The sequence below is a fragment of the Dromaius novaehollandiae genome, chromosome W, assembly GCF_036370855.1.
Source record: "Dromaius novaehollandiae isolate bDroNov1 chromosome W, bDroNov1.hap1, whole genome shotgun sequence".
Taxonomy (NCBI): Eukaryota; Metazoa; Chordata; class Aves; order Casuariiformes; family Dromaiidae; genus Dromaius; species Dromaius novaehollandiae.
The window spans coordinates 15,787,430-15,909,266 of record NC_088130.1 but is presented as its reverse complement, the minus strand read 5'-3'; the positions used below and the strand labels follow the sequence as shown (position 1 = coordinate 15,909,266).

Genomic DNA, 121,837 nt, shown 5'->3' with positions numbered 1-121,837 from the left:
TCAAGGAGCTGGCAAGTGGAGATGCTGTGCTGCACCTCATATTCCAAACAAGGAAGAACTGATCGGGGATATAAAGGTCAGGGGAGCCTTGGCTGCTGTGACCATGAAACGGTGGTGTTCAGGATCCTGACCAGAGAGAGCAGGGCAAACAGCAGGAGCACAGCCCTGGACTTCAAGGGAGCAAACTTTGGCCTGTTCAGGGATATGCTTGTAAGAATCCCACAGCATATGGCCTTAGAGAGAAGAGGAGTCAAGAAGACCTGATTGATTTTCAAGGATCCCATGCTCCAAGCTAAAGAATGGTCCATCCCAACAAGCAGGAAATCAAGCAAGAGCAGCAGGAGGTCTGCAAGGATGAACAAGAACAAAACTAACATAAATAGAAAGCATACAAGAGGTGAAAGCAGAATCAGGTAACACAGGAGGAACAGAGAGACACTGTCCAAGTGTGCAGGGATGGGGACCTATGGGAAAGTCTGGAGCAAGGAAGACTCCCTCAGTGGAGGAGGGTCATGTTAGGGAACATGTAAACAAATTGGGCATACACAGGTTCATGGGACCTGAGGGGATGCACCCAAGAGTGCGGAGGGAGCTGGCCATTGTCATTGCAGGGGCACTCCTCATTATCTTTGACAGGTCATGGCAATAGGAGGAGGTCCTTGAGGACTGGAAGCAAGCAAATCCTTGAGGACTGGAAGCAAGCAAATGTCACTGGTATCTTCGAGAAGGAAGACTGAGGCTGGTGAGCCTCACTTCGATCCCTGGGGAGGTGATAGAGTAAATAATCCTGGATACCATTTCCAGACACATAAGGATAAGAAGGTGACTGGGAGTATTCAGCATGGATTTAGGAAGGGGAAATCATGCCTGACCAACCTGATAACCTTCTGTGACAAAATTACTATGTTGGTGGATGAGGGGAGACCAGTGGACATTTTTTACCCTGACTTTAGTAAGATTTTCAACACTGTCTCCCATTACATTCTCATAGACAGAAGATGGAGTACAGGCTAGAAAAGTGGATAGTGAGGTTGATCAAGAACAGGCTGAACTTCTGGGCTGAAAGGGCTGTGATCAGTAGCATGAAGTCCAGCTGGAGGCCAGCCACTGGTGGTGTACCCTGGGGTTGATCCTGAGGCCAAAACTGTTCAACTTATTCATTAATGACATGAATGATGGGACAGACTGCACCCTAAGCAAGTTTGCAGGCAATATAAGATTGGGAGGAGTGGTTGATACACCAGAGGGCTGTGCTGCCACTCAGAGGAATCTCAACAGGCTGGAGAAATGGGCAGAGAGGAACCTCATGAAGGTCAACAGAGGGAAATGCCAAGTCCTGCACCTGGGGAGGAATAATGCACCAGGACAGGCTGGGGCCAGCTGGCTGGAGAGCAGTTTTGCAGAGAAGGACCTGGAGTCCCTGGTGGATAAGTTGAACAGGAGCCATCAACATGCCCTGGGTCAAAGAAGTCCCAAGGCATCCGGGCTGCATGAGGAAAACTGTTGCCAGCAGGTTGATGGAGGCAATTCTTCCTCTCTACTCAGCACTAGTAAGGTCACATCTGGAGTGCTGTGTCAGTGCTGGTCTCCCCAGTATGAGAAGAGGCATGAAGATGATTAAGAGACTGAAGCATCTGACATAGGAGAGGCTGAGAGAACTGGGACTGTTCCTCCTGGAGAAGTCCCAGGAGGATCTTATCAATGCGTATGAATACCTGATGGGGGAAGGGGGGTAAGGAAGACAGAGCCAGGCTCTCCAGTCATGCTTTGTGACAGGACAAGAGGCAACAAGTGGAAATTGAAATAAGGGAAATTCTATTTAAATATAAGAAAGAAAAACTTTAGTGTGAGGTTGGTCAAACACTAGCACAGGTTTCCCAGAGAGGCTCCAGAGTCACCATCCTTAAAGATATTCAAAACTCCACTGGACACAGCCCTGAGCAGCCTGTTCTACGTGACTCTGCTCTGAGCAGAGGGCTAGGACTAGATCTCCAGAGGCCCCTTCCAACCTCACCATCCTGTGACTCTGTGAATGTCTGCTATCTGCAATCAAGTACTGAAGACAGATGAGTTTTTCTTCTCCCATGGTATGACTCTTGCCTCTTTTTTTTTTTTTTTTTTTTTTGGAAACCTACAGGCCTTTACATAATGTCTGGATAGAGATGTACTGCACTTAATCTTGAAAATCCCAAGCCTCCAACATGCACAGACAGTCCAATTTTCATTGTGTATGAAGAATAGACAGCTTGTGACAATCTTCCAAAATACTTGCACTAGGCTTAACCTAAAATCCTCAGTGTTATTTCATCTATTTTCACAGCCTGTTCCCATCTGAAGAAAAGTAATTTTTTAATTAAAACAAAACCCACGTAGCAATTCTAGAATGATGCAATGATTTCTTTTTGCTTCAGAAATTTTAAAGTGCTGAAACGACACATGTGATACAGAAAAATAATTTCATTAAAATACATATTTGAGGTGGTTATCAAAAATAATAATATAGCCATGAATGAGATAGATACTTAAAAACATCTGATGACAAACTGAGACTCTAAGAAGAAAATGTAAGGTTTACTCTCAGAGCAGCAATCAGACCTGTGCTTAGATCTCCCATTCAACTCTGCCTCCTTTTTATCAAAGCATTATTAACAAAGAGGTACAAAAATGACCACCTGCAGATGTTCCTTGCACACAAGAATATCTAGGTGGCATAAAGTCAATGATGCCTATTTAGTGCCTGTGCTTCTGTTTCACAATCCTACATAAGGAATGTCTTTGGTTGCATCATCTGCCTGCGTTAGTGTTCCCAGCCAAAACCAACCACCTCAACATGACAGTTACTTGTTCACACAATATTGAAGGCAATGGTGAAGAAAGAATTGGAAAGGAGAATAGCAGTGGGAAAGGACAGAAGGAAGGAGGGACGGAGGAAGGCTAAAAAGAAGCCTAAAAAAGGGCTATGGGCTATTTCTTTTTACCGTGGCCTTCCCACGTACGAATGTGCCTAATACTATTTTTTTCCTCCGCAAAGTACTCTGAGATGTATTAAAGAGACAACTGGAGCTGAGAGCACTCCACCCAGTGCAAGATATACCTCAGTCCCATCAGGAGGAGAACCACTGCTTATAGGTAGATGTTCATGTAAAAACTTGATAACATGGCTTAAGTTCTGTGTTTATCTTTGTGCACCTGAAGAAGTTAAACAGTCAATGTAACTACCGATAACATAAGAATCCAACTCTGTGTATAAGAGGTGGGCAGAACATAGCAATTCTACTTCATGAAGATTTGGAGGATGTCAAAGACATCCTTTCAGCTAGGAAGGAAACTCAAAAATTCTCCACATAGAAAAATGCACATGTAGAATATAGCGTTGTAGATCTTGAATCATTTCATTCTGATGAAATCTAAACACATTAGGTGGGATTCATCTTGCTTAAATTTAGGCATTTAAAAGTTTGTCATCAAAAGCAGTGTAGCCAGCCAGGCTCCCTTAACAGTAAGTAGAGATAAACAGGCACTGCTGGGGGAAACTCATCTAACCCATCTCACAAGCCCACTCAAGGACTGGATGAGTTGCTTTCTGAAGATGACAGTTTATTTCTGATGGCTTCTATAAATAGAATTTAGTGTGACTAGCTCAGATTTGGTCATCCAACTCTAGATGCCCATGTTAGAACAGATTAATTGTACTTTTCTTTCCAAAAGTCAGCTTCTTTCAGCTTAGAATGATTATTTAGGAAACCCATCTATATGTAACATATGAATTCTGAGCAAGGATAAGAACAATTGCATCACTGACTATGGCTGGGTATGTGGTGCTGAGATGCAGCCAGAGCTGTGCTAAGCATCTCCCAGGAAGAACAGAGGCTTGTTATCCTCAGATACTCCAATTTGTTCTGAAGCACTGGGACATACCTTAGGGGAAATGTGTTTGCCCACAAAATGAGAGCACACTTTTCATTTTGAAAGGGCAGAAGGAAAGTGACTGCTGGAAAGAAAAACTTCATGATTTGCAGGAAAAATCATGTTCAAGTGAGAGGAGTCTGGACTGTTACCCAGGACAATCAGAGATGTTAGGGAGATAGAAGCAAGAACATAATGATAGACTTTACATTATCCTTTCCTAAATCTTACTATTTCTTGAGTTACAGTAAAATGAGCAAATGGTTATTAGAAGCTTTTGCAAGCCTATGTTATCTGTTTATTCCTGCCATTGTATCTCCCCAAAGAGCTGAACAGTTAATCCGGAATAGCCCCGGAGTGGGAGGTATGGACACAGTGTGCCCCAGGTGAGGATGGGTCAGAAATCACCTGCTCTGTTTCTGTCACTAAGATATCTGAATGACAAGACCTCTGTCCCTGAGATGGGAAACTAATAGACAAAATCATCCAGCTAGTGTGCTGGAGAAACCAAGAAAAAGAAGCCAAGCAGTGACAAAATCACACCAAGGCAAGTTTAAGAAAAAACATCCAACACAGCGAGACCTAGAACCAACAGCGTCATAGGTGAACAGCTAGGGAAATTTAAGTGCACTGTAACAATGCTTACATGAAAAGGTGGAATTTCTCCTCTTAGCCCTCCCCTCAAAAAAAAAAAAAAAAGAAAAAGAAAAAATTCACTCCACCAATGTCAAAACACTTTCCACTGTTTCTCTGAAAGATCTACCCTAAAACTTCTGCAAGATAAGCAAAAAATGCTATGTTTCCAAAGCATTTAGATTCATTGGTAAACGATTCTGCCAAAAATTTCTTGTGCAGTTCTAATAGCAAAATATTACTTCTGTGATACTTGCAGGTCAGTCGTGCTGTAGGGGTAAAACTGAGAGCAGAATTTGATTTATTACTTTCAATGGTAATATTCCACAAGAATAGACAGTCCCAATATAATAAGGCTATTTTTCCCCTAAGCAATGATTAGAATGTTTTTGTCCATTTTTGCATTCTAGTGTTTCACAGCTGTTCAGTGACCTTCAAAAGATCATTTTGTGCAGGTACTTACATCATTACATGACCAAAACTCTGTTCTCGTTCTGTATTTCCCATAAGTCATCAAGGACAACCTTACTGAATTGGCTAATCTCTGTATTTCCACCGAATTAATAAAATCCGAAAAGAAGTTCCTTTTCCACATTCACACCCAACATATCCTTTTCACAGTGAGGGATAACTACTGTGGTCTACCTTAAGCTCCAGATTTTGCACAGTAGTGTTAGACATGAGTAGTTGCATGACGTTAATGGAGCTGACCCCTCTTATATCCTCTGTAAAAGAGATCAGGATCCAGCCAACCTAGAAGCCATACCATCTGCCACAGTTTAGACTGCATGGTGGCTTTCGGTCTTATTTAATCATTTTTGTCTGATTTCCTAAGAAAATGAAGATTATAGAATCATGCTCTGTTGACCTGATTGTCAATCTGTCTGATCATCAATCTGTCAAGTTCCTGCCCATAAACAGTAACTTTTGAACCTAATGGCTTATTTCAGCTAAATTGCAGGAGGACTCTCAGTTCTTTTTAAGCTCTGGGAAAACAAGTGACTTCGTAGTGGAAAGAATTTATCATTTGAAATGAGAAAAAGATTTTAGCATGAACTCAAATGTTACTAGACACCCAAGAATCCACCTTACAAATTCCATAGCTCCACAAAAAACATCAGTTACTGCCTATATCTTCTTCAAAAGATACTTTACACACACACTCTATCAAGCCTAGGAAACAAATCCACAGGAAACCAGACTTACAGGATGTTTGCTATTATTCATACATACACTTTTCTGGCTGAAATTTTCCAGAAATATTTTCTTTCTGTAGATGAAGTTTGGATGAAATAGTTCAACTCCTTTGGAATACAACGAGTGCTGGAAAAGCAAAATGCATTCGATTTGCTAAAATATATTTTTAAATATGTTTTAATTTAAACTTTCCTGGCTGGGAACAGAAGGAGGATAAACTGAAAGCTCTTGTCCTGAGCAGCAGATAGCTTTCCTCTGACTGCCAATCCTTTATTCATTAAAAAGTAATTTATGCTTATAAAAATAATGCTTTATCTTTTCCAGTGTAAATCACCAACCTTAAATCCAACAAGGAAGTGATGGCTAAAGTAAGAGAATACTAAAGCCAGTTTTTAGACATGAAAAATATACTGCATTATTTAACAGTGAATTCATTTGTAACAACTGAAAACATTTCTGGCCTTACTAGAGGAGCCTGTGAGTTCGCATGAATACTAGTTCCTGGCTATCTGCTTCATCATCTCATAAAATGAAGATATGACCTCACAGCACTTGTGTAATTTTTATGCCTGCTTTACCCTGTTGTTGTTAGCCAACCTCATTGGCATTTGAGCAAAACATTGTATTTAGAAAGCCAGCTCTTCACACAGTTCAGGTTCTTCAGTTATTTCACTGACTGATTTTATGACTTGCAGACAGTGAAACTCAATGAAGGAAAGATACTTTACACAGTGTTAAGAAAGCCAAATACAGGTGGTTTGCACTATATGTGGATTTTTTTATGTTTGCTTCACAGATTTGCTTCAGGAATACAGATTTTCATTTGAATTAAAATGCTATTTTCCTTTATGATTTTTTTTCTTTTTTGCTGCATTTGGGCTGACAGCATCTGAACATCTTTTAAACATAACTGTTTTTCTGCTTCTTTTTGTCACCTAAAATAGCATTAGCCTTTTTTTTTCCTTCATAAAAGCCAGTCTTAATGTCTTTGAAACTATTAATACTCAGCTGAAAAAAGTTTCAAGGTGATATTTTGGATTTTATATCAACTCCATGATTCACAAATAATAAAATTTACTAATATAGGGTCAAATTGAAACATGATTTCTGCCTTCTTTTATAACCTGTTGCTGCAGTTAACATTTAAGATTCCTGTAACTTGAAGAAATACAAATAATTTCCATCAGACAACAGCTGTTATTTTATCCTGCTATCTTTGCTTCCTTTTTGTCTTTGAGATCTTTCAGTATGAACATGTCTAAGTAAATGCACATTATTCATTACTGTTTCCATTAGTCATGACACAGGTAGTCAATCATTTGTGGAAAATTGAGAGATTCAGGAAACTGTACAAACGCATAAACACAGAATTTGTTCCTGCCACATACTTGCTTCTCTCAAAATCCATTATCCTCCGCGTGAGTTAGCTCACGTAATTTGCAATCACTTGGCGTAACTATACGTATTTTAAATATCTATATTGGTGATTCAGAAAAAAGCAGCTTTCAGGGAAGTCATATGCATTAGCTTATATACTTAAGTTTAGAAGACAAAAATCCCACTCCAGCCTTGCAATGGCTGTAAGGGGAAGGTGGCTGAGAATGGAATAGCATTGCTTCATCTAAGGAAAGAGGATGTTATCCATTTATCAGCTTGATACATTTCCTTAACACAGTTAGCAGTAGCAAAGCGATAAGATAATGAAACACATTCATTTTAATTATCTTGAATATTTCCCAAGTGAAAGCTGAAAATAGTTCATTTGTTGTAGTAATGAAGGGATAAAGGACCTAATCACATTTTAGCTAGATATATTTAAATAAACAAATGTTACATTGTAGTTTACAAAAAGATATATTTTTGCCTAAATTAACTTGCTATTTTTATTTTATACAGACATCTAGCTTAGAAATTTATATAAGAGCTTTTCAGTAACCTTGTCACTGTTGCATTTTCTCCAACTACAATTAGTATCACTATTTTAGATAACTCTTTCTTTTTAAATATGTATTAATAATAACGAATAACTTGATACAGAATTTGCTCTTTTGTACACTGAAATGTTTAAATTTAATAAACTCTTTGATTCTGAGCGCAGATCATGTGTAGGATCTATGGAGACTGTTGTATTCTGATGGTCACTACCTCAACTCCTGATCACCATCAACACTGATGAGATACTATATATTACAGTGCCCAGTCATCTATAATTCACTATGCAGTTACCATAACCATAAAGATTTAACATTTGTAGTTCCTCTGAGTAACTGAAAATACACATGAGCACAAATAAATCACAACTGAGGAGACTTACTCCTACCTAATCCCAGTGATCAATGTATCACTGTCTGTTAAAAGACGACAAATAGAGACAGGAAATCTGGATGCTTGCTATTCAAAGACAGATTTTGATAAAATAAAAATAAAAATAAAATATGGCTTTCAATCATAGTATTTAAGTTCATTGATTAAATGTATCATTAAAGAACACAGGATGCAACCTTGAATATGCATGAATGTATACTTGGTAAAGGAGGCTTTCAACAGTATGTGATTTTCACTAAATGTAGATTAGTAAGGCCGCTGTCCCTGACGTGCATTGCCCAGTTATGTTTCTGGAACATTGTTATACCAGGAATAACTTCATTAAACTACCGTAATTAAGCCATAAACCCCAGGTGAGTGAGAGCAGGTGACACGATCTATCAACTGAGTGATGGATTCTCTTCTGTCAGTGGCTCTCAGTGAGGCAAATAGAAGAAAGTCTTTGGAAAGGGCAAGTCTTCCCAACAAGGGCTGCCGAAACACAACACATCCACAGCTGCTAGCGGCCACCCTCTATCCAGCCAAGCTCAAGGTAGATGAAACAGATGGACTCATGTACAGAAAAGCCAGAGTCCTCTTTTCACAGGGGCCCCACGAAGACAGCCGCAGTAAAGATCTTACAGTAAACACAGTCTCTTCTCTGTGATAAGCCTGCGCTTGATCTTGCTTAATTCTGAAAACATCAGGGAAGCAGCTTTGGCTTAAAAGTTCATAGAGAGATTTTCTCATACAAGGTGAAATATGATTATTAAGGTATTAGGATGATGCACAAAAAGCAAACGGGTTTCATGCAACAGTAAAATTCCACCCTCCATTCATTGCTTCTCTAGATGGTAGAACAGAAACTGAATTAAGACTGGAGAGATGTTTTTTGTTGATGGCCTCATAAGTTCTGACTTACCTTTCTCTGGAAATGGAAGGGTTTTCCTCAGGGACCCTCAATAATATTATTGATGTCTACTCTAGTAGACTGCAGGATTTCTCCATGGAAGCAGGAAGTGTCAGGAATTAATAGAACTAAGAAAAAAAAGGAATTAAATGCAAGCATCAGCTGGAAAGTGCTTCAAGCAATGATTATTATTTCAGTGTTCAACTAATTACTCAAGATGACTGACTGTAATTAGAATATTACCAACTATATTTAAAAGCAAACAAGAATTTATGATCTATTTTCCAGAGACATAACAAATAGCACAGACTTGATTCTGATGCCATTTGTATCAGGTTTTTACATACACAGTGCAGTTGGACCTGGGTCTGGTTACAGTTACATTTTGAAAATCCATATTACCTCTATTGAACTGCAGACTTCCTTCAGATTACACAGACTGAGATCAGGATCTAGATCCTTGATTTTAATGGAGTAACACCTAATTTAAAGCCGCATGAGATTAGAATCAGGCCTTGAATGTGAAGAAACAGTAGAGTAACAGTTTAAAGATATTGTAGAGTACAATATAATGAGAATAGAGTGCCCAGGACATAGGGTGCAATATGAAAAATGAAGCTTTATTTTCATGCTCACACCTGAAATGCAAATGTATAACAGATGTTTAGATATCTCCATTCTTTTTAGCAACCTCACATTCATCACAGTACAAAAATATGTAACACATCATAATGGAACTGATGGAAAGGCTCTATTATATAAGTGATTGTAAGGAGTTCTCCATTAGTATATCTGATTTAATTTAAAACAGAGAAGTTGAATCTTCCCTTAGAGGGGGCCCAAACCACTTTTCACTGAGCAATCACTGTTAAGAGCGCTTAATAATAGCTTTTAAATCCCCAAAGGTCTCAAAATGTAAGGTTTCTGTGGATTACAAACCTATTTATATAGGGTATGAGTTTACATTTACTTATTCATATGCATATAAAATTGCACAAAAGTTTTATATATTCATATTATACTTAAGTTGCTATTCTTTCATCTTGCTTCAGCTGAATCCCCTATCATCTCATTTGTTTGGAATAACATGAATTTCTTATAATAGGCCACAAAGGATTAGGAACAGAAGGAAATAAACAGTGTTGGAACAGGGAAGAGTTATCTTATGACTAGAATAAAGCAGCCAGGGCTTTACTCAAGTTCCTTTTCCCATTTTTCCACCTAAGAGAATCAATAATGTCTTTGTATCTTAGGACACACTTTTACAGGAAGTCTAGAAAGTAGCAGTACATTTCTTCTTCACAAGGGAGTAGTAGTAGTAGAGTAGTCTACATATTGAATAAGGCTTTAAAAAGCTTCAGAAATACATTTTTAAAGCCTTTGTGCTAATTTGTGATGCTCCCTCCATGTTCTCTAAGATTTTGCAATCCTTTCCCCCCTTCTTTAGACTCCCAATAAAATTAAAGATTGACATTTTTCTGCAAGCTTCAGATAACCTGTTGATCTGTGATCTCCTATGATCAGATTACACAAGAGCCTTTACCAACCAGAAGAGCACGTGATGAAGAGGAGGAGTGAAGAGCAGAAGTTCCGGCATGTGGTGCTCTCAGCAGCACCTGGGCAAAGCCAGTATTTTATTAAAGAAGGAAAATGTTCCTTTCACCACATTAATGAAGCAAATTACCAAAACCAAGTTCACAAAAATCAGTTCCCATAGGAATGGACAGTGAAAGAACACAAATAAAAAAAGAGAATTTATGTTAAAAACTTTGAAAAGGGAAAGGTCTCATGTCAGCAAAGATTATGGCAGTGGGACCCACCCAAAGCTCACTGGTGAGAATTCAGCATCCTTTTCTGAGCATCTTTTTGACCACAGAAGATTTTGGAGAAGGCGTATTTTGAGCAGGGAGGAAATTCAGAGCAATTTCTTACTGCACTGTTATGCTCCTGCTCCCAGCAATCCAAAAGGCCTAACCCTAGCATTAGATTACCAGATGCTCAGGGGGTCACTAATCCGTTGGCTATTACATCTGCATTCCAGGGTTTTCATAAGAAATGCTACAGCTGTGAATCTCTAAAGTGTCTCCTGAAGCGATGACTGACTTCAGAGATTATCACTCCCTTTTCCCTCAGAACAGGATGAAACTTCCCCCGTGGTTTCATATCATTGGAAGAGATTCTGGATAACCTCTGACTGTTTAATCCCCACAAGACTTTGGGAGCAGCGCAAGTGTGGGTGGTAGATGGAGGGAAAAGTTTTCCTACTGAATTCTGAGAATTCTTCCCCTTCAGGTGCTCCCTGTTTTCCAGGAGTGTCAGTGATTTGCTGTCAAGATTTGCAGAAGAAGGCTGAAGGAAAACATTTTCCCTTAGGCTGAGATAAGCCCCGTGTCTCAGAGATGCATACGTAAGCCCAAAAAAGGCAGGAGAGATAGGGGAATATACATACAGCCCTCTCTCACAAAAAGAGTGACTTCATTTGTTAAACAAAGTTATTCTAAGGAAATGTGCGTACTCTAAAGACATACTGAGTATATAAGTAGTGAGGCAAGAGAGTTTAAATTTACATTAGGAGCAAATAAATAACTTTTATGAAATTTATGCTATATGGTTCAAGCCAATACATCCAAACAACAGTGAATATGACTGTTTAAAGTGTATGCTTGAAGTCCAGCAACTAAAGACATTGCTTGTGAAGAAAATTTACCAGAACTGAGAGCTAAACTACAAGACACTTCAATCAGTTCTTCCCTCTTCGCCCACATCCTTTATTCTGATCTTAACAAGGGGCCTGTAGAAACCCTTCAAGCTCTTTTCAGATGTTAGTTTCAGATGGTGAAGGCAAAAGTACTTTGTCTCTCTCAGTATAAAATATGAGCTCTGCTCCCTCAGACACTAAGGGAAAAGCAAAGACGGTCAATAAGTCTCGAGTTAAACACCTTCCTTCTGACTTAATATAAAGCAGAAACTCATGCTGAGACATTGGTCAGCTGTCGAGTGAGTTGTGTCCAAGCCTGAGTCTCCATAACAGGTTGTATTTTGTCTGGAAAGAACATAGTAGGCCAGGTTATGTTTGGCCTTCAGATGGAGCATCCAATAATTTTTCTCTTCCCTCTTACATGCACACAAAATGAAGGTAGAAAGAGGTGAAGGCTCCCGAGTCCAAAGCTGCTCTGCATTACAGCCTAGGGTGCGATCCAACTTGAAAATGGAATCAAGCACATAAGGCCAAGAGCTATAAAAACAGTCACAACGCAACCTCCCTGAACCTGTACCAATGAATATCTCACCTTATAAAATTTGCTATTCACCCGGGGCTTTCTGGATCACTGGCAAAACATTTAGCACTTAAGGCACCTTTTCTCTGAGCTTAAGAGTGTTGGCACTGCTTCCCACTGCGACGTTTCATTGTTATCCTTTATTAGGGGAAGAGACAGAAGAAAAGGACAGGAAGAGGAAGATTAATTCTTAATTTGGACATAGTCAAAATGTAGTTTCAGAACAGCATAGCAAGTGGTTGAGTCTCCAGACAAACATACCTAAAACAAGTCCCAAACTTGTCTGACTGTGCAACAACTATGAGGAGAAATGCTTTCCCAGAGCAACATCATTTGCTTTAATGATAAGCTCAGTAATTCAACATAGTATCTTACGTATCTAAGTATTTTGTGTTGAGTTGCATCATTCTTAGTTACATTGAATAGAGAGCCTTTTAGCGGGTATCATATCACTGAATTCAACAGGACTACAAGTGAAATAAGGCACCACTTTTGCAGTTTCACACTCATAACATTTTCTGGAGGAACAAAAGATAATAGTTCTTTATTTGGATTCAGCTGCCAAATATATTTCTGCATGTTAGATTATATTATTTTTAAAAGATCCAAGACCTGTCTATGAAGAATAAGAGATTTAATTTTTCCAAGAGCTGCATCTGTGTTGGATTTAGGGAGCTTGTGAAAACCAAATGTTGAATGAAACCACATACCTTCAGTGCTGAAGGACAAAGAAAAATGGCTTACAGCAACATATATAGTTTAGAGCAATTTATGTCAATTTATTACTACAAAACATTCTTGCTATTTCCTCTTGCTTAATTGTCACACTAGATAAAAGAACAACACAGTGTGAAAAGACAAGCTTTGACCACAGAAGAAAATTTCAGAAAAATACTGAAGAATTAAATAAAAATTTATGTAGCCAAATTCAAATATAAAAGACTCAAGATTTTCAGAAACAGGTGTATAAGGAGATGCTTCCAAATCCATACTTAGGTATCCATCTACATAGCGCAATTTTCAAAGCTGTTGACTATCCAGATACTCCGGATGACCTCAGGGATTATGGCTAGGTATTTAGAGCTGTTGAAAATCATGCCAGTTCCTAATACTTCTACTCGCGCTAAAAAAAACGTGTTCCCATGAGAGTCATTTGCAAAAGTCTTATTAGTATAAATACCATAGTGTGCTGAGTAGCATGTCATCTACTCGGTAGTACCAAACAGTATGAATTGTTCTCTCGACACATGCTGTTAATAGATGAATGTTTTTTTCCAGCTCAAGTAAGGAACCAGATTCTGTGCAGTGGACAACAGCATCCAAAGTATAAACAACAAGGGACCACATTTGCTGCTGTCTTAACTCTACACCAGTCAATCCGGTTACTTCAGAGACCCTGGGCTCAAGCTAGGTGATGGCATAAAGGAAAACAGTGTCTTTTCCTCTACCAAAATAGCAGTGGGCAAGTGAAAAAGAAAAGAAGTGCAAAATATTGTTTAATTTGACATTGGGCAGAATGGAGCAGGTGCTACCGTGGAGGTTCATACGCAGCTTTAGGCACTTCACAAAAAGAGCACGCTTACCCTGCAGATTCCCTCAGTTAACAGCTACAGGAAGTTAATTGGATGTAAAACAGTGAAGTCATCCCAGACAGCAGTTGTCATTGCTTTGTAGCTCCAGCAATGCTGCTGGCATGAGAATTGTGTTTAGACTGTAAATCCTCACAGTCCACTTTTCTTTCATGCTCCTTTTTAACTTTCTGCTTCCCAACTGCTTCACCGCAGAGGGGATTATGTCATATTTTACCCACTGAGAAGGTATAAAATAATAGCTGGGAGTGTGCTTGTTTTAAATGTTTCTGTTTAATGCAAGGGTGCAAATATTATTACAGATTTTGATAGGCTTCTCCTCACAGATGCTTGGTTTTCTCACCTTTTAATCTTGAGCACGCTTTATTTTTCTGAAACTTTAGGGTTTGCTCAAGAGAGAAGCACTTTGATTTATAGACTAGAACTCTCTACTCTTTCTAGAGGCAGCTCTTTCTACAGACTGATCCAGCTCTCAGTTACCTGACTTTTACAATGATTTTGTTGACCTCGGTAGATACGCTAGTAAGATTTAGGCCTGAAGGCTGTCCTTGCATTATGAAAACCCCCTGATGACTGCACTTGCATTGGTTGCGCTAAAGCACCTATGAACCTTTTTAGTTTCTATTCATATATGCATAGATGGAGAGGGTATTTCATATGACAAATGAACCTAACTGACCAGAAACAAAGACTTTCACGCTTCCTGCCCTTCATCCTGCAGCTACCTGTAATCCTCGGTTTCATCTGACCTACTGACATTAGATGATCAAAAACAAAACACTATTCCCCTCCGCAAGCCGGCAAACCCCATACAACGCAATAACTAAAGGTAACCGGATGAGTAATTTATTTGGTTCTCACGCACTCCATCACCAAAAATCAGAGGCTGCAGATGGGGGAGAGGGGCTGTAATCGAGCCTTCCCTGGCCATTAGCCACCCCACACCATACTGCACCGCCCTGGCGCAAAACCTGCCTTTTGGACTGTGTGGCACGCTCAGCCGGGCATTTCGGGAGCATGGGGAAGGACCTCCGTCATGTACCCTTAGAGAGGTCAGCTCGGCACCAGGTTACGGCTCCTCTGCCACCCACATCCGTCTGCTGCCCTGATCTGCTGCGTTTGGCCTAAAACTGGCCCTAAGTCTGATACTGGAAAAAAGAGCAAGAGCAGCCCAGCAGAGGCCACGCAAGAAAGCTCAACTAATTAGTAAAAATTACTCTAACCAGATGCAAATCAATGTGTAGTCCTTTTGAAAGAAATGGAAGAACTGCATGAAACTGATTTACACTTACTGATCTGCTAAGTTAAGACATGTAGTTATTACGGGATGATCCACTAAGGCCATTAGAAATACAAGATTTTGTTCAGGCAAAAATTCCATTGATTTTTTCAGATCATTTAATCAGGTTAGGATAAACACCTCCATCTACAGCAGCAGCAGGCAACAGGAGCAATGCCTGGCATTCCTTTTCTCCACGCTGTCAGCATCCTAAAAATAAATTTACAGTATGCATCTAGCTTCTCTGTAGCAATGAACAAATAAAACAAGTTACTACTAATTAGCCATATTTACCTTCTGTAATAGTGCATATACAAGTAAAAGAGCAGTTTAGGCCAGATTCATTACAGTTCTTACTTGGCAGTTTTTCATCCAGCTTAGTCAAGTCTTATGATGTATACCTCTTCAGAACACACTGGCGTAATAAAAAACTGCAGAAGTGCATAGTCAAGTAGTAGTTTAGGCAGGATTTCTTCTTACTTTTTTTTTAATAAAATTAGCTAGTATAAAGTTGCCTTTTAAATGACGTGATGACAACCTAATCCATTTCCCTGGCATCGTCCCTCAAAGTTTACAGAGGAACAACTTGGATGCACCGCATACAAGACACTTTTCCAAATCCGGCGACTTGCACCACCTTGCAGCTCTTCTGTATGCGGAAATCCAACGTACTCAACAGGGCACATGAAGTGAAATTGTTTACCAGGCTTCCAAGAAGCAAAGAACATGAAGCTAAAGGCCAAGATAGAAAGGGAGAGGAAATTTTAAGGCATTCATAAGCCCTTAGAATTTGGTGTTAACTTCAGTATAAAACAAGTTGTGAGGAGAAAGAAGCAGATAAGAAAATTGCTCTACCTTATAGGAGAACTTTCTCTTTTGCTTTGATAAGAAGTTACCCACAGAGCAGGCCAGATCCTGACAGCATCTTGTGGCATGGCGGTTGCTTAATACCCTGATGTTTGTGATGGTGACAGAATCTCCCATGGAAAATTCCTTCCCTGATGAGCATCTAAAGGCCTTAACACAGCCTAATCCATTTTTAATTCCTTTAGTTTTTAAGGTATCCAATTGGCTTTGCAGTTGCTAAATTGCGTGCCTCAACAGGTATTTTTACAAGTACGCCTGCATCTTTGCAGTGCAAACTAAAACAAGAACATTCTTATTGAGTCGAGAAAATATTTGCCAAAAATTCTAATGACAAGTGTTAAAGTAGCTCTGAATAGGTTAAACTCACAGCATGTTTACTGTAGACCAGAGAAGTGACCCTAGTGCTTGGTTTTTATCTTGTATATTAAAAATTCAGAGAAGGAAATTCCAAATAAGAGACTGTGACTGAAGGGATGATTTGGCATTTTCAGTACTGAAAGAAATAACATTTATTGGTTAACCAACTGTTTAAATCCTATTCCGTTTCCATAAGTAGAGAATCTTAAGAGTGCAATCATCCACAGCAAACTGTGCACAGCCCAGAGGATAAATAAAAAAATTTACCTGTGTTCGTCGAAACTTCATGAATGAACACTGAAAATAAAAAAAGTTTCTGAAAAGAGTCCCAGCTGTAAGCAAATTGAAAGCATGGATTTGTGAGGAGATTTGGTAACCAGGAATTTAAATTGGCTTTTGTAGATATAAATTTTCTAGTTTTCTAGGTCTCTCCTACTCTACAGGCACACTGGTACTATTTAGGAACAGCATAACTTTGTGTAAAATGTAATTCCAGCTCTCACGTATTAATGTCAAGTGCTTTATAATCGTTACATAAATACCTTAGACCATAAGTGTTTAAATGGAGCAAGTTAATTGCTCCACAATGCAGAATGATAAAAAATTATCTGTCAGAAATTAAGAGGCTGATTCGTTAACGTCATTGATCCTTCTCCTTCTAGACAGACTGAAGTAAACTCTCCTATTCAACAACCAGGACATTGTCTTATGAAGTCCTCACGTAGGGCTATCATAATTGCTTTTATAATTCCATTGATACCAAAAGGATCACGCTAAAAACTCACTCTCCCTGAATATAAGCTGCAGAACTTCCTTCGCCTCCCTTAAAAAAAAGTGTTTTCAGAATTACACATTCTTTCCAAAAGATCTGCCCTCAGCAGAGATCTCATTATTTAGCTTTCAAAAGAAGAGCAAGTCACCTGCTCAGCTAGGGCTGCCTATTCTAGGCCATCTCATTTATCTGATTGCCTTCAAAGGGTGACACAGAAGAAGTAGCTGAAATTAACCCTGAACACCGAGCTTTGTCTACCTAGGATATAAAAAGCTGTTTGGGACACATGGCATTCATTTAGAAAATGGCATCGGAAGAAGATTCCTGTTTACTAACTCCCTACGAGCAGGGGCTGAGAACGTACGCAGCGCATTCATCTTTGTACCTAGCGGAGCATCAGCAGGGGGAAATCGGTGGTGGCAGCATGGGGACTGACTTGTTGCTGTGAACGGTGACGTGTGCTCTGAAGCTGAGCAAAGAGCGAGGCCACAGCACATAGGGGGAGACTAGGTAAAAAACAGCTAAGTTTGTCCATTAAGTGACATGTCATGAAAGTGAATTCTGTCCATGCCGACTTGAACAGACAGCAGGGTCTGGACCTCCGCATACACTCCTGCCCGCCTTGCGCTGGGTGCTTTGAAAGACCTGGCCATGGAGAGCGACAAGGGAACCGCGATTCCTCCTGGGAGCCGGGAGTCTCCACCTGGCACTGCCACCGCGGCTGTTTAATAGCAGCTCAGCACACATCCCAGCTTGAACTGGCTATGAGGGTGTTTTGCTAACTTGTTAGTAGATGATGCTGCAGGAGGAAGATCATCAGGGCTGTTTGACTATGGCAGTGGTGCCACAATAGTCAGCTGGATGTAGTTCAAGGTTTGTACTTGAGACTTAAAAAAACAATGGACCATCTCTGACAGCCGATTTTTTCCCTGAGGGCATATAAACAACTTTTTAGCAGGGTCATCCAATTCAGCCTTGATCATTTTTCCTATGTGTGATGAAATCAAATGTGACACAAGTAACACAGTGAATCACTAACGCAGGGTCCAGCATTATAGAGCTGTGCAAAGCACTAGGCGTGAACTCCTATACACGAAGTTAGGAAAAGGTCAGTGCATCATAAGTCTTTCTTAAACGCTTTCTTAAATTTTTGGCGAATTGTGGAGTTCTGCTATTTCTCGGCGTAGCTTCACCTTCAAAGTACTTTTAAGTAGCTATCATCCATTTGCATGGATTTGCAGCTTAAGCAAGCAAGTTAGGTCTGGAAAATAGTTTTCTGTGCCTTTCCTATTAATGCCTCCATGAATTTTCACAGATCTAATTAAGTTTAGTGGTGTTTCAAGAACAGACTGTTTCTTTTCATTTAGAATCCTTTGCCAACACACTGATATTGTAGAATTCACATGAATCAGAATCTCAGCTAGCCTGAGGCTCTTAAAAAAAAAGAAAAAGAAAGAAAAGAAACCTTACCAAACTTCTATGAGCGCTTAATGTCTGAGATATGAATAATGAGACACTTAATATGATACATTGAAAACAAAACTTGCTTAGTATTCCTGATAAGTCAGTCTCAGTTTAAATCCAAAACTATCTTTCATACTCTGTCTCCAAGAGACAGTGTTAGAGAAAGCTCCTTTTTCAATTTATATTATACTTATGGTGGACTGGAATGTCTTTTTCTGTATAGTGCAGTTTTAAGATAATCAGTATTTTTTATTTTGCTTCTTGAGACCCAAAGTGAAGAGTCTTTTGATTAATAGACTGTAGGAGCCCATATGATCTCAGGATGATTTTTCAGGAAAAATTTAATATGGTGGCTTCCTATTCTGTCACCCAAATGTATCATTACACACAATCAGTTATGCATGAACGTGCAAGTAGAATTTATTCATACATCTTGGCATTTTCAGAAAAAAAAAAAGGACTAGGATTTCAGCCTTCTCAAGAGCTAGATCTACATTACAAGTGGACTTTCATTATAAAGCTTTCAACAAAGCCATTTTTTTAATTTTAAGGGTGCAAAAATGCATCAAAGCCTAGAGAAATTCATGGGTGTTTTTCTAAGAAAAAAAGAAGAAGAATTGCCAGCTGTAAGCCCTTTAAAAAACCTGGGTTTTGTGATAGCTTCATAAACATTGTTGCTAACACGTTCCATTCATTTTCAATGTCTGTGACTGCTGTTTCAGTTGCATGCATATGAGTGATTCTTAGACATGTTTCAAGACTTTACCTAATCCATGTGAAATTATTTGGAATGAAAAGGCAATACAAACTGTTCCACTCCAAATAGTAAGCTTGCACAACTATGATCTATGGTTGTAGGTCTTCCAGAATTTGAAACTGCCCCAAGACATAAAAGCAGTGTATTCTAATGGGGAAACTGGTTAATTCTCATTTCAGACATACTGATAGCTTGTTGCACTCCAAGGGGAAGAGAATTCAAAGGAAGGGAGAAAAAAACAAACATGGAAAGAATAGTGTTATACAAACTGTCCACTCACTTTACCGCAAAGCATATCAAGGGCAATGGATGTTTTAAAGCAATGAAAAGGAAGGGAATTATTCATATGATTTTTTGGTGTTGTTATATGCATAACCATTGTATCATCTGTTACTTGCCTTCAAAGCATCAATTAATTGGTGCTGAAAGAAAGAGTATCACACCAAATGTGACATCAGACTCCCATTTCCCCATTCACATTGTTTTTCACTACCTCCTTCACAAAATGGAAAGTATTATGTTGCTAAGAATATATTTCAGTATATGATATCCTCTGCTATGATACTATGTTCCCCATTTTTGCCTTGCAGTGTAATTCCTATATACAGGAATACAGATTTTCTGTGTATTATCACTATGTACAATGACAGTCTGTAAATAAACTTGTGAGTTTATATCCTTGAGGAGGGATGTAGCCTTTCAAACAATTGAATAAGCGAAAGGTCTGTGTGCAAGAACACTAACTCATTTCTGAAAATTACACAAAGCTCCTTTGAACCTCTCCTAATGGTTCAACATCCAAGCGTGAAGACAGAACTGAACCATTTTGGCAGCTATTTTCAGAAACCTCAAAGGAGGGCAGCTATAAACTTCACCATAGACACAAGTAGAGCCAACTGAAGCTTTCGGTATCCCCCTCAATCAGGTATATGGGCAATTTTGTAGACTGGATCGCGTAGCTCCAAACCTCTCAATCAAGATAATATTATCAGCGATTTGCTGTCTTACCTCCTCGCTTCCTCACGCACATACAGAGGTACCCTTCTGCTAGATTTTCTGTCACCAAGGACAAAGTGAGATGTTTCACCACTTCCAAGTAGAGTTACATTAGGGACATTTAAGATAATAAACAACCGGTGTAGCTACAAGCTAAACAGAGATATCCTGAGACACAGTGACTGAATCTGTAAGTGCAAGAGATAGTCAACATTAATTACAGCCCATGAGAAAATGACTCCTATCCCTTGCAGTAGTACCTAAGCCTACTAAAATTTTCCATGTTGCCCAAATGAAAGACACTTCCATGTCAACAAGAAATCTAAGAAATATTTAGCTGCAAAGTCATGCTTCTCAAAGAAAATACATCATCTCCTTCTAACTTCAAACAGGAATACAGTCGCTCTGTACGTCCAAAGGATTTACCTTTTGACTCCAGTGAGTTTCGTAACGCAGAGGGAAGGGTGTACACACCTTCCAGTGCAGTATGTCTCAGGCGTGGGACTGAAGTCATAATCTCAAATAGATTGCCTTTCCAAAACTGCCTTTAACTGTGGTACTGTTGCTCATAAAATGTCGAACACTGAGATTAAAGGCCAAATCCTCACCTGCGCAACACCAGGAACCTCTGATATTTTAGTACTGCTTTAGATAATACATTTTCAAGTCCTCAGTTTTACTTTAGGAGGTAAACTTAGGGTTTCATATGCCTTATCATGAAGATATAACATGTGGGTGTTTCCATCCACTTTCCTGGAAACTGATGGAATTGAACACTGGCTCTGGTACTTAATAACTTACTGAATTACTGCACCAAAGCCATATAAAAATGGAGCAAAATTAGACATATCAATCATATTTTGATAACATGTAGGAAAAGAAAAAAGTAATCAAATCAGAAAATTTGTAAAGAGAAAAAGACACTGGTTTAAGGTTTTCAGACCCATTTTCTCTGTCAGACTATTTTCTTTTCAGTGTTGCATAGAATAAAGCTAACCTGAATATAAATACTGTTTGGGGGGAAAAATACTATTTTTGTGCATTTCTGAGTGATTTCTGGTTTCTACTAGCATCACAGCTCTCTGACTTTGCTCCCTTCCAAATCTGGGTGTTTAACCACTCAAACACATTTCATTTTATGGGCAGAGTTTAAGGCAAAGGTACCAAACTGAGACCTGGTCTAAGAGGTCACATTACTCATGGCATTGAATTTAGTTCCTCATTCTTTCAGAAAACTATGCACAGATACAATTAGGGCAAAAGGATACCCTGAAGCCCATTTTTGAGAGCAAATCTGACTATTATTTCAGTTTTGTTTATAAATAGAACCTAGTGTATGAATGAATGCGATAACTGAGGTTCCATAGTGACTATATTGTAATTTAGTGATGACTCATGACCTCTGTTTTATTTCATGTTCTATTTTTATAAAAAGATCTCCTTAAAAATTCCTTCAAAAGTGAATAAGGAGGCAACTTTTTTGTCACATTAGCAAGCTGGAAGAATCCAGAACTATGTCAGTGATATCACCTACTCCGTTTCCCACACAGCAAGAGTTTGAGCATGTTTATGAATCATGTGCTTCCTGGCAAATAAGGAGGAAGGAAGAAGGCAAAAACCTCTCAAGCTTGATCTCCAACTGCATTATAGTAGCATTAAGCATACTTGATTTCTAGGGAGTGAAGAGGAGGTTCAATCAACCTACATATTGCTTTCAACTTCCTCTTCCAGGATGATCACGCATCTTTACACTCTGAATATTTTCCAGATACCCAAATCCTTTTTCCATATAATTGAAGAAATTCTTTGATCTGTGTTTAAATCTCACCAGCCATCTGAAAGCTGATATGCAAGTTAAGATTCTCCATGGGGTGTGACAAAAAAACATGGTAAATGATGCCATGAAGCCCCACATCTGACCTAACCTCATGTAATGAATGCAGCAAGCGTACTTGGATGTACTTCTTGCATGTGCGTATGCAGTGACCACGGAGCAAAGTGACTGACTGCATGACAAAGTGTAAGACTGTGAAATTAATCTGTAATCTTAGCATTATCTGGAATAGCAGGATGATATTGCTTTTTGAGGTAAAGTTAAAGTCTAACAGTTCATCAAATTTTACTAGCTAGATTCCTATCTAGCACTTAAAGAACAAACAAATTAGTGAAGACAAGGATCTATGAAGAGATAAGAATACGTTCATGAACATATATACAGCTTGGTATGGTAAAACACTCACATGTTAGCACTTAGTTTTAGTGTTATTCTGTAATATACTAAGTACTTTCTAAATACAACAGTCCCTCTGCTCCTGGAACTTGCTGATGAAACTATAGAGAATGGAGAGTAAGAAACTTCCAATTCTTTATTAAGGAAGATAAATATTTTATCTAAATCAAATGCTTCCCAAAGCACAAGTCTAGGAACCTTTACAGAGCTGGAATATGGGACTTTAAATAGGCTTCCTCATGCAAGAAGGTGGTGGGAAATATTCTAAAAGCTTCACGTTTTTCCTAGGATCACGTATCAGCCGTAAATGCTCATTTCCTCTATTGATTTTTTTCAAAATATTCCCTATAACCTCACCCTGACAGAAACAAGGTCTGCTCTGTTGCCTCAGCACTTTCCTTAGTTACAAAAATTAGGCCATCCGACCAGAAAAGAGAAACAGTATCATGCAATTTCAGCAATCAATCAGAGCAACTCATGTTTTATTTTTCAGGGTGGGATGGGACATTTTGTGCAGAACAAGCTGCTTCTGATTTGTAATGTCTTTGACTTTCAACTGCAAAGATGCATTTCAGCAGAAGACAATAAAATTTTACTAATGAGGAACAAGGTGCGGCAGACTGATAATAGCAGATGATGTTTCCAGTTCAGACATCACATGCTTGCCCTATAATGTGTGAGAGGAAAGGATCACCACAGACTGTCTCAATTCAAAACAATACCACATTTTGTGTGCTCTAGTGGATCTAGAAGAAACTACAGCTATGCCAGTTATGTGAGAAATGTTGATAAATTGATGCTATGACTTAACTTACTCATGCAATCTGAGGGAAAAACTTGAGCTCTATGCTTTTTGCAATTAGGTTAGCCGAGGGATCAATGATCCTCTCATTACAGTAAGTTCATACCAGTGCTAGACCTGGGCCTAAGGTATGGTATTAAGCTTTCCATCTACCTGGTCACATCTCAATAACTATTCTTTTAGAATATGAATCAAAGATTTGGATATGTAACTGAAAATGTCTTCTATGACATTGTTCATAAAAACTAAGCAAAAAAGTACATTTTTGGAGGACCTGAGAGCAGAAGACAACTGCAACATTCAGTTCCCTCTCTAACCCACCATTACTCCCAAGGACTTCTAAGGATTTAGCAGTGAGGTTATCCCATGTTTCTGAGTAAGCTGATGCCCCTGGGGCAATCCTGTTCTGGAGGGAAGGGGAGCAATAATCTCCAAAGTCAGTCATTGCTTCAAGAGGCATTTAGTGGCTGCAGCGACAGAATTTCATATGAAACCGCTGGAACGCAGAGGTGATACAGAGTGGATAAGGGAGAGCATCTGGTAATCTAATGTTCAGGCTAGGCCTTTATGGACTGCTGGGAGCACCACTGCGTCAAGGCAGCGCTCTGCGTTTCCTCCCTGCTCGTAGTGCCACAGCGTTTATCTAAACAAGGCAAATCACCCTTTGGGCTGGTTCAGAAGTTTACTCCTAGTTAATTACTCAAGGCTTGTTTCCTTGAGGCTTGGAGTGCCTTGCACCAGCTGTAACTCACATCGGATCTTTGGTGTTATCTCCATGTGGAGGATATTAAAATAATCCAGTTGGGAAGCAGGTGCTCTGAGCCTGGAGCATCAGCTCAGAGTACTACCTTTCTGTTGCAATTCCTGCAGAATTGCAGCGTGGAGCCTCTGCCGCTGAAATCTGGGGAGGGAGCAGGGCCCCCGGGGAGGCCCCAGCCCTGGGGGGCATCGGGCACCACTGCAGAGACAGGATGGGGATAGACGGTGCCCATGGGTCAGCGCTGGGCACCCCAGGGACAGGCGCAAGCAGGGTTGTGACACAGCAGGGCCATAGCTCAACTGGGGCCAAACCAGGAGACACTCAGCTGAAAACCAGCTCTGATGGGATGGTGGTGGGCCCTGGCCACAGCCGCCAGCCCTGCTCCCAGGAGCTGCTCCCCACGTCCCACAGGACAGGGCCACCCGCAGTCCCGCTGGCTCCGAGCCCAGCACTAAACCTGGTGAGGAGACATTCTCTAGGCCCTGATATTAACTATACGGTGTAAAGCTCTTGGGCCCAAACTTTGCACTGAATACAACAAACAAAACTGAATATATCCCAATCCTCAGGTCGGATATCCGTACACCGATCTGTAGTATCATGACATTACAAGTCAGACTCTAGATTTTTGGGGGAAAGACTTTGTGGCTACATATATTTATCAGAACATACTCTGTGTCTGGCTAAGATATAAAATGAATAATAAAGCCATTTTTTCCAGACTTTCAAGATCTTTCTAATTTTGAAAGTTCCAAGAAAAAGACATGCTTTTGAATTCCCACCTCCTCTCTTTTCTTTTAATCTTTTCTCAGAAATGTAGTAAGTGGAGGAGGGAACAAAAACCACTTTCTTACAACAACAAAGTTTACAACTTTTACCTACCTATTCCCGTCTCATGTGCTATCATATTTAAAACAGATTGCCCACTCCTCAGAGCAGAGACACCACACACAGTTCTGTTCTCAGTTACAAAGGGATTGAAAAAGATGTTCCTCTCTCTGGCTTCAGTGCCATTAAGTCAGGACAAAATGATCAAAAAAAATCAGAGATATGAAAGAATCAGGCCTATGTTCAAATGGCCACATGAGATCACAGTCAAAACTCAGTAATAAGTAAATATAGAAGTTGGACTATTGCCTAACGAAGATGCATACAGATCTTGATTGCTAGGGTCCTCAGTAAAAAGGAGATTCCACATACAATGCTATATACCAGCACACCCCTCATAAATGTTTTGCAGTTCACAGTTCATGAGGGTTCATATTTATCCAAAGCTCCCAGGGTACTGTGGACATCTGGTATACAGAGCACAGGCTGTCAGCTACCAGAAGATATACCCAATCCTCTAGAGCCCTACTCAGTACCTTTGCATTGAAGGTGAGAAATCTTATTATAAGGAAAATTGCAGTAGAGAAAACATCCAGCAACTCTTTAATGCAAGGAAGGACTCCTGACCAGTTGTCTAAATATTGGCTTTTGTGGATTGCACAGCGGAGCTTTAAACCTTCTTGCATTGTGACTATGAAAATGGTGTTCAGGCACCTTGATACTTTGCATCTGTTATGCATTTACTTTTCAAAAGTCTCCAAGAAAATAAAAATGTCAGTTTTCATCTTGTGCACCATTTGGTTCAGGCATTTTAGATCTGGCAGCTTAATCTCACAGATCCAGCAGTTTAGCCTTACTGTGTTTTTCACTTCAGAAAAAAAACCCTCCTCTTTAATACCTAGCACTGTGCTAAATGAGAGCCTCCATGTAGGACCTAGTATGGTCCCAATTATAAATGTTGGCACAGGGATGTGTGCTGAGGAAACTGACTTCTGGGTTCTAAAAGAGAAGACAGACATAATCCACATGTGGAGATCACAGAATCACAGAAGGGCTGAGATTGGAAGGGACCTCTGGTGATCATCTAGTCCAACCCCCCAGCTCAAGCAGGGCCACCTAGAGCACCTTACACAGGATCTCATCCAGGCGGGTTTTGAATATCTCCAGAGAAGGAGACTCCACAACCTCTCTGGGCAACCTGTTCCAGTGCTCAGTCACCCTCACCGGAAAGGAGTTTTTCCTCATATTCAGATGGACCTTCCTGTGTTTTGGTTTGTGCCCGTTGCCTCTTGTGCTATCGCTGGGCAGCACTGAAAATAGTCTGGTCACATCCTCTTGACACCCTCCCTTTAGATATTTGTATACATTGATAAGATCCCCTCAGCCTTCTCTTCTCCAGGCTAAACAGGCCCAGCTCTCTCAGCCTTTCCTCATGAGAGAGATGCTCCAGTCCCCTAATGATCTTCACAGCCCTCGGCTGGACTCCCTCCGGTAGCTCCCTGTCTCTCTTGTACTGGGGAGCCCAGCACTGGACACAGTACTCCAGATGTGGCCTCACCAGGGCTGAGTAGAGGGGGAGGTTAGCATCTTCCTAATGCAGCCCAGGATACCATTGGCCACGTTGGCCACAGGGGCACATCGCTGGCTCGTGGTTAACTTGCTGTCCACCAGGACTCCCAGGTCCTTCCTGGCAGAGCTGCTCTCCAGCAGGTCAGCCCCCAGCCTGTCCTGGTGCCTGGGGTTATTCCTCCCTGGGTGCAGGACCCTGCACTTGCCTTTGTTGAACTTCATGAGGTTCCTCTCCGCCCATCTCTCCAGCCTGTCCAGGTGTCTCTGAATGGCAGCACAGCCCTCTGGTGTATCAGCCAGATCATACCATAACAGAAGCCTTATCTCCACACTGCGTTACACCCTTCTCCTCAGTCAAGATCGTGTATCTCCTCTTAGCCTGCAAGCTCCTGGGAGCTAGGATGCTTGTTGTATGCATTCAGTCACAGCTTGGCACAACAGGGCCCTGATCTACAGTGAGAGCCATGAAGGTGGTAACAGCAATATTGGTTTTTCAGCGCCGGTTACTTCAGGGACTCTCACTTAGGTGTTACATCTATCTCCCTGATGCAACTGTATCAAGGGAAAAGTCTCTTTGCCAGTTGGGACATCACCTGACATGTGCAGAGAGTGCCTGAACCAGGTCCAGCTGGGAAGTACGGTTAGCTTGTTTCTGCGCTTGGACTCACAAGCCCTATAGAATAGCAAGTTGGGGATGTGTGCTTAGAGGTACATTTTCATCTGCATTTTATTAAGTAGCCTTTCTGTGACTTGTAGCTATATTAGTGCAGTTACGAAAGCCAAAAGACATGTTTCCTTTCTGTATCTCTTCACCAAAAGCCTATAGACAAACGCAAACACAAAACTAGTTTTCATCTGCCACTTGTTAGCTGATGGTGGTATATTTACTGGCTTTGCTATGTAATAAATCTCCTGGCTGTGGCTTATTATTGTTAGTGTCTATTTTCAATTATTCATAGAAACCAGAAGTATAAAATTCTGATTATGGTAGTTGCAAAAAAAAAAAAAAAAAAAAAAAAAAATTACAGACCACCATGTATCAGACAGTATAATATGGGATTTCAGTCTGTTATGTATTATCTTCACTCAGATCAGAACATTGCATTTCACAAGCCGTTCTCAGGCTTTCTTAGCAGCTGACAAAATTTGTGATAGAAAATGGAGCAATCACTGCCACGTACACATGAAGATATGCCACTCATAGACCAGTGTTATTGTGCTTTCCATACTATCCATCAATTCTTTTTCCACGTATCTTGTTTTAACTTTGTATTTTTTAGGCTTTGTTTGGCTTTTTTTTTTTTGCTACAGCTCCACATCAAATTGTCCACAGATGCACAGCTCCTTGTCTCACACTTATTGAGATCCTGATAAAATATGCAAGTTGAATGTTTTCCTTCAATGAATATGGATTTATTAACATTGAATTCTGCCTGCTACCTTCCCACTCAATTCACTCTGCCGCACGTGAACCTGACCCTTGTTTGCTCTTCCAGTTCAAAGGTAGATCAAGGCTCAACACAGCGAATGAGTTCAGGGAAACAAAAGTGGTGTCCTCTTCTGTTTGCCTGCACTTTTGTTGCATTAGAAAAGGCTAGCCAGAGGGTAGCTTTCTGTTGATCTCCCATTGCAAAAATTTCCACCCTCTTCCATCCCATCCAAAACCACCTTTACTTGAAATGCTTGTAGCTCTGCCTGCCCTGACAATACAAATACCTTATCTCTTTTCTGCATGATGTGGAAGAAGGAATCATATCAGCACATTTCTGCAATAACCTGTATCTTACTCATTTCCAAAACAGTAACATGTATTTGCATTGTATTACAAAGCAGGTGTTTAAGACAGCTCCCATAAAGCAAAATATCCAAGCGTGTACTTAACTTTTAATGCCTTTTTTGGCATTTTCAAATTAGAAGCTCGATGAACGTTTTCAGATTGCAGTATTAAAAGGAAATTACAAAGCTGTGCAGCCCCTCAGTTTAAAAGCCTTGTCAATTTGTCATCCTGGGATTTCATGTCCATCAATCTTATCACTGAAACATGTTATGTTCAGAACAATCAATGAAGTGTCCTGTCTATAAGAGAATAATAGCTTGTAGAAATCTGAGACCACTATTATAGATAGTGGTTGCTATAAACTAATAAATAGAAAGCAAATGAAAGGGGAACAAGCAGCCCAGGAGAACCCCCAGAAAACAGATAAAAAAGCAAAAAGTCACTTGTCAGGCAAAAAGTAGGGTTACAGAAAAGCATACAGTTGAAAGAAAACATGAAATATAGATAACCAAAGGAACAGCATGCAATCCTCATGTAGGTGCTCATAGTTTACGCTTCAGGCTTTTTGTCACTGGAAGTGAATCAAATTTGCAATGTAACTACACAAGAAAGTATCCCCTCTCCCATTCTATTTCTCATACAGCTCAGAGGAGGGTGAAACACAGACGAAGATTGAAAAGAAAAAACTCTCTTCTGTGAAAGCATTTGCAGTTTCTTTAGCATATTATTTTGACCAACACTAACATCTTGTTAAGCTTAGTACACATGGATTCTAGTGGATGGATGGTGCTAAAAATTTAAGTCATCTTTACCTACTAATGAGATGTGAGCCTTTTCCCATAGGAATACGCCTCAAACTTGATCTAGAAGCAGAACTGCCATAAGTCAGCAATTAGAAGTCAGTGGTTAACCAGTCTTTAGGTTTTTTGTTTAATTGTAAAAGAAACACCTGACCATCAGAAATTATAGATAAGCCAGTAATCACTGTCAAAAAGTCCTCCAAAGAACCACAAGCATTAATGACTTTAAGTTGTTTCAAGTTTACCAAAAAGCTGGCATTCAATTTGTAGGTAGACTATCACAGTTTAGGATTTACTTTTTTTCAGCTGGCTGAATTGGCAACAAGATGCAAAAGAGGTCCATTGCCTACTTCTTCTGCAGTTACAGGAGAGTAAGGGAAAAAAAGAAGATTCCTAGCAACACACATGGTATTTAGAAGCCTAATTGCTGTTCACCTTCAATAGGAATTAAATTTTTAATAAACATCTGTGCCTCAGAAGTTTAATTTCTATCAAAAAGCTAATGGCAGTTGACCTCCTAAAGCCCATGGGTGCCCTTGAGAATCTCCCATGGAGTCTGAAAATAAGACTTTTACATTTACTACATTATGTATAAACTATTGAGGATACACAGCAATGTGTTTATTTCATCTCTCATGTGTTACCAACCAATAAAATCAGATGTTACTGCACGCCCCGCTAACTAAGATCCCTCACAACAGAAATGCTGTAATATGGGAGTCCCCTTTGGCTTTCATAAATTCAATACAAACCTGAAACTTGCAGATTCAGCAAGGTTGCCTGTGGTAATTTCACTGGCCTTGCAGGGCAAGAGCATTGATTTGTTTCACTCGGGTGAAGACAGAAGCCCCAGAAGAGCAGGTATGGTGTGTGGAGGTCACTGACATGCACTCACAGGCTAGAATGCAAGGAGATACTGTTCCCGTCACATTTGGAAGAAAAAACGGTTGACCAGTATGCATGAAATGGTCTCCGGCTGGTGTGCTCCTACCAGCTCACGTTACAGAGTCGGCAGAAGTATCCGTCACTATTGTGCAGAGTGCAGCGTGCATAACCCGCAAACAACAACAGACAGAAATAGCAGTATGCCAAGTTAAAATTTATTTCCAGCTGTGAAAGGCCTGACAGTTGTTTTCAGCTGGCAGAGACAGCATTCATCTCGATACTTCATGATGTGAACAGTTACATGAAGACAGAGCGCTTGGCTTTGTAAAAGCCACACAAAGAGTCTTCCTGCTCTGAAAGAGTCTACTTCCTGCATTGTCGGTGATTCAGTACAGGTCCTTACACCTTGCTCTTTGCAGTGGTACCTGAGCACTAACACCACAGTGACTACTGAATCTGACTCACTGACACGTTTCTTCTCTGCGGAAGGAAGGGCTAGGTACAGTCTTAGTTTGCCTAATCCTCTGTTAATGTAATGTCTTTGCTATCTTTTTGTCTAATACTAGATCGAAGAAATGCACTGGGTGGTCCAGCGGTGTGGTTTGAGGAGGTACTCAGAATTTTGTCGGCTGAGGGATGGCAGAGGAAATTCTCCCCACGCAGGTGATCCTTCCCCTTATGGTAGACGCTTCCCTGTGCCTCACAGAAGTGTCTAGCAAGGACTTTCTGGCAGAGTTTGAGAAGACCATCTAAGCATCCTGCTCCCAAATCAGAAATGTTATTTTTCCAAGTTTGAATTAAAAACATTAAAAACAAACCAATAGAATTATCACACTCCAGAGAGGCTCTGCAATATGTTTTATATGCCATAACATCTGGCTGGATCTGGGCCTTCACATGGGACATGTCTACGCTGCAAGTGAAAGCATGATTTCTAACAGAGGCATCCCCAAGCTAAGTTTAACCTACACAGCTCAACGCAGCAATTAAAACAGGTCTGCCAGAGACACCGAACAAATATTGAGATTTCTAGCAGGAGCTCAAATTGCATCCGACACATTTTGCTGCTGCTATCCAGACTCCGTTAAAACTAGAACGTCTGTGTCCTCTCCACTAACAACGCACCTTCTTTTGAAGGTAGACATTTCCTTAAGCAAGGAATTGCTATTTTTTCCCCCTTCAGTCATAACACATAATCTGTTCATTGCCTAAGGTAAAACTACGTCCTCCTCTGGAGCTTTGCTTTTTATGAAACTCCAGAACTGTTAATAACCAACACTGAGACAACCTAAAGTCCAGTCCGAGTCTGTTTTCAAAAATCGGCTCAGCATATTACCTACACCTTTGTCTCATACAGATGATTCTTCTTAGAGCATCACAGAATTGAACCCTTCTTCCTTTCTCCCAGTGCCTACAACTGAGATGCTCACCTTCCAAGGCTGGTATTTCCAACAGGTTTTGGAAGAAGGGCTGACTGCCATCCCCCTCCAGAACTGACTGCTGATGCTCATCTCTCAGGCAAGCAAAGGGAAGGGTGTGACCCTCCATTTAGGAGGGAAAGGTCTGTGCACCTGCAGCTGAGAACTGGACTTCTTTAAGCACAGCCTTTCAAAAATGCTGGCATAAATAGCATTGCCCTTACTAAGATGTAGCTTGGGCCTCTCCTTCTAGAAACAGAACTTTATGCTTCTTTCACCACTTTTGCAATGCATCATCAAAATGTTTACACAGAAGTGCCACTGCTGCAGTATATTTTAGTCGGAAAGCTCTGAAAAGACAGTCTGGGGAAATTTGCCTATTTTCATTTGCCAATCAAAGATTTCCAAAACTCAGAGGCTCAAGGTATCTTGAGCAACCAGACTCAGGCTGTGCAGACACACATCTGCATGCAGACCAGAAGCAAATGAACAACAGAAATCCAAAGAAATGGAATAGAATAGAAGCAGAGGAAGAAGTTTTTGTCTAGAGATGTGTTGTGTAAAGTACAAGAATGAAATCTGCTCTTCTCAGCTGTTTCTCATATCTATTTCTATACATTAATAAAAACACATTGCAGAAATCTCATGACTTCCCTTTGACTCATCTCTGCATTTACATGAAAAGCAGTTTCCTACTCAAAAGTAAGAATTCTTCTACTACTTAGTTGCTCTCCCAAAAATGGGGGGAAATTTAAATGCTTTATCTACTCCATGCAAGGAAATAACTCTCCCATAATTTGCATACTAATGCAGTAGAAGCCCCACCCACCCACCTTGTCTAGCTGAGGTTTACAGAGGCTACTGTTCGAAATTTTAAAGAAAAATACATAAAGGAGCCCTTAACTGGGAACAGTCTTCCAATGTATAGTCAGTTAATAAGACAAGATTTACTCTAGGCAAGTATTAGTTTTTCTTTCCTCCATAAGAATTTTAATCTTATTTTCTGATATAAAGATCTCGAAAGCCCGAAAAGATGGTGAGAAGACACTAGGTATAAATAGTTTATTCTCTTCTCAGTCACACTGGGGTAATGCAGCTTTATCAGCCTCATGAACTCCCCTGCTTGTTATAGACATGTATAGATTGGACCCCCAGTTGGGGCAAATCACAGTGATCCATTGACTTTATTGGACCTGCACCAGTTGTGGTCTTTATGAATCCAACTCTTCTACTTTATATACTAAATGTCAAAATCGCAGTGAAAGCCAGTGAAACCCACAGTTGTTTCACCCTTGACTACACTGGGGCCATGCTGCTCCCTACAATGGAGAGTTTGAGTTAAACCCTATTGATTCACAAATAATTTTACAGTATTTGAGATTACATTTAAAAATAACCCGCATGTATTAGATACCGTCCTGATTTAATAGCAAACTAATGACTATGCCACTCTGATTTCAGTATTATTCAATGCTTTATTTCTGTGGTACTTAATGTCCTATCAGTGATGTGCTGATTCTACTCAGATGGCTTTACAGACTATGACAGTGCCAAAATACTTCTTCATTTAAAACATTAACTTCTATATTTTCTTTAAAATGTTCTAATCTCCAACCATTTTTCTTATTCATCCTAAGTTAGTAAAAATTAAACAGACTATCGCTTTTATTGGTGTATTAGATTCAGTTTCTAATGTGGTTACTAAAGGAAATGCTTTGTTGAAGAGCTTGCATTATTTATCTGAAAGAATAATGAAATCATAATTACTGTACACTTGTGGTACCAGATGAATTTCAAATGGAGAAATTCTCTTATTCCTCCCTGAAATACAGGGGGTATTTCAGGATCAGGGCTAAGGCACCAGCATTATCGTATTAATAAGTTACCCTCTAATTAAAGGAATTGGGCACAGATCAATTTTTTTTTTTTTTTTTAAGTGGCACGGTATTGCATGAAGCATATCTGCAAAGGTCTCTACCAGCTTTCGCTGGCTTCCAGATTTCCAGTGATTCCCATCTCAGTATAAATGAATTTATATCCTTTCCCACCAGGTGCAATTCCAGAAGATGCCAGCATCCCAAGTCCACCTCCCTCAAGCCAGACAAAGGCGATGCAGTATGAAGTTAGTGCCATCATAAAAGCTTCCTAAAACCACTTAGGAAACCTTTGCCAAAGGAGAGGGAAATAGATTGTTTAGCCAGAGCATCCTCTGCAGAGGAGATTAGGGACACTGCTTCATTCCTTGTCTGATCAACATTTAATGCATTTAGCCCTCCACCTGTTCTGAGGTTTAATTCTGACTGAAATCCATCTTTCCTAAGCAGATACAACAAGGATGCTGTAGATTAATGTTGCCTTTTCAGAAGCTATTCTATTGCTGACAAAGGGTGAAGACATCAGAATCACTACTCATTTAATTAGTTTTCAGATTAGATCTCCCCCTTTCTCCTCCCCATGATGTACAATGCTGTAGGATGGAAACTGAGCTCAAGATTTTGCTCTACAAGTCTAAGAAATAGCATATGATCACCAAGTATAAAAAGCTTTTACAGCTCTGTTTCATGGACTCAAATAGTCTGTGCTATGATGTCTGTGAAGCTTCCTATTTTCCACCCTCACTGCAGAGGTGAGCTCAGTTCTCATGGAGCAACTACTGAAGCACTGAAAACTACAGGCCGCATATTAAATAATAACAATAATAGTAATAATGAGTTGTTTCAATAGTAGCAGTTTGCTTTTTTTGTTCTGGGCTGCAAACTGTAATGGTTCAGGATGAGAACTATGATAATTGCCTCAACTTGCCCCACTTAAGAATTGCAGCCCTTATCTACCAAAATTTGAGTATTGTTTTTCCTTGGCATATCCCAATAGATTAAAATCAGACAAGATATGTTAGAGTGCTTTATGCACAAGACACTGTGCTCTCCTTGTCTTTTGAAGGTGTAACAAGGATTTCCTGTTCTAAAACTAAAACACGTAGGACATTTTGGCCCTGATTCAGCAAAGCACTTCAGCGTCCATTAAAAACCCATTAACTTCAATGACATAATAGTTAACACATAGAAAGTACTTTGCTGAATAAAGGCTCTTTAGTCAGATCAACAAATGAAACCTAAAAATTTGTTTTTCCAAAAAATGGAAAGATTTTTACACAGATGTCATTTTTCTTCACTATAAAATAATTTTGCATTGAACAACTACTGGATCTCATGCAAACACTGGCTATAATTTTTAGCCATTCCCATCTACTCTTAATTAATTCAGTTCTCATGATTCATAGCGTAAACTGTAACCAAATTTTGAACTCTTGACACCTACAGAATAATCGTTTGCCACTTTCTACTGCAGGCAGTTCTAAGACAGCTACACCTATCTATATTGCATATTAACTTCCTAATGGAGAAGAGTATTTTGTCATATATGATTTCTAAAGCATTCTGTTAAGCTTTTGCTTTAGAGATTACAGGCTATTCATATCCTGTTAGCTTTCTTAGATCAAATTAAACTGATATTATGGAATGTAATGTGATATCTGCAAAGATACAAGTGTAATTTATCTCCACCTTGGGATGGCAGACTGTCAGCATTTCTATACAAACAAAGGCTTGATACTCCTCTCACACAACTTCTACGTTGCTAAAATTTCACTAGTTTCTTTGGAGTTTCTCCAAGTGTTCACTCACAGAAGTAACAGGAGAGTTAGGAATATTTCCCCCCTTCAAAGCATCAAAAGTAGAGTGTCAGGGACCAGTTTCCTGGGTGGCAGCATGACAACAGCCATGGGAAAAATTTGAAATTCCTGAAATTGTATCCATTTCAAAGGCTAAATGGTTGTTTATAACCGTTGAACTTTCGAGCTCCCATAATTGGACTGGAGAAAAAAATATTTTTTTCCCCACAAAAAAGTGAAAACATGCTCACATTTTCATTCTCCTTTAGGTTTTGCCCATTTCTAATAACATCATCATTGCAGTCCGCAGCTACGTTATTAGTTTGCCATCAGAGACCTTCACTATCCCTCATTTCCCATTATAACAGCTCTCCCACTTCAGCTAGGAGAGACTGATGCCAGTTGCTTGCAGAATGAGCAATTCTTCACAGTTCACACTCCACGTAGGGAGCATTTGGTCCTTTGTGCTATTCAAGCAACAACCTACTTGATCTGGATTAATTTGCTCTTAATCTTTCCAGAATGCAAGGACACAAAATAGACCTCCCAGGGATTCTTTAGCACTTAATTTCAAGTCATAGCAGTAACTGATAAAGAAAGGAGCGATTCTGGTAATTCCCCCTACCCCCAGGTCACGTGCAACCAGGTGAGTGACAGTGCTGGTGCCAGGGTGGAGGCAACCCCTAAGTATGAGCATCAGCTAAGGGCAGGGCTTCAGCAGCACCAAATAAATTCAGCTTAAATAGCTGAGGATCAGCACTCTTATCAGAGCCAACTAAGCCAAATGGAGGCTGTTGCCTCCAGGAACATTCGCGCTCATACAAGCACATAGCAGCCAGATCAGGGAGATGAAATGTTCTTCAGTGGTGGCTTTCTGATGGGACCAGATCCCTCTTCTGGCTTCTTTTGCCAGCTATAACAAGGAAGTTGGATCAGGCTGTGCTGATTGCAAAGCCACACACATTGAGCACTGCTGTTTCTTAGAGGCTACCACCCTGTTTCCCCAGCTCAGGGTGCAATAACACTATTTGTGGCCAGCACTCCTGCAATCAAAGTTTTGGGGAGTTTGACTGGCATAGCTTTCCCTACAGCTTCCGCTTTATTACTCATATTTCTAAAAGCAATGTTTTGGTTCTCCTAGATTGAAATCTTCCTCTGTGCAGAGGACCAGCACAAGATTTTTGCACAGTTCAAATATAACTACCAAAATAAGCCATGGCCAAAATAGCTAGTATGTTGTCCTAGAAACTCAGCAGGACTTCAGCAATACACAGTTTTGGTGTTCCTGGATCTATTTTACTAATAACTGCTTTTTCTCTATGTTTATACCTCCACAAAAAACCCTGCTAGAAGTTGCATCTGCAACATTTTGTCTTGTGGCAAATAAATATTTGTCTCTAGACCAAAAAAACATAGATATGTTTTGCAAGTGGTTAGTGTCCTATTAATGTCTAACAATAGAAGAGCTCATCCCATTCCCATTGGAGTCAGGGAGAACTGTATCCTCCAGTTCAACGGAAGAATTCTGGCATATGACCAATTTGCAAATTAGGATTCTGCTTCGCATCAGTGGCTGAATCTGAGCTAAGCCAGGCAGAATTATTTCTGAAAATACAGAGGCATAGTTATGCAGATCTTCTGGCTTGAATTTAAGCCAAATTTTCAAACTTAGGCACCTAAATTCCTAAATCCACATAAGACTTCTTCCTGTATATTCAAACTTTATAGATGTTAAACACTCAGAGTCTACAGACTTAATTATTTTAGAAGAGAAACAGAGAAAACATGCAAGAAATTAAGGCTTTTGATTTATAATGAATTTTAATTTTCTTGCCATGTATTTTAAATACATTTCAGTCTTACTGAAATAATAAAAGAATTCCCACTAATTTCAGCTGAATCATATTTTCATTGACCATAAGAATTATTTGGATGTTTGGGGTTTATTTTATGTGTACTCATTTTCACTTACTTGAAACATTTGCATATTAACAAGTGTTGTGTATTTATCTTTTTGTATATTAACATATATACTCATCTTTTTGCTCATATGAGCACCTAATAAACACATTTTCAGCACCATTGTTATGTTTACTCCAAAGGTCTTAATTCTGAGTTTATTCATGTTTAAAGTCTGCTTCTGCACCAATTCAATAAATACCAACATTGCCATCAGCTTCCATGATATAGTATCACACTGATTCACTGAATGTAGGAATCTGCATTCTGGCTTCTATTGACACTATTTCAGAGATATTCTTTAACCTCATGTAGGCACTCCACAGCTGACTTGTGTGCACAGTTTAGAGGTGAAGGAGTGAATGGCGAGGAATAAGCAATGTGATAGTTATAAAAAAGAGTCAGAACAGAAGTAGTCCTACATTGCATTAATACTTTCCATTTTGTGGATTTATATGAGTCAGATGAAAGCCATGCAAGTTCCTGAAGGAATCCAGCATCATCAAGCTTTTATCACAGCTGAGATATGATCCAGAGGTTAAATGGTCAATTATGTGCCTGCAACAGCCCATTGGGCAATTTTCCAGTCAGATACATCTACAGTCACAGTTGCTGAAGTTCAGTAGTATCTGAAAATTTACACCATGTTCACAATATAAAATGACCGGAGGAAATCTTACACTGAAGTGAATGAGAACAGGACTGTCTAACCAGGAATGTCTACCTGGGGGTTTTGTTTGTTTGTTTTTTGGTTTTTTTTTTGTTTGTTTGTTTCCTACAGAGCTGTGCATCATTAAGGTTATTTAAACTTACAGTAGAATGATAGCATAGTTTCTTATGAGCAAAGTTATTTTTCATAATCGCACTGTATTTGAGTACATGACTGATGAGGCACAAAGGACTGACAATGTTCCTTTTAGGATCAATACAGTACGATCAGAGGTGCAAAAGTGACGTTAGTTCCCACAGTAGCACTGCCCGGCACTGTGCAGATGGCCCCAGCGAAGGTGTTGTGGTCTTACACACTCATCCAGCTCTCAGGTCGGGTTATTTGTCCATCTGAAGTAGGGAAGCAGGTTAAAGCTGGTTTCTTCCCTGATCTGCCCCCTGCCAGACCTCTGGCTTCTTGTTGCAGCCCCCACCCTACCCGCTGCATTATGCCAGCACAAGCGACTGTGCTGCAAACTGGATTAGGGAACCAATCTGGCCAAATAAAATAAATAAATAAAAAACACTTATTTTAACAGGAGGTTTCTTGGTTTACTATTCGGGCACACAAATGGTTGTATCGGCACAGCATAGAGATGAGAACAAGCCACCAAGCAGGCACGTAGCAATGTAAGCTGCCAGCAAAATCCCATGCAACTGCTGCAGGCCTTTCAGTACAAGTTCTTCATTTAGACCATCTCCTGCCTGGAAATTCTGGTGTTACTGTCCCAGGAAGTGAAACAATTGCTTTAATATTCATATATACTAATAAAGAAATACATACTGAACTTCTTACCTATTACATGTGAAATCAAAATCAAATGAATCAAAAAGTCTATATTGTGCAGACCTACAGAAAGAAAGAGGACTGCTCCCCAGACAGCCCTGTACATATACTGTTCAGAAAATCCAGTGTTCTCCATGACTACTGGTATCTCAGGCTCTCCATGACTCACTTCCGAGCCCCCACTGCTGTGTCATGGGGACCTTTGGGAATTTTTCCCCCAGAAATGGTATAATCTCCTACAATCACTACACGACACACATGCACACCTAGCATTTACAGTGGTAACATGTCTCCATCCCAGCTCAGTTATCAACTTCTGGTCCGACCATGGGGTGGTATTGTGTCTTCCTGACATGGCCCTTTTACATCAGCTATCTGTATACAGTAGGAAAACACATCAGAAAAAAAGGGAGACTAAATTGATTTGAGATGGTTTGGGGTTTTTTTTTTTTTTTTTTTTTTTTTTTTTTTTTTTTTTTTTTTTAAACTACTACTTTGGAAATGTTTCCTGAGATCACTCAGGATTATCTCAAAAACAAATGAGCCAAACAAATTCAGAAACTCAGAGTCAGTTCCTCACCTCAATTAGAACAACATAGTGCTGTGGTCTCTCAGCTTGCAAGTGTTTTTACTTTCATATTTTCTGTTTTCCTCTCCTGAGCCTCCATAAATAAGACTCTAGAAGCCCATTTGCTTCATTTGAGACATTTTAACAGAATATTGAACAAAGCATTAGCTCCTCAAAGAGAACTACTACATAATATATTTATGGATTTAAAAACTGGTATATGCTCAGGCTGTACAGATTTATGTGCCTGAGGAAAGAAAGACCTAATGGATGTAATCTATAGTAAGCATGTGAGATTGATACCCTTATTTATTGATAGCAATCATCTATTAATAATTGAAATACAGTTCCATTCCTATTATTTATACGTACTCTACCACATCATTCATGTTTATTCTGCGATAGTTTATCAGTATCATCTGTACCTGTACATTTCTACTAATTATGTTTTTACAATGATATATTTTTAGGGGTATGCTGGATTTGCCCCCAACTTTGAAATCCATTGGCAATCAAATTTAAGAGTTTAATTAAAGTGGTTTAGTTTTTCTTAAGAAAGCAGAGAGGGTGTAGATATGGAAAACATCCAACTTAAAAAAACAACAAATAAACATGAAGTGGACTAAAACTGACACCGCGGAGCCCATGAAAGAGGGGGAAAAAAGGGGGAGGGGAGAAGGAGGGAAAAAAATACACATTTAGCAGAAAATCAATTTATGGGACAAGATGCTTGCACTACTTTGTTCATTTTGCTCAGTTCAATGCCGTAAAACTAGCAGAAAAGCAACCACAAACTCCTTACTGGAATACCCATCTTACAGATATACTTAAGCAGGAGTAATAACCAGGATTTGGAGTAGATATACCTAGCTTGTAGATGGAAAAATGAGGCATAAACCAGACAGACAAAAATATGGAGCAGATTCTGAGATATAGGCCATTAAAAGAACAGTGTATTCTAACTAGATTTGTGAAACTTTTATATTCAAGCCACATTTACAAATTCACAGTTCGAATTCAGGACTTGATTTGCCTGGAAGCTGTAGCAATTGGCTCCCTGTGACTCCACCGACATCAGCATAATGGTAGAAAAATATGATTAAGAGCTGGATTCTTAGACTAGATCCAAGAAAAGAAAACATAAGTGCACTCAGTGACAGCCCTAATGTTAACTAGTGGTCATCTCAGCAGAAAATTTTGCAACAAATTGCATGTGCTCCCATGCACTCACTCAACACAACAGAAGTTTAAGGGAACAACTTCATATGAAACAAGAGCAGTATACATTATCAATTATCAAGATAATACTAACAAAAAGGACTGTTTAGTAGTTTTACACTAGAAAAAACAGAAAAAAGCAGCCATTACCTTCTGAAGAACCTTGTAGCTCTTTCTCCTTCGCGCTGATTCTCATGCTCAGCCCAAGTTGCCACAGGCCCATCTTTGTGAGCTTGGAGATGGCTAGTAAAATCCCCCCAGGTGCTACTGCACAAGCAGAGCATGCTTTCTGGGTGGGCACATGCCCCTGTCCCAGCTGGAGTCATGGTGCTGGGCTCAACAACACGTGCACCCTCTGCATCTAGCACAACAGAGAAGCAAGACTCAAATATCATACTAAGGGTTACAAAGGTCTGCTGTGGATGGGCCCCATAATAAGAGCCAAACCTAATAAACTAGAGGGCTTTTTAGGCCTAGTGTACCACCTGTGCTCAAAGCTGTGATAAAAAGAAAAACACACACACACACTCTTATCCCCTCAGAGTGCTTAGGCTTAGTAGCAGTCAGTGTTGCAGCCATCACAGCTTAAGGTCATAGGCAAAGGTTTATTAACCAGCCATACCATGTTCGACCCAAGACTTTGCAAGACACAAACTTGGCCAGCGCTGCTTTAGGCTGAATAACTAGGTGTCTAACTCCCATGAAAGCCCTATAAAACCCAAGAAAAAGCAGAGCAATTTTTAAGGTCTTCAGGAGACCCAGTCTAGTAGGATGCTGTGAGAACATTTCTTACACCAAGACTCCCTCTGGCCAAAGTTTATTAGCTACTTTCTTTCAAAATGCAGCCAAAAGAGGCCCACATCTTTTCCATAACAGAATGAAGCAGTCACACAGATGAGGCAGACTGAGTTTCTTGCCCTCCTCGGTTTGATAACATTCAAGCCACAAAAGCACAACACCACCAGGTTATAGGCAGTCAGAAAAAACACAGGAAAAAGGCCTAGGGATATAGACTGATATCCCTTTCCCCTAGCAATTTAACCACTAAGCTCTCACAGTCATCTCTTTTTGACCCAAGAAATTCTATGCTGTTCTACTCAATCCCAAAAATAGGAACAGGAGAAAAAAACTCTTTCCATGTGGACAAACATATAATCAAGGGACAGGAATTAAGGGCCTATACAGCCCAAGACTTCCCCATCCAAGAGTGCTCTAGCAAGTATTTTGTAAGCTATTACATCATAAGCTGGACCCCACCAATTCCCCCATACAAAGATAAGATTTTCCAGCATACCTATGCTTTCAGGTATTTTCTATCAGCTTGCTCAAGATACAGGCTTTCTAAAGCACTACCCTAAAGCACTGAACATCATCAGGGACTACAGAGAGAGCCAGCAGCCTTCAGCTCTAGGTTTTATATTCCACTCTTGCACCACACCTTTGACTTGCAGGTGTTCATGTTTATTTGGTTCAAACTCTCAACCTTAGGCGGCATCAGACCAGCTCTTCAACATACTCCCCTACAATATGCCAGAGGAGCACTAAAAAGCCTATCTTTCAAGAACAACCTGATGTCAACATTACAGTAATTACTCTACTACCTCATTTCAGACTTACTCAATTTTTAGCTCACCTAAAACATGTTTTTAATGAGGCGCTAAGTCTTTCAATTAAAGATGAAGGCTGTAGAGAGACCTTTGCTCTGCACAGATGTGCTACTTCAGGATTTCCCCTTCTCCACTCCCCAGCTGTTAGCAACTTGTCTGCTGAAGGTTACCACCCTTGCAGAACAGTGTGTGTGAATGATGCATAATCAACTTCTAGCAAAACCAGCTGAGTTAGTTTAAACAGTTCATATAGTGGTTTGAATTAGCTTGGCTTATTTTGCTTGACCTGGATCAGGGAGTATTACAGGATCCTTTTAACCAAGCACAACTGTGGAAGGTGGAAATTTCAAGCCAGTTGAGGAAAAGACACCCAGCAGGGAGTAGGCAGTAATGCCTTCAGCAGATGCTGTTGCATTCAGAAGAGAACATCTGTCCATGAAAGAAAATGTGGTTGCAGAGGCAGTAAAACTGTGGAACTTTTCACTACTGAATTCACCAGACATTTGATCCAGATCAGGTGTGAACATATGATTGCATTTTTATCACATTAGCCATAGTAAACAATTTCTGATCCAATAGAAACTTAGAGAAATATGACAGATTATGCTTGATCCAAAATAAACTTGGTAAGGATAACATTTCTCTTTTTCAAAAAAAAAAAAACATAATACATTAAAATCACTTTGGACAATGGAAGTGACCTTATTGCTTTGGTGCTTTGCATCCTATGAATGCAGCATCTTTGATCCGGGCACAAGTGCCCCAAACCCAGTTAATGATCTCATGGAACCACAGCCTGACAGAAGCTTACTGTGGGGTGGGGACTTTTTTGTAGGGGGTGGGAGGGAAGGATGGTGCTTGTTTTTTATGATTTGTTATCGAAGAATTCATACTTCCAGTGTTTTTGAAAGGGTCTGAGATCCTCCCTCTGTGGGAACAAGGACAGCTCCATAGAACTGGTTGGGATGAGGCTTCTCATCCCAATGTGAAAGTGTCGAAGACATGGAGACAACGGGGCAGATTAGGGCCTCCTCGGACTGTCAACCACACTACAGCTCCCTTAAACACCTAAGATTAAAGGAAATCTATAAAATTCAATTAACCAGCCAACTAAGGATAGCTTTAGACAAGGGAAGTCCCTGTGTGAAGAAAAGCCCTGCTTTGCAAGCCTTCTCAGAGGTGTCCTGAGGGATGGCAGGGGAATACTGCGAGAGCGCAGCTCTCCTCTGGTGATCTGGAACTGTTTTTAAATGACACAGAAGACAAACTTTCTGCTTCCTGGCTGCTAGTTTATGCTCCTCTCTCACTCAGTGTGAATACTAAAGCTGTAGAAAACCATAATTTTGAATTACAAATCTGTCTGTAGAGTCCTTTCTGTTTGTGAAATGCAGAAAAGCAAAGATCTAGTTCAGTTGTAATGTTTGCACTGCAGATATCCTAGCCTTCACTCTCTCAGCTATATATTTTTTAAATACACAAATAAATTCTATTTCTATTATTATTTTTGTATGTCCTAAAGCTACTAAACAGAATCAGGGAATGACTAAGCCAAGTTATCCAGCTACACAAGAAAACACTGCCCTATCCCAAAAGGTATTTGAAATGGTCGAGCCAGTGGGTTTCATCTTCGGTGCCTGATTTTTGCAGCTTAAATTAAGTCACTGGGAGCTACATGTCATAAGCACATTTGTAAATCAAGTCTTTATCATCTTTGCACTAAGGGAGATAACGGGACACTCCTCCCAGGAATCCAGTTCTACCATAAAAAAGCAACAGATTTTTCTGTGCAACAAAGCCAAAAATATCATTGCTTGCTCTGGAGCACCACCCACTGGTGCCTGCTCCGTTCTCTAGCTATTAGAGCATTTTCTGGCTCTCGATTGACTTTTTTCAGTGAAACACTTAGAATTTGCATTGATTAGGAGTCATATAAAAAAGAAAAAAAGGTTGATGTTTTAAAAAAAGCGGAAAATCAGGAAAAGGTGACTCATTCTACAGAAAGATTCATAGAATTTCCAGCCACCCTTGGTATATGTATTACGCAGCTATCTCCATTTTACAGAGCATTTGTATAATGCACATATATCTCAGGATGCACAGGACAGCTCAGAAGCTTTAATAGCACACAGCTGAGCTTTTCAAGGCAGCCCAGGGCAACAGGCACTTGGCTATGGAGAATCACTGGGGAGGAGAGCAAGAAAAGATTAAATGAGATACCAGAGAATAAGCATGGAATGGGGTCTTAATAAGGTTTGTCTCAAAATGGCCATTACGATTATAGCTCCAGTATGGAGCTATAATCCACTATCCTGAAGAGGTGTGTAGGGAAATAACAGGGGCCACCGTAACTATGTGGTCCCTCCAGTTTCTCCCATTGAGCATAGTTGGCTAGGACTTTCTATCTGAAACAGATTTGCGTAAAATATTTTAAAAGGCAGCCTGTAAAAATTGAAATATTTCGTGATCATATTCCAGCAAAACAGGCAGGGCTCTGTTCTCCGCGGGCTCTTGCCAGTTAGCTCGGCGGACTGCCGAAGAGGCAAGCGCTGCTGGGCGCTGCAGTTCTGGCGTGCGGCCCGTTTCCCAGCTAGGCAGCCAGGGCTGGACAGCATTGGCCATAGGCTTTGGGACAGCCAACCTTCTCCCCCGGACAGACACAGCTAACTCAAGAGGCTCAGAACCTGCATTCCCAAAGGAAATTAAAAAAAAAAAAAAAAGACTCTACACCCTAAATAATTTACTTCAGTCACTTCTAAAAAACAGTAAAATCCATTCACCCTTCCAAAACAGAGCATTTTTAGAAATTTCCACGGATGGGCATTTCAGTTTCTGATGGGCTCTGCTGCTGAGCTAGACTGCTCTGTGCGCTGCTGGCTTCCGAAATCCTGCTGTTGCCAGTCACTCCTCTGGGAAAGGGAAAGGGGCCCAAGCTCTCCTCTCTCCCCACACACACGCACACACACTTTTTAATATCTCTTGGAGCCACAGTCATTTCAGCAAATGTTTTCAGTGGGCCCCACAACTTCTGAATTTTGATCAGCTCAACTCCCAGTAGTGTTGCTTCACTTAGCATAAATTATTAATTTATTACAGAGCATTTCAAAGGGACAGAGGAATAATTCAGCTGGATAAAGACATCAATTGCAAAAAGGAGAGGGGGAAATCTTTGCCTAGTGGGAGGGGGAAATCTCTCTTCTGTTTTTCAAATGAAAGCGAGTGATGAGGTGACTCAACTGGACACGAAAATTCTCAGGCTTCATCCCTAAATTAGTTACTCCATGGATCAGATCCACAGTCAGTAAAAAGAAGCACAGACCTATTAAAGCCATATTGATTTACATTAGCTGAGGACCTGCCTTAACATTTGGTGGAGACTGGGTTTTTCCTTTAGTGATTTTCTTTTACTATCTGACGTAACTTTTTAGAAGAAAAATCCAGAGAGTTGTGACTATCTTGAGGAAAGCCATATTATAATATGATTTTGCTGTACACCCAAAGCTATGAAAACCATCTAGTGATACTAAAGGATACATGTTTTTCTCCAAAGCAAACAGGAAAAGGAAAAGCAGCATTCTGAAAAAAATAAAACGTCTTTTCTTGTCCTTATTCCAATGAACTACAAAAACCTGATTGCATTAAGGATAGAAAATATCTATCCAGAAGAAATGCCTGGTATTTCACAGTTTTACCAGTGCGACAGAATGTAGATTTTACTATTTCTACCACAAACACTTGCATCTGCTGCTCACATTTGCAAAAAATACGCATTTCCACAAATCTGATCTGATAATAGGGTAGGGCTGAAAATATGCCTCAGCCTACAAGCTTCAGAGTGTAGAGGGGGTTGAATAAACATATTGGCATATATATGCCAAAGAGTTTTATGTACCTTTCTTAGTCGCAGTCCTTGTATTGAGCTAGGCACTTGCCAGCCCCTCAAAGTGGCTTCTTGCCACCGTTATACATCCACCATTTGGGTGGGGGCTTAGCAGGGGATGGCTTTGGTCATCTGTGCAAGCTCAGCCACCTCAGATAATCATGCCCAAAGGTGTCAGCAGCGGTGGGGCAATGGGGAGCCGCAGCGGCCACAGCACGGGGGCTTTGCGCATGGGGACGGCTCTCACCTGTGCACCTGCCCAGGGATGCGGTGCAGCACCAGCATGGTGCAAAGTGCTTCAGCCACAGCTGAAGCTTCACAGCCCCTTGAAGGCAAGAATGACCAGAGATTGGTGCCGTCACAACCAGAACGTTTAATAATATAACCCAGATTGACACCATCGGCTGCACTGTGATAGATTTCAACTAACTGTTCGAATAATATGTCCTGACATTGAGCAGATGGGTAAATGAGAGACCCTGAGACAGTAGTCAACAGTGACAACCAGGAAAATGAAATATTCAAAGCAAAACTGTGCTTGATGACTGTGGTCATAGGACTGGGAAAAAACTTGAAGACTAAATCGTATTTACTGTCTTTCTCCTCTTCCCTTCCCTCCCCCTGGCCACAAATGCCCACAGCTCTCCTGAGGCTGCACTGGGAACCACAGAGCTAATGGAGAGATTGGTGCAAAAATCCAATGCAAATACTGCCATCAAGTGCCCAATAGATCTGTTTGCAGTGCAAACTCTTCCAGCTGCAGCTACAAGCAGCGATGTGGATGGTAATACAGTAGAAATCAGTTGTGGATGTTAACATACAAACCTGCGTGGTACAGGGTCAAACTGTTAAGGAATCTGAAGCCACGTGTCAATGCAATGAGCCCCCTGGAGACAGCAGAGCTGCAAGAGATTTAACAGGTATAGCCAGGACAGGAACTCCATTCGCCTTCTGTGCCCGAAAGGTCTATTCCATTTCCTGATGTGCCCCAAAATAAATTTAAACCTTCTCACTTGATTCAGCCCTTGGCCGCACTGGCGAGGGCTTCAGAAGCCCACTTAAAAGCGTGGGATGGTGTCCAGCAGCCCAGGAGAGGGTGGACACTCCACCTCGCGTTAACGGGGGCATCCTTCAAAGCATGGCTAGGCTACGCGGGCGATGCCCTGCCGCAGCATGACACGACCGTGTGACGCTGGGAAGGAGCTGCCGATCTGCGCGGACCCCCCGGGGCACAGCCTCCCCCAGAGGCGTGGGTCAGCTCCTGTGGCTCATGATTTATTTCTGCCTTGCTTAGCAGGGCAGGGGAGACTTCAGCTCTGCTGCCAGTCCATCCCGCTGGCTGCCTGGATGTGAACCGCTTTCCCCTCCGTAACTTTGGAAAGCACAGGCCGGTTTCAACCAAATCTGACTGAACCTGTAGCTTTTTGAAAATCCGTGATTTTCTTTGAAGAAGAGAGACCCCAGATGACCTTTTTCTAATGTTCTTGGGACCCAGCTTATAATAATAAGCATCCAGATGTCTTCTCATTGTTAATAATTATGTTTACATTTTCACTATGTTATTATGTGATATTTTAAGCAGTTAATGTATAAAGCATGCTTTGCATTACCAAATAAAATATGTCCTCTGGCCACGTTATGCATTGCAGTGTAAATGGCTAGGCAGCGTAAGTCAAAGTTACATGGGAGCAGAGTGGAAACAGCAAATGTCAGTAAGAAAAAACCAGTAGCAGGAAAGATTCCCGGTTAAACAGTCTTCAGAGAGGTTTGAAGGGACAGAGGGAATGGCTTGTGGACAGAAATTAGGCAACTGTTCCAAGCCCAGGAGATGTCAGAGCAGGAGGCAGGAAGGTAAGAGGCTGAGAAAGAGATGAAAGAAACAGTAAAGTAAAAAGATTAGGAAAAGCAAGGGAATATATGAAAAACTACAATAAATTAAATTGAAGATTAAAGTAGAAGCATAATCATATAGGGCAGTCTAGGTGAAGGCTAGTTGAGTTCATAGAATGATGAGATGAGTTCATAGAATAAATAGCTTGAGTATTGTATAAGGCTTAAAGGTGAAGACTAAAAGCCCGTAGGAAGATAATCAATGAGGTGTTTCCAAATGAGGTGATCCAAGAGATTGAACAAGAAAATTTTATAGGTGGGAGTGATTTAGATTATTCCGTGCAGGTCAACTATTAGTATTACAGTAATACAGGCTTTAGCTGGGCTCAGGACCCTCGTGGTGACACACGCACCCAGCACTGACTGCTGGCGGGTACCCGACCTAGGGGTGACCTGCCTCCCTCCTGTCCTAGGCAGAAGGGGAAGCTAGCACTGTTTTCCGAGCCAAACCGTGACTCCTGGCAGGAAAACAGATCCAAATGTACGCAAGGCAGTGTATCCTTCCATAGGCATGGCTCAGATATTTTTGTTCTGTTATGCATTCAAGAAATTAGGGAATACATACAAATAATCAGGTACAAGTAATAGGAAAACTAATGCCGATATTCACTTTTTAATCCCCAGAGACAACTCAGAGGACCGGCGCTGACTAACAGTGTTACTTTAGCAGAAACAGAGGCTTCCTGCTCTGCTAGCCCTTGGTGGACAGCCTGCCTGGAGTACCCTCCACCCAAACCGAATTTCTGCTACCAATGAACACTACTCCACTGCAGAGGAGGAGATAATACGTTGGAGTTTGTTTCCCCTGCAGGAAAGAAAGAGGGGGGCAGAGTGCACCTGACCTTTAATGGTTCCCTGCATCAATCACTGCTAGGACGGTAATATGATTCCCGCACACTGCGGTTTGGTGCTGCCTAACAATTAATCTCGTCTCCAGCTGGTGCAGGGCAGCTCTGCAAGGTGATTTGCTTCCAGTGGAATTTTCAAATATGCTTTAAAGTACTTAAGTGTAAAGCTGTGTAAAATGAATAATCCATCACAAATAATTAGAGCTGGCCCTAGAGGAGTTAGATAGTCAGTCAGAAGCAGATGTGTTCTGTATTTAGCTTACTGGTTATGTGTGGCCTGAAGAGTCAGCTTCCTCTGGCAGAGGCTCCTACGTGGAGCACAGTCAGCAGCTTCAGAGCGGGGCAGGGTGCAAGTCGTTCATGTGAGGAAAGGCCACAGCTGAAAGGGAGAGTGGAAAAGGAACAAGCAAGTACTTTTACAGTGCTGGTAGAAGAGCTGGATCATTTCATTTACTTAATATATTTTTTTTTATGTGCAATTCACCATCCAAATGGCATTTGCTGGTTTTCTGGCACACATCTTTTATCTCATTACGTTCTGCACCAGTCCATATTTAACTAGAACATCTTGCTCATCTATACAGTTACATTACCTTCCTGCTTTTTACTCATTTTTTTACTTTTTAGTCTACCTGTAAATAATTCCTTTTTTTCACCTGGGTGCTTCTGTTGAACACCCTCTTGCTCCCCTGAAATCCCCCTGTCCTGCTTCACTGTGATATTCAGGTTTGGGAATGGAGCTCGCAAGGCTTTGAGTTTGACTTTCTCTACCGTGCCCTCCTTCCTTTTCTAATCCTCCAAACACTCTTATCCCATTTATTCACCAGCAAGCCTCAAGCATCCCCATAGCCTGATACAGGCCCAAACATGTGGAATTTAAAGACATACATGCAAAGAAGTTGCAGCCTGTACTGAGATCTACCAAAGGAACTAGATGAGGATGAGGGAGCTGAAAATTAGACAGAACAGGAGACTTGCCCATCTAGAAGCTTTGTGCAGTCTCTGTCAGCAAATTACATACATGTTTCCAGCATAAATTAGATCAACAAGGAGTAGTTAATTTTCCTACCGTCCTTCTGCAGTAACACTGTGCATCCCTAATCCTTTGTGGCGCAAGTCCGCTAGGGAGAGCTCTCTCGCTGAAAAACCTGGCAGAAAAATTACACGAGTAGCAGCACCGTGAAGTGGGATAGATGGTGTTTTTCCCGTCAGGATATAACGTAAAGAAAAAAAAGAGTCTTCAGGTTTTGGTGTGTTAGTTTTACGATTAGGTTGCTTTGGCTACCTGTATATTTAACAAATTCAAGAAGTCCACCAGGTCAGCAAATATTTAGCTGAAAGAGCACTGATGAGCACAGGTACCCTGCGGTCTGGTGAGATTGTAAAAGCATTCAAGGTAGGAGCTTTGGATTTTTTTGAAGTACAGCAAAATGAGAACTACAAAAAATTGTAAATCTCAACTACCCATGAACAGACTAGCTGTGGGAACAAGTGATCTGTTGGTTGAAAGAGTAACTATTTGGGTGATTATGATACTCGATGTCCAAATCCACTTATGTGCTCTTAAGTAAATCCTTTGCCTTGACAGACAAGCTGTAGTTGTGTGTCTCTTGAAGCTAAAAGATATATATCCTAACTTCTTTAATTTGGGGGGGGGGGGGGGGTGTCACATCTCCTTATAGCAAACTCTGCTTGGAATACATCTTTTTTTAATCCCAGGCACAATGCCAGGTTTGGTGTCTCAAAAGAAAGGTTTAACTGTTTCCCAGAGAAAGAAAGCTTTGTGAGCCCGGGGGATGCGTGGTGGGGTCCTGCCAGGATGCCACAGGGTGGGAATGATCTCCAGCCCAGTCGTCATTTTTATTTCGGCCAACTGACCAGGTCCAGACTGCTGTCATGTGCGTCCTAGAGCTACCCCAAACTTTGCTTTAGGCCAGACCATCCCCTACACATATCAGGTTGATAACAGCTTTAACTGTGTTAATGGTAGTATGTTAACAGTGGTGTTAAGCCACCACTGGCCTCTTCATCTCCTCAGCTGCAAGCAAAGGCCTGAACTTCTAAACACCCCTTAAAAATTCAAAAGAACATTTTAAATAGTGCCTCTCCTGTCCCCAGGCGATAGCACTTTAAAAAATGCCCTGGAGTTCAAACTGAGTGCACATGTTGCCCTTGGCTGGTTTAGTATTTCACAACCCAGGGAATTATTTGCTCTTCTGGAGCATATTTTACTTCAACTGCTGCATCTGGTCAATAAATGTAAAAAATGTAGATACAAAATGTGCCATGCGAGGCTCTATAATGTTTAAATATTTCAATGAATTGACTTCCTAATATTCCAAGAGGAAGGTTTTGTTTTTATTTTTAAAGGTTTCGTTGTTCCTGTGGCTTTCAAGCTGGATACAGCACTTGAGAGATGCCTTTAAATAGAATCACATTGGGTGATCTTCTTGCAAAACACAAAGAGATGCTACATCATCTCTGAAGCTCCAAGGGAACCAAAATGGGGGAGAGATTTAGCCCAGTCACTGCAAGTTAGTAGGTTATATTCAACTTCATTTGTCTTCAAGACTTGACCTTCTGTACTGGGCTCCTCCTTGAAGTTTTATTCTTGCTGTAGACCTTGTGGAATATTTATTCAAAACTGCGGTGGTTTTGCTTGCTCTGTTTCAAAGGCATTTCAAAATTCATTCCACCAAGCTTGTGACATGTAACTAAACAGAGATCACTTAATGACGGTCTACGAGGGTAGTGTATTTTCCATCACCTCAGAGGAAGGGTCAGTGTACAAAAAAATCATCCAAAAAACCCACAAATCCAAGACAAAGGTAGTAGGTAAATCATTTTCCAAAAAAAAAATAAAAATAAAAGAGCTTGCACTAGTATGGTCCAGTTCACATTCTTGCATAGACCTAGTTAGCTACCTAGTTAGCTATACTAGATGAAAAGGACTTTGAATAGCATGCACCCCGCTCCTCTTTGCTTCCTACCACATTTCTTGTGCTGGGAAGGAGGCTCAGGGCTGAAGAAATGGAAGCTGAGGGTCCTGCTCAGAGAAGTAAGCCAGGGCACAGTCCAGAGCTTTGGTATCCTGAAAAACTAAGCCTGTCTGAATGACGGTATGCAAAAATAGATGAACAGATAGATGGGTACTACACACACACACACACACACACACACACACACACACACACACACACAAAAAAAAAGGAAATATGGGACCTTTTGTTAGCACTTTAGCCAGTCTTCTATAGAATTCAAGGGTAAATCTCCCGCCAGCTCCACTGGTTTTCAAATACCCCACAGCTGTGGGTAGTTTAGACTGGGGTAAATTTGCAAAGCTATGTACAAATGCTTAACCTCACTCTGACGAAGGCACAGCTCAGGGACTGCAGCTGGCAGAGCTCTCTACGCAGCGTAAGCTGCTCTGGTTGTGAATTTTGCAGCAGTGAAGCTATGCTGCCTGTGTAATGAGTGTCTCTGCAAGGAACCATGTTAAGCGGTGTATGCTCACCCTGTTTCTAAATCACTTGGATCCCAATAATATCAATGACTGATTTACCACTAAATGCAAGAGATGTAAGCTCAGAGCTTTCTGTGATGGCCCAATAAGCAAGGATTCCCACTGGCCCACTGAAGTTTCTCCTTATCAGCATTCTCATGCACTTGGAGACTCAGGAATCATTAAGTGTGTCAAGGACTCAGTAATCACATAATAAAGTAACCACTGATACTGTTTGCTTAACTTTTCCTGGTAGAAAGGCTTTCAGGATGTCCAAGTTCTTCAGCTTTCTGTGATTCATGACTCCTCTCATTTTCCTCCATTGGCAATGCTTTATCACAAGAAAAACATTTATTCGTGCTACTTGAAGATCAGCTGAGATCACCCTTGAGATTACACTGTACTGGCAGTTCAGAAGTGGACACTGACAGCTCCATTTACTTATGTTAAAAGCACTTCAGGAAGCTGGTAAGTGTCATTGTTTGGTTCAGAACAGGAACAAGTAATCAGAACCTTAAACACTGAAACAGGTAAATCCTGTCAGATTCTGCACTCACTTTTAAAAGTTAGAAATAGTTAACAACATTTTAGAAGAAAAGTTTATTTCAGGAGGAGGACTCCCAGAGTCACATAAGTAGTCAGACACTGTTAGTTAAAAAACTGATTTGTTGGGATCTTCGGTATAGGATAATACTTCTGCGGTAAATCAGATCTCTCAAATGGGACTGTCTGTCGCTACCCAGATGGTGCAGGAATCTCCATTGCAAATGTCCTTGCAACGACATCTTCAGCTGGATCAGGTGAGACTCCCCAAACTGCAGTTGTAGTGAATTTGTACAGCCCTTGGGGTCCTGCTAGGATTGTAAATATCCTGCTAGGTCCTACTAGGGTGACCCCTCCAGTGCATGCATGATCCACTGCTATCAGCTATTTAAACTACATACAAAATGTATCTTAACTATCTTAACCACACAAAAGACTGTCCTACGTGACCATTCCTACATATGCAGGAACAGTTTCTAACGACTGCTTAAAGTATCTGTGCAAGTTCTGTCAGCTCTTACCTTTGCAAGAGGCACTGCCTGGGGGAGTCCACAGGCTTGCCCAGCTCCTCCACCCAGGGTGTTAATCAGCACACCTCAGGGTGCTCACAGCACCTATCCACTGGGCCGTGCACAGCAGGAGCTGCTGGGGGACGTCCTGGCACTGTAAGGAAGCCGCCCCACGGATCGACCCTGTACCAGTTCGCCAGGTTTTATTGTGAAGCAGGGTGGGAGTGCAGTCCATTAATCTGTCGCAAAAGGGTCTGCTGTTGGGGCTACGCAGAGGCTAGCTGTGGAGTTCCCATGAGCAAGCCCTCTGGGCATGCACTCAGGCACAGCCCTTGTACCCAGCTACACCTTGACAGTAACTACAGGAAAAACTTGCATTTGATGACATTCACAGACTGATGACGGTTATGCAAAAGTTGGGTGATCAGGAAATATCAGAAGTGTGAGGCAGGGATGAATTGGATATTTCTCTAGATTTTTAATATTTGATTCATTGATTCAATGAATACTCGATATTTCTATATTATCTATTCTAAAGGTTAGAAGAAACTATTCAAGTGCCAGAGAGTCAATAGCCATAATTTTTACCTCATTTAGATTAAGATAAGGTGGTCCAGATACCATCCAGAGGTCAGGATATTTTAGATTATTAAGACATTAAAAAGCAGCCTTAGCGCCCTAATTGCATGTCTCTGTCTTTGAATCTACAGGCATTATAGAGGTTCCCATTTGTGGATGGCCAAACCATTTTTGAAACACAGTTATTGAACATGGATAAGATTTCTATTCTAATTAAGTAATTTCCCTTTTAGCATGCTTTAAAATGATCTTTCCTATTGAATTTAAGTGTATGCCTTCTTTTATACTTGTTTCTATTTTCATTCTGCATTCGCATAGTATTATTACATGAATGTGCTACGGAGCTATTTATATAATGTTATTCCTTATTCAGCCTGTGTCCCATGATCGAGATGTTGCATACAATTCTCCTTTCTCGTAATACTGAAAGCCTACACCCTTTGGGGTGGCTTCCTTGAACTTTCCTGAGGTTGCTGCTAACGTCCGAGAATCACCCGCTGTTTAGCCTTACGCAGGTATTTATCACATGCTAAAACAACAGCCCTCAAAGGCCCTGGGCTTCCCTCCCAAGGAGTCTTTCCTCCCTGACTCATTGTGTTTGTTAAACACCGAGCTTTGCATTAATGTTTGCTTTCTAAGGGGCAAATTTAGGGTAACTGCGAATCATGAAGAAAGCTCCCTCTCCACTGCCACAGCAACCCCTAAAACCAGGGAACTGCACCGTTTTCTCTGAACTTTTTGGAGCATTCAAACTGTATCTGAAGTATCTCAGTGGGAGAGCTTGGAGCCAGCTTGAGCTGGAGATTTGCTGGGGGGAAGTCTGAGACTCGTGTGGACCAAAGAGTCCTTAGCACGCAGCAGACCCAAGGAGGCACCTGGACTCCCAGGGGCTCCGGCCAGCTTGTAACTGTGGGAGTAGTATATTTTCATAAAGTCCCTCTGGCAAAAGGTAAATTTATTCTGAAAATGATGATGATTTTCCCCCACTATATAGCAACGTAGCAAACAACTCTTAAAACATGCTTTAAGAATTCAAAGCGTTCAAGCCCAGCTAGACATGGTCTAACCTCAGAGGTTAGACACGCTGGACTGTCCATTTGTTACTTTGTGGCTTTCCCTATTGCTCTGTTTTCCAGAGCAAAGTGGAAATTCCTTTGTCGGTCAGACTTTTTTTAGGTCAAAAGTTCACTTTTTCTAGTCTAAATTCAGATTTTCAGAAACGTGTCCTGGTTCCCACCCCATCAGCTTAGTTCATTTTCCAAATAGTTTAAGAAAATTTGTTTTTTCCTTAGCAAAATACAGCAGAAGAAAGAACAGTGCAATCAATAGCAATGCGTTATGAGGCACACAACACATACCTTTGTACAAAATGGCTGCAAAAACATATCGTGCTGCTTTAATAGCGTTTTCTGTCACTTTACCTTGTACAGATGTAAAAGACTAAAAGCAAATGGAAATTCAGGCTTTTATTTAGTGTCTACACTTCACTAAATTTGACTTCTTTCAGATATTTCAAAAGTGGATTTATCTTGGTTAAAACTTTTTATTTTCTGCCTTTCCCCTAAGACTGCTGGACATATAGTTGGGAATTTTAAAAAGGAATGTTCACCTTTGATAAAAATGAGTCCAAAAGTCAGACTTTCCAAGAAAATGTGTGTCAGGGGAAGGTTTTACATGCGTAAAATTGTCTTTCTTTCCCAGAAGAGACTCATTCCTTCCCTTCACCTGTTATTCTAATGATTCTACGGGGTTTTGAGGAAAGGATCCAAGAAAAGAAACCTAACACACAAAACTTGCAACAAAAATGTTGGTTTCTCAAAGGTATTCTTTTTCTACGTTTCAGCCGTACATGTGATAAATTAACAGCAGTCCACTTTGCAGCAGCAACCAGCTGCTTGCAAAATTGTGCAGACACCCAAATGAAGTTCCCCTAAAATGAAGTTTTCCTTGGTCCATATCAGAAGTATGTGCAGATAAAGTATGTCAGATACTTAATTACTCCAGAGAGCTCCCGAACTTTTCCAGATTGTTGTTTTTATGTGATAAAGTGCTTCTCTTTCCTAATTTCTCATTTCTCAGGCCTGCTAACAAAAACAGCAGCATCTTTTCAATGAATTCAGAAAATTTTATGGTTACTAAAAATGATATGAGAAAAACCCAGGTAAATTATATATATGTCTTCAAGTAAGAAGGAAATTCCTCCATGTATTAGTCACACTAGGAATTCAACCACTTAACAAACAATATTTATTTTGCATTAATCCCATTTAAATGTTATACACAATATGAGTGGTGCCTTTCTGACTGGTCTACCTTTAAAAAAGATAAACAGAGACCTGACTGCGAACTATATCAGACTGCAGTTCTACTGACTGTAATTCACACAGAAATACTGGGGCTGAACTTAAAGTTTCTTAATATTATTCCTAGGAAGCAGTTCCTCAGCTGCTGGGAATTTTTCTCTCCATAGTTAGGCAACAGAGTTTGGGCAACATATATTGTTTGAGCCTAGCAGTGGTAGCCCGAAGTTGTAAAAGCACCCTAAAAATTAGCAGTCAGGGTCTTTAATTCTTTCTTTCAGCTGGAAGATTCACATGGGTCTGGAAAACAGATGCCCAGGCTTGTTATCAGTTGAAACGGCAGCATGTAGGCCATTGCACACACAATGTTTCTTGAAAGTCAAAGTCTTCAGGTAAGGATTTGAACTGTCCAGAAATGGGAAGGCGCTTGCCATGTGTCAAACATGTAGCAAACTTCTGGCTGATCCTGCCAAAAAGGTAGCAATGGGTTCCCATCTGTTGTTTAACTGCATGAGCCTTTGCCTGCAGGAGAACCGCGTATTTCATATATTGTGTCTTGTATGCAGGAGTTGTCTTGGCCATGGGCTTTTTGTTTTATTTTATTATCCCGTAAGTTTACTAAAGTTAAATATAATTCAGAGGAGGGAAGCTTTGCACTGAAATGATCAAATTGGTATTATCCTGACATTTCTCAATGGAAAAGAATCAGTTTTAAAAATGACCTGATAAATTGCCAGAAGGAGAGGAATAGCGGCAGAGAGCAGTTGCGGCTGGTCGTAGTCACTGCCGCAGAAGTTTCTTCTGACCGTGCAAGGGCAGACTAAAGATTTTAGGATTACAGGGGCTGGCTCTGAAAGTGTTTCCTCTGCCTTCTCCCCTCTGCTAGCAAAAGCATGTCCAATACCGCAGGGAGGAGGAGGAGGAGAGAAGGCAGAAAGGAGGAGGCAATTCTGTCAAACTTGGTAAAGACACTTGCACTGTTTCTTACTGGTGAACAGTGTGCAAACAGAGAGAAGCTATTAGCCACAGAAATTGCTCTACTCCCAGAGCAAATATAAATAGCAACAAAGAGGCTGATTTCAAAATCTGAGGCATCAAAAAAGGTTGTTAATTATATATCCGTTTTTTTCAAAGTCATGCCCTCCTTACTGAAACAATAGAGAAGACAACTTGTCCTCTTTTTAAGCAAATAGTCAGAGAAAGATTCAGAGAGCATGCACTGCAAGCATGTCATTTATAATCTTAATTAAAACATGGCTGTATGATGCCTCGAATGGATGCAGCATCTTATTTTTTTACATAACTGTTCTGTATTTCCAAGAAATATATTCAGTCATGCTAATCCACTGGCTCTTTATTTCTAAAATAGCACATCATTTTTCCCTCTTTCACAGGAACAGGAAAAACTCAAGACATCTTCAATCTCCATGCAGAAAGTTCTGAATTCAAGAACCCAATGAGTAGGTAAGTATTTGTTGCTATTTTTCAAAGAAACAGAATACTTCTTTGTTTTCTTGGTCCTTGAAGAAATTATATTAGCTCAAATTCTGTCTCTCACTAGCATCAGGAGTAGTTCTACTGTTTTCAGTGAAGGTACACCAAATGACCTGTAAACCAGAAGTCCGTAGGGAACTAAAAACACGTTTAGGAGAGATCCAATTGGCAGTCCTAAGAATATAACTTTGCCCTGCTGCAAATAGCAAGCCTGAAAACCTGTAGGAGAAAACTTTTTAGTTAAAGGTGAGCAATCACAGGACAGATGACCAAATGCCCCTGTGTCGTGAGACTTAGCATGCCAACCAAAAACGCGCGACAGATATTGTTGGAGGCTTGGGAGCTGCTCCTTTTGCCTGTTTTCTCTTGCTAGATGGTGTCCCTGTAACAACTATAAAAGCACAGCAGTGATATCACAGAAGTGACGGCTTGAGAATAGCTGCAAAAAAAGACAAAAAACATGCTGACTTCCCAAAGATCTGGGTGGGGAAGGTCTCCATTCACTTCTTGCTTCCCCCGAGCGAGGCAGGAAAGCCAGAAGTCGTGTAAAAACACATTTGCCTTTGGGCTCGCCTAGAGAGGCATCTGCCTTTTGGGGCATGCAGTAATCCTCCCTTCTTGTCTTGGGAAACACTGAATTCAGTCTCCCAGCCGGCCAAAAGGGGCTGTTCCAGGGGAGCGAGAAGGTGGAGCCACCGAAGGGTGAGAGCAACCTGAGAGTGCCTCCAGCTAACCCAACCTCAAGCGATAGGCACTGATCCTGTGGATGGATTAACCAGATGCTGGCTGCTGGTGTCCTGTGCCACAGGTAGCTCGTGGCAATCACCCCAATCTCTCCTGCTCATGCTAGGCACATGGAGCTGAAGGAGACTGCCCGTGACCACTCGGGAGTGCACAACTTGGCCTTCCAGGTAAGCTCGTTTTCTTTTTCTTTCTTTCTTTCTTTTTTCTTCTTTTTTTTTTTTTTTTTTTTTTTTTTTGTGGGAAAGAGGGAGGACTAAGAAACCGTGAACAATGCTCTAGTTCAGCACATGAACAAAGAAAGAGCAATTTCTGCTCCCCGCCCGCAGATCTTTTACACCACCCTGCACGTTTTGCACTGATGTCCTGCCAAAGCTCTTACACAAAAAGCCGGAGCACAATTGACACATTTATGAATAGGCTCCTTTTACTGCCTTCTGCTGCTGCCTAGCATATTGGTATCTTTGAAAAGTCTCCTGACTCAATAATAATTCACAGGCTGATGGTTCTCGCTGCTAACACATCCATTTATCCCATCTGCACTGAACTAAAGCTGTATTAGTGGCTGCTTTCCCGGAGGATTGCTAATTTACAGTTCTGTTGAACGGGAGGTCATTGCTACGCAGCAGATGCCTGTCTCGTCAAAGCAATGTATATTAGCAATACGAGGAAAACAGTCATATAAGCGCACTGGGGCAAATCTTTCTTCCACACATGCCACTGCTCAAATAAGGCAGATGTTTCTTTGGAGACACTAAGCATCCAGCATAGTATGGAACAACAGTGATATCCAAACACTCTGTGTCAAGAATTCAGTATTTGTCTACAGAGACACACAAGGGCGAGACTGATTGGATAATCTGCTGGTTAGGGAATATTTGCAGAAGGAAAGAGATGTAGGGTCAAGTCCCTACTCCAGGCAATAGTAAATAATTCACGCTAAGTGGGACAGCTTCAAGGGGAGATGGAGATAATTCAGAGATAATATAATAGTCCAGTGGTTAGGCCGTTCTCAGGGTAATCAGAGCACACTCATCACACTGCAGCTTCAGAGCAGATGGACGAGCAATTTGAACTTGGGCCTCCTTCAGTCCAGGGAAAGGAGATCAGGGAGGGCTTCAGCCTGGCTGCATCTGCACCTGAAGTAGGTGCCTAAGACAGGGCGGCCAGCTCCCAAAGTCTGTGCCTACAACCCTGCAGAGGAGCAAAGCACCTCCCTGGCTGCAGAGGCTAGGTGCTTCGTGCTACTGGATGGTCTGAATTTAAATAGCACCTCTTTCCCCAGCAACCTCCACAAAGTAGAGTGACACCCCTTCACCCCTTGTTTTATGCATCTGACCCACCTAAGCGATGTGCAGGGAACCAGGCACTTCACCTCCTGCCCCATCCAGAAAGTGGCAGAGCCTCTCAGTCCCCTCTGAAATAATTCAAATGCCAAATCAATGAGACTGGGCAATAGTGGAGTTTGGGGCTTGAGGCAGGCTTTCTGGTTGTTTTTTTTCAGAAACACCAGAAGGGAATATACACATATACAGTTATGCAGTCTACCTCTGACTCAACAAATAAATGATACCCTCAAGAAGATAAGCAGAAGAAAATAAATAACTTTCTGCATATACAAAACCAAATCGCAGTAGAAGCCACAAAGAAGAAAAGAATCTCATCAGCTTTTCATATTTTCTCGTATTTGAGCTTTTGTTACATGAAGAACAAACAGTTTTTTTCTTCCAAGGCATGGTGTCATCCGGTATTTTCTTCTCCAATGCTCAGGTACTAAGCAACAAGTATCTTCCCTGAATGATAAAATATAAAAGTGTCCTGGAAAGGAATTAATTTCAGTCATTTTAAATAGCTGTGTGGGATTGCACTCTAAATATACCTTCAGATGTACCTGAGCTGTTTAATGATTAAACTGCAAAGTGATAGGAAAAAAAAAAAAAAAAACAGGGATAAAGTAAACCCAGGTTAGGTACTTTGTTTCGCAAAGTAAATAACATAGCTCTCAGTGCAGCTCAGTGCTATCTAGTGATGGGTTAAGGATCTTATCAGAGTTGTTGTATACCAAGAACTAGAGGCATTGTGCCTGCTGTTGTGGAGAGAACCTAACAGGATGAAGAGGTTGTAGTATATAGTAATCGTCTTTTTAGCTATTCATACCAATGTTCAAAGGGGAATAACTTTTTGAGCTCTTTCCAGTTTTCACATTGGCTATAAATACTTAAATGCACACATCTGTTTATGATGCAAGAGGATTTCCACTGCAGCACGGAAGCATGACTCTTTTTCATCTGGACTGTAGTAGGCTCTCCAAAATGAGTTATTCAGTGTTATTTTTCCAAGACAGTGTGCTCTCCATCTGCATAGTATAAATTTCTACTAAAGCCATCAATTACATTTTTAAAAACGCTTGATCCTGCAAAATATCAGCTACTCTTTCTGTATGCTGCACAGGTGCCACTGGAGCTACTCAGAGGAAAAGCCTCCAAAACTGCAGGTCCCGTTTTATTGTCCTGTGATAATGCCAGTATCTGGGAGACTCAGAAGCAACTTCCGCACCTCATTTACAGCTTATTGTGGTCTCAAAAGAAAACAGGCAACAAAACCCACACGTACAGCTCCCGATATCCCTATCTGATGTTAGGGACAGCTCAGTTACTAGCAGCCACTCCAAAGTACAAAAGGGGAATGAAGATGGTGCATTACAATAAGTAAAGTAGTTGTATTGATTTTAAGAAGATATGTAGCACTTCCCACGCCCACTGATCCTTCCCAAACACACTCCTACTCCCTCAGCACAACATTGCTGTGATAACAACCTCAGTGCAACTATAAAACTTACATACTAAAATTTCCTGCTTTGGATGCTACCTCACAGCTAGAATCGACAGATTGCTGCACTGTTTCCGCCAAGACATTCAGGCTTTTGCTATTTTTATTGCCCTAAATACATGGCAAAATTTAAGGAACCTAAATCATTATGAAGTATGCTATCCACATAGTTTCATCACTGTTAAGAAGACTGTTCATATTAAGTGTGTGCATGGCAAGGCGATATGCTGTGTCTATATTGCAGTATAGTACATAAGACGTGGAGATACTACTGCACCTTTTGCTTTCAGTGCAGTTCAGTTATCACCTCTCTGATGGCACTGGTGAAGCATCGCTATAGTTGTCCGCAGGATTTCCAACTCGGGAAACCCTGCAACACTAACAGCAACCCTAAAACTGCAATTGGATTAACCTAGCTTGTTTTTAGCCCTCGTTTAAGATGTGGAGGTTTTACCTAATCAGTTCTGCAGGTTCAGATCTCTGCTAATGATGACATTAAACAAGAAGTCACACTTCTTCCCTGAAGGAATAATAAGAGCTGGCTCATAAAAAGAAATGGCAGGACAGACCAAATACTCAGGACTGACTTTTAAAAGGAACTCAGAGCTAAAATATAAACTAAGTAAAATTCAAAGTGCAGATAACCGCTAATAAATATTTATTGTTCCCTGAACTGTGATTGTCAGTGTTGTGGTGCATTAAGCAGTCAGAACCGGTTCCTATAGCAAAGCACTGTGTGCTCGCAAGAAGTTGACCCAAGGAAGGATCCCCTTTAAAACTCTGCCTTTTACGCGTGCTGCATAAGGATGCAGGTATGGCCATAATGTGTGACTTTCACACTCCGTTCCATTCAAACAAGCTAATATAGCCTTAAAAATGCATTTTCCCCCCTCTCTCTGTGTTTGTCTCCATCCTCCACAGCTTCCTAGATATTACTGATTAGTTAATTTAAAGTATATATATTATTAAGGTTTTCCATTTCATGGAAATCACTGTTATAAAGTCCCTTGGACATTATGAAGCATTGCACTGTATCCCTGCAGCAGATCCAATGAGGAAAGTACACGGTCCTTTCCCACAGTTCCCAAATTCACTTTCCGAAGACACGCTTGTTTTCCAGAACCATTTTAAAACGGTTTTTTTTTTCCTACAGTCACGTACTGCTCCATCTCTTACAGCAAACAAAGCTGATCATACCTCTAGGCTCTTTTTTCGCTCAGACTAAAGTAAATACTCCTTGTGAGAACCATTTTCAGGATTCTTGTGTTTGTCATCCTCCTTGGGTTCCTGCACGCTGTCAACAGACATTTTGAATGCCACAACTAGGGAGGTCACGGACTCCTTGTTATCTTTGCAAGAATGCACAGATTTTCTTTTCCTGTTTCAGTTTCTCCAGATTTTACTTTCTGCCTCTCATACATTTTGTTTGCTCTGAAAGCAAACAGCTTTCCTATTGTTTTTTTTTAAGGCCACCTTATGCCAGGCAATTATTCTGACTTGCTCATCCTGCATTTCTGGATATCTTAACATCGACTTAACATCAACAAACTAAGCTTTTAAAGAAAACATTAGAGGCAGGTGAGCCTAACTTACGGTTAGGAACACCTCATGTAGAGTTAACCAGATGAACTTAAATCTGGCAATGCATTTTCTTTACGTGCTGTTTCTACAGCCTATTTACTTCCGTTTAACACAAAAGCAATGGACTGAATGTTATCATTTGGCAGGAATTTATGAGCTTTATGACTATTGATCCAAAAATCCCTCTGCGGTATTTAACACGCATTTTAACTCCTTCAGAATCATGACACTCTGGTTAACGAAAGATAGCACATTGTGGAGGGGAATCTTAGAGGAATGATTTTCAATTGGACTGAAAATAGGCAATTTTTGAACTGTAACTCAGATGGCTTCATTTTGACTGACTGAATGAAAGCCATGAAATCCAATCAGGTGACTTAAAACAGAGTTTTCCTTTGTAGCATATGTTTTCCACTGAGTTCCTTAACCATCCTGACTTTCCTCTCCAAAATTAATGTAATAATCCTTCCTTCACCACCACAACAGTTTAAGCAGTTGCCGGGGTGCTCTGACAGCCAATCTGTTTTCATCACTAACTGGAAATGGCTGGAAAACCATCTGTTCTAGTGCGGGAGCTGTTGCAAAACGCACAACCAAAGATCAGCAATAGCAGTAATGCTCACTTTGTAAAACTGATTCTTCTCCCTCAAAACCCGGGGAGGAAATAGGAGGGAATTTCAAAGACTGTAGTTACGCAAAAAGACTTGACAGGTGAACTCCTCCTCTGTAGGAAAACAAGCAAACAGTGAAGGAACACTACACTTCTAAATACAATCTAGCTCCACGCCCTCAAATATTTCACTGGCAGAAAACGCCGATGAATAAAAGTACAGCAAATGGAGTGTGAAAACAGAAGCTCCACTGTTTAACACTGTTGTATCGCAAACACTCAAAGTAAACAGATCGGTTCTGTAATCCTTCTTGCAGAGCTTAAAGGGAAGAAGTTCCTCCCTTGCAAGCTTTTTCTAAGTTTAAGTTCCTGCTCACTTATGTCTCTGGGCATTGAGCAGGTTCAGCAGTGACTTGGCACATTGCTGGATCTGGCCTGCGGTCATAAAACAGCTATGCTGGCAGTATTGCCTGGGGACCGGGCCCCAGCTTTCTGCTGCAGTGCTTCCTTCTGCAAAGGTTTCTGGTGAGGACACAAGGACCAAACACGGGAGAAGCCTTACTGCCCTTCCTAGGTGCTTAGGTAGGTGGCAAGCACAGACAGTCTGACATTTTATTGAGGAGTTTCTTCCACCAATTAAGAAAGTTTCTAAGAAAGCAGCAAAAAGGAATCAGCAGTTTTAATTTGTCACTTGAATACTGCTGTCCTTATAAGAGGAAGGAACTCTTCTCTGCAAGGGGTGGGGTTAAACAGCATCCGTTTCCACTGAGCAAAACATCACCGTGTAAGAAGAAGGATGATGAGATTGTACATGAAAAATCACCCGCAAAATACATGAAAATTCCTCAGCCTCACACAACTCATTCAAAGACTGTTTTAGCCAACAAATTCTCTCTCACTTCAGTAAACTTGTCATCAATACTAATTAACCAGTACCTACTAAATTTGGCATATGCCATAATGCAGTGTGATCGGTTGCAATCGGTGTTCCCTGCACTTGCAGAAAATAGCACAAATCTACCATTCTGCAGCGCGGGCTTTTTAGTTCCAGCAATCCTGGGATGCCCTTGCTGGTTTTGTGTTAGATAAGCCATGCACTCATGTCTTATAATTGCTCTCTGTCTGAAACTCCTATGTAGTTATTGTGGTTGAGCAGTGTGTTGGGCCAGATGACTTCCAGAGGTCCCTTCCAACATAAGTTATTCTGTGCTTCTCTTGCTGGCAAACAGCAGCTTGCGTGTTTACTGTTATTCCCCATGTTCACAAAGAAAAGTCTGAAGAAATCTCTGCTTTTACTCGTTCAGCAGCAAGCATAGAAATCTCCAAAGAGACTATGCTTGGGCATGGGTGTCAATTATAGAACTTTATCGCTTCTATTTCACTATACCATCCTGTACAGTATTTCTAAGATACTGTATGAAAGTGCTACAACTAAGCCTTGCTTCTTGAGGGGTTTTTTTGTGCTTTACGGACTGCTTATTAGAGGTTTTAACCGTGGATTGTAGGGGCAGCTATAGTAAACTCTTAAGATAGCGTGGTTAAAAGGCAAACCGCCAGCAGAGGTGCTCTCTCAAAAAGAAATACATCCTTCTTGAGGGAATGTAAAGACACTCCTAGGGTAAGGAAGAGAAACTGGCATCTGCTCTATCAAGGCCACAACCAACAGCTGCTTGTGAATCCTTCTTTTTCTCTCAGATGTATAAAATCCTAGAAACAGATTTTTACGGAAACAGATTTTTTTTTTGTCAAGTTTGAAGTCAGAATATCTTTAAAGAAAAGATGTTTCTGAAGAGGGTTCTCATTGCTTCTAAGCTCATATTTCCATTAAAGGGCAACATTTAGTTTATGTCTATTAGTATTGCTTATTTCTACCTTTATCATCATTTATTATGATTAAGCTTATTTTGTATCATTCATTTGCAAATGTTTATTATCTTAGATGGTTAAATGTCTGATTTTAGATGACTATTTCACTGGTACCATTACCACGTAAATAATGAAATATTGCATGTAATAAAAGTCAGTGAAATGACCATACTGTAATTGGTGCTATAAGAAACCACTGAAATATAAAATATTTATATCAGTTGGGGAAATTAGTTCTCTGACATTTTGTTCAAGCAGCTTTCTCACCAAACCAAAATAAGAAACAGCCATCCAAGGATCATTAAAAAGAATTAATGTCTTCTTCAAAGAATTAAGAAACAAAAAAACTCACCTTAAGAATAAAAAGGCACGCAGAAATAGTGGTCAGTTATGTCTGACAGAAAAGTGCAACTCCCAATACACTCCATTAAAACGGATATCGCAGAAACTTAATGCGACAAAGCTAAATGCTGTCTTTACAGTTACTCCCAGAGTTTTATTTCGGAAGCAGTAGAAGTACATATTGAAAAAAAAATTACTTTTTTACTCCAAATGCATTACTAGGTGGTATTTTCTTTAATAAAACTACTAACAACGAGACAAAGTCCGGATAGTATAGTTTTACCATTGCCAGGGAGAACAGACAGATCTCTGTGACCTCATTAAACCAGTCCTGAGGCAAAGGGCAGCACCAGGAGGAGAGGCTAATTTGGGTCAAGAAAACAGCAGGTCCACGTTGGTGGAGCACCATCCTTGAGCAATGAAGCTTTGTTTGATAGCGGTGGGACTGGGACACCCGAGCTCTGTACACTGACTTTTGGGCTCTTCCATATTAGTAAAGTAAAACACAGAAGCACAAACATCATACTATAAATCGGTTCCTACTGCCCATGAAAAAGGCTTTCAGCATTTGATTTGAACAGGTACAATTGCTATCTTGTCACATTCCAGAACGACAGCGAAGATGTGGATGTTGTAAATCAAGAAGGTCCTAGAGATAGTTCACAGAGAATCAAAAATTCACAAAATGAGAAAACTGTGAGTACTAATCAGGTGAGTTTTTCTTTTTTTCTTCTGACAAGTGAAAAATATACAATTACCAGAAGAACCTTGTTTAAATTCAGAACTGAAAATTCAATGTAAGTAATTGGTTTTGATAATACATCCAAGACAGATATTTTAACAAAACCCAAATTTGATTTAAAATTCATAAACTGACAGGGAAGCCAGTTCTGTTCTCAGAAATCCATTAAGAAAAAAAAACAAAAAATTGACAGGACACGCAGGACTCAGAAAAATGTTTTATAATGTCATAATGGCTTCAAGCAAGAGACAAAAGAGGCATCAGAAATGATGGTCAAAGGGACAAGGAGTTGTTGGGGAGGCATTTTCTCGTGGAAACAGAAGACCCGGCAACACTGGTTTTAGTGATGCCAGCTTTCAGACAGGACATATATATTTATTAAATATCTGTTCAGATTAGGGCAGTAATCACCCATCCAAAATAGGGGATATCTCAGCGAAACACAAGCTGGAGGCAACAGCTCTGACTTATGACTGACCAGAGGAAAAGGAAGATAATACAATACAGATGACTTCCAAATGAAAGCATCTATTTTCATTTCTTTTGACTTTAGGTTTGTCTAGACCCGCATAGTGCCTGGCTCATTATGAATTCACGAGTCAGATAAAAAAATCTTTTTCTTTTTCACTGGTGTCATATATTAATATTTTCACATCCACGTGCAAAAAATAATTATCCTGCAAGTTCCATTAAGAACTTCATGTACTTGCCTATTTTGAAAACATATCTACTTGTCAAGTTCAGTGACAGCACTTGAAGCAACATGCAAGAGAGAAAAGGTTTCCTGATGCTGTGGTCATTCATTTCTATTTTCTAATGATTTTTTGATTTGATCAGAGGCAGCAAAGGCATTAGTTCTTCACTAGAAGTGCCTCTGCTCTCCTCCTGGCTGCCTCAAAGCTGACGTGGTCCTGGATTTACAACAAAGGACAAGATCACTCAGGAAAAGATCACTTGTGCTACTTCTAATATGCTCTCCTGGAAAGTCAACTGGGATCTGAGATCCTAGGAGAAGTGGCAGACAATGTCAAATATCAAGGAAAAGGTCAAAAGAGAAAGAATAAAAGGACTGTCAGAACTGTTGGAAACTGTTGAAAAATTGAGAAAAGTGGTCACAGTCAATGAAAATTTTAATTTTAATAAAAAATGCCACTCTCTCATTGAAAAAAAAAAGAAGGTTTGAGAAAGTGTTCAGCCAGTTCTTTGTACAAATATGCTCAAGATATGCATATCCACACTGAGAAACTCTCAGAGGTGCCGTGCCAGAGACAGCAGAGTTTATCTTGGGACTTTGAAGCAGACCAGAACAGACTTTGTTATGTCCGGATGACAGAAGTCCATGTGCTCCACGCAGCTCTCAGGTCAGTCTCCAGAAGTACCAACACGGCCCAAGAGCCAGATCTGGCATCATATTTGGCCAAAGAAAAAGCAAGAAAGGGAGTTTGATCCATTTCTGCCTTGCCTTGTGCATCCACACACAATTAGACACAAAGTGGTATCTGAGTTTAGATTTTCTTAACTCTTTTTTATGTAGACAGAGGAAAGCATTTGTGACAATAAAATAGTGACAGTAATACTCTAGGCATATTTAAGTACTTTGTCAACAATGTGAAAAGCCATGGATTGATGCTTTTTACATTGAAACAAATCAAAAGAAAAAATAGGTTATATTCTTGATATAAACTCTTTGAAAATAATCTTTTCCCCAGCTTTCTGCACCTGGAAACTATATTGTGGTAACATATTGCACAAATTCAAAGGGCAGGGAAGTTAAGCTTGGGTAGCCTAAGATGTACTGCATAGAGTATTCTCCTGTTTATTGCTCCAGTTTTACAGCCAAGAAGTTTTACATGCAATTTAAAATCATATCATACCCTATTTTGGAAATACCTTTCCAACTTCTGATGAGTCTCAAAATTTGAGCTGACATATCGCAGTTACGTTTAATGAGTTTCCGAAAAATGCATCACATCCACATGCCAGAAAATGTTATTGCTGCCCGTTGATTTCAGGGGAACTGCTTGTTTTCAAGCAGTTTTGAGGCAGGTGGATGGCAGATCCAGATGTGACAAGACATCTGGGCACCCAAGAGTTCCCACATACACCAGCAAAGCAGCGCGGGAAGGAGCACGGGCGACTTCCACAAGGGAAGAAGGGAGTGCGGTGGCGACCTGAAAAAAGACAGGAGCTGAGGGTGCAGGGAGGCAAATAAGGGGCTGACAAGGGCCTTGGGCTTTGAGGTGCCATCTGGAGTGAGGAAACAGTGCCAGAGAAGGTCGTAGCCGCCTGAGAGTTTGGAGGCACGGCTCTTCCACCCAGAGGCCCAGCCACTCCTGATTTGTCATGTAGCCTTGAGATTTCTGCAACTATAGATTCAAAAATCTGAGAGAAGGACTGGGATGCAATAGAGCCTTAATTTAAGCTCGGGAAAAAATGGTACTCTGGTGCCATCAGCACTCACTGTCCCTCAGGAGAGAAGCCCACCTCCTACAGCTGCTGGGAAGGATGCTCCTAGTTACCAAAAACACTAGCAATTCAGCAGGCAGCAGCATCTGCATTTCAGATTTACTTTATTTCCGTTAATAGCAAAGAGAAAGAAATCAAGTTTAGGCAAAATACAGCCGTAACTTAGAGTGCAGCTCCACAGAGTCGAATCTCTCCCCCGCTCCCTTCTGAACACTTGAATTACGAGGACTGAGAGATTCCTATCGGCATCGCATTGCACTTTCTCAGAGAAGAACGAACGGCAGCCTCTACATACATATTCCTACACGCCACTTTAATTGCTGGCCGTGTCTCCTTCCTTTGTTAGTTTTGCCTTTGAGCTGTTTCATTTCAAATCTCTCGCTAGAAACTAATTTAGGATATTCCAGGGCTTTCAGCAGGGTCTGTAATACACAGCAGAAAAGCCAAACTGAAAGGAGGGGGGAGGCCTGTGACGTCTTGATTTACAAAGCTGTTTGGGGAATACAGTTAGCATAAACATTAATAATAGAAAAATCTAAATTCTCCCAACTTACGACTGTTCCACATGGCTGGCCAAATCAGACCATTTTCTATCTAGACAGTACCATATAGTCGAGAATGGCTCGATATGTGCTTAGGAAAATACTGTTTGCGCAGTACAGTCTCCAGCCACACGTGACATAGCACACAACCGGCCATGCTGCTCCATTTCTGCGTTAAAACAACACGTTGAAGCAGCAAGGCGCGCAGAGCCAGCAGCCACGGTGCTCCCAATGAGGCAAAACGCAGTTATTCTGTTCTTTTCAAATGCCAAAGCACCACCACAGCCAGGTGCTCCCAGGCCCCTGGCCACCGCCTGGTGCCCCCCGAGGGCCCTGCGGTGAGTGCTAAGGTACGTCCACACAAGGTGAGCGTTCAGCCTTGACTGTGGAAGTCGTCGCCCACCGTTCGCCCACGGGGTCAATTTTTGGAGACGGGAGCAACTCAGGGTGGGATAAGGCAGCCCCTTTTCTGCATCTGTACTGAAAACATAGCACACTGCCAAATGGCTTAAGGGGACTTGTCTCACTCTGAACAAGGGCAGCGGCTGAACTTCACAGATAAATCAGGCACTTGACACAACATCAAGACAAACTACTATACTAGACTACATATACATAGCGCAAGGTAAGATTACAAACCTGAAGTGAATAACCTGGGACAAGCGGAGAAATGACCGATTTCCCTGACAACTGGCATTACAGGCACGGAAAAAAAAACCACATCTGTGCCGGCTGCACAGAGACCACACACAAGGACTGCACACGCTGACTTGCTCTGTGGGCACAAGCTGCGAGACCCCCGAGCAGGCTCCACACAGGCAAAACCCGCAGGGAATTAAAATGCTCAAATTTTAGATGTGCTTACGCAGAGCAGGTTAAGCTGTGATTTTTTCCCTAAACCTGTAATATGGCCAGATTCGGGTGGATTATGGCTGCAAAAAGGTACATTCCTGATGAAAATGGGATGACTGGCCAAATTTCAAGTTTCTACTGCAAAGCCCACGGATGTGAGAGCTCTTAAAAGATCGCTGCAACAAAAGCCTTTGCTTAGTAGTTTTACTTTGGAATAGATTAATTGGCTTATTTGAATTTTTTTGAACAATAATCAAAAAAACGCAGCCATTCTCCATAAATTTCAACAAAACTGAAGTTTTGCAAAGAGAGAAGCAATGAAAATAGGAGGTCGTCAACAGGAAGCACTGGGCATCCTAGGGCTCTTCCAGCCCTACCTACAACACCCACTTTTTGTCACTTAGGCACATGCATTCTGCAGTGGGATCTTTTTAGCTCCAAGAGACACCGGTAGCTTTTTCCTTTATTTCTCCTTTCAAAATTTTGTGGAAGGCTTGGGGAGGTTCGCGATTCAAAACGCCGAGGACTTGACAGCGTGGTTGGTCTGCTGGTACTGCCTGGCGCTAATGACAGCGCTGGCGCCAGACGGGCGAGCTGGAGCTGGAGCCGGGCGCGCGGCGTGAAAGGGAAAGTCTTGAGGCTGCGCCAGCCATCTGCCTGCGGGAATCTGCTCTTCCCAATGTTGCTGCACAAACACGCTCACGCTGCCGGTACCGATCTGTTTTCCAGGGGGACGAATACATCAATATTGAGAGCGATCAGCCCAAAACCAAACCTGACTCAGGAGATGAGGAGCAACCACACATTAAAGGGTAATGTTTCTTTGGATGAGCAAGTTTTCTGCCCGCTTTGCCCCGCAAAAAGTTGCCGGCGTTTCCACTTCTGGCGCAACCACTAGAAATTCCCCTGCCACATCCCTGTGCTACACAGACCCTCGTACTGCCAATAATTTGTGCAACACAGACACACTGCATTTAAAGTTATTCTACCTTTTGACCGACATGTGCGATTGTGGAACTGTGCTTCTCACACCTTGAAAATTAGAGGAGCAGGGGTTGGGTTTTTTTCTTTTTCGCATTAACTATGTTTGCAATATTTGCATAAGTACATTTTTAAAGAGAGGCCTTAAACAGTGATTTCCTGGGGGAAGTTAAAGATTCTCCCTTGTCCTACACTTTGCATAGTTATTTATCCTAGTGCAAAATAGTAGTAGAATAGATGTAAAATAGCCATTTTGATGTAGCAGAATTTTTACGCTTTGTTACTACTAATGCCTAGTGACCATAAAGTGAAAGCACACATCTATATTTTGCTTGGGGACTATTTTTTGGACAAAAAACTACAAACCTTGTATAAGACATTCTAAAAATTGAGAGAAAAATCAAATTAAATTTTAACGGCTTTAAATTTTATTTTTCTGTCATATTAAAACGTCATATAAATCTTCATACAAATTATACTATACTCTTTCCCCAATTTCTATCACTGCCCTCTATTATACAACATGTTGCCTCAGTTTTGAACCTGTCTTTGGATTCAACAGTTGAGCAGATTCTAGCAACTCACTTGCTGGGTATCCCAATTAGGAATATGTCTCATTCAAGGTGGACTACTCGAACCTGTCCCATGCCTGTAAAATTGAGGCATTTAAATTCACAAATAGTACTTTCTTTTACTCTTTAGAGTGGTACGAACAGTTAACACCATGGGGAATAACTAAGGTTGATTTTGCAGGGCTTTATTGTTCGCTGGGGGCCTTTGTTCTTCCATCGGGAGCGCGTATCCTTGCCCGGGGTAGATAAACCCTTTCTAAACAGGCAGCTGAAGAGCTCTTTGCTCTGCTCTCTAATCACACCGAGGCTATGGCTTGGTCTGTGTAGCTGGGTTTTGTGTTCGGGCTCTAGGTTTGTTTTTGTGAGAAGCACTTGGCAAGGGCAACAGTCCCTCTACCAAGGTTGGGTTTTTTGTTGTGTGTTTTTTTTTTTTTTTTTTTTTTTGGTAAGTTAGCTCTTAAAAGCAGGCCCTAATATGACCTAATATTTTCCTTGTATCTGCTCAAAAGGGGCATTCACAAAGCATCCCGTAGTTTCAAATGCATCACTGATTTATTTCAACAATTAGTACTGTTAGCCTGTTGTCTGAGACACAAACCCCACAAAAGATCAGTCCATTGATAGCAGCAACGCACCATGTGGGCGAGGGGATATTCGGTTATAGACTACATACAGACCAGAAGAAGGATTTCTGGGTTGCAAAATGAAAGGAGTTTACCTAGCTACAGCTTTTGTAGCATCTGCATCACCAGCATAGTTAACACTGAAAATTTGGGTTCAATCCATTCCCTTCACTGCTATTTCCTTAAATCTCAGCCTCCCCTGTGATATCACTGTTTCCCTCTAGTGAGGTGAGAAAAGAAACAAAATGAGGCATTTAATAAATGGAAAAGCAGATGCTAGAGTAGGGCATTCAAATCTAATGAATCATTTTAGCTTCTATAAACTTTTCATCTAAGACTCATTAGATTATGTAATTAACCACCAATTTTTAAACTATCCAGAGATATCTATGCACACTGTGACAAGATTTTAGGTAGATATCAGTTATTTTGCATACTTTAGAGACTAGTAGAACCAGCCTGCAAAATTTGACCCTCCATATATCTGATAGATTTTCATTTTACTTGTCCAAGGTGAAACCAAAGAAGTCCCCCCCAAAAGATGCTAACATGGTTTTCTCTGGTGCTTCAGGATCCAAAGCTATTCTGATGTGGTGCACTCCAGTGGAGAAATTTTGGTGGACTCAACTTGATGTTCCTGTGCAAACTGCTCTCCTCTTATCTATGGCTTAAGTTCCTGTTCTGTTTGTTTTTTTCCATTTTCCTAGGTGTTTTGAAAAGAAATACGATGAAGTGTGTGATTTTTGCAAGAAACACAAAACCAGAATTCAGTATGTGATCTATGGCGTTTTAATAACAGGTACAGTACATTACATCCAGTTTTGTTGAAGCCTCATTTATTTGCCTACATGAGACTGCAGACTGTGCCCGCTTTGTATTTGACCTAACACAAAAACCCTCAACTATTTTAAAGATTGAGAGGAGGTAAAAGATAAATGTGAATTTAGTGCCAGATGAAGCTCCAGACTGCACACCTCCTCTCATTCCCAAACATAACAGAAAGAAGCCCAGACTTTGCCACACTGCTCCTCCAGCCTGTTTCAACTCTGACTAGCAATTACACATGGGATAAAAGGTTAGTCTGACCTTTGTGTCTACTCAATAATCAGCCCCTTACAAGAAATCAGGTAAATTACAGCTCTTAGGAACGAGCCCAAAACCACAAAACCACTCTAAAAGTAGTTAGGGACCAACTTGGACCAGACTTAAGTCCAGAAATGAGCGTTTTCAATTCTGACTCAGTATCCACAGCAAATACTTGCTAAAGGAAATGTCGTATTTCAGCACGTACAGGAAAGTCATTCAAATGTTCTTGTTTGTCCCTTTCCTACTTACCCCGTAGGCGTGTTATTTCCTTCTATTCCTGCCAAGTTTCTTTTTGAGGTCCTCCTACCTGAACACTTTGTGAGGAGACATAGGCTTAAAACATGCCAATGTTTTAGAAGTTAGCGTAGCAGAGACACCTACATGGTAGGTATAAATGGGCCAGTTTCCCTATCCTGAAAAAAGTGCCTTCCTGGCATCATGCTCCTCCTGCTTTATCACAGTACAGAGATATCTTGGCTCAGGAAAGGATTCTAAGTATATGCTGGTGTTTAACACATTAATTCCATAAAAAACAACTTGCCTTACAAAAAGCAGTAATTCTTTCTTATCCTCCAGTCAGACAAAATCAGATTATTATTTACAAGCACTGAATGTTTCATTGGCCAGCACAGGGTAGCAGTGACACTGCCAAATGACAAATCATTTCATAGCCACTTTATGAAACAAATACAGATTCGACCTCTAATCTTCCCGTTTACTTCAGAGGGGCGTCAAACAGGCTTTTATTGTACAAGATAAATGTTTCTAACTGTTTCTCTTAATTTTATTGAATAGACTCATACTCCTGTGAGAGAATGAGAACTATGGTTCTTAATTCACTGTTTTGACACTGAAAAAAAGCTGTCCCATAAAAATGTGTCTAATCTTCCGAAACTACTAATATATTTGATACACACTTTAATCAGCCAAAGCATATATCCTGCTTTGTCAGGATGAAAACCACCAAAAAAACAGTTCCACCTTTTCTCAGCAACACGTTTTCATATCAGAAAGCATATATATCAACAGCAACAACACCATCTGTGAAAGCAAGATTTTTTTCAATATTTAGGCCAAGTCAGAAAAGCATTTAAAGATAAGCACAGGCCTGACTTTAAGCACACCCTTAACACTAAATTTAGTATTTGTTTGTTTTTACAGAGACCAGATTTAAATGACATGTATGTTGGTTTTTTTCTGACAGCATACCTGGCAGCACTTATTGCAGCCTGCAGCCTGAATTTTCAGAGGGCCCTGGCACTCTTTATCATCACTATCCTGGTCATCTTCTTCATCTGCTGGGATTTTTTAATAGCTAAGTATGAAGACAGAATTGCTGCATTCTTTTACCCCGGAGAAAGACTTCTGAAGAAGCAGTGGTTTTGGCTGAAATGGTAAATATGAATGACTTCCTATTTATGCAGAAGGACAAAGCAGTAGTCAAATTTAGCCTTCTCATTTTCCAGTTTTCTTTCCATTTTTAAAGTTTCACCATAACCATACCTTACGGCTCCTCTTTCATTTATCCTGAAGCACAAGCATGTTTCCCAGCTCACAGCATCCAGAATTACTCCTGGTTAGGTTAAGGTTCCCGGGCTAGTATCACTGCAGGTGGCACTTGCAGCCCTTCAGAGCAGCTCCTAAGGCATTTCACAAGAAACAACAGCACAAAGACAGGCAGGGAGGAGACCCCCTCTCTGCCTGGGTTGCTGAGAATGAAATGTGCTGCATAGCTTATGCCCACACAAACACAGGGAGATGGACGAATCAGGCAAATTGCGATAGGATCACATAAGATATACACAATAAATCAAAAATTTCCAGGGCAGCACAAGAACTCTAGAGAGTGCCCAAGTTTCTAGATATCAGGCACGCCATCGAGATCGCAATGGGGTAGCTAGGTGTCAAAAATCTCGACAGAGGGTGTAAAATTCCTCAAATCCAGATAGGTCAAGCTTGTGGTGGCAAGAGATTATGTCTGGAGAAATCCAGGTGTGTTGCAGCCTTCTGCATTCATTCTGCAAGCCAGAAAGTACCTCGCTGTCACTCACGTTACAACACATGCAAGCTGCTAATGAAAAGTGCGTCATCCATGTGACCGGTTGTTCACATATGCCCATAACACCACACTGTAAGCATTTTAGATTTTAACATTCAGGAAACAAAACCTACAAACCACATTTGGTGTCATAAGATCATACAGTCTCATTTGGGATGGTAGACATTTGTTTCCCGAAGAGTTAACTGGAATATTTATTATTCCTGGGGGAAGGAGGAACCTAAAGAGGCTCTCAGGGGTTCCTAAAGTTCAATTAAAGTCTCATTAAAGAGGAAATCAGCCAGCTGTCTTGACTCTCAGCAAGGTCACCTTCTCTCCAAGAAAGGACTCTAAATAAGAGTCATTCTAGATTCAGAAAAATAAATCCCAAATTATTTTTAAGCTTTTTGAAATGGTTTTGCCCCAGCAGCAGGGATTTTTACCCCCTCTAGGGCATAACCACCCTGGAAACAAAAGTGTCATAAAGATCGCATTTGTTCTTCTGCTTAGGAGCCACACTAGAGAGCAGTGGCACCGAGCACCTCCAGCAGACAACCTGGGCACCCCCCCCAAGGGAAGAAGTAAACAAAATAGATGTGCACTGATGAGCCGATGGAACAAGCCAGGAGCAGTAACTTCTGCACTTATTCAGGCTGCAGTCTGTTAAATTGTATATATTAAAAATGAAATACTTCACTGTCAGCCATGGTTTCTGCCTGGGAGAGAGAAACGTAGAAATTCAGGCTGTGGTGCTCAGCATTGCAGTGGCCAAACCCACAGTGGTTTTGGCCCAAATCTAAAAAAGGAATTTAGGTATCTTGGTACCACTGAAGTCAGTGGAAGTTAAACAACAGTTAAACATAAGTTACTTTTAGAATCTGGGCATATGTTAGTCTCCCTCTCTAAAAATGGGATGATGTATTTGCTTGTTTCTCAGGCTATTGTCTGAAAATTTCTCTCAGGATGGGACCTGAATACAGCTCGGTCATAACAGGGAACACATAAATGCTGAACACAGATGCACACATGGTTCTTCTTGCTGTTTCCCAGTGAATTAAAACTGTTGTGATTAGCTTCTAATTTTTCTAAACAGACTACAGCCAGTTAAAGAAGTAAGCAGCTTACAATCTGCTCCTCAGTGCCAGGTGCTTCATAGGCTGAGCAGCCAAGCCATGCAGTGCAGTTCATGAAATCTATATGATCAGCCCAGACTGCCTGGATGTAAGACATAATAAAAAAGACAGAAAAGGAAGAGAAGGATGGCGTGATAAAGGAGGGGGTTTTGTCAAACTTCATGACAAAAAATAATGCCCAGACTAGAGAGTTACTCATGTTTTGTTGGGTTTCTCCCACACTTTGATTTGGGGACACAGCTGGAGGACACTTCTTCTGGGTGCCACTAATGGATGTTGCTGTCAGAGTAGCTTTAGCAGAGGCAGGTCCTGCTTATGGAGAGCTACACAGAAACGTAAGTCTGGGGGAAAGAAATAAAAAGGAAAAAAAAGAATATCTAATCTTTTTCAGGATGTCACACCTGATATCATCACATTCTTTTTCCACAGGGTGCTGTGCGTAGCCCTCGTTATCGCTGTCATCTGCTGGCTCATCTTTGACACAGCAAAACAGGGATCCCGCCAGCTGATCTCCTTCGGGGGGCTTGTGATGTATGTTCTCTTGATGTTTATCTTTTCCAAATATCCAGCCAGAGTGAGTATTTAGTCCTTTCTGGATCTTCTGCTTGCTGTCTCCAAAACTGTTCTCCTTACCCTCACGTGAGGCACAAGGCCAGGTTCAGTAAGGGTAGCAGAAAGTCCAAGAACATTGAAGTTTAAGCTTGCCAGAACCTAGACATGTTTCTCTTATGAGGAAAGCCGTTTCACTCTGGAGTCCCAGGGAGCATGCATGGCCATACCAGTGGCTGGTTCTCCCTTCTTCAGGAGGCCATTTCCCTTCGTTTGTACCAGCCCCACTGCAAGCAGAGATGAGTTTGCTGCTGGAGCATTAGAGCAAGCTGAGGCAGGCTGCTCTGCACGGCCCAGCTCGTGGCAGGCTCACTGCCGCTCCCAGGTCTTCAGCAGCAGCGGTATCTGAGGATATCGTTGTCGCACCAACACAAGTCACATGAAACTGGAGACCTGCTTCCCTCGTGAAGCTCTTCATTGAGCAACCCCTGCAAAGGTTTGATTGCCACTGCAAATGCAGCAGCTGAGACCACGTGGGGCCCCCACATTGCACTAACCCACTTCCGTAGGCTTGTCGGTGCCCTTTCGTTTTCCAGCTATGATGTCCACCTTCATATGCTGGGGTATTACAAAGAGGTGTACTTCTGATGATTCCCACCTCAGTTTTCACTCCTGTGTGCATGCCTAGCACACAGTGTGTGTCTTCATCGGTCATATAGTAATCCACTGCCCAGGTCACCCAAGTTTCACCAATATTTTTTCCACACTCCTACATCTGTACTGAAGCTTTTCTTAGCCTAAAGAAAAGCAACACAAAAAAAAAAACTCCACAGAGTTCCTCAGCATATGTTCCGACTAACCTTCAGCAGGGACGAGTGTCCTTTTTGCACACTGTGTGCTCTCCCATGGGTCCTCATTAGGCCTAATCGGCTTGTGTTATTCAGATATTATCTGAATAAATTAGAGGGTGGTGTCTCAGCTCTTTGCCTTGTAAATAATCAGATTCAGTCTTCACAAGACAAAAATGTCTTCTGGGACAGAAGAGCAGGAATCTGCAGTGCAGTGAACTAGAGAGACTGGTCACAGGCAGCCACAGTTTTTCCCTACAACTATCTTGGTATCACGTGAATCACAATATTGAACAGTAAGGCTGCTCTCAAGTATCCAAGCTGGTTAAAGCTGGGGAATATAGAAACAGAGCTGAAATTATCCAACCACACAATAACAGACGTAGCAGAATCTCCTTACTCCCAGCCTAGATATGCAAGGAATCTCCATATTCTGTTACTTTCACTGATGTTTTCAGTCTTTGGTTTAAAGAAGTAATGCTTTTCTGCTACCCTCACGTATATTTGCTTTTATCTTTCAGCTGAGGCACAGGAAGGTTTCTCACTTTTCTTACTACGACATTACTTGCAGCCCATAATACCATAATGGTGAAATGGATACATGCATATTTATACCTCACCAGACTCTCAACAGCTAGCTCAGATGGAGACATCCACACTGCAGACCCTGCAAATTAGGAGAATATGACTCATACTCCAAATCTCCTAAAGCCTGTTTTGGAAGCTGCTACTATCCTGCAGCATAGTCAGACAAACCCCTTGTATTATTTTAACAAACATTCTAAAATACATTATTATTTAAATAACAAGTGGTTTCTCTGCTTTTATTTTTCTATCTGTCTAGGTTGCTTGGAGACCAGTATTTTCAGGAATAGGACTGCAATTTTTTCTTGGGCTTCTTATCCTGAGGACCAAAGTAGGGTTTGATGTATTTAACTGGCTAGGCGTTCAGATCCAGGTAAGATACTAGACAGAAGTTTTGGTTTTTATATCATTTTCTGTCTTGAGACTCTTACAGTAGGACATAGAGTTAGGTAGTTCAAGGATCCATTTGGCCCTAAATGTTTACACCTCTTGAGGAAAATTGGGTCCTCAGAAAAGTAAGATTGGATTCAGGTGGACAGTTATTTCTTTCTATCCAGCTAATACAGGATGCTGCAGGACAGGCTAATAAGTAATGACCATAGCAGTCACTGTCTGTTAATGGCCTTATCTTCCTTGGGCTGAATTGATGTTTTGCACCACTGCAAACACAAAAAAGCTACTATGCCATGGTGCTCCTAGCAACTCTTAAACCTGGCCCAATTCTGAAACATTCCTGCAAGAAGCCTTGTACACTGAAATGCCTTGGGATTTGGCATGTCATAACCCTTCAAACAGAGTAACCCACTGGCCTCAGGGGCATTTTGTAGTTCTCATGAAGTATAATATGAAAAAGTAAATTCGCATATGGGTGGCAAAATCCATAGCTGGAACCAGGGTGACCTGCTCCTTGCAAGGGATCCCTCCAGAGCGGGGAGGGATCCAGCTGCAGGTGCCTCCACAAGCAGTCTGTGGGCACAGAGCTTTAAAAGAGCCCATTATTTGAAAGTAATACATAAAAGCCAAAAGAGGATCAGAGAGTACTCACCAAAGGACATTCTGCCTCCTCGTGCCAGGAACACTACTCACACAACTGTTCCTCATAGTACAGATAATTAAGCTTACTTAAAACAAGAGAGTGCAGAACATAATGAGCCCATGGGGGAGGGAAGGCACAGGTTTGACATTGGGCTGCTAATCTGCCAGCAGCCTGAGTCAGCTGGGCTTCCACACCAGCTTCTCCATCCCCCTTTTCAGCTCAGGCCAAAGCTGGTCTGGTGTGCCCTTTTTCTAGCTCTGTGTGGTTAACAGCCACTCTTTTCCACAACTCATTACTTCAGCCATTAGATCTCCATTTTAAGCTATATCATTAATTGTACACATTGGCTTTAGGAGCAGAGGAAATGCACCACAATATCAGGATTAAAAAAATAATTCCTTCTTTTAGGCTAGCTTTTGGCTACACTTTTCACAACTCATTACTTCGGCCATTAGCTCTCCATTTTTAAACTTTATCAATTATTGCATATATTTGCATTAATGGGAGCATAGAAATGCATTGCAGTATCAGCATTTAAAAATAAATTCTTCTTTTCAGCTAGCTTTTGGCCCTTATCCTGCCAGGTGTCGCAGGTAAGCATGCCCTCTGCCCTTGCTGTTTACTTGCGTAGTCTGAAGCAGTCTGCACTCTTCAAGAGCAGGGGAGAGGCCCCAGACTCAGCCAGATGTGGAGGCAGCTAAGTCTGGACCGCACGGACCAGAAAGCTCTTCAGACCTCCCCAGAAGTCTGCGCAAAGCAACTGTTGGAGTGTAATTTGGCAGCGACTCACAGCTCATGACTAACTCATTTTGCTTTCTGCCTCTAGACTTTTCTGGAGTACGCTGATGCAGGCGCGAAGTTTGTGTTCGGTGAGAAGTATACAGACCATTTCTTTGCTTTTAAGGTAAGGCAGCTTTTATATATGCTATACACATGGCAGATAGACAAATGCAAAGGAACAGTTTTGTTGGAAAGCACATTCCTTATATGAGTTGTGATACCAGCACAGCCACCAGAGAAGTCAGCCAAGAGTCAATCTCTTCCTTGTTATGAGAAGAAAATTTGGGAACACCACATAAAACTCTGTTCATTGCCATACACTGAGTTAGGTCACACTTGCTTAGCTTAATTGTGGCAACATCTTTTACAAGATGACAGGACTTTCGGACACATTTTTGCAAGGAATGTGTTAAAATGCCCTCACTTGGTCACCGAAACAAATGTTATCTCCAGCCTACCTCTCCCACCTCTCGACAGGTAAAGATCCTATGCTATGCCATCCCAACCTGAAGTTGTGGTGCAAACCACTGCATCACAAATATTGCCCCATAGAAGCAGATTGCTTAAGCGTATACTTACACTTACATGTATAAGCTACCCACGCATAAGTGGGAAGAATTACACTGAGTAATATTTGGCATTAATGAAATCCCAGGGAGAGTTCCCTGCTCTCCTAGGGAGAACTTGTTGAGAAAGAGCTGGAATACGACTTACTGTGCTCTCTAACTTGCACCAGCGTCCCATCTGCTTTTGTAGCCACACATAGGCCATGCCATAATACCTGCTTAGGCTGAAATCAAGCACATATAAAGAAAAACAAAAACAAAATGCCCACAACACAGACCCAAAAAAGCATCAGGAATCCAAGTCCATTATTCTGGTAGTTCAGTCACCTGATTCTGCAGACTTGCGCACATTATATTTAGAATAAATCAGAGAAAAAAGTAAAGAGAATTTCAGCAAGAAATAGAAATTACATTTTAATTGCAGTATCTTTAACTACAAAGCATTTTGTTTTACTTTCCAGTCACCTCTCGCTCTTACTCTGTTCAGCACTCAAATCACAATTTGCATTGATGATTAAATATTCTGGGGGTGAAATGGTTAAGCTCTTCCCCAAAAGAGCTTCCTCAGTTTTTTCACTGTTCATCATGAATATGATTTTTCAGGGTGTTTTTTTTTTAATGTTTCTGTCATGATGCAAAATATTTTGCTGACTGAAGCCCAGCCTAAGACTGGATTGGCAAGAGTCTGCCTCTGTGCGTGCACCCCTCCATCACTTTTGCTCTATGGGATAAGCCAGCAAGAGACACACATGGAATTTCTAGAGAAAGGTAACAGGCGCAAGCAGAGCATTTTCACACTGAAGAGCAAGAAAGCAAAAATCATGAGTTTATTTTCAGAATTGCACATGCCTTGGGATAGGAACATACACACTAAACAGTGGGAGGCAAGTGCACAACAGTCCCAAAACCTTCGCCATCTGCTCCTTCTGTATTTCTCTTCCCACGACCTAAGCAAGCGACAGCCAGCCTAGTATCTCTTGAAGCATTTGCCAGGTATTTGGACGCTCAGACAGTCAAAAGTGCTTTTTGAAACTTTAACCTATTTTATCATGTCGGCATACAGTGGTGAGCTGCCCAAGTCCCACCCCATGATATTTCAAACCACCTTCCAAAAACCCAACACACTCAAGCGCAGGCTAGCTCTGGAGAGGGAGCAGACAAGTGAGGAGCGTCTCTTCGTGGAAAGCTGCCCATGCCCCGGGCCTGCCCCGTGGCAGCACCACCTTCGTTTCCCACAGCGCAGAGGCACCCAGTGACAGGCATGCTCCCGATGCGCGCCCGTCGCGTATTCTGCCCAGCTCCACTGCACTCAGTGATCGGGTCTGTGAGAACACAGTCCTGGAAGCCCTGATTAGTCATGTCAGTCATATGCATCGACATGCAGGAGCTGGGTTATTTTGAATGCAGATCTCCATATGCAGATGCAGAGTTTTAGGGTTCTGGAACAAGAACCACTTGCCCATGTAGTTAAGCTAATGCACACTGTTTTGCTGTAAAAATAGATGCTTAAAACTATCAGAGATACCATCTCGGCTCCGCTACCAACTCCAGAGAGTGAGAAGATCACACAGAAATTTCCCTTAACTTGAGCAAACCCATATAGTCAGAAAATAACTCTCTGGATGGCGTCTTCTACCCTGTTTACTATGAAAGGCAGGTTTACTGCGAGCAAGCAGGGTGTTAGATTTCTATTGTATCAGCAGCTTGCTTTCTGTGCTGGGAGGAATACAACTCCCTGGAGAGGGTCTTGCTTTGAAGGTGAGGCTTTAGGAGTGTCTGAAGCCAGGATGTGCCTTAGATAGCAGCAGCAACTGCTTCTCCTTTAAAGGACTGCAAGGAAAAAGCTGAGCCTCGAGTCACAAATGGGAAAGGGGTTGTGAGCGGTCAACAACTTCAGCTCCCTGCCGCACACGTATCATAGGCAGCAAGTATGATCCAGAAAGGGGCTCTTTAGTACAGCCAAACTGTATCGCTTCCCAACAGAACTCAAAGCATGAAAACGTGGCTGATCAGAAACACCAAGTGAAGGCCTAAAGACCAGAGTTTGTTTTCTTAGAGGTTGTTATTATTGGAGTAATTTTAAACAACTAATTTTAAAGTGCTCCCTGATATCAATATGCTTTGCCCTTTAAATGTTATGAGATTTTCTGGCATGCTCATTCAGCATATTCATCAGTTAAAGCTTGAGGTAAAAGCTAAAGGGTATGTAGTAGGTAAGAGATGGATGTATGTATTGGAGACTAGATTCCTGCACATGTGCATCTGCAGAGAGAAATATAATTCTGACAGCTTAACCATCCAGATAAAATTATACCAGAGAACCTGCCCACACTTCATTTATGGGAACATGCTAGCCCATTCCTTTTACATTTCTATTTACAATTTTCTTAGGGAAAATTCTTCTTTCATCTGTGTCTACCTACAAGCTGTACCTCTGCGTAAATCTTAATTAAACTGATCTTTTTTTTTTTTTTAATGATGGAAGGAAGTTTAAGGAAAATATTTTTCGTCCTCTGTTCAGAGTACCCATATCTTTGGGGCGGAATCCTGGGCTCAGAGAATAATGGCACTACTGCAGAAAGAGGGAGCTGGGAGTTCACAAGACAGAAGATAGATTTTTAGGAGGTTCCCCCCCCCCCAAAGGAATTTCAACCAGTGCATTATTTATTTTCACACGCACTTCACTTCACTTACCCAACAAAGGAAATTGCCCATTGAGGCTGATATCCTACCATTACCTTCCCTGCTATGCACAGATATTTCTGCGCATACAACGTACCCAACAGCCCCACAAATACAGAGGGAGGGTGTTCTCAGACGTCTTGGATCACCCACATGCCACCTTTTCCCATAACCATCCTGCCTCCCAAACCCCTAGGAGATGCCTCCTCAAACATAGTCATTTACACCATGTTCCCCTCCTCAAACCCACAGACCCAGCAAGGGGGGCTCTGGCTCCTCCCACCCTCCCCAAATCCTGCTTCCAGTGAGGATTTCACCATACCCCTGCACCCAGAGCAGGGCTGCTCCGGGGCCACCCTGGGGTTTTCCCCTCCCTCTCCCTGCCCCACGCACACCTCTGCTGTCAAGGTACCTAGACAGACTCGCAGCACAGACACTGCTGCCCAGGCCTAAGGCTGACATGCCTGGGGAGGGAGCACTACCACCAACGCTTATTAACCCATGCCATCCTTTTCCCTCATTTTGGCACTGGGAAGGAGGGAGAGGGGAGGCTGGTGTCCATTATGCTTATTTTTAGAGCAAAAATTTGCCAGTATTTCCCCCCCCCCCTTTTTTTTTAATTATGTCCCAGATGAAAGCTAGCCTGGACAAAACAGATGACCTCAATGATTATTTACCTATTAAATAGTAGCTACTCTTTTGCTGATGAAGACATAACATAGTAGGTACCACATTAGATAGCTGGGAACAGAGGCAGGAGGGTCTACACATGAAATAGCCCCCTACCTCTTTATGCAGTCAACGTACAAATTATCACAACTGGAAAACAAACTCCCTGCTTTGTAAAACCAAAGCTACATCCAGAGCTGCCTGCAGCTGCAAAATGCAAAAGCATGTTTTAAAGCTAATCCAAGTTATTTTCAGAGGAACGTGCACAAGCAGCAAGGCAGAGGGTGCTGGCTGTCACCTGCCCTAGCGAGAACACTGTTTCCTCCCTCCTTCAGCTAAAAAGGAGTCACAGGAACACTTGGGAGCTCTTTTCATCCATTTGGGGTGAAAGACAGGAGGATACTTGCCTGGGTTTTTTACCATCTGCCACACAGCTTACACTTGCCTGTCTCACTCCCTGCGCCTTCAGCTCCTTTTACCTTCACACGTTGCAGCATCCTAAATTCAGGCAGAGGCTGGGATCAGCAAGTCGCTGGTATTTCTGTATAACCAGCCCACATACAGGAACGCGGGGAAAATTTAGCAGGGAGAAAGGTGCTGGTGCTACTGTTTTCTTCTGACGCTGCCCAGCGCATCATAGCTATGGGATGCCACGAGCATCCCAGAGACCATTGCTAAAAAGATCAGAGAATCCAAGCAGAGAAAGCAGAGCCAGGTTAACTTCTTGAAGGGCACAAGGAGCTCTGCAAGCAGCATTCACTTTCTGGGGAAAGGCTCTGACCACCTCAACTGAGTTTCCAGGCCCTTATCAGAACTGGTTATTGTACTAACCCTCCTCTGGAAGTGAGCAGCTTTCATTCACCGAGAAGCAGCAACACATTTAATCTTTTTACATACTGTTTTTCACCCCATTCATTAATTTTATGATGTATTATGCCCTCAGCTGAACATGTATAAAAGCTTTCTAACATCAGTTGTACTGTTTTAAACATAACTGAACTGTCTGCCTTATTTTGGACCTTCCTGGGGGAATTTTTTCCAGTTACATATAGCATAGAAATGGTGAGCTCCTGTGTGTTTAACATATCTGTGAGCCAACTGATGCTAGTTTTATTCAGTATGAGAAACACAGCCAATAGTCTGTTAGTTGTTAGCAGGTCATGCCTGCGTTACTTAAACCATGATTCTTTTGAATCATATGTTTAAAAAAAGCATTTTTCCTTCAGTCTCCACTGCCATTAAGCATATCCCTGTGGATTTGTTTTTAAACACATGGTATCCATGCTTACAGTTACAAAGCTCTTGAAAACTCAGCACTGGCATTATAAACAGTGGTAGAAGTAGTGCAGAATAATGAAGCAAAGAGAATTTTGCTACAGTACATTATTAAAATGCAGCTACGCAGTAAGGGCTTTCCAAGGAAGCTGCCCTCAATTCACTGAAATCAAGTCAGCTACAACCCCAGTCAAAGTCTCTTCATCTTCTGAAGAATTTCTATCCCAAAGCTTATACAGCAGTCTAAACCAAAGTTTTTATTTATTTATTTATTTTAAACAAAGACACAGAGAAGTTCAGTTCTGAATTCTATACCACGGTCCCATCATATGTATTTCAGCTGATGGTTTTCAAGGTCTGCAGGTGTGGAGACCCAGATTTTTGTAGATGCCAATGCATGCCTGTAAACTTTTGAGCCAGTTAAAGTGTGGCTATAAATAAATGCTTATGTTAAAACAAACTGTTTCAAAACTATCACAGCCCTGTCAAAAAACTAGCCAGACACCTGAAAAATTATGCATTGTAACACAACGGCTATACACAGCAAGCCTAGATTGCTAAAAGCTTTATAGCAAAAGGATGCAAGCTAAATGACTGGTTTTCAAGATCTTGAAGTATATCTCAAAAAAACTTGAGCTTCTTTAAAAAGTAAATGGTCTACAAAAAGGAAAACCACTCTGGAATTGTTAATGATTGTGTTTTCAAATCAGGTCCTGCCGATCGTAGTTTTCTTCAGCACAGTCATGTCCGTGCTCTACCACGTTGGCTTCATGCAGTGGCTCATTGGAAAGGTACTGAACTTTTGCCAGCACATTTTCATTTGCCTGGTGCTGAACACCTGTTGAACACATTTGCTCAAACTATAGCATTATCCCCAAGGAGCTTGGCCAGGGCCAGATACATGAAAGTTGGTTTGTTTTTGACCTGGAAATACCTTTAAATGTTACCACTCTGAAATCTTTATCGGCATCACCTAGGACACTTTCCTTCCCCCAGATTGGTCTCATTCTCAATTTTACACTAATTGTTAGCTTTGCCTGGCTAGCTTTATCATGCCTTAGATACCATACTTCTGAGTTTTCCTCCTCCCCCCCCCCCCCCGCCAAAATGCAAGCGTACAGTTACATCACAGTAGTAGGCAGCAATCTACTGGCTAAGTACTGCAAGAGCAATTACATATTGCATATACCTTTCTGTCACAGATCCCTTGAGGATGCATCTGTGAATGTTTTTAGCTGCAGAGACCAGTTTCTCTCTTTGTGCTTTGATTGAGCACTAGTGCTGCTAGGTCCCAGGTCCAGCGCTAGCTCAACAAGCTCATGTCCAAACACACCTTCTTGCATGGTGGTAGTTAAAGCTTATTTGAACTTACCCTAAAAAAGCCTTTTGTGCTTGTCATTCCCAGGATTGTTAATATAAGCACCACAAACCTCACCTAGCTGAAATAGTGTGTTAGAGTTAATACAAGTCATTTTTAGCCTTAATCTAAATTCCACATTTTTTCCCTTCATATGATCAAAGTCCCTTTGGACTGGTATATATCTAAAAGACCTGTCAAAATACCTGCTTCAGTTAACTTAGTTTGACAAGTCAGTTTCCAGGCCAATGGCACGAACAGCCTAGAGCCTTTCAGCATTATACTTGCAATTCTGCTGAAGTATTCCTCGCCTGGCTCACTTCAACATGCTACTACTAAATGAATTCACCATATCTTGAAATAATTAGCTCATGATATATTGCAAGTTTGTCTCAAAACTCTTATGTTACATGATTAATTCAAAAAGGATATGGATTAGGCGGACCAACTTTTTTCCTCTTTTAATCATTTTAGGTTGGCTGGATAATGCAAATTTTCATGGGGACAACTCCTGTCGAGTCTCTAGTAGCTGCTGGTAACATATTTGTGGGACAGGTGAGTTAGTAATCCATGGTTTTCCATGCTCTAACACAGCATTAGTGAATATCAAAAAATGAAGTATTGCTGTTCAGTGAGTATCTGTGTATAACAAAATAATCACTTCATGCAAAGTTAGGACTCCTGGACGCAGCTGATTTCCAGGAAGCCAGAATTGCATTAAGTTTGTGTGTCAGCAATGACACACGAGTTGGCATGTTCTGGGAACTTCACGTGCTCAAAAAGGAAACCTGAGCACAAACTTGGATGATAGATCTCCCTCAAAACAAAGGGCGCACGAGAGCACCCTGTTATTAGAAGAAACCAAAGGTTTATTAGGAAATTCTTTGTCTTTTTTACTTCCAGACAGAGTCTCCTCTCCTGGTACGGCCCTACTTACCATACGTCACCAAATCTGAACTCCATGCAGTCATGACAGCAGGATTCTCAACTATTGCTGGAAGTGTCTTAGGAGCATATATTTCTTTTGGGGTAAGACCAGGAAGGAAAACAAAAAAATACAGTGTTTATCTGAAATCATGCAAGTATAAAAGCCCAACAGGAATGCTTTGGAAGTATATCTGTGTAATCCCCATGCTTTTTCTAAAGAATTAACCACACATGTCTATCCCAACTGTAGAAAAAGACACCAAGATCTGACTTGCAAACTCTTGCTAAGTAACACGAACTTCCACTTATGTAATATGGACAGTCTACTCATCCTAGCTGAAAAGGAACTGTCTCACACTTATTCCTACAGTCTGGATGAACAGACATGTGGAATATGCTAACTGACCAACTCTCCCACTTCTGTGGCAGTGATCTAGATAAAGCACCTCAGGAATTGCTATTATTCTCATGAGTCTAAGGGGTCTGCTCATGAGGGAGCTTCTAGCAATGCTGTACTCAGGTCATAAACGGCTCCTGTGCCAAGGAGCTGACAGCACAGATCTAGACAGAAAAACAGGCATGAAGTGATTTATAACCAAAGTCATCAGGGCACAGTTGACAAATGTATTAATTCCGTATTTGTATAAATACAGCTGAGAGGCAGAAGCAAGAAGGGAAGGAATTAACTAAAAGACCAAGGGAGTAGGAGAAGGAAGTGATGGACAGAGATGCTGCAGAAGTTAGCAAAGGATGAATTTAGGGAAATTTATGAAAGGGATAAAAGGGGAGTGCCAGACCATGTTAAAAAAAAAGACAGGGGGAGTTTACAATTTCAGGGGACAAAAAACAAGGTACTGTCATCATGGGCATACAGGGGGTCTTAAGGAGCAGACACTGGCTCTCACTCAAGAAACTCTGCTATTGTTACACTGTGCTGTCCTCCACAGACCTGTTTTTTTAATTATAAATACCCATACTTTTCACAACTTAGCTAACTGGAGACAGAAGAAAAAAAAAAAAAAAAAAAAGACTTCTCCTACATTGCTCATTCTATTCTTTCCCTTACAAGCAACACAATCCTTTTAATGTCCCTGCTGTACAAAAAAAGAAATCATTCAAGTATCTAATGATTTTAATTACTTTTGTTTGTTTGCTCATGATAAGATTATAAAAGCCTGTTTTCTGTCACCTGGATTTCTAGGTTTCTGCCTCCCACCTACTGACTGCTTCTGTCATGTCAGCACCAGCATCGTTAGCCACCTCCAAACTATTCTGGCCTGAAACTGAAAAGCCCAGAGTAACTCTGAGGAGTGACCTGAAAATGGCAAAAAGGTAATTTGATCTAGGCTCTACTTATTAGTAAAACTCATGCAGAAATCAGACTGGAAAAAGTAACCCGTCACACATAATATCAAGAGGCCCTACATGGTAGATTTGCAGGCAATGAATTAGTTACACGCCACTATATCTCAAATAAGTAGTTTCTGAATTCAGGTGCAGTACATCCCACATCGGCTGCACGGGGTATTGTTACCCAGTGGAACAGGCAGAACAGCAAGGGGCTTGGGCCACGCAATAAACTCTCCACAGGAAGAGGGAGATGCCTGCCCAAGGTGATCCACCAGGAGATTTTCCCCGTTTGCTCGGTTGCTGTCTTTGCAAAGCTCCTATCAATGCAGGTGAAAGCAAAGGTGGATCAGTCCTCTTAGTGACAGCAGCAGAGAACTCGTTGTCCATCTGTGGGGAGACTCGCTCCACTTTAAAGAGGATAAGCAGAGCAGAAAGGTTTCCAAGGAGCTGCACCCCATCAGCCAGGATCGCTCTGCACAGGGGCCGATGGCAATGGCAGCTCGCCCCATCCCAGTGATGCCACAGGCAGTCACAGTGCTAGGACCCAAGCGAGAGCCTTATGCTAGCTTTGGCCAGCACAAGCACTGGATGCTCTGGCACGTCCAGGAACTGACCCCAACCGTGCCAAAGTTCCTCCTCAAGGCTCCAAAAATACACCTCTTGGTGGCTCCTGAGAGGAGCCAGGGTAGAAACATTCCACCTGATTGTTGTCCCTAGGAGGGCCCAGGCAGCTTCAGCTGTTGCTTTTAATCAAGTCCACATAACTGTTATTGTACCTTGAACCGAAAGACTTTTCACACTCCAATTCTGTTTTCACTGACCAAGTGAATCAAATAACCTACTGGAAGCTGCCAGTCAAGGTGCCTCCGCCTCCATCCTGCTGGTGGCCAACATCGCAGTAAACCTGATCGCCTTCCTCGCTCTGCTGGCTTTCGTTGACTCAGCCCTCTCCTGGGCAGGGAATCTGTTCAACTACCCGCAGCTGAACTTTGAGGTATGGTCCTCCAGTCCTTCACACAGCTTACATGCATTTGTACAGGTCCCTTCTTCAGATTAATTGCCTAGGGGGCTAGGGCTTTTTTAAGCAATCCAAAAAAAGGTTATTTCTATACACATGTTCTTGAAAGTGTCTTTACAGCTGAAAGGAAAAACAGTTGCCATGCAAGTATTTCTGTATCCATCAGTCCATCTGCAGCTTCCTTCTGGGTTGTTCCTGTTACTAGCAGAGCAAGTATATCAAGTACGGTGTGCTAGTACCTGCCTCCACAGACCTGGCAAGGCAGCAGGTCTGTTTACACACACCTGCCAGGCCATTAACATCCCAGTCAGCTGAACACCAAAGTGCAGCTTTAACTTCAGATCACCCCATCAAGTCCTTAGCACTCACTGGATCACCCAGGGAAGGACAATGCCACAAGCCAGGGCTTGCCCAAATACAGGGCTTGCTCAGTATCACTTAGTTCCCAGCACATTGGAACTAGGAAACTGCATCCCAATCACTCAGCTGAACAAACAGGTTTTAAACGTGGCTTGTCCTTTGACCTGGGTCAACACATCATTTTTGACATGGTGGAACACCCTCAGTTCAAAGAGCTTGAACCTTTTGTTTTGCAAACTCCTGATACAGGCATAGTGTGAACACAGATACAATACCAAGATCCAGGTGCTGGAGAAGTGGGTAGACACTGCTAGCACACACAGCATCAGCAATGTTAAGATATTACCTTATCAGCTTCCAGAGATTATTCCACTGCACAGACATCGCCAGAGGAAGGAAGGCACATGCATACTTCAGTCACACGACTGCAACAGCTTAGTAGCAGGACTGGAACCAACAACCTACAAGGAGACAGAACTCACAAACATAATACAGTCAGCTATCACTCCTGAGAGATACTGACCCCTGGGCTTTTGCAGGGTAGAGGAGCCATATACAAATAGTCACTGCTTAAATACTTCAGGTGGATTCACTGAAGACAATCTAACCAAGCCCTTTCACTGCTGGAGCTATTTTATCTCTTATATAAAAATAAGCTATTCTGGGATATGGGATTTTTTTACTTGCTTAAAAGTTTTTATGCTAGGACAAAAGGGTACAGCTTTAATTATATCAGATGTACAGCTTTTATGCAGAGACAAGCCCTTTGTTTGCACCAGTTGGAGTCCAGTAACCCAGTAATTAGAGAACATTCATTAACACACTTGATTTAGTCAGCTGAAGAACTAGACTTCTCTTGCTTCTTATAAGCTCTTTGAACTCAACCCTTCTTGTCTCCTGCACAAACACTGTCCAATCTGAAGTCATTGTTTGGGGGAAAAAAAAGGCACAGAAACATTTGTTTAGTTTTACATGTAAAATTAGGGACATACCTAATTACTTTGCTGGATCTGGATTTTGGGTTGGTCTTTTTGTAATTATTCAAGCATAGCTTCCTATTAAAAATCCTCAGTCTCACAGGGGTTTTAGCAATACGACTCTGCTGAAATAAAACCATCCTTTTTAAGTTTAGACAACTTATCAGATGCCATTGTTCTTTGACCAACCACCTCTTCTGACCAGCTCTGTCTTACCTATTTTGCAGAACATTTGTGCTTATGTCTTCATGCCATTCTCCTTCATGATGGGGGTAGACTGGGAGGACAGTTTTGTTGTTGGTGGACTTCTAGGTTACAAAACTTTCTTCAATGAATTTGTGGCTTATGAGCGCCTCTCAAAACTGATTCACAACCGAGAAAAGGGCGGGAGCATGTATATTAATGGTGTGAAACAGTATATGACTGTAAGTAACATTTTCTATTCTACTGATTTATTGGGTCTAATTCTTTTCTACTGGGACTCAACTTATTTTTAATATGGGCACAGTGGGATAAAGTTAGCATACTATTTTGAAGTGTATTTTTCAGCAGCAGTCTCTAATTATTAAAATGTATCCCATCCTTGTGACACTGCCATGACTGTCATCACACTAGGTATCTCAAAAGTAGCAAAAAAAATCCTGCATAGCCTTTGGAAAGGGGAATCTTGGGGAACAGTCAGCATCCCACAGGACATGGCATTTGGTCTCCGGACTAAAGCAATGTCTCTGAGATGAGTTTCTTCTCACCCCATTTTTCACTAGCACTTCCTTATGAGATACTCTCTTGGGAAAATCCTGGGCAAGACCTGCAGAAGCCTCCAGCCCACAGAGGTTTACCCAAGCATTAAGCTCCGGGAGAGACATCAAGGAAGCTTTAGCTGATGGAATTTAAGATATTACTGACACTTCCTTGTCCATGGCAAACCTCTGCCAGAGGTCACTATCCCTGTGCAGAGAGTGGTAACACAAGACATGTGTCTGCACCTCCTCTGCCACACTGTAAGTCCAACTAGTGTGCTTCAGTTACAGTGGGTGCATCTCTCATCCACACTTCCACCCAGATTTGCCCTACAGGGTAACAGTTCCTAGTACAAATCACTGAGGAAGAAACCCAGAGGATCTCAGCACAAAGCATCCCAGGTGCATGCACAAGGGCCCCTAGCTGGGAAGCGTCCTTTTCTACAGCATTTCATCTTCACCCTTCCTGGTGTGATGCTGCAGATAACCACTTAATAGACAGAACTGAGAACTCAAGTCCCTGACCACTTGCATTCCTTAGTACCAGAACATATTTCACAACTGGAGATACAGAGCCAGATAGCCTGATCAAATACTTACACTCTTGCCTGAGAATCCATTACCAGCGATGCTGGAAACAGGACCCTGGGCTGGGTGGGCCTTTGCTCTGTCCTCTACTGTCATGCTGTGTCCTACAAGGGGGATATGGCTCTAAACTCCTAAATGAATGCTTAGATTTTTTTTAATCTGGAAGTCAGTCTTTAAAATTCAGATCTCACCACCTATATTTCACCTTTCTCAGTTTTTCAGTGAGATGCAGCATAGGACTTCTGTCTTCCTTGTTACTACCTACAAAGAGGCAAACTAACCTTCCACAGTAACAAGCTCTAAGATGAAAAAATAATTTTGATTCATAACACTCATGTAAAAATTGCCCAGTAACAAATTTAATTATGGCAGGACAGCTCAGCTGAAAGTACACTTGGCCTCCAGTTTTAATTTCTGTTCGGCTTCAGAGCTCTGTAATACATCTGGGCACAGATATTTGGTCAGAGAGAGTGAACAAGCAGTCTTCTGAATTGCCTCACCTGAGTCAGTAATAACAAGGCTTCCTGTTTTCTGAGCTGGGAGAACACAAGTGAAAGCAGGGAAATCACAGCACACAAAGCCTTTTCTAGGAAAAGCAGATAGAGTGGGTACTTGAAAAGCATTTTCCTGTATATGTGCAGAGTGATTGAAAATACCTACAAATTGGTTTTCATAAAACAGGAATGGAAACAGAGAAACCTTTAATAAACAGGAAACCTAGCAGAACACTCGCTCAGCAGTCTTCAGCTTGGGCTTAAAATACTGTAAATAAGACCCCAGAGCTGCCAGGGGGGAAAAAAAATCTATTTGAAAGAGATGCTGCTTCCTTTCCCAAAATGTGTGAACTAAGTTTGTCTCATCAAGGCGCATAGCCTGGTTTCACCCCAAGCCATCCCGTACCCTGTAAGGGGTCTCTCCATGGAGGGAGACGAGTGGCAACCCACCCTCGTCTCTGCTCTGAGGTCCAGCATGGGCCAACATTGTCCAGGAGAAGGTGGCTGAAGTCAGGAAAGAAGTAAACTGCTTGCAGGACTCTGATGGGGCTTCCAAAATCGTTACACTGCTCTGCGTGTCTGCACAGCAAAGCAAGCGCTCTCTAGGGCGCCCGGTTCCCTTCGCTCCCTCTGTGCACAGGGTGGAGCATCCTTGCAGCAGCTGGGCATATGGAGCCCTCTGTTTTTTCAGGGACAAAGAAATCAGGGATATATACAAAAACTTGAGTTTCCAACACAGCGTTATAGAGGCAGGACAACTAAGAACAAGTTCAGCTAAAGCTTTCTGACTAATACCCTCAAAAATCAGCAGCTAAATTGACACCAGGAAGACAAAATTATTTTTATCTGTAATTACTAATATTTAATTCAATCAGGCACAGCAATATACATAATCACTACGACAAACATATGGTTTATGAGTCCTCACCCGCACTGAGTATTCAAAACTCTGTGTTTTCAGAATGAGAGCAAGACTAAAGGCTTTGCTCAAAGCCAGGTACACAGGCAGCACCCGAGCAAAAAGAAGTGATTTCCATACTCCAAGCATAGCATTGGGCCACAGTGCTATTTTTTCACACCTCTAAGTCAGCAGGAGATATCTTGAACCGCTGAACAACTGAGTCAACCGCTACCTGCCCGTGTGTTTGCTTTTCAGGTTCGCTCTGAAACCATTGCCACCTATGCCCTTTGCGGCTTCGCCAACTTTGGCTCCCTGGGACTGGTTATAGGAGGCCTGAGTAAGAACGTCTTTCCTTTATTTGGCAAACAAAAGCAAAGCAAGGACCCAAGGGGACACGTTGTGGGTGAAGCTTAGCAGCATTAGGGGTGAGGAGCTGCTCCTCCGAGGTCCAGGACCCGCCACGTGGGAGGGCTCCCGCGGCACGTGCTTGGAGGGCAAGAGGGGCTGAGGGGAATGTATGGGATGAGCCAGGCCAACTAGCCGACCAAGCAACAGCCCTCTCTGACTTCGGGGTAAGCCAGCTGTCTCAACGGCCTGCTCGTCTGAGGGAGACAACTGACCATCTTCTCCAAGAATGCCACATATAAGAAAATTTTAAAATAGACTTCTCAGGTCTCTGGGGAAATGAAGCCATGAAAAAGTCACCAGGGATCCCCACCTGAGGACCCACTGCTGGCCCCTTCCCTGTGGAGCCCGCAGCGGGGCAGCACAGAGGAGGGGGACCAGCCGTGGGGCCACCAGGCCTGGCCCTGGCCCTGCACCCAGGGCCTCGCGCCCAGCAGAAAGAACCAGCGTCAGCATTAGGCAGTCAAACATCCCATAGAAAAATGTCACATTTTCTTTCCTTGCTTTGCCCAGTTAGGACCACAGGTTGGGACTTCTTGCGCCGCGGGAGAGTCAGCAGGTTAACCTTCTGTATGTCTATATGTATTTATATTCTCCACACGCTTTAATTTTCTTCCTAGCAAGCATCACTCCATCCAAAAGAAAGGAAATCGCCGGTGGTGCCTTCAGAGCAATGATTGCCGGGACCGTTGCCTGTTTCATGACCGCCTGCATCGCAGGTACCCTGTATAAATTTAGTGTATCTTGCAGTGAGTGACCACCGGGTGGCAGTGCATCGGTACCATAACTGCTGCTGGGCAGTTCCCGTCATTTAAACGCCGGTCTTTTGGGGTTTGGCAGGATTTAGAGCCGACATTCAATGAAAAGTTGCTGCAAACTAGAATATTAAATGATTTGTCTTATTTCTTCTTCTATATCTAAGTATCGACACTGCATTCTGTTAGCCTATGTATAATCACTGACTCATGAACAAAGAGAAAATTGCAAGTTATAGATGAGTTACAATCCCTCCTCCGTGCCGCCGGCTATGGAAATACAGAACTAATTATAGAGCAGAAAGGGAGAATGGGATGAAAGGAGGATGCAAGAGAGGAGGAGTGCGATGGAGTGAGGGGAAGCTAACACTTTTCTGTCTTAATGTTAAATGGATGCTTTGGGCCGATAACCTTCCTGCAGCGGGGCAAATCTGCATTTAAGCTAATGGAAGAGCACCAGGGTGGGATTCGACAGAGGCTCCTTATTTTCAAAGCTGCACCTGCAAGCTGAGTAGAAAAATCACTATGAAACAACCACGTTTTGGAGGAAATGAAAAATAATATTAGTCATTCAACTGATTAATTAATTGACCAGATATGATTCAGCGGCAATTTTTTCCCCCAGTATCTAATGATCCCTTTCCCAGCTTTCTTTTCAGGACATGTGACATCCAGAATGGGCACAACAAAACTCAAAGCACTGATATTCCTTTCATGAAGAACAATCTCGGTGTTTTATTTAGCTGTAGTGTATCCGTATCAACCCCAGCTTCTCTATCCCTTCGTGTTCAACCAAACCTCATACATGTAGAGGATAAGCCCACTCTATCTTCTGAAAGCTATAAAACTGGTACACGTCACCTTTTATGAGTCTCATAGCCCTCATTAAGATTTTAATACAAAATACTATCCTGTATAATCGAGGCATTAGGAAGTCTTACTAAAATGTGTCACTTGAAAACCCTGGTCCTAAGAATTGTGAACAGCCATTGGCAAATCTTTAAAAACAATAAAATCTGCTGTGGAAAGAAAATTATATTCCACCCCCTCCTGCCATGGCAAATGCCCAGCAGAAGGTATAAGAGCCAAGTAATTTCTACTGCCCCATTTTACAGTAAGAACATAATAAATATGTGGCCAAGCTCTGCAACACTAAATACAATAAGGAGCTGTCATTTTCATATTTTTGTGACTCCATTCCTATAATGAAAGCTGATGTTACTATTTACAGGACATTTGGAGAACACAAACAAAATAAGATAAACCATCACCGTTCCTGTTAAAAAAGTAAAATAAAATAAGGTCAGGTCCTGCATTTACTTGCACTGCTATAAATGTGACATAGCTCCATTTTAGTTAATGAAGGCAGACTGATTCCCAGGCAGTGAGAAATGCATTAGCATACCTTTTTAGAAGCATTAGGAGGGGCAGAAAAACAAAATGTTCCTAGTGTAGTAGGAACCAGAGTTTATTTCTAAAGATGAAAAAAAAAAGTGTCTGATCACTCCTTAATCCAGTTCTGTAAAATGATTCAGGTTAAAAAAAAATACAATTTGTGGGCTTTTATCTTGCATCATTTTACAGAACCAGCTCTGAGAGTGCTCAGGTGACATCCTCATTCCTATCAGCCAGGACGCTTCATTCGAGGGTGCCCCAGTGACTGACATCCCCCAGTCTTATCAGCCTTTTCATTACTGATCAACAAAATTGTATTTGCTTCACAGGAATGCTGTCTGTCCCTGGTGTGGAGGTTCCCTGCCACATTTTATTAGGCAATGCCTTCAACTCAACAAATTTCCCGGCCAACAGCACAGCGCTAGTTGAATGTTGCCAGGAAGTCTTCTCCAGGTACCGAGGAGCTCTCTACCCTCTGTCAGTGTAATTTGGGGAGCTCAGATATGCTCCAACAGCCTCCTTTTACTTTTTTCAATATAGCTTTTTTCCCAGGTGCCTGCTCCCCATGAACTTGCCCCTTTTAAAAGAAACGAACATTTGAATGCCATTTGAAGTGGGTTTTTTTCTATAGCATTTCTCTGTTACACGCAAAACACAAATAGAGTCAACAGAGAAATCAAAACATTTTTATCCAAACCTGAGCTTTTCAAAAGGTTAAAGATAGTCGTATTCAGTGGTCTAGTTCAGGCTCATCTCGAATACCTAAAAAGAAATTCAAATATTTGAAGTAGCATAATACTAGCCCAGTATCTGAGCATAATTCTAGTTGAAAAAAGACAGGAGCTTTTCCTTCTGCAGTCTATGAATCTGGCTGAAGATAATAATAATGATGACTTATTAATAGATAATATTAACAATGATTATACATATTTGAGGTAGGAAAATGTTCTGAGATAAATTATTTTTAATAATCCTCTATCTAAGGTCTATGGAGAATAAAGGAAGAATGATATTAAATAAGGAATATACTAAGTCATACTTAAGACTATGCACAAAGAAGGAAAAGTCTATTTATTTAGATTATGGCAAATGCTCTTTAAATCTGCCCTAACGTGCTTTTGCTCACTTTCACAACTAATTATTTTAGAAATAAAGACTCTAATTCATCTCTTTTCCATCCCATTGAAAATCAAGGAACTTCAGCCTCTTTCCAAATTTCTTTGACAAAAGACAATGCTCTAAGATTAAGCATTTGTCTACAAGAGAAATGTATAATGTAAACATAACAGTGATGTTGCTGTAATCTAACCTGCAGGAATTCACTTGAGAAGATCCTCAAATGGGTTACATTTTCAGAATTCTAAGAATTATGCTGGATCTGGTCTTAGGTCCTCTTGGTTTAACTAACGCAAGGCGTTTGTGTTTATGGTAGAGAGGTATCTCATTAGATTAGCTCAGTACCAGGACTTACGGCAGCTGGAAATTCCTTCTGATGTTTAACTCCTCATAATAGGAATCGAAATTACAATTCTAACCTCAGTTGCTTTTTTTCCCCCCTAAATTATTCTTTTGAGACATATATATCTTCCTGGCATGCCTTAGTATAAAAAGTAGCCTTGAACATGGACATGTACAAGTGTATGCATATTACCACAAAGAAACTTCTGCTGTTATGACTTGATGTTCTGAGTTTATCATAACTCTAAACCAGTGTCACTAACTTTTGGGCAGAGCAAAAATCATCTGAGATATTGGGTATGTTCCTTCATTCAGATTTTCTCTTCACTCCAACTTTGGCTCATCACAATAATTTTAACTCCACCACGTTGTATGCTTGGTTTTCACCAGAATCAATGCTGAACAAATGCACTGAAGAAACAAATATCTTGAACAGTGAAATGAAACTCTCAGTCATTTCAGTTATCAAGGAAGATATACTTGATGCACAAAGACTTTATACAGAAAACTGGGCACAAACCCAATAAAACCAGACTATCTGGACACTGCACATGGCCAGTGTTCAGGATGGTCTAGTTCAGTTTCATTTCTCATGTGATAATTTAACACATTTTAAAGTCTTGTGGGAAAAAATGTGTATGTGTGTGCATATATATGTATATTCCCCTATGAGAAAAAAGTAAGTCTGATTTTTTCTTACGCTCTTTCCCCAGCATAAATGAGTCGAAACCAATCTTCCCTGGAGGAAACTACAGCCTGAGCTCCTGGAAAGCATGTTGTCAAATACTGGACCTACCTGCTTCTCATTGCAGTTGAATTAAGCCATAATTTGGAGTCAGGATAGTTTATAGTCTCTACCATAAACAAAGAGTTGCTTTTCTTGGTGGAAAGGTAATGAGAAATGTCCTTTTCCACAAAAAGTGTGGAAAAATTTGACCTTTATTTCCCCTCTCACACAAGCCCAGTTCCTCTGACTTGCGTGGAATCACTCCTAAATTAAACTGGGATAAATGCACAAAAACTGAGACCTCTTGCTACAGATGCCTTCTCCCACTACAGCTCAGAAAAGAATGGGAAAATTTTTAGACCAGTTTCTGAATCTGATTCTCCTGATTTCATTGCTACCCTCCAACAGTTGAATCTATAGTATAAAGCTACTGCAGGCAAGAAGAAAATCAGGCTCAGGTGGATTTGACTGTCACGCAGCAACAGCTGTGGACTAGAAATGATATTTGAAATTGCTGTCCACTCCTACTGGTATTTCTGCTCTTTCTGATGCCAAAGAAGTGTTTTTACTGCATGAAGGTAAATGACTTTTCTCAGAGAGCCCTGCACATTTCTCCCGGTAACTATGGCTACATGTGAGCCGAGCTGCGGCGGTGCCATGTCCCTGGCGCCTTGGTCACCGAGCCACTCTCATCAGGACAAGCCGCTATCACCGCATCCTTCCCCTGCCCACAGAGGCAGCCGGTGCGTGCTCCGAAGGGTAGGAGGTACCCCGGACACAGCTGGGTTCAAGAGCTTGGTCCCAGTTTAGGGTAATTCGTATGGCTGGGCATGGCCAGCTCTGATTTTTATTTCCATTTTGGAAGAAACTCCAAGCAACGGTTCCTGTGTCAATTCTTCTCGCTCTTCATTGTTACCTACATCTGACACTGGCGTCGCCAGCAGGGACCTTGCTGGAGCTTTTCTGCCGGGAAGGCCAGTGGCATGCTGTAAAGGAGCCCTGGTAAAAGGAGATCAGGCTCCCACCTCTCCCTCTGCCAGCAGCATTCGCCAGTCTTGACTATTGGACCATGTAAAGAAGGATGCACTATCAACATTAACAAGATGGGAGATGACCTCAGTTTTTGTCACCTAGCTATGTTCATGTGTGTATGTATCATAAAAATGGACTAAGTAGATTGAGGAGAACAGATATGTTATGAGCTTTCATAATAAACCTAATGTCTATTTTTGAGGCCTGTCTGATGAATGAAGTGCTAATTACCCCATGTTGAGAACTTCCATTAAAAAGGAAAGTATGTTGTTCTAGGTTTTAGCCCTTTCATGGACTCCAGAACCAAAAACTTGTATGTGGCTTGTTTTTTTCAAAAGATTATGGTATGTATTCCTATCCTATGGCATTGTCAGTGCCAAAGGTTTTTAAAAAAAGTTAAGACTGAAGTACAGAAATGACAGGAAATCCTGACATACCCTCCCAAATATAACTTGTACAGATGGAGATGAAGCAACCTATTCTGACAAAATAGTAACTAAGTTTTCATCCTTTCATCTAACTATTGCAGAATCTGTTCTGGGAAATCTTGGTTAAGAAACTTAGACAGCTGCCAGCACAGCTGTTTTAGAGGGATATTGATTCAGGCTGATAGTAAAAGATGCTAGTTTCTTGTAAAGCTCGGTTTTATGAGCTAAATCCTCAAAAAAGAAAAAAAAAAGAAGTAATTATAAATGCCAGTATTGCTACTGCTTGTGATTTTTATCACAGGTTTCATGTTATTAGGTGTTCTTCTTTGGCCCCCTCCTTCTCGATTTAGGAGACTGTATGAGAACCTTATTTTTCAGTGCTTTTAAAGAATGTTTCTAAATCTCACTATTACGGGTATATATGCTCAAAAATATGATGCAAAACTTTCCTAAAGAAACCAAAAAACAGGAAGGTTTTGCTCTGCAATTTCTGGCCGATATCATGGTTATACCAGGGCTTAGCTCCAAAATCAGCTCAGCGTCAGCTATTTTGAAATGCAGAAATGTATTCTTTCAAGAGGAATGAATCAGAAACATTAACTCTCACCATCAAGCAGAAAAATCCTCTGCTTCTAAGACATCTCCCTCCTTGCTGCTCCTCACCTCGCTCCATTTAATATCCGCCTTTCAAAATGCCAGCTGCTCCCTTGGCTGCAGTGGCCGGCTGGCCAAAAAACAGGTCGTGCTAGCGAGGAAAGGCAGTGTTAAGACTTGTGCACTGAGCTTGCTCGTTCTTGACTGTGCTTTTCACCCGTACCGGCTTAACCCGTCTGCTTGGCCCTTGGGCTGTCAGCACCTGAGAGCACACCCCCTACAGCATCACTGCCGGCGGTCCTCTTTGGCTGGTTTTTGGCTTGGTTTTGTCTTGGTTTTAGCTAATTGGTCGCTAAAAATCATTGCCAGTGCTTCCAGGAAAGGCATTACCAAATTCAGTGTGCAATAATTCCAGGAAGCATCCTATGCAGCCTTTCTAATGCGCAGAGCATATACAACCAAAGAGAGCTATCTCTAACGTGAGACATGTTCTCTCTGGCCCCAATCTAAAACAGCATTTAAATATGTACATGAGGCAAGGCTTGTAGGAAACAGGAATATTTTTATTTTAATCAGTTGAGAGGCAGTTGGAAAAAACAAGCATACTTGTAGAAACAAGCAGTTTTTCCAAATCCAGCAGACCTCAGCAGCACTTGCAACCCATGCGCATTCATAAACATGCAATGAGTTGACTCTGTCAAAGACATTAATCATGTGCTGCATGTTATAGAGGCATTTAAGTGTTTTCCAAAAGCAGTCTGGTGCAAATATCACCTCTTTCTGACATGAGGCTTGAGCGGAGGCAAAATAGCTGAAGAGACAGGGCATTAAGGATGATATTGTCCTTCTGCGAATTGAAGTGTTTTTGCTGTGCAGTCATTAGATTGCTTCATGCTACACGATGCCGTAAATCTATGGTTCCCAAATTTTGCAAGTCTGCAGATAACTACCAGACCTCCAAATTGCTCCTAGCTGCAGGTACAGATAACCTTAAAGTCACTTAAATGTGATGCAGCATTTCATGTGGCTCCCCTGCACACGTAGCCCCAAACATGAAACCAAGTGGTGAATTATAAATCTTGCCTGCCAGAGATGCTGAATCAAATTCATTACATCAGTCTGAACTCTGAGTGTCATCCCTGAAGTTAGAGCTACTATGCAGTTACATCAGGGTAAATGAGAAAAGAATTTGCTTCCCTAGCTTTGGCTCTGATTTCAAGCTGGTTTTAAAGCCGTATCAGCTCACAGGAGCCAACGGAAGTATTTCCAATACTGCAGTGACTTAGCGGTGCATCCGTAGACACGCTTTTGTTTTGCCCGGTGGGGCTCTGAATTTGAAACCCAGCCATATTCAGACAAACAGACTGGGGAAAACCAGCTTAGTCTTTAGCATAGAACTACTTTGTTCCTTCATGATGATTTTAAGAGAAAAAAAAGAAACCACAATATTTTCCTGTTGCTATGGCATCCTGCAGCATAGGGACTCACTATAGCAACCAGCGCACTAACTCCGAGGGCATTGATCAGCATGCAAGGATTGCCATCGCGAAAACAGAATTTTGTTGTTGTTGTTGTATCGATTGGTGCCTCTGGTGCCGGGTGGCTAGAAATGTCGGGGGGGTGCGAGCACCCTTCGCAGGACGGCTGAGCGTGGGTGCACATTGCCTGGCGGTGAGCATAGGCCGGAGTTCAGGACCGCGTTTGTCTAGGCGAAACCAGAAAATCTTGCATTTCTGCCTGCAAAATCTTGCATGTTGCCAGGGTTCAATGTATTTAAGAAATATTATATGTGGTTTTGGTTGCTTATCTGCTTTTCATGGGCTAGGGAAGTGTTCCTGCTCAGCAACGATTGCACTCTGGCACGGGGAGTCCCCACATTCGGGGGAACGGACCTGCACATCGGATAATAAACTGTGCCCCTAGAGATTTGTGCCCAGCTCCTAGTTTGGCCACAGGCCCCATGTGCACCTGGGAAAGCGTCTCATCTGGGATGTCTCTACGCCTGATCTGTAAAAGGAAGCAGTAGCCAAGAGGTGATGTTACCAGCGGTAGCACAGCAATAAATGTTAGACAGCAGCAGTGGGAGGGTATGATCATCACAGCCGTGGGTTTATACACCTGGGGGCTTTCTCCAGCCTGGTTTTGAACGGAGAAGTAGCGAGGAACTGTACGTTACGTGCCTAGTTTCTGTCAGAGACTCATGCGTTGGACCAGATATGGCTCCCTCAGCTCGGCGCTTTTCCCAAGCTGCACAGCCATGCAGAGAAAGGAGGAAGACAGTAGCTCAGTTCACACCAATATTATTTTCTCCATCTAAAGAAGCGCTGATCTGCTGCTGTAGTGTCTGAACACAAAAAACAGCTGGGACACAAACGAAGTGGTGCCCATACCTCATGGCTGCTCCTCCCAGCACGTAACCCCAGCTGGCTGCCATGACTGCTTTGTTATCTCTGTGGCCCCAAATATGCCAAATATCCTTAATTGCTGACCTTAATTTGTTCTCCAAAACTCTTGTTTGCTTGTAAGTCATGGTCTTTTGCCATATTACGCTAATTATTCTGGATTAAAATCTTCAAAAATCTCTTTTCTGTTCATCTCGAAGCATTTTTGCAGTATACATAGTTCCGCAAGAAGTCAATGCAAAAAGCCACTATCTATTGTCAGTTCACAAGTACCATCTAAATGACATCCATCCCCACAGTTTTTTGAATAATCATGCCTGGGCATTTTGAAAATCAAATTTGTCCTTGCAGTTATGCACTCTTCTTGCGAACAGCTCTGCTGAAGTCAACGAGCTGCTCCGTGTGCTACGCGTTCGCCTCACTATAACGGACTGCAGCATCCAGCTTGACCTGAAATCACCCAGGAAAACTTGCAGAAATCCCCGTGAACAAAGTCGGCTCTGTCAGCTCCCCACTTACGCGACCTTTGCTGCCGCGATGGCACCACAGTGGAGCCTGGAGGGACATTTCAGGTCAGACTTTGTGTGTTCATGCGACTGTTATATTATCAAGCCTCTCGCCTCCCTCCCTCATGCTTTTTTCTTCTTCTCTGTGGCTTTACAATAGCACGCCTTTCTCGTCTCAGTGCATGTATCCGCTTGTTTTAGGCTTGATCACCTTTGTTTTGATTTCCAACATCGCCACAGGGGTGCTTGGATTTTTACTGCCTCAGATCACTAGGTGGCACGACACCATCAGTGAAAGCTCTTTGCAAGAAAAACATGTAGGGATACGAGTATCTAGCCTTTTTACTTTGATATGTATTGTTTATTTGTTGTTTGTTGCTCAAAATGGGAGGTTAAATATTTTTATTAATTGCCTTCCAATTTCAGGTAATAGAAAAACAGGATACGCTTTGGCCAAGATGCTTTGCTTTAGAGGGCTGCTGTGGGCACTTCAAAGAGCTCTGCTTTTCAGAGCACTACGCAGCCATCTCTGGAAATTTTCCTTTCCTAAAATGTTGCCCGTGATCCCCAAAATCTCTAGTCACCTTCGTAGATAGTGGTGAAGGGCATTAGTGCTTGTTTATTGTAACCCCAGTGAAAGCAGAAGAATGAATGATGGAGGAAACCACTTTGCAATAAAGACATGGATACTGCAAAAACTTGCAGTGTTGTCAGAGGAGGGGAAATGGTTGTGCGCCTCGCTGCAGTCTTCCCAGTCTACTTCCCTGCAGATAAGATGAGGGATAAAGGTTTCTGAGTGTCTACACAGCTCATGCATGGCCCAGAATAACAGCACCAGCAACAGTACCAAAGTCCCTTTTACTGTAGCCTCCACCACCAGCCCAGTTTTCGGCATGTCCTTGGGGTCAAGGCTTCCTGGACAGTCCTCACCATAAGGCTTTTCATGTGCTGCTAGAGTTTTCCTTAGTTGCAGTGTAATGTTAAGGGGGAGCTGGAGCAGTCAGCTCACTGCTGGAAAGGGGGTTAAGAAAAACTATATTAAGGATGACATGAGTCATGAGTAGTGGCCCCAGAAAATGGTATTCTTGGAAAGGAGAGGGAAATGATGTACTGTAGAGAAAGCAAATGACAAGATATTCCTGAGAGATACAACTTGGGCAAATGTTTTGTTTCTTGAGCATCATTAGTTGCAATGTCTGGTAAATTTTTATGAAGAGGAATGAGGGAAGCACAAATAGCCTTCCTTGCCTTCCAGAGATGTAACTACTCCTACTCAAGAGCTTAAATACTTACTGCTAAATATGGCAAAGTAATCCACTTCGTAAACAATAACCTGCTTGCAGTAAGTTCCAAGAGCTTGTACAATATTTAAAAAGGCTCTTTAAAGAAGATCAGATGGGAATAGTCTTCTCAAAATCCAAATGAGGAGGTTCTCTCCATTACTCTCACTCCAAATGAGGAATGTTTCATCAAATAATATGAGACAGCAAAGCACTCGCTGCCCACTTTTGGCTGTTTTCATCTCTCAGAGCTGTAACTGCATTTGTGGGAATGTTCAGTAGTGGCGTGCTCCAAGGCAAGGCCCTGCGAGCACCCGTTCTTCAGAAAGGAAGCCACCAATGAAACACTCTTAAAAACCTGAAAGGCTCAAAACTGAAGAAGAAGGTGGAAGAGGGTCAGATAAATATGACTTTCTTAAATCAACTTTTCTTAATTTTTCCTAATGTCATTCCGTGAAGGTTGTTATGTGTGCTCATCACCAGAGTAACCAAAGGGCTTGGAGGTATGGGAGGTCTCTTGCTTGTGACGCACAGCTACAGGAAGGCTCTCTTTTCCAGGACATGGCTCATGAAAGCATTTTCACTTGGACTTGAAAGGCAGTATATGCTCCAAAGATACTTTCAGATGGTTCCAAAAGGCACATTTCTGTCCTGCAGACTTTGACTTGCCTGTTTCCAGCGAAGAAACTGCCAAAAGAAGACCCAAAGAAAAAGCTGACAGCTCTGGGTCTAACTCACTGTAGTGTTTTCTTATATTCCTTTTCTTTCAAGGGATATACAAGACTTAAAACACTAATATCTTTCTCTTCCATGAAGCTTGCTGCCTCAAATTCCTTCAACATATTAGTGCCAACAGGAAGGTCTTCCTCCTCCATGCCTGAGTCTATCTCAATAACTAAAAAAAATAGTTATTTAGCTAATCATTGCTATTCTGATCAGTAGAGACATCCATTTCTTTGCAGATTCACTTCAAGGATTCAGGAGGATGCTGAAGTTGTACAGGACTTGTATCTGCATTAGAAGGCACCTCCATCCCCTTCTTACTCTTCAAACAGTTCCTAAACAGCAAAAGGAAGGTGCTTTCAGCTGCATTTAGATTAATTTCTTTTCTGAGATGAGCCCTCTGGTCTCTGCAAACATTTCCCATACTTGTACATCACAAAAATCCTGCAAAACAGATACCAGGCAAAAACAGCTTCTTCTCTTTATACACGTTCACTTACGTGTGCTTAGTTAGGTAATAAAATATTTATCTACATGACTCCCATTAAAACTATATGAGGCAGTGACAGAGAGTGAACCAGGCTCCATTCCTGCTTACACTTTGTCAGAAGTAGCTGTTCTAGTTATCTCTGTGCAAATTCAGTCGGGTAATTCTTGTCTAGCTCTCTAACAGAGAAATAGCTTGATTCCAAAGATCTGTTTGACTTTGTAGCATCAGCAACCAAAAAAAACAAAAAAAAAAACAAAAAAAAACAAAACAAAAAGAGGAGAAAAAAACCCTTTATCTAACAACCTTGAGTCACTAAAGAAAGTTCCAGTTGAAGCAGACCTCATAGTGCTGGCTGCGCAGAGGAAAATGGTAACTCTTCGCTTGTTTATTTTGAGAGGAGACATTGAGGGCATCATTTTTCAAAGACATTTTTCAAGATTTTTGCAGATTACCTTTATCAATACAGACATTTCAGAAAGACTGAATCAGGCTGAATCCTGAGGACTTGGTGTAAATAACCCGGGAACTATTTTGGTGGTATTGCAAACTATTAGCTTTTTTTCTCTAAAAATGATCTCATTTAAGATTCTTGGGAAAGCCTCTTATACTTAGATGCCCCATCCCAAACTGCTGCTAGATGCCTTTTTCCTGAATGTGACAGAATGAGGATATGTGGATGATGACCCTGTCTGGTTCAACGGCACTGTTTGTAGCAAATCATGTCATAAAATATGGTAGGTACAAATCTGAGTGAATTACTTTCATAGGTACCACGAACAGGCACTAAGCTCCATTTTGCTCTGCATTGTACAAATAGACCAAGCATCAGAGAGCTTTTGATCCAGTTTTTATAGAATAAACACATAAAGCATGTGCAGAGATCAAGGTAACAATAAAGGCAGGTGCACAGAATAGCAATCATCATAGTGCTATCTTGGATAAATTAAAAGCCGTACAAATTAAACAGCCATTAATGATACAATACAGGGCACAATCCAGATAAAACCTAGCCTCTCTTCCTAAGCAAGAGGATGAACATGTTATACTTTTATGCTATTTGCACAGTGTAGTCCTCAGCGGCTGATAAAACACTGCCCTGGAATCGGGTCATCTCGCCCTTTCACTTTCTCGCCCTTTCACTTGAGCTGCGCCCTACGTTTAATGAACCGCGGCCAGGTCCGTGTCAGTCGGCTCCATCGCTGACCACCGGGAAGGGCCAAAGTTCGCAATGGAGAGCAGAGGCTGGCCCTGGGGGCTCTGCTGTCATCCCTGACCCCAGCACTTTGCCTCTCGGTAGGTTTGCGCTGGAGCTTTATACACACATATTTTCTGAAGGGGCCCACCTAGTGCTCTAGCATGGATGCGCAAGATCGTGTGCAAGGAGATTTTGTTTCGAGCGATATTAGCACCAGTACCTGCTCTGCAAGCCTAGAAAGACTGGTGGGTTGAATATGTATGTGACTGGCGCTGCTGCTGTGGGTGCCGGCAGAGCCAAAAGGGGCAAAAACCCCAGATTTTTCAGGAAAGCGTGCGTAAAAGGAGGGGGCAGGGAATAACTGCTTTATTTGGGGTTTTTTGTCCACTTGCTTTGTAAGTAGTCTCCAGACCACCAAGGGAGCGGTACAGGCTACAGAGGAAAATAGATAAGTATATACCCCTCCGCGCAGAAAAGTCTCCTCACTTGCAGCCCCCATTCCTTTCTAGCAACTGAAGGACTGCCTTGAAGTCTTGACTTGGGGATGGCTCCTCACCTTGTTAAAGAAGAAAAAGTAAGTCCTGTCCTATAGCCGCGCACTGTAATGACAGTGTGTGAAGTGCCCGTGTTAGCTGTCAATGTGCAGTTTACAGGAAAGGTTCAGGCTATGAAATTGCTCTGGATGGCCCAGAAGGCTGGAGACGAGAAAGCAGACAGCTAAACAAACAAACTCCAAGCTCTCACTATTAAAAAGAATCACGAACAGCTTAAACAACACTAATGGAAATATTACTGAGCTATCACCTTATGCTAACCCCCTGTCTAATCAGAAATACAAAACAACCTTATTTGAAGATTATTTAATAAAAAATGAGCTACAGGAACCAGTCTGAGACTTCTAGTTAGTGTAATCATCATCTCTGTTGTTTTTCTCATTCCCCTCATACAAACTACAAGATTATGTAAGGATAAAGTTTATCGTTTTTCATTTTAGCTACTTTAGTTACTGTGTGTCCCTGAGTAGCTAAAATCTGCCTTGGAGAGTCTGAAGGATGAAAACAACATCTGTTTCCATTCCTCTACCTATTTCTACAGAGCTCAGTAGTTTCTCTCGTCTACCTGGGCTTTTATTAATTTGGGACTAGTGCTGCTCTTTGGTTCTGGCCTTGGTCGCACCTATGCTAAAAGTGACCTAGCCTGGAGCAGCCACGTTGCCCTGAACAGAGCAGACGAGCAGGACTTTAGGACAGCTTTTCAAGTATGTGACATATACAGAACAGCTTTTCTGTGCCCAAAATCAAGACATTTGCATCCCAGTATGTAGGGCAAAATACTCCACAGAGTCCAGAGTTGCACATTTTGAGAGTCCAGTTCTTTTTGCATGCTGAAATGGGAGTTGAGTCCCTTCAAAATCAAATGTGCACCAACTACAGCTTCTGGGTGAGCTCTGCAGAATGGACTCTCTAAAGTATTAAGGCTTTTAAGCCATAGGGACCTCTGCAGTCTGTCAAGGTCTTTTTTGAATAGTGCACCTGCCTCGATAGCATCCTTATCTTCTGCTTAAAAATGTCTGAACAGTTGCTTAAGTTTACCCATGCATTGGAATACTCCACCTCTTCCACAAAAGCATGGCAGGAAAAACAACAATCAGAAAAAATTTAGCATGAATGGCACAGAGCATGGAGGACCAAGTGCCTGGGGTGAAATGTCCATTGACTGTTTTCTGCCTGTCAGCCCTTAGAAATGGAGGAGCTCCAGAAAAGTCCTGCTCGCTCCTCAAGTGAAGAGGCTAGGTAAGGACAGGTCTAGGTAAGGGCAAACCAGCAACTCACAGGATTTCAGAAAGGAATGTAGAGCTTTTATATTTTATAGAATTTATTCTTACGGATTATTCTGTAGAGACACCTGCTACAAATAAAAAAAGGCTATGAAGTCTCCAGATTGCAGATCCTAATTTCTAAGATCTCAAATGTATGCTTTTAGGCTGTTCTTAATCACATATTACAAAGATCTGAAAAATCCTCCCTGTGCTGTTTTTTTGTGACAATGCAACAACGCATAAGGTATTGACGACATATGACATATGTCATGACATATGTTGTGAAAACATATGAGCCACAGTACTCCCTTAAAGAGTACTAAAATATTGAGCAGTGTGCAAGCACCTCACATTTCTAGGCATGAAGGAAGCCTTCTAATACGTAAATATTGTCTGAGCCTGCAGCAGATATTTGTCTGAGCCTGTGGCATCTTTTTGAGCTTTTTGAACCTCTTTTACACTCTCTACATCTGGTCTGATGCTTTCAAGCCAAATATTGAGGACTATCACACCCCGAACAAGATTTTTGGTACTGTATTCTTGGATCATACACATAAGTACGACACACAAAGGAAGAAGATGAGAATATTCAAGAAAGCCTTGAAAATGAAGCAAAAATACAAGATAGTGGAAATTTAAAAGATTTGGGAGCTGCTTGCTGAATTACCATGCTACTATTATTTTCTAAAACAGTAATGTTCTTTGTTTTTCTAGATTGACTGAGACCGATATTGTGATTCTGAGTTCAGCTCGTGTTCTGCATTTGGAGTTTCTGATGTTAAGAAATATACATATGTCATATGTTTGACATACCACAGGTTCTCTGGGACAATTAATTGATAACTGATAATTAAGTTTGTTTAAAACTGTCTTTTAAGAAGCAAATGGGAACAAAGTTTGCCTTTAGAAACTGGTCTTCAGACAATTTTTGACAAGATGGATGTCCAGAAAATGTATAATAGTTCACATCGGTGCTGAAAATCTGACTGCTCCATCTTCCATTGTGAATGTCTCATATATGCAGCTAATGATACATTTAATTTTGTTGCCTGGCATCAGTGTTTTCCCCAGGCTCTAGAGCTGTCTGGTTTCAAAACCATCATTTTTACATTAAAAACTGAGAGAGAGTGCCTACTGGGAATGTTTTTCAGAGAGAGAATTCATTTTTCTTCTTTCAACTTTTTCAGCTTTATGGAAAATTTGGGTTTATTTTTTTTCTACCACAACATCTCTTCACACAGAGTTCACGTACTGTGAGGAGGAATGCCCTAAAAGTGCTTGAGATTGGTTTGTATCCGTAGGCCAGCTACTCCATGGGAATCATCCCTCCTTGTGCTTCCTGGTATTTCGTTGTTAGTTTTCCGATCTGAAATCTTTCAGGCATGAGAGAATTGACAAATGTAACATCTGTGAGAAAATGATAGAATATTAAGTGCACTCATTTTTCATCAAGTGGGTTTCCTGCAGTAATCATTCTTGAACCCGAAGTGAGCTATTATTGAAAACACACATCACTAGAAAATCCTCAGCTTCGATGTGACAACTAAATAGTCATTCCAATTTTTGTCTAGACTTTCACGGAGGCGTGCGTGGACTGCTGTAGCCTTGTCTTCTCCAGGCTGATTCGAATCTCACCTGGGTCCTCTTCACCCTCTGTAAATGATGCAAAGTTCATCTACTTTGAAAACCCTTGCCACCTTCTAAAACTTCCTCCTTTCCCACGGTTCGCCTCCTCACCCCCCTTGCCTGCCATGTTTCAGGCTGTTGTTGCTCCACTCACGTCCTCCTGACTCAGCTTTCAGCTGTTTCTATGGTTCCCCGCTTTTAAAAGTGCTTTTCTGAACCCATCAGCTACGCTGCATTGTGTTTTGTTAAATCCCATCTCACAAATCCAGTTTACAGTCCAGACTTCTGGACAATTAAGCGAATGATGTCCATCTACCAGCCTTCAGTAGGACCGTACAGCCCCAGCCTTCTCTTTGCTCTGTTCTTTCCTCAGTTCTTCTCTGAACTTCCTCCTCCCCCTCTTCCTCCTCCTCCTGTTTTCTTAGTCTCTGAGTTCCTTTGAGCCAGGAATACTTGTTTAGCTCGTCTGTAAATATATGACTACATGTTTGCGTAACTAATACCTGTAGCCATACGTACAACAAACAAAACAATAAAAAGGGACAGTAGGACCATGCTGAATATCAGGAATTTTTCCAGTCTAATGCCCTGTTAAAGAACCACAGTAGTATAGGGCCTATTATTTCAAAGGCGAGAGGAGTCAGTGGAAGGACACCCACTGATTTTGGTGAGCTTTTGGACCGGACTCGCAGTACCCGAGGTACAGTGCATTACTGTAATACAATACAGTACTAGATTTATGTGTGTAAAACACCGATTAAGCTATCTACCGTTTTATAACTTTACAAGTACGTAGCATGAATGGTAAAAGTAAAATGTATGTGGGTTGTAGAGACATCACTACCAGGAAACTACGAAAGGCACAGGTTTACCAGTTACACGCAAAGTGTAAGAGCAGGTGTTTGACACAGCCATTCTAAAGCGGGGTCCTAAAATGCCATCAAGTAAATGTGCTTTAACACGGGAATGAGCAACTAATATGTTCTGTTAATCAAGCTAAGGGACCACAGTGTACATAAAAAGTAAAAACTTCTGCTTTCCCTGGAGAAGCTCAGAAAATGACATCAAGATCTGAAGAAAACTAAGCTTTCTGGGCTTAAGTAAGAAGCCCTCTCTGTTAGGTTGTTTAGATGTAACTTTTCAGTGGCCGACTGTGTCACACTGGGAGAGAAAAACCATTACTGGGAGCTGTAGCCGTGCAAAAGCATACGAAGGCGCTGGTGACATGGTAACCAGAAGAGCAACTCTCGAGCAGCTTGCCGGGCTGCTGGACCCTCAGAGGCTGAGCACGTAGCTCACCTCGTTGGCAGTGCAGGTCGTGGTTTGGGGGCTACAGCGATGTCTAAAGAAGAAATACTTGTCCCTCTTCCCTCTGATGCCAGTTGTAGGTTATATCCCCCTCAGGACAATTTAGTCTCGTTATTACAGCTTCCTTTTGCTGTTTCTGATTTTATTTTCAGTTCTGTTCATTGAGGAACCTAAGGGACATATTCTCTTTTAGGCAAGGATAGAAAACTACCGGATATGATATGCATGGGATTTCTGACTGTAGAAAAAAACCTCTTAACTGAGTGTTCCTTCTAAAATTATCAGTAAAAGAAAAAAGTTAATAACATTGACACAAATAGTTTCCTTCAGGCATCAGAGCTCACAAACGCAGCAGAACATGTAGTGTCTGTCTCACGCTATCTGTTGGTACAGGCTGACCTCGCTGCACTGGCTAAATTCAGTAATTGCAGAGATTATGCTTTTTTCTGTGTTACTAAGATTCAGATTCTGTGGCACGAATCCTCTGTAAGTGCTGGGTTAAGTACCCATCTATTGGGCAGTCTCAAATATTTAGAAAGATAGGAAACAGCTACAGGTAATATTAAAAGAAAAACCTTACAAAAATGTCTCAAATATTTAGAAAGATAGGAAACAGTTACAGGTAATATTAAAAGAAAAACCTTACAAAAATGTGTGAAATATACAGGACTCGAAAAGCTGGATTTTGCTCCTCTTGTGGTCTACTGACAGTTAGGGGGAAAAGAAACAAGAAAATGGCAACACACGGCATAGAAGCTTTATATCTTACAAAGAGAGAAAAATATGGGAATGCGTGGAGAGAAAGGTAAACAATGAGCTGGAGCACAAGATGCAAAGTTAGAACCAGAGGATGGGGAGAGAAATGCAAAGAGAAGTGAGAAGTGGGGAGTCAAGGATGAGACAAGAGCGAGAGGAAGAAACAGAAGGGGATAAAAGAAATGAAGGCAAAGAAAATAAACAGGAAATAGGAATGAAGAGAGAAACAGGTTAACGGGACAATCAAAGCGCTCAGAGAGACAGAAAGGAAGGAAGGAAGGCTAAAAGAAGGAAACCGATAGAAAGGGCATGATGGAGTGAAAATAAAAATCAGAGGATAATAAGGAGGTTAAATAATTCAAAAACCAAGAAAAAACAAACATAAGATATTACAATTGCGCAATAGGACTTTTTAAAATGTATTTGTTCTCTTGCTTTACTTTTCCATTATATTTCCGTGTTAGACAAAAACTGACTAAAGGAAAGCAGATAGTCCAGCTTAAGCCTAGCAAATCTTGGGCCAATCTCAGAAAGTCTTCAGTCCCCTCCCTGCGGACCGTCGGTAGATCTGGCCCTGTAAGAAGGCCAAAAGGAGCAGTTTGTCTGAGGGCACCAGGAACATCTCTGTAACCAGGGCCTGGAGGAATACCATGAAAGGACTTGGTCTGGATGCCCCGCTTGCCCTTCAGCCAGGCAAAATGCAGTCCAGGTCAATTCAAGCATTTTCTTTGGCAGACTTGTAACATCTTTTTAAATTGCTACTATAACTACCTTGTATTTTGCGTGCTGGCAAAGACGACTGCATTTTGCATTTTGAGCAGGCCATTTTGAGGATTTTGAAACTTTTCCAAACAGTTTTCAAGCTCAAGAATTTGTTGAAAGCAATACTTTCCTAGCAACACTTTTCTTTTAATAAATTAGCATTTCATGGGAATAAAAAGGGTACTTTGCCTAATTCCTGGCTGTCTGGCCTTGTGGAACAATTTGTTCTTAAAAAAACTAACATGATTTTTGGATATAGATGTACAGGCTTATTATCACAGCTTAAACACTAAGGCATTGCAACCCAAGGCTTTTTGTACTTCACTAGTAATGATCCTTCTGTTACTTATTCTAATTAACATGATAAAGCCAAAAATGTGTTTCTTAATAATCAAATAATCTCCATTAACAAAGTTGATCTAATTGCGACTTTCAGTAACGGGAAAAATAAATTTAAGCCCTTTGGAAATGCCTTTGCAAACACTTTGCAGGCAAACTAGATCAAAGGATGATGGATATGTGCAGTTTCAATTAGACTTCTGCCAAATGTCTTGGCTCTTCACCACATTCAAAGGCCATCCTGAATGTTGCACACAAAATGGACCCCTGAGTTTCTTTAAAGACTTTATAGAATTTATTTGGGAAACCATCCAAGATGGCTGTTTTTCCATTATTTAGTGAATTAGCGGTCTCCTCAACTAATGCTTTTTCTGAGATAACCCTTTGTGTATCTGCCTATGTGGGGCATTTTGCGGTTGTTGAAAGTGCATTAATTTTTTTTATGTGCACCAGGATAGCCATTTTCAAAGTATATGTCTTCATAGACCTGCCTACAGGCTCTATCTTTTTGTTTGCTTAAAGTTACTTCCCTTTATCTGGAATATAAATGGAACTTTTTTTATTATTGTTCCTTCATTTTTTAAGTGTACATTCCAGATATTTTTCCTTGCTCGCTCTCCATTTTCCACTGTCACTGCCTTAAATGTTAACGTACAGCACATTCTGTGTTGCGGTTGGGGATCATTTTTACCTGTAAGTGCTGTAAAACGGAAGATTCATCACTTCACCACAATGAATGTGTCCTGAGGTTTGATTTTTCACGAATCATAATTTGAAATGGATCAATAATAGTTGGCATTTCTATAACATACTGCATCCCAGGAACTAAAAGCACTTAAAAAACATTACCGGAGCTGGAGAATGCCCTGTAAAGTTTTTGTAATTTTATGGTATGTTATTTTTCCCAATTACTGGGCTGCATAAACACCCCATTTGGGAACAGCAAGTACCACTGACAGCTCCTCGTCTTTCAGCTGCCGTGCACAGAGCGCAGCCGGCACTGCCTCTCCCTGAGCAAATGCATCCCACTTACCGATAACCCATGCAAAACATCGCCGAAGGGGACTAAAGCGGCTGCTCCGAGGGTCTTATGGGGGAAATGGGCTTCAGAGAGCAGAGGAGGGAGCTGAGAATTTGGGGACAGTATTATTGCAGAGTTGCAGAGTAAGGGAGTTACAGAAAAAAGTCTGTCATTTGTTAAAATAAGAATATTTCAGCCAAATCCTTTTACTAAGCCTTCCTCATTCTGTCTACAGTATATTGGTGCAATACCTATGTCCTTTTTTGGTGGCCAGTTCCTTTTGCTTATTTGTTTTAAATGAAATTTTAAATCATTGGGTACTTTTAATCAAGTACTTGAGCTCCAAACTTATTTTGACTTACCCTGTCATATTAAAAGATTTCATTAGGTGCTTTCAAATGAGATCTAATTCATATCTTTGATAAAAAATGTTGTGGTTGGAAAAAAAGGGCAGAAAATAAATGTGATTTTTTTTTTTTTTTAGGTTGGTTTGGTTTGGTTTAGTTTCGTTTTGAGTTTTTTAGTTTAACTCCTTAACATGAAAATAGCTGTTGAAAGTATGAATAACTACTACAGACCCCAGAAAGAAAAATGTGGGTCTGAAAGGCCTGGGAGATCCAGTTTAAGTCATTTTTTTTCCTTCACAGTGGGATTTCTTTAACCTGGTAATTTCACAGATCTGGATTAGGGAATGAATGACTGTCTGTCATCTATGCCAAATGAAAAGAAAGAAGTAGGCTTGAGAATGAGAGTGCTCATATCTTGGACTAGGTCTCCTGGTGACAGGATAACTCACTTGCGTTGCTTTTGAACGCTCGTATTTGCTGCGCTGGACTCGCAGCTGGTGATTAGGTTCAGGAAACACTTTGGCCCCTGAACAGTTTTCCTTGATCCAGCACAAACTTCCATTAACTTTCGTAGCTGTGTTTTCTTAGGCGATGATTTTTGAAGCCCTTACGCTGAACTCGTATTTTCCCAGGGAAGCTACTTGCTTTCGGTACTCATGTAGCCCCGCAGCAAGGCTGCAGGATGCCCCTCACATGTAATGAAGAGCAAATCTCCAGCTATTTCCTGAAGACCTCAGTGTTTATAAACTCGTGTATTTTCTGCACCGTCATGTACTGCTCTAAGCAGTCCCCAGTGCCAACACTGACATTGTGAATGCTGTGTTATGAGCACTGTAAGAGCGATAGTTTGCCCTTTATGCACGTGTTTATCTATCGAACAGCAGGAGCATTCTGGCTAAACACTTTGAAGCAATCGTGCACAGGGCAGCTTTATCTGGTAAGTGAGCAAAGTGAGGTGGGATTGAGGAAATTAAGGATTATGAAGAGAACGGATGGGAAGTTACCTCTTTAAAATACTCCACTGCCTGGGAAAATTCCAGCTTTCGATCACATTTTGTCCGGTGCAATCCGTTTAATAACAAGCCAGGCAAGCCTCCATTTGCGTGTTGTGACTATTGCAAGTGGCCCTCTGCCAGCAGCTTTACCGAGCGCAGGAGCCACCTGACACTTCAGCAGCGAGCGAGAGAGAGCAAGCCCCAGCAGGACGCGGCGGATGAGCGACCCGAGCGGCATTCAGAGCACGCCTCTCTCTTCCTGTGCCGTTTGAGAGACGGCACAAGTTGTACAAAAACATGATTTGGTCAGTAGCCGGCGTTTGTCCAGTGGGCTTTTTAAGCTCTGCGCATGCCAAGCATGTATTTATTGTTTATGGCTTATTAAATAAGGGCTTGAACGGGTCTAATATGAGTCAAACTGCCCTTCAAGATAGGGGTGAAAGAGAAGGACCTTCGAGACCTTTCCAACGGCAGAGAATAAATTGCAGAAGTACTTTGTGCTGTGCATTAGCATGGTGCTTACACTTTCCCTGGCATCACACTTCATCAGAATTTGCTCCCAAAGCCTTGCATTTATTGCTTCAGATATACTTTCTGAGTCCAAGCCTTTCTGACTGAACTGTAGCAGTACTTCCCGGCTTATGGGAACCCTGTGGATACCTTTACCGTAGAGTTAAATTGAGCATTTACTACACTGTTGACCTAAATCCCCGTCCTTTTCCTGTTCCCCGGCTAAACCCTTCTCACCAGCTTATTAAGGCCTCAGGATGCGTATGTCCCTGTATATCCCTGTGTCTTGGTGACACAGGTCAGCAACCGCAGAGCCAGCAAGGGCTCACTGCTCGCACCTGGGTTAGGCTGACCCAAGTGCTCAAATGCAAGAAGAAATGATTTGACTCAACCCTGAGGTGACATTAATGCCTGGGCTTCCCAAACCTGCCCTTAGCGAAGGACCTTCCACAGCACTGTCCTTCAACAGCAGCAAGTCCTCGAGCCTCTCCGTTGCCGGAGAAAACCCTTACGGCAGTCAAGTGTCTTGACTCTTCTGCAGTCATTACTTGAAAATTATTGTAATCAACATCATTAAAATCTTTGGAAACAACATGCCACTCTCATACACTTGTGTTGCAAGTATTTATGAGCAAAACCTGATGTTTTCTATATAATTAACAAGAAAAAAAGTAGGATTTATATAGAATCACTCAAGGTGAGTGATGTCAGACGGTTTAAAGTTCATATTTCTTGTAGCTCGTGCTGTTAATAGGAGTAGTAATAACTGAGAATTTTCAGCTTTTTAATAGCATATATTAGTGTGTTTTATGGTATTATTACTACTGATGTTTCTGTCTATAACTTCCAGTAAGTATTTCCTTGACTGAGTTTCATAGCTGGAGCTCCAGTCCCTGTTTGAAAGGCAAAGGCCATCGCCCTTTCCATGACTAAGGGGAAGGGATTGCAGCCCAAACCTGCTTTTGTCTGTCCAGAAGTCCTGCCACAAGTCCTACTTCAAAAGCCACAAGACTTAGCCCTTATGCTGTAAAATCCATATCACAATCACGCGGGAGCATTAACAGTCCTGCAAAGGGTGCGGAAGGGAGTGCACCAAATAACCTGGAGCAGACAGTCTCCACTGATCCTGGTCAGCTCAAAAAATAAACTGAGATGTGCTTTGACAAAGCATGTCTGCTGATAATGGTCCCTCCAGATCCAGAAAGATCCTTATTTCGCTATGGAGAAGAGCCTAAGTTAACACAGGCTTTGCTGACTATTCACTGAGTGAGCTCGAGGCTATAAATCTATCTACTTTCTATTTAATCTAGTGTTTGTTTTGAGACGACCCCAAGCTGCCAATGTCAGCACACTTAATCAATGTCACCTTAATGGCTATTTTCCAAAAAAAGACAAAAAACAGAGAGGGATACAGTTGCCATACTGGAGGCCCTGTGCCGCAGCAAGTGGAACAGCGTGTTGAAAAGTGATAATGATTTCCTGTTAAGACCGTGAATAATTAAGATGGCAAGGAAGGGCCATGGTGAAACGAATTCCCAAGAGGCTGTGGAAGGGCATGCAAGGATGGAAATTTTCATGTCAAGATACTAGTCTGTCTCTAACTGTACATAGGTCAGACTGGTGATCCAGTGAGGAAATTCATTAGCCTGATGTATCAAGAATTTCTGGGTTTTGGTTTAGTAACATAATTCAGAACAGAATTTCAGTTTACTTTTTGGAGAGTGGAGAGAGTGATGGTAGTAGTGAGTTTGTTTAATTTGTTTTTTTTATTACATTTTCATAGGACATGATGTTATTTTTAAGGGCTTTTTGATTTGGGCTTTTTTTAAAGTGAAATCTGAAATTACAGACAATGAGGTGATGACAATAATGAAACCTATCCCATCACTGAGGCGATGTAATGCAGGATGATACAAGCTCTAGAAAGAGGAGCTGGGGTTAAAAATAATAGTAGTAATAATAATTACAGATCAAAACTTTTGACTGTATACATCTTAAGTGATGGCTTGATTTCTGTGTGCATGTGAGTTAACAGGGAATATATTTTTAACAGTGTAGCATAATTTTCTATTCAAATTATTATATTTGTGTGCGTATGTTGTGTTGAAAGAGACAGAGACTAACAGAGAGATGAAAATATACCCCAGCTTCAATACTGCTGTGAGATGCCCTCAGATAACTCCTAGGTTTGTTTTATCAGACAGTCAGGCTGATGTTTGCAGGCAGTTTAGGGTCGGCTTTGCTATTCCTAAGTGATGAACAAGCAGGTTAAAGAAGGAAGAGAGAAGATAATTTTAGTGTTTCGTTGATTTAAAGAGCTAACAGTAGGTAATGGGGGGAAAAGGAAATCTGATTTCTTTAGCACATCTGAAAGAACACAAATCACTTCAGATCAGGCCATCAAATGCCATATAAAGTTCTCTTTATACCCGTGGCACTTACAAACATCATTGGTTGTTAGTATGATACAAGGCCTGTTTTCTAAAACTAAGCATTAGGGTGATAAAGGTGTTCAATTTTGCAAAATAAATTGCTAACATGAACCATGCCAAATATACAAGTGTTTTCAGGTGTTGGATACCTCAATAGGATTTGGGGCTTCAAAAAGGCAAAGGGATTTAGCCGCAGAACTCCCATTAATGTCAATGAGAGCTGAGAGGTGAGGTGCCCTAGTTAGCTTTGCAAAACTTTTTTTTCTTTTTTAATCAAAGCTTAATACTAACTAGGATTTGATCTCAGCTTAGTTTTTCTTGCAGATGTTTCAAATCAACAAGCAAAGACATCAGTGTCTAACCTTCTGTTCAATTACTTTGCTTCTCCCCAGTCGCCTTTTCCTATTTATGCTAATAAGCAAAATACTAATAATAGCTTTTTAAGCATTATTATGTTCCTAAGAACCAAAGCGAGGCCTGTTGGAGTTTACTTAGCAAGGCCCTTTCTATTTGGGAACACACGCACATGCTGCTTAATTGTGTAACACAGCTACTGAAAGAAAGATCTGGCAACCAAATAAGTAAGGGGCTGAAGTGGTCTATAAACTCTGCTTAGTCCAAATTAGCAATGTGGGCAACAATGGTGTGCTCTGTTTTCGTCTTCAATTGCATATATTAACAGCTACACATGCAAAACAAATTCCCTTTTGTGGAGAATGAATTATGTAAATGTAATTTATAGCATTAATTTGGACTTGTAAATTTAATCCACTCAAACATAAAAACGTTTTCGTGCACTGAATATTCCTGAGGTGGTTTAATATGCTTAAAATAAATATTGAGCAGCTGACAGAAAAACATGCCCTCCATATCACAAAAGTTGTTTTAAAACAATAATTTAAGTGCCTAATTAATATTTACTACCCAGGGATTAAACTCCTAAGTAAATTTTCTTTCTAAAATATTCATTGTGCAATCTATACGGGTGGCAGGTATTGAAGGGAATAATAGATCACAAATGGGCAAGCCAAAGGCATACAGTAAAAGCAGCTATGTTCAAAAATACTTGCCATGAAATAAGGGTAGTTGATACAAAAGAGAGTTCAAGTTTCGGGTCTTAGCACATGAAGTGCTTTTTCATCAGCTTGCAAGTTTCTTGAAAAGAAGGGTAGTATCATTTCCCTGAAAAACTTCTGTTTAATAAATGCTGCAATTGTAATACACCATCAAATGCTCCTTCGTCAGAAAAAATGCAGCAAGGCTCAGTCCCAGACCGAACGGTGAGCGCATTGCGCCGTATCTGGCGAGACTACCCAGTACTTGGGTCGTACTTGAGTCATCTTCCAACTTGTAAAAATCTGCCAGGCAAAACAAGCTTGACATTTCCTTTTGATTCTAAAATTTAAGGATAATTTGACTGGCAGAAATAAGGAAAATCTCCCAAAAAGGCACCAATTTGTTCCCTTTGCTGACTGCTTTCTAGAATGGAGAGAAGAAGGAAAAATATCCCTGTGAGTGTGAGTTTGCTATGATTTGTTCTTCCGAAGCACATCCGCACAGTACCCATATCAGGGGCTACAACAAGCTGTTTTACAAAGCAGTTGTCTTGGCTTGCTGCAATCAAATCCCCCTTATCCTCAGGGATAGATTAGTTTATATTTAGACTACAACCTGCAACCTTGGTTTTGTTTTCTAAGTACTATTTTTATTAAAAATTCCCTCCTATAGCTTCATCTTAACATACAGCTAGGAAGTGAAGCGTATTAAGCCTTGCTGGTTGGCCAGCCACATGGAGGGAAGCCTGAGGAAATCAAACCTCTCACCAGAGACACAAGGTCCAAGCTGGTGGCAATTAAACGGAGCTCACGGTGGGGAGACTCTCATAATCTGGTGAGGGCTTTTCTCAAGGACGAACGATGCTGGGTGTCTACTCATGAGGGAGATAAATTTGTGTAAAATCAGAACAAGCAAAGAGAGAGAAATGTAGGGAGCCATGCGGCTGCAGAAAGAGCAGACCTGTTAGTGGCTGATCTTGGTAAATGCAAAGCAAGGACAGGGTGTGAGGATGGTTAGCTGCTTTTGGGAAAGCCTGTCGGTCCTGGAGGAACCGTGGGCGCTCTGGGACAGTGGTGCCACAGCATCGCTTTACCTGTATTTTTTTGCCCATTTGGCACTTCAAGCATTGCCGAAAGAGAAGAGAGGTCACACTCTGGCAAGGACTCAGAAGCAGCCTGAGGAACTGTCTTCTGTTGCTTTTCAGTTCACAAAGTTCATTGCTCTGAAAAAGTGGGAAGGGAATCGATTCTTGATACTTTTTTTTTTGGATCAGAGCCTTTTAAAATATCATCTTAAGTTACACATTTTTTTCAACATAACTAAAATTTTGCGT

General features: G+C 41.4%; 1 protein-coding gene across 1 annotated transcript; it reads left to right on the top strand.

Moving 5' to 3' along the window:
* The first annotated feature begins 58,256 nt into the window (after positions 1-58,256).
* On the top strand, positions 58,257-99,202 carry LOC112978803 (solute carrier family 28 member 3). Its single transcript, XM_026092534.2, has 18 exons — positions 58,257-58,348; positions 66,016-66,117; positions 70,738-70,820; positions 72,892-72,983; positions 74,475-74,664; positions 76,871-77,015; positions 78,683-78,796; positions 80,286-80,363; positions 86,142-86,222; positions 87,263-87,343; positions 87,692-87,817; positions 88,917-89,047; positions 89,891-90,059; positions 91,648-91,845; positions 94,399-94,480; positions 95,169-95,267; positions 97,028-97,151; positions 98,870-99,202. The coding sequence occupies exons 1-18, from the start codon at positions 58,292-58,294 to the stop codon at positions 98,970-98,972; spliced, it is 2,055 nt and encodes a 684-aa protein (XP_025948319.2). The 5' UTR covers positions 58,257-58,291; the 3' UTR covers positions 98,973-99,202.
* The last annotated feature ends 22,635 nt before the right edge of the window (positions 99,203-121,837 follow it).

What these genes read in the sequence shown, in the direction of transcription:
- LOC112978803 (XM_026092534.2), top strand. Translation starts at nt 58,292, where the DNA reads ATGGAGCTGAAGGAGACTGCCCGTGACCACTCGGGAGTGCACAACTTG. An exon ending in GGCTAGGCGTTCAGATCCAG is followed by an intron (nt 78,797 to 80,285) that starts GTAAGATACTAG and finishes TTCTGCCTCTAG; the next exon opens with ACTTTTCTGGAGTACGCTGA. An exon ending in GTAACATATTTGTGGGACAG is followed by an intron (nt 87,344 to 87,691) that starts GTGAGTTAGTAA and finishes TTTTACTTCCAG; the next exon opens with ACAGAGTCTCCTCTCCTGGT.